A 144179-nucleotide genomic window follows, 5' to 3' on the forward strand; every position below is an offset into this window, starting at 1 on the left:
AGAGTGGCCGCCATCAGATGAATGTGCATTCATTTTCAGCAGCAGATAAACTACAGTCTCGTGTTTCTGGCTTATGCGATAATTGCTACATGACTAAACCATATCTTCTTCAAATCAAAGACATCAAATACAACCAGGAGGAAAATTACACGTTCTCATATAGCTCAGATGAGTTAGATCTCTATCATGCCTCCTCCCCACATGTTCTCCTAAAATAAACAATAGAAATAGACACAAATGATTTTATTTGCATATAATATAGAGCTATACAATTAATGTGGATTGCATCAGATTTATATATATATATATATATATATATATATATATATATATATATATATTAAAGCAATACAATTGACTTTAAATCATATTTTTATAGATAGACAGACAGACAGACAGACAGACAGACAGACAGACAGAGAGGCAGATATTAGTTTATACTTGAATCTCTGAGTTTTCATTTTGTAAATTGCTATCTTAGAGAATCTAAACCAACCATGACATTTTTTTTAATTTATTTTTTATCTGGGGAAAATATTGAGACTCAGAAGTGTTCCTTTTAGGCTCTCCACACAATTGAAGAAACAATTGAGATATCAAACAATATCTCTTTTGTGATTTTTCTTTCCTTGGGGAAAGCTGCTCATTTAAGGAGAAGGCTGGTTGACCAAATGTTGCACCAGATGGATTTTCCTAAGATTTAATTTATTTATTTATTCATTTTTTGTTGGCAATAGAGTCAGTATGCTTTTTTAATCTTTAGAGAATTTATTGGGTGCTCACCTTAACAAAAATCTGAATATTTCTCAATTTAGACATACTGGTACATTATTTACTACATGCATTACAAAAGCATTGTATGAACAACCCAGGCTCATAAAAAAAAAAATGGTCCAGTGGCGAAATTTCTGCAAAATGATATTACATTGCTTCTTGCATAATTCGTGACTCTTTCAAAGTGAAGTGTCCGGTGAATTATGGCAAAATCGCGTTCAGTTTTATACAGATCAGATTAACGTAAATCTGACAATGTTTTGTTACGTTGGTTGTTATACAGTAGGTATCGTGGAAGTACATAAATGAAACCTAAAAGATCAATGCTCTATCACATTTGAAAATAACATATCACCTAAGTTTATATCACCGTAGTTTTAACAAAATCAATCATAAGATAAAATGCATTCGCTTAATCAACCATGCCATTTTTGCCAACTTCTATAAGTTTTTTGATCGCGACTCATGTTTCACGGAATTCATACCCGAACACTCAACACACACACCAGGTGAGCTGGCAAACAAGTTTACTACATCAGAAAATCCATAGACGTGGAGCTGAGTATGTGGTACAAATGTCAAAATATATTAGTGCACAAATCATGCAATATGGTAAAAGTGTTTTGAGGTAGGGCAACATGGGGGAAGATGACCATAGATGGCACTGAATCTCATCTCAGGACTTTTGATGAATGGATAAGCATTTTTTTTTTTTTTGTCATTTCATCTTAATATCAACATTTGTGAGATTTTGTCAGGCGGAACAGTTTTGAGGGGAATTTATCTAATTTTGTATATCTGGAAAATAGTGATCTATGACATTGTATTATGGTAAGGTAATGAACAAATGAGAAGATGGTTCATTTCTTCCAACAACAACAATATATATATATATATATATATATATATATATATATATATATATATATATATATATATATATATATATATATACAGGGGCAGATGCAACGGAAGTCATTTCCAAACAAAGTCCATACAAAAAGATGGAAGTTGAACGAAACTAACAAAATTAAACAGGCCTAATAAATGAATCTCCCCAAGAAAAACGAACAAACACTAAGGTCATCAGATCATGATGTTATTATGGCTGAACAGCACTGACTGACTCTGATATGTCCACCACTGCTAGATATAGTCATTTAGCCTCTACCAAACACAAATAAAGGTAAATATCAGAATACTTTCCCGAAATAATTCCCAAACAACAAAAATATACACTTTATCATAACTAACATAACACAATCAACTACTTAAATCACAATATACAAAACTAATCCAACAAACAAAACAAAAAGATAAACTGAATGAAATAAAATAAATGGTCCCCCGCCCAATCGGATCATGATGGTACATTTCCTCTGTAACAGTTTGGAGGCTCAATCCCCGCCTCTCCCTCTCCCTCTCCCTCTCCCTCTCCCTTTGCTAAAACATGGGATGCGGTCATTCACTCCATTGACCAGAGAAATCTGGGACTCAAAGTTAAACAGTTTAGAGGAATGTAAGAAGTAAACTTTTAACTTGGCCTGTGTTTTTTTTTTTATAATAAGTGGATTTAAATAAAGAAACCATAATGAATGAAACTTCAAAATAACCAATTTAAATCATGGTATCAAAAATATGTGAGGTGGGCTACGTACCCCTCACATGGAGTAAGATGAAATTGGACCCTTGGGGAAGAATTAAAAAATATGTTAAATATGTTACAATTTCTTCACCCTTGTTACCCTGACGTGTGAGGTACTGTTCCAAAATAATCTTTAATTCATCTATCACCTGTTCCTGACTGAAGTAATGTGAATGTATAGGTATGTGTTTGGAGTTTTGCAAAAATGTAGTTGGAGGCGCCTTTTACCAATGAGCAAGGGTTGCATAATAAATAAAAAAGTTGGTGAAATAAATCAAAAGCACATCCTGATGCTCATGTGAACAGTTACAGTTAGTGGCAAACGAGATCCATCGGTCATGCTTGAATGTACATTCTGTAGTGCAGAAAGGAAGTGCAAAGACCTTCGATAAGAAGCAGGGTAATTAAATGGACCAAAAACAAGTATGAATCATTCCTCGCCTCGACCAGGAAGCCCTCGGGGATTGATGCTAAGCTTTGTTCTGTCTGTGAAGTGCTGTAGAGTTGGAATAATGACCGTGGCTATAACAAACACTGTCTGCCTGGACCCTTGATGGATCACGTGAAAGTACCTTTAATGCCCCGACTCTCTAATCCTCTTTCTTCTTTCTTCTTGTTCATTCTCTTATCCTTCACTGTCTAATCAGCATCAGCTTTGGCCTCGACTGTGTTTTTTTGGTCATGAAGTTCCTTTCATATACAACTTTAAAGTTTGCTTGACTTTATCATGTCTGGATATATGCCTGGTTATCCGGGAAGGTTTTTGGGCGCAACTATTTAGTGAATTCTCTGGTTGACAGAGTTTTCAACTAAAACCTACATTTTTGTATGCGTTTTGGCCGTTGATTTACACGACAACGGCATTTTGGGGGCCTGGAAACGCAAACTTTTGAAAACGGGTTTAGAGGGGCAAGTTTTTGAAAATTATACCGTTATCGTCTCTGTGTAAACTACAAAAACATGAATTTGAGAAATGTTGACATCTTGCGCAAGCGTATTATGTGTTTAGTGATAGTCTAGGCGAATAGATTTTGTTTACAATGTGACATCGCCACCTACTGGCCTGACAGCAGAATCGAGCTTTTTTACTAGTTTTTGAGGATCCGTGTTAATGGGGATTGTCGTCTATACGTGAAAAACACAAAAGAAAAACTTTTCCGATATTAGTACATCGTTGTCGTGTAAACGTGCCCAGAGAATGTACCAGTCAACATGAGAATAGACTCAAGTCTTCAGTTTATCACAGTGCTTTTGGCTTTATAAGGAATTCTAAAGCTGTATGGACGTCATGATGAATAAACAAATTTGTTGAAGAGCACCTACGACACCCTGATCATATTGCTTTCACTGGGTCTTTACAACATATGTGATGCCTAATCAAGTACTAATCAAATATGCTTACTGTGGAGTCCAGTGGTTTATAAATTGTACAAGATGTAAGGCTTTCGTCCGACAGCAATAACCCCGGCAATAAAGGTTTTTGCTAAGATCACAGCTTGAACGTACACGTTGAACTCCTTCGACTGAAACAAAACAGTCCAAGATAATACAGAAAAGAAACAAACCTTCATAAAAGCAAACAGAAAAAAAAAAAAAAAAAAAAAACTGCGAGGACAAGGACGATCACGACACAACTCATCTTTACATAAAACAGTCGCTATGAATGAGCTTTGCAAAATTCAAACTTCTCATACAATTTAAAACAAGGGCTGTTACTGTTTTCAAAATCTCAAAGTATCTATAATTACTCCTGCAGCAAGGAGTGACGGTTACGTAATGTTCTCGCAGTTGGGAACATAGATACGTGGGGGACCGACACAGATTGACTAAGAATTATGCAAGCGATGCCACGAAAAACAGGCCACAGAGCTATATCAGTCTGCAAACCTGTGACCTTGCTTCTGCAATCAACCGCGATGTAGGTGTAATTAGGTTAGTTCTCCTAAAAATATATAGTTATTTTCCATTATTTATTCACCTTCGTTTCGTTCCAAACAAGTAGGCTGTAGGCTGTTATATTTTCCACTCTGAGTGATCATTGCATCTTAGCTCTAAAATCGCATCTGTTGTTTTTAAAGGAGTCTATGATCACCCGGCTGCAATTATTCAATCAAAAGTACAGAGATCAAAACGGTAACATATTGTGAAATATCATTAAAGTTCAAAATAACTGTTTTCTATTTGAATGTATTTTAAACTGTAATGTATTCCTGTGATCAAAAGCTGAATTTTCAGCATCATTACTCCAGTCTTCAGTGTCACATGATCCTTCAGAAATCATTATAATATGATGATTTGCTGCTCATGAAACATTTCTGATTATCATCAATGTTGAAGACAGTCAAATTTTTTGTTGCTCAATATCTTTGTGGAAACTGTGATGCATTTTTCCCTGCATTCTTTGATTAATAGAAAGTTCAAAAGAACATAATTTCTTTGAACTGAACAATTTTGTACCATCATAAAAACAATTCAATAAAAGTATTCATTTTTAATAAAAAAAAAAATGTTTCTTACTAACCCCAAAAATATGTAAAACTATGTATATATTAACATATTTTTTTGCAGATGTTCTGAACTAAAAATAAACAGAGGTGTGGAACAACATGAGTGAAAAATGACAATTCAGATTGTTGCCAGAAGTATTTGGATTTGAGCAGGGGAAGTTGGTCACGGATTGGAGTAGAAGCAAATTATTTGGGGAAGGCTGGTGCTGGATGTCCTTTAAACTCGATCTGAAGGCCTTCCTAAGTCCCAGAAGCTGACGGCACGATTTGAGCGGATGCGAGCCTGCGCTCAGCTAAACAGGGTGAGTTCAGCGCTGTATCTGTGATTGGCAGGATTAGGCTGAGGCGTCTGCGAAGCATCCATGTTGACAGACAAGCAGAGGAAGGACTTTAGTGCTTAGCGTGCTGAGGTTCAAGAAGGGGAAAAAACATGATTGTCGGGCTTCAGAGAAGGCCTGGGGATCAGAGGCACTCTAAATGAGTATAATTATCCATTTCTGTTGCTCCACATTCCCAGAAGGCCATTAAGAAGACAGTACACGAACCTGAGAACCTTCTGAAAACATCTTGTGAGGATTGTAAAGAGCTGTTAATTTGCCCAGCATCATTTTTGAAAAGTAATGCTTATGAGCATGCATTATTTGAAAAGCTCATCTACTGTGCTCTTGTGCTCTAGTGCTAGTAGTCAACACTTTTATTAAAGCATCTTGTACAAATGAATAGTATGATTCCGTCTTGATGCTTAATTTATCAAATATAGAGACCCTTTTTTTTTTTTTTTTACTACTAATTTACTAATTCAATATTCCTTCACCTGGGTGTTCCTAGAGGAAATTTAAATCATTAGTTCAAGGTAATTGCTCATGAATTTTAAAATCGGCACTGTTCAAATTAAAAGCTGCAGGAAGATTGAAAGCAAACATTTTACAGCACATTGTGTGCAGCATTTATGGTAACAGACGACATTAGCAACATTGATCAAGCATTTTAGGTCTTTTTGGTAACACTTCACAATAATCTTTCATTAGATAGCATAACAATGGAAATTAATTCTAAAGCATCTATCTATCTATCTATCTATCTATCTATCTATCTATCTATCTATCTATCTATCTATCTATCTATCTATCTATCTATCTATCTAAACTGACACAGTGCAGCATGTAACGTACATATATTGACAAATAGTTTCTGTAAAAGAGTAATACTAGCAGTAGTATTGCATCTATGTGAGGAAACACAACAGCAAAAGAATAATAGGAAGGCTCATGAATTGAAGCAATCTGATTTTCCCGTTGAGCATAAGAAAAGCACTTCGCTGAAATGCATTACAGGATTGTGAGCAGTAAAAGGAGGTCTACAGATAACTGCACCAATCCACACAAAAAAAAAAAAAAAAAAAAAAAAAAAAGTCTGTAAAATAGGACACAATGTACTGCATTAACATTAAAGGAATTTCCCGTGCTGATTTTTCAGAGGCATTTTACCTGAGTTTTAAATTGTTCTATAGGTTGAAGGAAATGTGTGGAAACTTAATGGAAACGTACATGACATTATCCATTTGATTTTTTTTTTTTTTTTTTTTTTTTTGACTGTGTAAAGGGGAGGGAGGAATGGAATAACTTATTTCCGTTTCCGTTTGCACAAGCTCAAAACAAGCCAAACATATTTATCAATGATATATCTTTTCCTTTGTCTTTCCTGCAATATCTTCATTTAGACAAAATCAGCCTCACATGAGCCGGAAATTACAGCGTCTCTTCACCAGCACTTCATTAGACCTTCTATCTCATGCACCCTGTTTCTTTTCGAGAGCCTCAATTTGGATCGACATGAAGCTCACTGCTGTGCTTTCTGCTAGAGACAGCGAAACCAGGGCAGGACAAAACAACCGAAAGAACAAAATCTTACAGGATGTATTATACAACAAACAGAGCTTCAGTTAAAACATAGAAATGAAGCATACCTTTCTTTGTGAACATTGCAAAAGAAAGGAGGAAGAAATAACTATAGCCAAAAAACATCAGCTCTGTAACTGCCATAGGAAACAATCTCCATAATGGGCATGAGTCATGCATGAAATCACCTTGTTGTGTATGGAGATTATGTTTCAATACAGCATGATACGTGCACATAACAGTGTGTGTAACTGAACACGTCTGTGCTGAATATGAAATTAAAGCCAGAAGCAATTTTTAGACAAAGTACAACCCATAATCCTCCAGAAAAGACAATGTATCAATCTTGCACTTCCAAAATACACTATCTTGACATAAATGAAAAAAAAAAAAAAAAAAAAAAATATATATATATATATATATAAGCACATGCTATTGTATTTATTGCATATGAATATGACTAATTACAGTAGGTGCTTGCTGCATTTTTCAGGATTATGTATCATTTAAATAAAAACGAGTATGAAAAACAAACACATTTTTGGCAGCTGGGTCATTGCTGTTATGCAGTACCATTTCAACCCTATAACTTTAAACATTTAAAAAAAATATACATGTAAAAGTGTGTTGTGATGTCAAGAGAGACACACAACTAATACCACAAATCAAACAGAATTCATCAGAATCATTGCTAATATTTATTGAACTGTAAATTGTGTGCTGCTTTTACTAAATTAATTAACGATTAAAATAAAGCATTCTGATTTTGTTAGCAACATTTTGTTTAAAGGGGAAAACAAATTAATATTTCTTAATAATCAGGTTTTGATTTTAGAAGTGTGCAGGAACATGACAAACATAACAACATTGGCAACATTTCACAATACTAAGCATGTTTAATAATTGTGCTATTGTGACAAAATCAGCTGATATGATTTCCATCTTTTAAAATTGTGATTTTCTTTCAACATGTTTTTTTTTTTTTTACATATACTGTAGGGCATGGGAATGTACAGCATGGAAGGAATGACCCAGTTGTTTGCACTCCAGCTGCCCTCAATCACTGATCAGATACTAACTGAATTGGACAATAATGCAGTCGGACCCTTCCAATCTTTTTACATTTACAGTCATGCATTGGGACCTTTTCTTCAAAGTGACTTAAAGTGCATTTAAGGTTAACATTTTATTAGTTTGTGTGTTCTCTGGGAATCATCTCAAGACCTGAGTGTTGCATGCACCATCTGCTATAAATAGCAGATATAAGTTCAGCAATCAACAATATACACCGGCGTCAGAAAACTTGTTTACATATTATTACCAGGCAAGTTCACCCAATGTGACTTTGGCTGTTGCGTGACTATGATATAAGGGCTGTTGTTAAACGGCTTGAAACACTCAAGGAGTGATACATCAACATGTTGTATTACTTTAGATTTTTTTTTGGGCCAGACATCACAAGGGCTGGGATGCAGGGAGTCGGTAATGCAACGCTTGCCATTTATCAAACGACAGGGTTACCATGGCTGCCTATATGCAGTTTTGTGAACAAACAAATAAAAACAGTTGTAATAAATACAGCATGAAGTCTAAACCAACACACAACCCATCAGGGTGTCACAGGCACCGGTGCTGATAAGGAAAATACAACAAAGAAATATTTTAAATTACTCCAGGATCGTTAGACCCATAAAAACATAAGGCTATCGCTGACTATTTGAGTGTGGTCTCATTTGTATTTTTCATATGCATTTGAGCAAAGGGTACGAGAACATTTTGTAGTGTTAAATAAATATGATTAAGTTATGTATATATGAAGAGTTCAGATGCAAAAGCCTCTAAGTGCCATCTGAAATTTTCCTCTAGAATGATCATTTTTATCAAGCTTGTATATTTAAGTTCAATTTCACTTAAATGGCAATGCAAATTACCTATTAATTGTCATTTAAGTGAAATTACTTAACTTAAATATACAAGCTTTATAAAAAATATAATTCTAGAAGAAAATTTCAGATGGCACTTAGAGGATTTTGCATCTAAACTCTTCATATATATACATACATACATACATACACAGGCGATATAACACATACTAATGAGATCATGTGGGGAAGATATTGCAGAAAACAATAAAAACATGTTGAATTATTCAAACAAGCTTATAAAATGTCATATTAACTAATGGAGAAATGGATAAAAAACAGCAAAAGATACGCTCCTGAGAAAACACTTGAGAATAGTCAAAGGTTTGTGGGATACTTTTAACAGAATTACACATTTGCATTCATTTCAGGTAGTTTTGTGTCTTTTTCTTTTTCCCTTGACAGAAATATGTGGACAAGTAATCACAGCGAGTTTTACGAAAGAAAACATTGCCAATGGGCAAATACTCATCCAGAAGTTTTAGGTGAAACAGAAATCCCCAAACTCGCGCTGGCCTACATTAAATTATATTTAGCCCTGGTGAAATGAGAACAGCATCACGGCGCTGACGTCAACGTCAGGTTTCCTTTCTAACTTCAGTTGTTAGTTTAGCCCAATGAAACCTAAAGGGAGTTGAGACAAAAACAAATCAGTCGTGTTTTCGCACATAAAACAGCCTGCAGCTCCTGCAGAGGGGCCTTTTGGTGTCTCTTTGTTATGCTTATTTCTCTACCAGTTTAAAGCTGCTAATTTACCAAAAATATACTAATTAAAAAAATTTCCACAACAATCTGGGAAGATGAAGCCATGTCTGTTATCATTTGAAGTACATGAATGCAGTCGTATGAAGCACAGTTGGCCATGTTTATGGTAATTTCCCTTGGATTAGCCAGTAACCAACAGGTGTCTAGTTGCTATGGCAACCGCTGGCACTTACCAGCCCATAAGCACGCCTAACTGTGTTTCTCATAGCATCCAAGAACTTGGCTACGAGCAGCGCGCTTTATTCGTTTGAATGGATGAAGCATGCAATCTGAATGCTTTAGCTTTATAAACCACTTTATTTGCTTCTAGGATTAGGCCTTGCCCACTGTCCAAATCGACTGGATACCACTGAACACTTGATTTTAAGGATAAACACAGGCAGGTACAAACCCCTAAACCATTCAATGCGTAATTATCTCCATTAGCTCTTGGCATTGCTTGAACAAGTAATACAAGTAATTCATTTCCAGTTTTGCATTACATAGAATGTCCTTCATGCTGGGCGATGGAAATAAGCACATCTTGAATAATATTAAAGTTCATATTAAATATTAAAATTCATAAATGGTTGCACTTTATTTTACAGCACATGTACCTGTGTGTACTTAACTAAAAAAAGTAGTGGGTGATTTAAGGTAACTACACGGGTTCAGGTTAGGTTTAGAGGTAGGTTCAGGGTTAGTACCTAGTTATTGCAATTACTATAATAAGTACATAGTACGTACTACTGAACAAAAAAAAGAAAAGAAAAAAAATATATATATATATTTTTTTTTTTCAGTAGTACGTACTATGTACTTATTATAGTAATTATATACTATATATATATTTTTATATATGATAAATTATATATATTATATATATATATAATTTAAAAAAGACAGAAACACCCCCAAACAGCAGTTACAGACCTGTGGAGAGGCATGCAATGCAAAACATTGAATTGATCGGATTAAAACATCCCACATTTGAGGCCAAAAAATTGCATAACAATATAAATTGATAAAGACATGAACAAATAAATAACTAAATCATTCAGAAAACCCATACGAATAGTTGTGTAAACAAATTAGCAATAAATAGCAAACAAGACTTTGAACATCTCCAGGCCAGCCGGCAAACTAGTATTGTTACAGAGGCTTAAAATGACTCCCAACCTGCAAAATCAACGCACTTTAACGTTTCCCCACGGCTCAAGGAGTTCCATTAAATACCATGATTAAACTAATCAACAGACTCATTGGTGCCTGTCAGATATCATCGCTGCCTTCTCAATTAGCCAAACCTCCTTGAACTCAATTGCAAATGTTGTCAATCGCATGCCATCTCCCTCCCAGGTCCTCTCTGCTGCAGTGACACCCCCCTAAAATGAGATAAGTGAAATAATCAGTGGGGAAATTAAACATCGTAGCATCCCCTGACGGCCCCTCCCAAAGCCCATCATGCCGATTAAGAGGCATCATTTGAGATTTGTGGATTTGAAAGTATGCAATTTATGTTTTTTGTCTTACTTTTGTGCCACCAAACCGGTAATGCAGCCCTCGCTGTTCAAAACATCCTTCGGTTCAGAGCACACATTAGCTCGGAAGCCAAAAACAATAGCAGCTAATGGTACGAGGAACGGGCAAACGTGAAAATGGAGATAATTTTGGTGATGGGGCTGGAAAACATTCAGTACCATATTGCACAGTTTTGGAATGCATCCTAAACATGCCACAGCAACAGCTGCAGGTTTTTTTTCCCCCGAAACCGTAGAAGAAAGACACCCCTGGCATTTGACCTTGCCATGCAGATATCCTTGACGCAGATGGATGCAAATGATTTTTCCTTGCTGTAGAGCGTGAACCCAGGAGACTGATCCTGAAGACTCCGATTATGTTTTTGCGATTCAATGCACAACATTTTATTTATGTCTGTTAATCCAGATTTTCTCAATCAAAAATAACAGAAAACAAGTGACACAAAATCCAAAACACTTCATGAAATAAGTTTAAACGGTTAGGCATGGAAAAAAAATGCACAGTCACCTGACAATCAGCCCTTGCACATTATTAATTACATTAACATCCCTCAGCAGCACATCGGTGTGTAACAGTATGTCAAGGTCGGTCCTCTCATAATAGCCCCTTTGTGGCTTTACAAAGTTGCGACTCACCCTCTTCAGCTTATAAAGACAAGTTGTCAGGTTACCCAAATTATTCAAGCCCCTCATCCTCAGATGCAACCTTCATTTTCCGCAGCTATAAAAAGATCCACATCATGCTCAAAGTGGAATAGGACCCTTGAGCCTAGTGAGGCACTGGGTACAAAGCAGACCTCTTTATCATTGAGTAGAGGGCCAGGTCAGCTTGCCTCCTCGCTTCCTCTCAACACTTGACACAGCAATTTAAAATCCACCGGCAGATACAGCTGTACCAATATTTTAGTCCGTCATGGTATATAGGGCAAACGGGGATGTTCTTTTAAAGCACCTTTAAAGATCAAAGTAGCATCGGAAAAATCCATCGATCCAAGAGCTTCTAAACAACTAGCAATCTCCAAAACGAGTTTGAGATTGATCGATGCAAACCCTCATTTTAAAGTCTTCTGCTTGCATATATACGTTGCTTTATACCTTGGGTCATGCAAGAATGCTATAATTTCACCTGTTTGTAATAATAGCTATTACGGCAGAAAAGCTCTTATCGATTTCTTGTTCTTTCCCACACCCTAAGAGTAGTTTACCCTATTTAGTACAGTATTGTGTGCTCTGCTCCCCTGCTTGAAGAATAAGGGGTTTGTGAGCAGAACCGATACATAGGTTCACCGAGTATCAGCTTGGTGCATTGATCTGAGCTATTGAATTAACTCCTGTCAACTCACAAGGAGCCTGCAATTGTTGGTTACCTGGCGAAAGCTGTAATCAAGCTCGTTTTAATTTCCAACAAAGATCTATAAGAACCGGACATCATATTTATTGATGACATAAACATATTTTGGTCAATATAGTGCAATAAGTGCAAAGCAATCAAAACAATGAAAACGATAAGGGAAAGAGAATTGCGAATGCTTGTATAAAAATAGGTGTTACATTAAAATATCAGTATTACACAACATAATTATTACTTCAATTATTATTTATGAATTTTGATATAACATATTAAAAATACATATTAAGAATGAATGCACATATTCATTTTTAATATATAATATTTCTTCTAATGTTAGCTGGGAAGACCCTATGGCCTTCCATCTTCCAAAAAAGTGCAGACAGCATACAAAGACACTTTTCCTTTGAAATCGTTAAATGATGCAAAGTCTCTCTTCGACATTGGGGTGTGCCACTGCTCAAAAAAAGCCACTTGTACAATGCAAGCTACAGTAAGTGATCGGAAACTACAAACAAAATGTTCGTACAGAGAATCATGGGACATGACACACATAATATTGATGAGCATTGAACTTTTTTTGAAAATACATGGCAAAGAGTATACCAATAAATACAGTACTTACTTACAGACTAAAGCAGAGGAATTGTCCTGCTCGATTGGATGCGCTGCTGTATAGTGTTTATGTCAGAAAGTGTTTTTTTTTGTTCCTCTCTCTCTTCTGATCTTGTATGTGAAAGCCCTCCCGACCCCCTTAAATTCACAATAGTTGTATGATTATATTCCTGAAAATGTATTTGGGCGAGATTAACCTGTACACTTAGATTTATGCGTATTCAATCATCGACTTAAAAAAATAGATTTTGCATCGCCAGTTTTATATCACAACTCGTGCTTTCATCCAAGTTCAGCGAGCACTATTTATTTATTTTCATTCTTAGTTATTTCTGTAATGCCATGTGGTTCTGAAATTAAAGTAACATAGTTCGGCACACCCCACTGAAGGTTTTGGATTTTTTTTTTTTTTTTTTTAAGTTGGTGTATATTGTGCCAAGGCACCCTCCAGTTTGAGTCAGTAAAAGGGGAAAATGCGTCTACTGCATTTATAGATAGACCAAGGTTTAAAACTGGCTCTGTGTTGTCTGTTTCTCAAGAACTTCGAGGTAGTCCGGCTCTATTTGAAGTTTTGCCTTTAGTTCCAAATAGTCATTTCTATTGGGCTCCACAAAGACAGTACTTGGCGCTGTACCATAAAGCATAGTCTCTCGTATTCCTTCAGGATGTAAGAACTGGCGCCTCACGTCGAAGTTTGGTTGGTATGTGTATGGGACAGGGCCAGTGTACTTATATTCAAACCTGCTGCCAGCAGTCGATGGAGATTTATCCGGCTCCAGAATCCCTCTAAAGAAGTGTTCAGCGTCCTGAACAGGAGACGGCTGCTCACGAGGCTCTATGGTGCTCACCGTGTAATTGGGGCTCCTCAAGGTGACCTCCTGGTCCTCATCAGCATTACTCCTGTAGGTGACCTTGAGTTCGTGCAGGTCGGGGTAATCCTCCACGGCGTTCCCTTCCCGGGACCTGTAGATTGGGTTTTTGCACATGTGACCTAATGGATGGGGGATGTACTCATAGACGTGACCCGCTGGGGCCTTGACCTTGGGGACAGAGCGATTGCTATAGAGATTGTACTGCAGGTTGAAGGAGCTCACGTCCGAGTTGTTTGTGCTGGTACGGTCGCTCTGAGACTTTTTACGCCTCTTCATCACCACCACAAACAGGCCGGCTGCCACAAACACGGACATTATGAAAACAAGAAGGAGGCTGAGAATCAGAACAGACAAAGGGACATTACTGGAAGTGGTGTTAAACCTCTGGGGTGTCTCGGTGGTGGTGATCCGGTCTGCTGAAGGCTCCTCGGAAGGAACCACGGTGGACACGATGACGTCAGAGTAATCTGGACATAACTGCTCAGAAGGGACAACCCGCATATCCTGCTCCGCAACCCGCTTGGGTGTCACGCATTTGACGTCGTTCACCACCGTTCCAGTGTTCAGCTGCTCCAACCAGATCTTCATGCCAACCGCATCGCAGGTGCAATCCCAAGGGTTCTCGAACAGGTCAATCTGAACCAATGCTTTCAGCTGGTCCAGAACTCCACTCACAGGCAGGTTTTGAAATTGGTTGCTGCGAAGGTTGAGGCGGGATAGAGACAGACTAGAGAAGATGCCTCCTGGCAACGTTTTTAAAAGATTGTTATTGAGGAAAAGTAGCTGAAGGTTGGGCACAAAGCGGAAGGTGCCACCCACAATCTCTCGAATCTTATTATATTCTAAATACAAGTACTGCAGACTCTTTAGCCCGAAGAACATATCTGCTGTGAGTCTGTCAATCAAATTGCCATTTAAGTACAGCCTACGTAGGTTAATTAAATCCCCAAAGGCTCTGTCGTGTATGAGTGCTATCCGATTGTTTCCCAGGTGCAATAAATCCAGTCCCTCAGCCTCCACGAAGTCAGATCTACGTACGACGGGGATGTAGTTCCCCGTGAGGTACATCTTTTTAGGATTGTATGGCTTGGGCTTAAGATCTGATATGTTTTCAATCTTCCTTTCCTGGCAGTTGACATTGAGCCCCAGGTCAGAGATTTGTAGATTGCATGTACAGGTGGTGGGGCAGTCCAAAGGCACGGGAGATTTGGTCTGAAAAGCAATGATGGGCCCGTAGTTGTAGGGGTTGGCTGGGATTCGAGATGTGGGCTTGGACTTGGTTTTGCTGGATTGGCGGGTGCCCTTGGTCGGCCTAGATGAGGATCTCAGGACGGCCGAAGACGTGGCTGATGCTGTCACAGCTGCCGGTGTGGTCTGGAAATAGCTGCTGGTGCTAAGCGGGGGAGGTGGGCGCATCTCGTACTCTGATATGGCCCTTCTGGGACACAGTTCCTGCTTTGAGACCTCGTCCAGATCCCTGCCATGGAGCCTGAAAGGAGTCTCACAAACCACCTCCCCCACCAGAGCAGTGTAGGCGATGCTCTCCAGCCAAGCCTTAAGCGCAATGAGCTCGCAAGAGCAATTCCACAGATTTTCCTCAAGCTGTAATTCCACTACTTTGTCCATATGCTCCAAAAGGCCGATGTAAGGGAACATTTTTAAGCGATTTCCCCTAAGATCCAGGTGCGTCAAGGGCACATTTCGGAAAATGTTCGTGGGCAGAGAGGACAACAAATTGTCATTGAGAATCAGCACAGTCAGTTGATGAAGCCTGCTCAGAGCATTCGGTTCAATAGTGCTAATAAAATTATAGTCAATCTGCAGGTATTCTAGGCTCTCGAGTCCGGCGAAAGTGTCGTCCCGAAGAATGTCTATTTTGTTATTGTTCAAATGTAATCTCTTTAATCCCTGGAGTCCATTGAATGCCCCAGTCTCCACCTCAGATATGTCATTATTACCTAAATGCAAAATGGTAGCTCCAGTATAGTTGATGAAGTCATTGACAGACAATCTTTTTAGCAAATTACCTGTCAGTAAAAGATGGTACGTAGAAAATTGCACCGGGCTTATTTCCGACAGTCGCACAATGCCCCTGTTCTCACAACTGACTGTCAGAATGCCTTCCTTCTCCTCACAAGTGCACAGATTCCTACAGATCTCCCCATAATTGTCATACATCTCAACCATACTCAGGGATGTGGCAACCAGCAATATTATTTTCAGTATCCAGATATGCATTTTCTTGTGCAGGAATGGCCCGGCTCACGGTAGTGCAGTTGTAGTTTTGGGTGTCATCTAGAAAAGGAAAAGATGTGATGAATGTCTGTTACATGGACATGCAATATCTACATATGCAAACTACATTACATGGTGGACAATCACAAGATGCTACAGGAATATCTCAAAAACAAGTGACAGGATCCTTCCAATTTACGTAAAGCAAACTGTTCCTACTTAATTTGAAAGCAGATGCTGATATTAATAACCAATGTGCAATGTTCTTTAGCCTAAACTTTGAAAATGCAAGACATAATAAATGGATTTAATATAATTTTAGACTATCTGTGTTTAATAATATCAGAATAGTCTCATACCAAACTCTATCAACAATATATATAAAATGCATCGATTTATTCAATACACATCATGTATATTATGTAATGCTCATGGTATTTCAAACACAACCACATTATTTTCATCACGACACTCAGGCACATTTATGAAGACATACTGTAGAGGGGAGAACGAAGAGGGAAAAAAAGAGAGAAAACGTTATCGATCCTTGGAAATTCAAAGTAACATCGACTGGCACAAACACTATCCAATGCGCAATTTGGGAATGCATTTCCAACATACTCTCCGGCGGCATCTCAACTCAAAGAGGCAAAACGTAAAGCCAGTTGCATGCATTGAACAAATCGACATCTCCATGGTTTCCAACTTGAAAATCTGCCGTTGAACGAGACAGATGAGCAAATCTACATATCAATATCACTCAGCAAATCGCTTTAAATATCACGCAAGTAAAAACAAATGTTGTCTCAAAACAGAGACCATTTACATACACATATGCAAGAAAAAAATAAAGAAAAGAATACAGTATATATTCCCGTACTCACCCCACATATCCGACGACTTCAGTTTTTATCAACTCTCAACCAGTATCAAAGTTAAACGTCGGAGTGCACGACACATCTATGCTTCACAAAGGTGCCTATGTTGAATTTCTCCCTTTGATGCTATATGTGACAGTCATAGCTCGTCCCTCAGGCGACAAAGACGCGAGTTGATTAAAATCAAAACGCGACGTCATCGATTATAGCCCGATTCCATCTTGATGGGGAGCAAACAATACTATATTAAACCATTTTATTGTCTAGAAGCATTTGTATTCATGTTAATCAACCTCTCTCTCTCACTCCCTCTCTCGTTCTCCCCCCTCTCTCCCACATAAACACACACTTGGACGCACAAAGACACGCACACACACACACACACACACACACACACACACACACACACACACACACACACACACACATTCACAGATACAGCACATAAGTCTAAAGTATATATTAGCCACGTTAATTATCTAGGGTTTCAATTTTATAAAAGAAACAATAATTAAGTAAACAACAATATAACTGAGCCGATCCATTACAAAACAGCTCATTCATCGCGCACCCAAGCCGGTCTTTCCAAAGCAACGCGTAATGCTTCATAACTGAGGCTCTTAAATCTAACGCCCGAAGCGTGTCAAGCACATATGAAGTTGTGTAACGCATGCATAACTGAATATTTCAAAAGACAGCACAAGTGTTCAAGAGGCAGTTTCAATGGCAGCGAGATAACTGCGTTTCAGCACCACGGACAGCTCCAGCCGCAAGAAAACGGGGCTTCGTATGAGAATTGCTTTGCTTTGGAAGACAATCCATGTTGCTTACCCGCTTAAACGTGGTAAATTCGAAAACATAATTAGCACGGCCAATCTATAACCTTGAAGACACTGGTCCCTCTTCAGCCCGACTGTATAATAATCCGTGAAGTGGTTCGTGATCAGCCTGGGTATCACAAACTCTCGCTGGAAACGTTACGGTCAGCAGGCTGAAAAGAGGAAAAACGCAAGTTTAGGAATTTCTCTTGATGTGCATTGCCATTCCCTGGCACAATCCAACCAGTGCAGTGTCCATTTTAAACCGAATGTATCCACAAGCAAGGCAGTCTATCCTTTTTTCACAGAAACGGACGCGCAAAGTACGCATCCCCGAGACGCTTGTGAGTGGTACAGCTGGTATCGCGTTGTATATTGCCGGATGTACATGTGATTTCTTCGCTGATCTCTGGTTCCTCCAATGCTGTGTTGTCTGTTTTCATATTTTTTTGTTTTATTTTTGTTTTGGCAAGAGGTTCCCATAAATCCGTCTTTGGAGATGTGTTGCCATCTTAACTAGACTTTCAACTAGTGGAACTTGGATTTCCATTGGCTCACTGTTGCTGTACTGTCGTCAGATCAATTGTAAATTTGGGGCAGGGTGGAATATTTATGAGAGGATTTAAAATAAGAGCTTCGTGCACAATATGTTGCTCGCACACTGTCCTCTCTCTAGCTTATTTTACGCAACAGAACAATTGAAGGGTAATGGCGATGGTAAGACAATCGGAGAGAGAAAGAAGATGAAGAAAAAAGGCACCGTGTGTTTGTGTGTGTGTGTGTGTGTGTGTGTGAGAGAGAGAGAGAGAGAGAGAGAGAGAGAGAGAGGGGGAGAGAGAGAGAGAGAGACCCATAGAGGGCAGTGTAATTCGGTAAAATAAGCCTTTGCCATCTGTATGCAGTACACGACACATTTAACTTGTTATATCCTATAGCTCAGTTCAATTTTGCATAATGGGCACAAAGTATATGTCAATCAAAATTGCAGCTAATTTACTTTGCACAAAATAAAGGTCTAATAATGCATGAGACTGGCAATGCAAACTTTTTTTTTTTTTTTTTTTTATGTGTGTTGTCATTTATACAAGCTGGTTGAGAGAGAAAGACGTCAATGCCCAATCAACCACATCACCCTTAAGGCAGAGATCAGCAAAGCTTCCTAAGCTTGCATGGAGCAAGCTTTTACTTCTAATCCCTGATCTTTCATTTGGGAGAAAGATAAGCTAAATGACAGGCAACCTTCAACATTGGGTTTCTGATTTTTCACCTGGAGGCTGATATACTGTACAGTGTCAAATAAATATAATGTTTCCCCCAAAAGATGTATGAAATCATTGCATTAGTTTACAAAAAAAAAAAAAAAAAAAAAGGAAAAGCACAAAAAACGAAATTGATTTACTGCTCAAAATACATAGACAAAATATTTTAATAGTATTTCAACATTTTTTTAAGCAAAATATTTCAGATGATTTTAAAATGATAATTCAATATATTTTTAAAACAAATGCAAAATAAGCAAGTACGAATAATAATGATAATAATAAACATATAAACAGAAGGTTCGTGTTTTTCTTTTTTGTATCTAATGTAGTGACATTTTTAAACATTACATAAGCATTTTTAGTGTGGTTATCACACACTAAAATATCCAAATACACACATACCAGGCCTGAAAACCAGTGCTACATGTTTTCTTAAACACATCACCCTCTTTAACTGCCAGCCGTTGATTTATAAGGGCTCAGCTCCAATTACACCTCAAGAGCCACTGAGCACTCTGAGTGTAAATAGAATTAACTCCAGCATGCTAAAGCTCGTATGTCCTAAGGAATCTCCTCCGTTGTCCTCTTTTGTATGATAATTTGTGATGTCCACCTCTCTTACCATTCCAATGAGGACAGTAAGCAAGTGTGACATCTACGACATCTTTAGCGTGGCATTGAAATTAACCACTAAGATGCATTAAATTATTTAAGTCACAGGCTGTGGCTAATCGCATTAAACTGCTACGGTTATAGGACATTTCCTGTTGTGAAGGACAAATCTCCAAAACTGAAATACCATTAACGTAATCTTTCAGAAAGTCCCACTCAGCATAGTACACTCAGAATGCAGATTCAGCCAAAATACATTATCGTCACTGTGCCGCAAAACTTACGGCTTCACGGTATCTGTAGTGCACACTTTACATGAATAGGTGTCCCATTGCTACTTCTTTTTTTTATAATCTGAACTATATATTATCTAACATTAAATCAACATATCATGGTGCTGTTAAATGCTTGATTCAGGGTTAGACTTTCTATGTGCGATTTTCAATAACTGCACAGCTTTAAAGTATATGGTAAATGGTAAAATTGACAGCAATTTCCATTCTCAAATTTCCATTTTTTATGTTATGTGAACAGCATTTACTAAACCCGAAAATACGTTAAACATATAAATTGGCATTTCTTTTTTTACCATATACAGTATAAGGACAACTCTCTTGAAATGACTCACTGCATAGAAATCTTTGAAATTATAGTAAATGCTTTGGAATTAGTAATGAAGACTCATTCTAACTAGTAATGACAACATGGCTGTTTCTAAGCAAGATTAATTAAAATAATTCTACATAAAAGAGCATTTTATGAACTAACTAACACCTAACCAACATACAGAGTGAGAATTATGTTAATAACTTTCCACCTGTAAGTAAGACACAAATACAGTGCAGTGAAAGGTGGTGTTACAAGTTGACATGAAACTATTTGTATGTAGCATTTATGAGCCTATATGTGATGGGTTACTGTGAAGAATTAAAGCATATGTTGAATATGAACATTTTTATATCTGAACTCAGATATTTCTTATGTAATATATTATGTCTATGAATGCCAAAGTCTAAAATGTCATACTGTCTACCTACACAAATTAATGCAATTCTTATACAGATATTGCATCAAGAACTGTAGGAACGGCATTGTTTCCCCACATATACACGAGGTTGGATGACAAAGTCTTGACTTGAAGAAGCAAAATCAATTTTAGCATACTGTATGTTGTGACCGACAAAGTCAACTGATTCTTCACTGCGGAGGAAGTAGTTTGGAACAAGAAAACTAAAGCTGCATTCAATCAAATCATCAGCAGATATTGGTATAGATGATTGGATCGGAATAGAGTTTGAAACATGTAGTCTATACTCCTAAAGAAAGAGCTTAAACTCTCTTTGGCAGCGTACACTGTAAATAAATGATTTCTCAATGTTGTAAATAAAACAAGATATGCATGTTTTACATGAAAATACTATTTCAGTCTTTGGTAACCCTTTAAAGAAACTTAAAACAGGAGAAAGTTCTTACTTTGGATAATGTTGGCTGGTTTCAGAAGACAAATATGCCATTTTCCAGAGAAATAGCTTTAGTAACTCAATCTCTTTGCCCTCCACTATGGTATTTCCCAGAAAGGTTGGGATAAACCACACTTTTAATGCATGTAAAAGCCTTCCCACAAAGCACACCATAACCCTCCGGCCAGATGTCTCTAGACCTAACTTTACCGCAATAAAACGAGAGCTCACATATATGTTTCATTTATCAGCCAGTCATAAATCATATAAAGAGGTACTGAGGCATAACAAACACATCACTCCTGAATATTACAGCCAGTGTGAGAGTGCATATTCCATCTTGGCTTCTGCTCATAATGCAGGTCTTTGAGGGGGTTGTAATCAAAAGTTTCAAAGTTAAAGCGTAGCATTTATCAGCTGGCGCTCTGATGTAAAATGTCGACTAGGATTCTGACTGAGGCGAGACAAGATTACCTGTTTGACAGGTAAGACAGATTGGTAAGACACAGGGAGGCTGTATACGGGCTCACCTTTGTTAATGCACTCTAAAGCAGAACCTTTTTTCACCATAGTGTGTGTTTCTTTCTCCCATTCATAGTAATATGAAATAAATTAATATGAAGCAAATAATATTTGTGCTGTCTTTGCATATCTATATATCTTTAAGTATGTTTCTATGTGGGTTCAGGTTTGTTAAAATCACTAACCCAAAGCATGAGCAATAGTATTTAGCCTTAGCAAACACCCTGAATAATTACATTTGACATTGCCTTTGCAAGCGAAACGAGAGCAGTTGTGGAACTGTGAAATCAAGAGAATAAAATACATTATGCATGGCTTTACATCTGAACAACAAGGTTAATGTAATTTTAACCTTACTCTTGTTCCACGTCATTTTCAACATCATGGAACATGTATATATCTGTTTAGCCCGTGAGAAGCCAAAATAACAGTAATAGACGTGTATCTGTAGAGGTGCTCAATGCTTTCTTTTCATCACACTGAAGGAGCCTTTGATGTCTATCAGATGTCCATAACCTCTCATAGCTCCTCGGACAACACTATTTATTCTCACTGTCCCCAGACAAGCAGGCAACCTCTGAAAGTAGAAACCGGCAGAGTAGAATTATTTTTAGACTGATCTACCACAGCTTACTATAGTTATAAGACACAATGACATCAAATGTGCCCCATATGTTGTTTCAGATGACACTTCTATAACCAGTTCAAGTTACCAAGTGACCCAACATTCATTTAACAATTAATGATATATATATATATATATATATATATATATATATATATATATATATATATATATATATAGTCATCAATATTTGGAGTGGATCAAAACCTTTCATCAAAGTTATACATGAATTTTGAACAATACCCGTTCTTGTCTTAGGACAACTTTGGTTAACTTTTTTGATCCACTTCAAATATTTACAGATAATATTAATATGAGTTCACAAAAGTTGCATGCATAATAAAAGAATTAGCAAAATTATGTTATATATACACTAAAATATACACTTTATAAGTTTCTTATACACACCATGGCTGTATTTATTTGATCAAGGATCAAATACAGTAAAAACAATTATATTGTGCAAATATTATCAACATTTAAAATAACTGTTTTCTATTTGAATATATATAAAAAAAAGAAAAAAAAGTAATGTATTCATGTTATGTAAAGCAGAATTCTCAGCATCAGGCAGCCCTCAAGCACATCTTCCGGATAGGTCTGGACGATTTACTCTTTAGGCAATTCCCAGCCACTGCCACCACGTGTTCCTTGAGGGAATGTTGACAACATCCTGTGGGTGAATGGATCGTCCTACACAATAGAAGCAGTTTCAGATTCTCTTTCCGTCCCCACTGCCTTTCCAGAATCTTGTCCCGTCATGGCCACCACCCTTCCAGAGTCTTGTCCCGCCGAGACCACCCTTCCAAAGTCTCATCCTGTCGAGACCACCCTTCCAGAGTCTCGTCCCGCCGAGACCACCCTTCCAGAGTCTCGTCCCGCTGAGACCACCTTCCAGTGTCTCGTCCCGCAGAGACAGCCCTTCCAGAGTCTCGTCCTGCCGAGACAACCCTTCCAGAGTCTCGTCCCGCCGAGACCACCCTTTGGCCGAGACCACCCTTCCAGAGTCTCGTCCCGCCGAGACCACCCTTCCAGAGTCTCGTCCCGCCGAGACCACCCTTCCAGAGTCTCGTTCCGCCGAGACCACCTTTCCAGAGTCTCGTCCCGCCGAGACCACCCTTCCAGAGTCTCGCCCCGCCGAGACCACCCTTCCAGAGTCTCGTCCCGCCGAGACCACCCTTCCAGAGTCTCGTCCCGCCGAGACCACCCTTCCAGAGTCTCGTTCCGCCGAGACCACCCTTCCAGAGTATCGTCCCGCCGAGACCACCCTTCCAGAGTCTCTTCACGTCATGCCTGCCGAGCCTGAGCTTCTTCACGTCATGTCAGCTGCGCCCTCGTCTCCACCCGCTCAGCTTGCTCCACCCTGGTCTCCCGAGCTGCCGGCACCGCATACCGGCATACCCTGCTCACCCTCCGGGTAAAGACTCCAGGACACCCGCCACCCTCCCCGGTTGTGCCATCTACGGCTCGAGGACGCGCCTACCGGGATGGGGGAGTACAGTCACGGTCATCAACTAAGTCACCACCTCCTCACTACATTTCCCATCATCCTCCCTGGCCCTCATCTGCATGCACTTCCCAATCACAGAGATCGCTGTCACCTGCACCTGCACATCATCTTCATCAGCACAGTCAGCATAAAACCACTCACCTTACTCTTTGTCTGGTCTCGTTTGAGTAAGGACTCACTTGCCTGTCCCTTTGACATTCCAACGATTGATGTTTAAAGGGTTAGTTCACCCAAAAATGAAAATTCTGTCAGTAATTACTCACCCTCATGTTGTTCCAACCGCGTAAGACTTTCGTTCATCTTCGGAACACAAATTAAGATATTTTTGATGAAATCTGAGCCATGTCTCACTCCTCCATAGGCTGCTATGTGACCGAAACTTGCTGGCCCAGAAAAGTTATTAAAAAGATCGTTAATATAGTCCAAGTAACTCCAGTGGCTCAATCTTAAGTTTATCAAGCGACGAGAATACTTTTTGTGCGCAAAAACAAACAAAAATAACGACTTTATTCCACTTTTCATTTCCTTCTCTCTGGGCCTCGTAGTGTTTTAGCGCTGCGCGTCTGTGTTACATGTCATCACGCATCACACACATGACCCGCTTCGGCCAATAGTGAGCCTACGTGGTGACGTGTAACACAGACGCGCTGCGCAAAAACACTATGCGAACCAACTAGAGGTCCAGAGAGAAGGAAATGAATAGTGGAATAAAGTCGTTATTTTTTTTTGTTTTTGCGCACAAAAAGTATTCTCGTCGCTTGATAAACTTAAGATTGAGCTACTGGAGTCACTTGGACTATATTAACGATCTCTTTAATAACTTTTCTGGGCCAGCAAGTTTCGGTCACATAGCAGCCTATGGAGGAGTGAGACATGGCTCAGATTTCATCAAAAATATCTTAATTTGTGTTCCGAAGATGAACGAAGGTCTTACGCAGTTGGAACAACATGAGGGTGAGTAATTACTGACAGAATTTTCATTTTTGGGTGAACTAACCCTTTAAGTGTGATCGTCTCCCGTCCTGTTCATCCAAAGTCTCCTTTGTCTTCCTGGTTCCTGTCCTCATCCAGCTACTTACCTCTCTCCGTTCCATTGTGTGTACACCAGTGATCTCTCACAACAGCATCCACAACCTCCTTCATCATCTGCTAAAGAACAATAAACCTGTTTCTCACTCATATCCTTTGTCTTGAGTGTCTGTTCCGTAACAATATGATCAAGTTAATGTGTTATTGCTGAATAAATCTATCCAATTTTCTATCTGTCTGTCTGCCTATTTTTTGGATATTTTGTTCAACTCCACAATCTTAGGTCTTTGAGTAATGTTCTTCATTTTAGATAGAAGAACGCTACTTTGTCAGCACTTTGATAATGTGAAATGGAATCTAGATGTATACTGCCTCAAAACGTAACAAAAGTACACACACATTTCCTCTGTGACAGGTGCGGGTTTGAAGCGTCTCTCCGAGCAGACATATCAGTGCAGCTTCTGTCGTTTTTACAGTACATTACCCTGCAATGAAAGTACAAAATTTACACTTCTACTGTAGAATTCAATCCATCAGGCTGAATCAAAATACATAATAATATAAACAAACAGCAAGCTACTCCTCGGCTGGATGCAAAAGTTCAAAAAGTTTATTTATATGGTTGTTTATTTATTTTTCGGCATCTTCATGCACTCTGTACAGGGTGTTCCGTGGCAGTTTTCTACATGCTTTAAATAGCTTTATTGTTCTGCTTTGAATCTTGTAACAAACAGAAGGAAAACTATTTAGCATACAGTATGCAAAACTGCAGATGAACCATAGTGGCTCTTTAATGACCTGATCATTATTTTACACCTCTTATTGAGAGGATCACATTTGTTTGCCATTAGACTGAAATCCAGAGAAAGAACAGGATACTCCTGCCTATTACGCAGAGACCAAATTAATATATTTAATAACTCAAAATAGGAACTATTTGTCCTCCAGTTTAAATTGGTCGCTTAATTAAAACCACTTTGCAAATACGAATAAGAATATCATCATGCACACATCAATCTTTTTTCAGAGCACGCATTAAGTTAAGTGTTGTGCACACACCTCTCCATATTCAAATCAACAAAGTAGAGAAGATGACTGACAAGGATCAAACAGAATTATCTGGTTCGGGGTGCAATATTCAAGAAACAGAAATGTCACAACATATGATTCAATGGACACCAATGAGTATTTATTTACCATGGAAAATCACTATGGATACCCTGCTGGGACGACTTCCCATGCATAGACTGTGTTGGTCTGTGGATCATTGATTTCTTTGCCCGTGATTCAGTCATGCTTCGGAGGTTCATAGGAATGAACGCTGAAGGACTGGAGATGTCTTTCTCAATGGGAGAAATCCTATTTCGAGCCTCCATTCGATATACAGCATTGTTTTTGCAGAAAAGATCATTATCACTCTTAGTTGGCATACTGTTCGAATGTTTGCAGTTTTAAAGACTGAATCTGAAGAAAATCTGTGTTCAATGTTCACTTTTTCTTTTTTGGTATTTTAATTGTGAACACACTAATCGCACTATTTATACTACCAAACGTCATTGGGACACACCTGATATACCAAAACTCACCATGACAGTTCCTGAAATTATTTTGAATGTTATATATTCAGCATTACTGAAAGCTTCAGAAACACTACAATAATAAACCAAACCTTTTGCTCTTTTTTCAGCATTATTTACTTGATCTACAAATCATTTGCACTAAATTTACTCTCCCTTCATTGAAAAGCACACATTACAGCTGAGAGTTTCACAAATCTCAATTTCCGAGTCTCAATTTTAATCATATTTATATGGGAGAAAATGAATGTTTTTCCCAAAATTTACAGAACACATTTACTCACAGAATGTAAATTAGGAAAATAAGGAGTGTGATTTTTCTATTTCGAACCCTTTTCTTTGATCTGGCACACTACCTAGTCAAAAGTCTTGAATAACTACATTTTTTTTTTTTTATGTTTAAAAATCTCTTATGCTCACCTGCATTTATTTGATAAAAAATTCAGTAAATACAACATTTTGAAATATTATTACAATTTAAAACAACTGTTTTCTATTTGAAAATATTTGAAAATGTAATTTATTCCTGTGTTCAAAGCTGAATTTTCAGCATCGTTATATTTCAGCATCATAATATGCTGATTTTGCTGCTCAATTATTAAGAATGATTCTTCTTATTATTATCATCAATGTTGCTGCTTAATATTTTTGTGGAATCTGTGACGATAAGTATTCTTTGATGCATAGAAAGTTCAATGAATATCATTTGTTTTTGTAAAATTACAAACATCTTTACTGTATTCAATTTAATGTCAAATGAATGAATGTGTGTGTGCTCACATCACATCCTAGCACGTTTGAATTCAAATGCAGCTTCAAGCGTAAAAGCATCTCCCATCCCTCGAGCCTCACGGTCAGCCGTATCTAACAGTCACCAGTCCTCATTTTCTTTTCATTCACAGCCAGTGTTTCAAACCGGACAGGTCATGCATTGCTAGAAGTATCTGATGAAATTGGCCCTTCCCTGAGCTCCTGGGCAGAAGATCACAAAGCAGACTGGCGGATGAGTTCTCCCAGGATGCCTTCTGCCCACTGAAACTTGCCTTTTCTAGTGTCCTCAAAGAGCCAGTGCAGCCAGGCCACAGCAACAGGCCAAAGAAACACACAGACTGGACGTGTAATGAAGAAAGAGACGGCTAATGCGACGGCAAAAGTGTGAAGAGAAAGAGAGAGAGATTTAGACACTTAAGTCACACTTAAAAAACATCTGAATGTCGTTATATTAGATCAATAAATGCTGCCTGGGCTTTTGATGCTTCTATTACATTGATAGAGTCAATGTCTGCAAACATAATTGACTATAAAGTATGCATGATGAGAATGAAACAAATAAATGAACGAATAAATGTTTTTTTTTCTTGTTTTTTTGAGATCCCAAGCAATATTTCTGATACATTTTCTCAGTGTTTTGTCCTCTCATACACACATAAACAGTTGGCACCTGCGGTTTGTCTACCCTTATTTAATGCATTTACCTTCATATACAGTGAGGAAAATAAATATTTGAACACCCTGCTATTTTGCAAGTTCTCCCACTTGGAAATCATGGAGGGGTCTGAAATTGTCATCGTAGGTGCATCTCCACTGTGAGAGACATAATCTAAAAAAAAAATACAGAAATCACAATGTATGATTTTTTAACTATTTATTTGTATGATACAGCTGCAAATAAGTATTTGAACACCTGTCTATCAACTAGAATTCTGACCCTCAAAGACCTGTTAGTCTGCCTTTAAAATGTCCACCTCCACTCCATTTATTATCCTAAATTAGATGCACCTGTTTGAGGTCGTTAGCTGCATAAAGACACCTGTCCACCCCATACAATCAGTAAGAATCCAACTACTAACATGGCCAAGACCAAAGAGCTGTCCAAAGACACTAGAGACAAAATAGTACATCTCCACAAGGCTGGAAAGGGCTACGGGGAAATTGCCAAGCAGCCTGGTGAAAAAAGGTCCACTGTTGGAGCAATCATTAGAAAATGGAAGAAGCTAAACATGACTGTCAATCTCTCTCGGACTGGGGCTCCATGCAAGATCTCACCTTGTGGGGTCTCAATGATCCTAAGAAAGGTGAGAAATCAGCCCAGAACTACACAGGAGGAGCTGGTTAATGACCTGAAAAGAACTGGGACCACCGTTTCCAAGGTTACTGTTGGTAATACACTAAGACGTCATGGTTTGAAATCATGCATGGCACGGAAGGTTCCCCTGCTTAAACCAGCACATGTCAAGGCCCGTCTTAAGTTTGCCAATGACCATTTGGATGATCCAGAGGAGTCATGGGAGAAAGTCATGTGGTCAGATGAGACCAAAATAGAACTTTTTGGTCATAATTCCACTAAACGTGTTTGGAGGAAGAAGAATGATGAGTGCCATCCCAAGAACACCATCCCTACTGTGAAGCATGGGGGTGGTAGCATCATGCTTTGGGGGTGTTTTTCTGCACATGGGACAGGACGACTGCACTGTATTAAGGAGAGGATGACCGGGATTTTGGGGAACAACCTCCTTCCCTCAGTTAGAGCATTGAAGATGGGTCGAGGCTGGGTCTTCCAACATGACAATGACCCGAAGCACACAGCCAGGATAACCAAGGAGTGGCTCTGTAAGAAGCATATCAAGGTTCTGGCGTGGCCTAGCCAGTCTCCAGACCTAAACCCAATAGAGATCTTTGGATGGAGCTCAAACTCCGTGTTTCTCAGCGACAGCCCAGAAACCTGACTGATCTAGAGAAGATCTGTGTGGAGGAGTGGGCCAAAATCCCTCTTGCAGTGTGTGCAAACCTGGTGAAAAACTACAGGAAACGTTTGACCTCTGTAATTGCAAACAAAGGCTACTGTACCAAATATTAACATTGATTTTCTCAGGTGTTCAAATACTTATTTGCAGCTGTATCATACAAATAAATAGTTAAAAAATCATACATTGTGATTTCTGTATTTTTTTTTTTTTTTTAGATTATGTCTCTCACAGTGGACATGCATCTACGATGACAATTTCAGACCCCTCCATGATTTCTAAGTGGGAGAACTTGCAAAATAGCAGGGTGTTCAAATACTTATTTTCCTCACTGTATATATAACACTTTTTACAATACAGATTGTTTCAAAGCAGCTTTGCAAAGCAGCTTTACTGTATGTGATAATAGTAAATTAATGGAACAGAGACTGTTTTGGCTTTACAGCATGCAGCTCTAGAAGAATTTCATTTTCCAGTTTAAGTAAGTTCAGCGTGGATTGATTTCCGTTGTTTGAATCATTAGTTATTAACCTAAAGGACGCTTGCACAACACCGTTTTCAACAGAGAACAGACAACATTTAATGCGTTCTGGCTGTTCATTTACACGACAACAGCGTTTTGGTGGCCTGAAAATGCAAATTTTGAAGTAGGATTCAAACTGCAAGTTTATGAAACCAAGTTTTGAAAACGATACCGTTATCGTCTTCGATAGAAATTTCCATTCTAACCCTTTAACTCGATTCTGCTTCTCCGTTTATGATCAGACCATTTTAAGCTGTTAAACTCTGCGAAAGTTTTAAGTGATCCAGTAATCGAATTCATTCAATCGGATAGTGAATTATTCATTCCAGTCATGTTCTGTGATTGTTTGGTGACGTACAGTAGTCATACAGTAAGCGCCTGAGAGTCTGTTATATTGATGCACAAACAACAAACTGTGTATGTAATGTAATGTTCTGTAATGTTTCTTTCATTGGCGCTTTGGTGTGCATACATTTATTATATAATAGAATTAAATGGACTCCTTATGTCATTTGGTTAATTGGTGTCCTTTTGGAGTCTCCAAGGCTCCTTGAAGCTTGCAGAAAATACAGTTTTGTGAGAGTTGATCTTTAATCTGATTGTTTTAGTTTGCTGGATATAGCAAATGATGACAAAATGAATGTGTTAAACAATATAAATGGTGTATGCTTAATTTCACGAAAAGTGTGTGATTAATCGCAAAATGTTTTGTTATTTGCTCTGAACTGGGTCCATTACACAAAAACGCTGAGCATTAATCAGAAGAAACTTAGGTCAAAATGCATTGTCTGTGACTCAAGTTAAATGAAAAGACTTCAATCTGAAAGCATTTGGTAATGAAACAGTGAAACAAAACAATGCCAGGGCTGTGTATCTCATTATGTAGAGATACAGAGGTAAAGCACCTTCATTTATATCTCTAATCTCTACCATTAGTTATGTCTCTTTTTATTATCTCTCGAACATAACGACGATCGCTCCAAATTAGACGAGAGCAATTGCATATCATGAGCTTATAAATTAAATCAATTAACCCCATACTGCGACGAAAACGGGTGCATATTTTCAGACAACCCAATTAGGTGACAGTAAAGCATGAAATAAGCACTGCTTTATGCCAGGCCGGCAACCTGACGGCTTCAAATGCATTCAGATTCCCAAAATGTCATGAACTCAATCAAACGAGGCAATCTTAAGATAAATGTTTTTTTCCTGTTTCTGAATGGCTCTTATGTGTCGACTCGCAATGCTGAGAAATGCTGACAAACCCAAAACGCTGTAAACTAGCTGTATAATTGCAGTTCCAGTTGCCTCTGACAAATTCTGACAAATTCATTTTTCTATACCTTGCTAACCTTCACACATTCACGAGATTATAAACCCCAGAGAAACATCTCTCCGCTTATTCGACAACTTTTAAGGACTTGCCTTAGGAAATAAACAGGAGGAAAAAATAGCCGGAAGGCCTTTCTTTGATAAAGGTAATTAATCAAGCACGCAATAAATCGCCCAGCAGGGGAATTCACCTCAAGCTATCGCAATTACCTCGCAGGATAGCACAGACATATGTTTACATTTGCATAGCCTCTTCATTTTGGAGGCTGAAACCCTGCGGAAGCTATTCTGTAACTCCAAGGTTGCACTGTTAGCCTGGACAAGTTGAATACTTAAAAAAAAATAGTGTAAACTGGTTGCCCTAAAAAAAATAAGTAATGGTAACTTAAAAAAAATTGACAGCAAAGCATTTTCCTCATAAAACATGAAAAGAAAAACTAGTTTGTTTTAATTATTGTTACGCATATGAACAGTCTATCTCAGAATCACAACAAATTGCACCAAAACTATATGGTTTGTTTACACTATTTGCTGCATTCACGCCATGTTGTATTACTGTAATTCTGAGATGACAAAATGTGACGTTGTACTCTGAGCCATTCATGTTCTCTGACTGGGAATTATGCATTTTAAAGGCAACACTATCCACGACTAAATGAATCAGCAGCAGAAGGGTAGTACACTGGTCATGTGGTAAAATTAGGAGCTCTCAGAAAATTCCCAGTTCACAGGTTGTAATTACGAGTTCTATGAGAACGGGAGCGCATTTTTACAAGCTGGAACCTCATAATTATGGTAATTACAAAATGGCGCTATATATACCTGGTTTACTGAAGTACCATCAGGCTGATGTCAAGGCTTGTCGTTGATAACTTTTCTGTGAGGAGCAAACATTAAAGATGAATACACTGATCAGCCTCAGAACAGGTCTCAGTAAACCCACATGACTTACTGCTAATCTGGAGTTTTAGAAGTTGAACATTGTGCATAAAGTGATTTAAATGTACATACATTTCAGATGTAAACAAGGAAATTGTTCTGTTCATGTATAACTATATAACAAGCTATCACAATTACCTCGCAGGATAGCACACACATATGTCTACATTTGCATATAGTCTCTTCATTTTGGAGGCTGAAACCCTACGGAAGCTATTCTGTAACTCCAAGGTTGTGCGACGTGTGGACATACAGTACATTAAAAATGTGGGTACGTTATTTACGTGCAAAATTGTGGCCATGGCTCTTGCAGCTTTGTGCAGACACCGAATATATTTTTGGCATCTTAAGTGGGGGAAACTGTCTTTTTGTTGCCGAGTCACTTGTTCATTGTTCTCGGTATTGATTTTTTTCTAGGAGGCTTGTCATGTTGTCCCCTTGAGACTTGATTTGCATAACATCATACCCGTCCGCTCACTTGTTTGTACTGGGAAAAAAATGGAAAAAAGTTTGAGAGATAAATAAATAAATATATGAAACAAAGACACGCATGAAGGCATCACAAATCACAGTCAAGTGATGTTTCTCACTACAGACCTTTATAATGTCACCCGCTTTGACGACGTCTGAAGAAAATATTTAAAGGAGGTAAACTGTTGAAAAAAACAAAAAAACACACATGACAGTGTTTATGGGATCTTGCCATAGGTGGAGGGAAGAAACAATTGTGATTCAGTCATTCTTTCATCAACAAACTCGCTTTGTGTAAGAGGAATTCACTAAAGCATCTTCTGAAAGGATATAGAAATAGAGATGAAAACGGCTTGTGTTCTTAACTACTGCTTAACTAAAGAGATCTTGGGTCACATCAAGTGTAATTCAGTAATACATCTAGATAGGTTTTCCCTCTGAGCAATGTGGAAAACATATGGCTGCATTAATAGCATCATCTTCTTTAGACATAGCACACTACTAAAATGAACGTGCAGTTTTTTTTTAATAAGTATTTTTACCTGATTCTACCTATAGATTCAGATTTTGTTGTTGAAAGCTATACTCAATCAGGTTTATGTAACATAAAACAAGGGAATGTCGTTTTAACTTAATTGAGTTACAGTACATTGACCCAATATACAATTTCCAATTTTGTTATGACAACTCTTGGCAGATTGGTATGGCAATATAGATTGGCATGGTAATGGATATTGCAATGTCAATGTATTTGGTCTTGATGGAATGCACATGTAACATACATGAATTAACCCCTGTAGCAGATCTATACAGGTGGAGCTGGGGAAGGTGGAGGGTTTCTGAAGCGCGCGGCTTCCCCAGTGTTTGTTTGAATGTTGAGCCGCAGCTCACTGGACACTGATGGAGCAGCATCCAATCAGCTGTGCTAAGTCGATAATGATGTGATGGCTATAATGAGTCAAAGACTTATCAGCCTGCGCCATCTAAACTTTCATGCCGGAACTAGGTTATATAGCTCAAGGCTGCGTTTCCCGAAACCTTCTTAACGCTACGTTGTTCTTAAGTTACACCTTAAGCTGTACCATATCGATAATACGTGTTTCCCGAAACGATCTTAGTTAAGTTTACCTTTACGTTCGGAAGGTTGGTCTGGACCAGTGAGAGCATAGGCTACTGTCAGTTAAGTCCTATTAAGTCGGTGATTTTAGTGCTGTCCGAATCCATAATATCAGTGTCTTTTCTCACCCAACCCGTGTAAAAATTCCTGGCCAAATTAGTACCTACTGTTTTTTGACAAACAGGTCGTGTGGTGATTTAATTGCCGTCTGAATCCACATCTCTGAGTTTACAAGAAGAGATTCAAAATTTACTGTTTAAATCCTTTTTGATCACTGCCGAGCACCGTACGTAAGATGTAAACTTTTATTACTGAAATGCTGGAAAGTATTTACAAGAACAATATTTCATCGCAGCTCCACATATTATAGTTTGGATTATTTTTTTATAATATCCCATGAGTCCTAATAAATGCAATTTCAACTATTTCTGAAGTGCTTCTTTTATAAAGAACACCGCTTTCTCACATAACGCAGTGAAGCAGCCCCTGCGCGAGAGAATAATTGATTCTCGAGCCATCGATATCAACCAATTCATCACCATCGCCGGGTAACGTCGCACGTAAGAAGGTATATCTTAAGCAGCTTCCTAAGGTATGGTTCGGGGAACACGCCTAGCAATGGTATATCTTTAGTTAAGTTATACCTTAAGAGTCTTCGTAGCGCGCAAAGAGACAATGTTATCGGGAAACACAGGCCAAGATGGACACATTCGACACATGCTCCTTGTTAATCGGTGAAGTTTGCCTCAATGAGAAATTGTGATTTGGGGTTATTTTACCCATTATGTTACATTACTCTCCTAATACCTTGCAAAGCATGCTGGGAACTACAGATCCACTGCCCAGGGCTGCTTTTCTTAAAAGCATTGTAAGGCTAAGTAGTAGAGACATTGCCACCAATGGTCTCTACGATCAACTTAACTCATTTTAGAGGAGTTTCTGTACTGAATTTTGTGTTTACCATTGTGCTGAAGAGTAGCGCTTGTGCTCAGGCTGAGCAACACACACTGTTGACCTAACTAAACTGATTTAGAAAAAAAACTAAAATTAAGTTGTGTGTAAAAATGCCTTCCATTCAATTAAGTAAGGGTAATGAATTAATTTTCTGAGTGTATTTACATCAAGGTTATATCAAACGTATTAAGTAATTTTACCTTGCTGGAGAAATCAGGTTACATCCACTGACAGTTCTGCTTCAGTAAAAACTTGTTTGTTTTTTAGGTTGGTTGAATTGAGTTATAAATCAGTAATCTTAAATTATTAAACAGTAATCCAGTTATTTTAGATGTTACCACATTTTCTAAGTTTCTAAAACATTTGTTTCAGTTTGTAGACAAGTTTGCAAATACCAATTTTCTTATAATACACAGGGATGTCAAATAATTCATATTTGTATAAATTAATATACCAATTTTGTTGATTAAATCATGTTGATTAATTAAATGTATTCATCAAATCAGTTGAATCACAATTAAACACACTGATACTTTTTGAGAAAAATAAATAAATAACAAATATATATATTTTTTAAATTTGATTATTATAGCACTATAACAATGGTTAAACATTTTGGTCAGTTTATTTTCCTCTTTTAATGATACATATGGCTTAATAATAATTCATATTTTATAATAATAAATTCTACCTAATCATGTCAATTAATTAATCAGATGTATCATAATTCATCATTCTGACACTTGCTGAACAATAATGATAATATCAAATGCATGAATAAAGAATATATTGTTATTATTATTATTAAGCTCTAATACAATAACAGTGGCAGTTCAGTTCAGTTTACCTATTTTTAAATAGTACATAGTGCTGTCAAATATTTTGTTTTTGTGTGTATAAATTCATAAGAGTTCATATGAGTCTAGTGAAATTAAATAATGTAAATTAATTGAATCAATGAATTACACTGAAACAAACAAATAAAACAAACAAATAAATTATTATTGTTATTATTATACAAATACAGTAATTTAATACAACAATTGTAGATAAATCAATCAAAGAAAAGCCTTATTTGGTCAGTTCACTTAATGTTAATGCTCACATATACAAGTTCAGTTTAATTTATGAGAAGGACCTTCATGCATCTGCACTGCAGGAAACTGTCTGAGGAAGCTTTATTTATTCTGTCTCTGGGCTTAGCACTAGAAAGTTTGCAAAACACCACTGGAGGACATCCGTTCATGCAGAAACAATTTAATATAAAATAGGTGCACCCGACAGGCTTTGGAGGACCTTATGCACAAAACAGCCACTGTGAACTCAAAGCTGAGTCAGATATTCAAGTCAGTCAAAGCCACTAGCAACATTGCATTCATTTAGCAACAGACGTTTGTGTCATTTCACATCAGTGGAAGCAACACTCCATTTGCCTGAATTCTGATAAGTCAAGTAATAAACGAGAACTCTATATATTTGCACATTTAGGATGGTGTAATAATTTGTTTCAGAGAAGTATGGTTGCATTAATACAGGCTGGAAATTCATCACACTGCTAGGGAGATAGTGCCTTGAACTAACATTTACAGTTGGAAACCGCATGATGAACAGCTGGATATGAATCGATAAAACGGAATAAAAATTCTGTTTGAAATTATAATATGTATTTTTCATTGAACAAGACATGGTGCCTGTTCATATGTGCTACAGGAAGGAGAAATATGGATTAAAACCAGACGATCATGTTTTAGCTGGCATAATGCGTATTAATCAATAAACATCTTCACTGAGGAAGTTTCATGACAAGGGTTCATGAGAAAGAGAATTGAGAAGAGAGAGAGAGAGAACTGTCAGATGGATAGCTGGGTGAACAGGATTCAGGATTTATTGTGTACAGCTTGTCGGTGTGTTGGCCGCTGACTGCATCTGTCAGCAGAAAAACTGGTGACAAGTTATTAGCTTTAAGGTCAAAATCACACGGTACAACTGTTTAGAATTCTTTCCTCTTTGACAGAACTCAGTTTGCCAGCCATCACCTCAGATTTAAAGCACTGCATTTTTGTTTGAAACAGCTTCCTTCGCTTCAGTTCCTGCCCTTAAAAAGGATAGTTCATGCAAAAAGGCTGTCAAGCTCCAAAAAAAAAAAAAAAAGGAAAGCTCACCATAAAAAGTAGCCCATTTTTTTTTTCTTTATTATATTTTTTTCTATATATATTTGTAAAGATCTTTATGTCAAACATACACCATGGTTCAAAAATTTGGGGTCAGTAATCTTTAAAAAAAAAAAAAAAAAAAAATAGTAATAATAATAATGATTTTATTCAGCAAGAATTCTTTAAATGGATCAAACGTGGCAGTACAGACATTTACAATGTCACAAAAGATTTCAATTCCAAAAAAAATTTGTTCTTTTGAACTTTCTATTCATCAAATAAAAAAAAAAAAAAAAAAAAAAAAAAAAAATATATATATATATATATATATATATATATATATATATATATATATATATATATATATATATATATATATATATATATATATATATATATATAATTAATTAATTAATTTATTTATATATATATATATATAAAAGGTTCCATATATATATATATATATATATATTTTTTTATATGAAGCAGCACAACTTCATATAAATTTCAGCTTTGCATCACAGGAATATTTATTTATTTTTTTTTAAATATATTAAATTGGAAGAGTGTTATTTTAAAATGTAATACTATTTCACAATTTTACTGTATAATATATTTTTATCAAATAAATGCAGCCTTGGAGAGCATAAGGGACTTATTTAAAAAAAAAAAAAATAAATAAATAAATAAACATAACATAGTTAATATGAAGGGTAATGTATTATGGATTATGGTCAGATTACCTGAGTTTTGAAACATTTTTTTTTTTTTTTTTTTTTAAATTATATAATACAGCGTGCACCAAAAAAATGACGATTAATTTGTAATTGTTTCTAGTTAGTTTTGGAGTCTTCTAAATTTTAAGTTAAAAGTTGATCACACTGATCAAAACCAGAATCCTTAAACTCCTTACATTTCCCATCCCCAATGATTACAGATTTTATTTTTGGGTGTATTATTCTTTTAACCACTATAAAAAAATGGAATAAAACTTTCAAGGTCAGTGCGTGTGGGCTCCTTGAGCGGCTCTCCTCACCATTATATTGACCCGCTTTTACTCAATGAACCGAAACTCCATTAAGGATTCATCTCCCATCACCCTGTGAAGTTCTACAGAGTCCAGATAATGAAATGTTGCAGGTCTTTGGCAGCAGAAGTCCAGCATGTTCTCAGAGACACTGCTATAAATTGACTACTGGCAATGTCTTCTCATTCTCCATGTCTCTATAGCCCTTAAACTCAACAATGTCTATAGACCCCTTTTGCGCCTACGTCACGGCGCTAGCTGGAGGCAAAACAAACGGAAAACTGGAGGCGGCCAATACAAACCAGCACAGATTCGGCTACATAATAAGGAGCTTAAATTATTATTTTTATTATTAAAAGTCATCTTGTTGTGTTCTTGGGTGCAAGAATCAATGAAAAATGAGTATGCTGTATCTGGAATTTTTATTTCTAGAAAATATTCATATCATTAAAATTGCACCGTAGTGTCACTCTTTACATTGTCGTCTTGGCGCTGGCTAGGCAGAACTGCGGATTGAACCACTCAAGTCTTTACATGACCATTCAGCACATAGTTATATTATAGGCATCTAAATATATTTATATGTCCTCAGTTTCTCTTCACCCTCGGTTTCTCTATCGGGTAGGTGTAGAAGTCAGGCCACTCAACCGGAGGTAGCGTTAACGTTAATCCTGTCAGTTCGTCCATTGACTGAGCGTGTACGGTCATCTGGTTCCGTCCGTTAAAATTAACTTTTGCAAATAACAATCGGCATCCTGGACAGTGAGTGACCTTGCACATTAAGACAAAATCGGATTTTCTCCAGTCATTGTTATAAAACAAGCTAACAAAACTTGCAAACTAACGTTAGTGAAGCGGCCAGAGGGATCTTTCTGCCTCCAGCTAAGCTCCGCCCACACAAATACGTCACCGTGTTTACCAACTGTAAAAGGGTCTATAGGCCAAGCACTGATCAATAAGCCCGGTCCTCAACATCTTTGCAGATAAATAGATAATACATATATATATATATCAGTGAAATTCCAGACACTGTCACAACTGAAAAGTGTAGTGACAGAAAAAAAAAAAAAAAAAAAAAAAAAAAAACTATGAACAACACTATTTTTCTGACATCAAAGTTTCCAGACTTGTGCAATGTCTTTTCACCCGAACAGAAGGGTAGGTGGTGGACCGAAAAGACGGCTTTAGTCTGTTCCTCATGGTCAACTGATACCTTCGTTGATGGAACATTTGAAGCCTTTCAGCTGTTTATTTCTCAAGGATAGACTGATCTGTGACCCTGCCTTGAGGTTGTGGACTTTGTGTTTTCCTTTGTTCAGGGCTGCATTGAAATAAACTGGATAGAAGGACAATTTTTGGGAAAGCATTCTGCTTCTTTGTCATATGATCCATTCATTTATATGGTAACTGCTGTGGAATTTTGTAAATATTTGTCTCCCAGACATTATCAATAAATGGGGTGATGTTTTAAATATGCCTGAAAGGCAGTAAGTGGATAAATTAGGTTAAAAATTAGACATGCTTGCTTAGATTTTTACATTTCAACATACAAGTTGTTCTGAGAGGTTTTTATCTTATACGGTTAGCTTAGAAAAATAATAGCACACCTCTTGTGAGGTATCATTCATGTCTGTCACACACCAGCGTTCAGAGCATCATTGTGACTAAAAATGAGCTCTTGCTGAAAGATTAATTAATATATTTTCTTACAAAATATGGGCTAGAATACATATAACAGAAGCTCTACTCTTAAATGAATCATTGCAACAAGTCTGGCATTGAAATGTTTTCAACGATTCAAGGTGCCAAACATGGTCACCGTTTACTGACTCCCCTGCTGACTGTTTTGGAACAAATTTAGCAATATTCCAAGTAATTATTTGGCCTGTGAAATTTATTTTCTCAATTGTCAACATGTTTAGCGATAGAAAAATGGCAACATTCCAAAAAATCTAAACCTGTGTAAATACGAGACTGTCAAGAAATGCTGCAGTTGGCTTTTGTCAGCAATTTCCCAAGTACACACACACACAACATGATTTATTGATGAGTATTATATTATATTACATTACATTACATTAGATTAACCAAATGAGAGCAACTGTAATGTTAATCCACTGAAGGCGAGTTGAAGTGAGAACCCATGTGCAGATTTTTGATAAACGTGAACCAGATACGAAACATCCAAAACCACGACATAAACTAGAGCAGACTAGATCTTGACTCGACCATAACAGATTTGGCATGCACTCACCAACGGCAGGTTATAACAACAAATCAAGACACAAGACAATGAGAAAATGAGGACTAGGGGAGAGCGGGGCACAACCTAACACAGGGCTAGCTGTAAAAGCTTCCACACATGACAGCATGATAAAACATAGTGTATTTGCTAGTCGACATATCAACAATATACAGAGAAAAAAATGCAGCACAATTCAAAACTATTTGAAAGATATCACTGAACATTTATTTAACCATAGCCAATTTGATTGATTATTTAATAATTCAACCAGAAGTAATTTGCTTACTGAAGGACATTTTTCATCTCAGTTTTAGTGTTTATATACAATGAGACAAATCTGCTATCATTTTAATCTCCAATTTGTTAATTAACAGTTGAGATAGTTCTTTAATGCTTATCTAACCAGCAGAAAACACTATCCGGGTTTGAGTATTTAAAGGAGAACTTGGCAACTTTTTTAACTTAATAAAACTGTCTAGAAATCATTTGGATGGTTAAACAACCTGTTCTGGTGATATTGGTGACTTTTCCAGCTCCCCCCAGCGTTCCCAGGCGGAAAACCAACCTTGCAACTTCTGTACTACCGTCCCGGTAAGATAGAAATTGGAAGTCTCGTGAGAGGCGAGAACGAGAACGAGAGCGAGCGCGAAACACGAATTGCTTTACGGCAATTCAACATAAACACACACGCATGTATGATGTATTACCAGATTACCCACCTCGGTCGACATAGCTCCACACGATACAGTTGGCTTGCTCCGATCACAACAAACGCACATGAGCAGCGGTAGAGAGGGGGAGGAGGCCGCCGCAAGTGAGTTTTTTACGACTGTGTTGTGAAATATACGCCCCCCCACAGCTGTAGGGGGAGCTCGTGGGGAAAACATGCACAACAAAAGGGAAAATCAGCGAAGAAGTGACTAGAGTTCGCTAGAGTTGCCGAGTTCTCCTTTAAGTGTTAGGTTGTTCCCCGCTTTCCCCTATATATACACAGACAAACTAAGAAGATACACTTGGGAGTAATTCCGATGATAAACCAATGACAAGCCAGAACTGAGAAACACCTGGAAAGCACAAACCAATAGGTGTGTTCGACTTGAAGCGGCACTGCGCAGACCAATGGGTGTATGATATGAAAGCACTGCGATATGAAAGCATACTCTGCGTCTGCTCTCTAATCGCTCTCGCGGTACTATGATGTCATACACGATCAGTCCGCGCAGTTTGACGAACATACAGTAGGCCATTAAGAGCTGTGTGTGTGAACCTCTTTTCCCAGGCCACAAGAGGTGCGCTAGCATCTGACGCTAGTGGTGCGATCTTTAGAGTCCTTGTTAGCGCGCCCTACTTCATAGGCCACTTAATTATATAACATGCTGAAATGTTGCATCACTGAAAGTCCAAACTTTTAATGCATTCCAAAACAAAATATGGTTAAGCATCATGATTTCTATAAACAGTGGATTCTTAAATTATGCACATTAATATTAATGCTTGGGATAATGTTGTTCAAATCCCTACCCCTAAGCATGAGCATAATGGTGACTCTTGCCTTAAAAAATGGAGTGACAGCTATGCAGAGTCTGTAGGGGGGAAACGGTATTCGAGAAGTCAGGGAATTGGTGATGGTATTGACAGTATTTTCAATGCTAATGAAGGACAGGATTTTGTATCGTCACTGTAGCCAGAAGCTTGCCGCTGTGAACACAAGGGTGCATAGATTGCCAGGCGCCCCAGTTCAGATTTAGTTGGGATAATGACGCCAAGGAGAGGAAGAAAAAGAAGCGTTTCCTCCTCTGGGAACTCCTCGAACTGGGACACCAGCACCTCTTTTTGTCTGCTACTCTGATGAGATTGAAGTTGTGTCAGGTGTGCGTTGCTTCCCGATATCAGCTGCCAGTCACAGGCTGGTCCTGTTTTCCTCTCCGTCCACGCTGCCGGAAATGTGTGCGCCGTGTATGCACTTCAGAGATGAACACGTCAAGGCTTTAAAGGAGCACTTACTGTACAGTTCAATAGAAGCTACAAGGGAAAGAAATGACTTTGCTCCCGCTTTACGAGTTGATGAAATGCTGAGTTGACATATTAACATTTTATCTCTTCATAAATAGCCATTATTGCACTGCAAAAGTTGTGCCCAATAATATGAGCTATAAAACTGCACTGTAAGCAAGGGTTCTCCTATAATTTCATTAAATGTCAAGTATATCTATTTAATGCTTCTCATGCGTTTCAATATTTTTCAGCAAATTAATGTGCAAAATACCACACTGCATTATTTCAGACTTCAGTCGGAGTTTATGCCATCATTGATTGTAACAAATCACAAAACAATGTTGATTGCAAAATTGGATCAAATACATAATTTTGGATGCCGCCCTGATGCCGTGCTTCACTTGGAGTCTATGAGACCATCGTGAGGATGGGATAAAGTATTGGTTTATTGAAGACTGGGCTTTCAAATCAATTTTGGCCCGGGACACGTCTAAAACGATTGGACAAGCTCTCAAGTGGGCGGGACTTTGACACAGATGGGAAGTAATTGAAAAGGTGATGGACGTGACTTTAATTTGTAAACGGCCAGTGCATTAGGTATCATGAACTAACAACGAACAACACTTTTATAGTTTTATAGTTTTTAGTATTTTATATATTATAAAAACATATATGTAATAAAAATTTCTTATAATGTATTATGTATTTCTTACTAAAAATGATCTTGTAAAATGAGCTCTGCCATAAAATGACTGCCATTGTCTGAAATGTAAACAAACATCTTAGGGGTACGCAATTTAGCACATATGATCATGTTTGTTTGTTTGATTTTTTGCCATTAGTATTTCTAAATACTGCAAATATGCAGTTCTTCACTTGACCAGCTATTTTTGATGGGTAAGTTCACTGTTTAGTAGGAAAGTGAGGTTCTAGCTGCTTCGAAAATAACATTGCAGGGACCAAAACAAGTCAAGTGAAGTTTACTTTTTGCCATTGATAACTGACATATGCATTTCCCATCATTTGAAAAGCAGTCATAGATGTATAGTCCACTAGTATATATATATATATATATATATATATATATATATATATATATATATATATAGGTTTTGAAGATAATTTTGGGATGTTTCTACCCTCAGCAAAATTCTCCTTCTAGATGCCAATTTCCTCTCCACGGTGACATGAATGATTACCGTCGACTGCCAAGAGTATCTTGGACTGCATTTTTCAGTTGCTGTTCATCAGAAACTCATATAACAGCGAAGTTTCTCCAAGTTTTACTCAGCAGCAGATATGCCAGTCATATCCGCTATCGAAGCTCAACAGCTTCCTGTTGTTGATGACCTCTTCTGCAGAGTTTCTCAAAACTGCTTTATCACTCTCAGATCTCAAGCTTGTGCTCTTTTTTAGATTGGTGCTTTAGGTTTCATTCGATTAGCTTATCCTTTCTAAATTCCCCTCTGTTTGGAAGGATTGAATATCTGTCAAGTATCATGTTTTGTTCTAGGACTAAATATCTTGCATTTTCGCTTTTTTTGGGACACAGCTGAGGAGAATGCCACAATTGTATTTATAGTAATCCATATTTAAGAATACTTAATATTAAAAATATGAACATAAGATTGGGCATATTAGAATTTTAACATAATATCTGTAGATATACTAATGCACTAAATATACATTCAGTATATTAGGTCAGTATTGTAAAATAAACCCAGGTAGGATCCAGATGTGATGTAGATGAGTCTTGCAATCAGCTTTACAGAGTTTATTTTGTGAAAAACAACTTGTTGACTGTACATAACCCCACTTGTTACATGACTACATACTGAATTAATACAAAAAGGACATTAGATATTCATAGAGACAGTGCAAGAGAAACTAGCACAGCAATGTAGGAATTTAGCTAGTCATTTATAAATATTTGACCACTGATTGCTGAAGTAATCCAGTATTATCTGAGAAAATGCAACAATTGTATATTTAAGCTTATACACTCAAAACTGTTGGAGACATAAATGTACATTTTTGCATATTTTGAGTAAAATAGCTGCATTATACTATATGGATCAAATAGTTGCAAATAATTGGCTGTGGCACTCAACATTTTCACTTTCAGTGTAGACAGACAAATTGCTTGTACCTTGAAACTTGCTCACTTAATGAGTTATACTGAATGATATAACATGCTCATTTACTCTCCTATTTTTAAAGACAATTAGGCAAGAAAATGTAATCAATTCCAGTTCTTCTATTCATTGTGTAGTTTGATATGCGTATTTGTTGCTTAAAGTGCTCCTATTATGCTTTTTTTCAGATATTACCTTTCATGTAGTTTGTAATGTTGTTTGTTAATTTAAAAGGTCTGCTAAGTTTTAAAGATCAAAGTGCATGACAAATAAAGTAATTGTCTCCTAAAAGAAAGATCTATTCTGAACTGCTGAGACGAGTCGCCAGTGATTCCAGTCTCACTTCCTGTCACATTGAATTTGCATAACCCCAGCCTATGGTTATCATTAGCTGCCCATGAACAACATCTACTTAACCCCGCCCTCATACACTGTAGTTGTAGCTGAGACTGAAAGAGTTTGGTTTGTGTTATCGAGAAGATGCTGTGATCAGTGCTGCGAATCCACTACATGCACTTCCAAAAATGAGGACTCGCACTCGAACTGATACAGAAAACCCGACGCCATTGATCATATCTCTGTGTATCAAGCGCTGATGAAGCATCCAGAGCTAAAATGTAGATATGGTAATAGGCGTTTACTTTAAGATGCGCGCTGTAAGCGGTTGACCAATCAAAACCGAGCTGTCTGACCAATCCGAGCAGAGGAGGCTCTCAGAAAGGAGGGCTTTAGAGAGACTCAAATACTCTTTTGAGAAATGAGGTAATGTGCATTACATATTATGAGAAAATGAAAGTGTTTTATTGACTTTGGATGCATGTAATCCTATTGCAGTACACCTCCAAAACAAAATTAGGAACCTTTAAAATAGCATAGGGCCACTTTAGGATCATTCAAACACAGAGGTGGAAAGAGTACTGAAAATGTGTACTCAAGTACAAGTACCGTTACATTGCTGAAATAATACTCAATTACAAGTAAAAGTACTGGTGTCAAAAAAGTACTTAAGTAAAAGTACAAATTACTCTTCTCAAAAACTACTCAGAGTACTACTAGTTACTTTTTAGCTACCGATGGTTAATGTATTACCAATAAATATTCAACCAAATCATAGATTTATAGCTACTTTTAACACGTTTTACCTTATTGTCGAAGGACATTAGTGGTCATGATACTGGAATTTCTAACTTCAATATGACACCTTGAAATATGTCAATATTCAGTAGGCCTAGCCTATAATTTTTAACACCATCGGGAAAACTACCACATTCTAAATATTTTAATATCTAAATTTTTGTCCATCCATTTTGTCAAGGCAATCATTATTTTCAAGCATCGAAAAGCACAACACTCATTGTAACAGTAATCTATTTGAATGGAAGTTAAATTCAAGTCTTCTGAAGAGACACATCCACTTTATATGGTAAGATTTTAATTTAGGCTTTTGTTTACATATTTAAACATTGATCAATAACCATTACAATAATCTAACTTAAATATTTACTCACTCAGTGTATTTGTCTTTACAATAGGGTAACGTTAACTGTTGCAATAGCTCACACACAGCACAAGGAAGCTTGATTTCAAACTGAATTTAATTTGCAAAAAAAGGCTAGATTTTTCATAACTTTTGACAGCGTTTAATTCAAGAGCATGGAGAGATTGGAGCTGGACGTCATTTGAGTCTGCAGTGAGAACCACTTGGAGAGATTCGCGATTGCACATGATATGACACAGTCCGAGAGCGCACACTCAATATCCGAGTCCAGTTCATTCGTATATTTGAGAGCTCGCGTCCAGTTTTCTGCGATTACATGAATGTGCCCTCGCGTTATAATATTGCACTCGTGACATTTGCCATTAAAAAATGCCATAGAAACTTGCAGGTATTAATACAATTATGCATAATAGGCCTACCTGCAATCCTGCGCTGAGAAGAGGCGGGTGTGTCAAACTCGCTGTCGTTGAGATGAGAGAATGAGAACGCGCAGCTGGTATCGTTTCGGTGTATAGGCCTATATAATGAGTATTGACTGACAGATATTTAAGTATTGATATGTATCAAAATATAGATATTTTGACAATACTAGGCTACTATGTAGTTTGTTGTTTCTCCAAACTTTCAGTCCAGCCATTAATCACTCTTAGCTGAGCTCCTCGCCTCCTTCACTTATGATCAGCTCTTCAAAACCTGCTGCGACTGCGGCGGCTTTAATTCAGTCCAAATATCAGGGGTTTTATTGGTCCGTTTACGATCAAATATTTTTATTGGCTACCGAAATGCCGGTCAAAGATTTGAATATCAATTCAAATTGTAGGCTACTCAGTAACGAAATGTGATTTTACAAGTAGCGAAGTAGATTACTTAGCTTAATATGTACTTGAGTACAAGTAAAATTACAGATTTAAAAATATACCCAAACCCAAGTACCTAAAAAAACGACTTAATTACAATAACGTGAGTAGTTGTAATTCGTTACTTCCAACTCTGTTCAAACAACACATAAACAAAGACCTAGAACCTGCCACGTAATTTTCTCAGTATTTTTTTACTAATCTACATTAACACACACACACACACACACAAACACACACACACACACACACACACAACACTTCAGTAAGTGTCTGGTTGTGTATTTGTAAAGCCCTCTGCTCTTCTACTCTGATGTGGTGTCAGTGTCTACCAATCTGCTCTCGTCAAAGAGTTAGCTTTAATTGGTTTCCATCATGTGGACTGTTAGCCTTAAATGATGAAGGTCCAAGGAAACCATTCATTCGTGTAATCCTATTACCAGCCCTGGCTCACTACCTCTGAGCGCCAACTATTCACACGGCCCAAGTTCTCTTCAAGCAGTAATACACCCAAACAAACTGCCTCTGCTGTTCTCACCGCTGTCAGACGAGAGATTAAAGCCCTCACCCAAAGGCTCGCCGCCATCCATGTCGTGATAGAATGCTCTTGTGATGATTTCGAGAGGAATACTGTGTTCCCCTTTAAAGACGGCTTCCCAGCTGAAAAGACCAGCATGAATTGGTATTGTGGTCAAGGCAACGTTATGCTAGTTTAAGCTGGTCTAGCTGGTGCATCATTAGAGAAATGGGGCCCTATTTTAACAATCTGAAACGCAAGTCTCAAAGTGCAAAGCGCAAGTAACTTTGTAGGCGGGTCTTGGCGCTGTTGCTATTTTCCCGGCGGGATAAATGACTCTTGCGCCCGACGCAAATCTAAATTGGGCTGGTCTGAAGTAGCTTCATTATTCATAGGTGTGGTTTGGGCGTAACGTGAAATAAACCAATCAGAGCGTCATCTCACATTCACATGCGCTTTTTCTAAGCGGATTCCTATTATAAAGGCGGATTTGCCAGGCGGTTCACAGCCAAGGAGAGCAAGGCTCTCGTCAGGGACGTTGGGGATGGAGAAACCCACCCAAATTAACTTCGGTTAAAAAGGCGTATGATAATTTGGGTAAACGTGTAAGCTAGATGTATGCTTTTATAATAAATTGTCTATCTATCTATCTATCTATCTATCTATCTATCTATCTATCTATCTATCTATCTATCTATCTATCTATCTATCTATCTATCTATCTATCTATCTATCTATCTATCTATCTATCGTAATAATGTATGATTTGCAAAAATGAAAACTGCTGCTTCTGTGTAATTGGGAGAATCAAAGTGTATGCGCGTTGTGCACACGCTACATTGATTATGGCCAAGCATGCGCCCTTAAAATAGCATATGAATAACATGCGCAACGCGCCACTGACTTTAAACTATTTTTTCCTGGTTAGTGGCGCAATTGTTTTCTAAACCTGCAAAATAGCATGAAGGAACGTTTGCGCTGGAACACGCCTCCTTTTTTGCGCTGAACCGCCCAGGGAGCGCAAGTTCGTTCCCTAGTTTAGCGACGTGCTTCTGTGGAGGGAAAAGCGCGCTTTGCGCGGGTGCAAAATAGGAATGATACATGCGTCGGTGTACAAATTCAATTGCGCTGGGTGCCCATGGTGTTTAACATTAATATTAGCTGACGAAGCAGGTTGATTGGCAGGTTAATATATGTATATATATATATATATATATTATTTGGATAAATATCTAAATATCCTTAAAACAAGATACATTCAATTGAGAACATACAATATTGTTTGTTAAAGTATCTTTAAACGGGTGGTATAATTCCCTTTTCACAAGATGTAAAATAAGTCTCTGATGTCCCCAGAGTGTGTATGTGAAGTTTTAGCTCAAAATACCCCACAGATATTTTGATATAGCATGTTAAAATTGTCACTTTTTGAGGGCAAGCAAAAACGCACCGTTTTTGTGTGTGTCCCTTTAAATGCAAATGAGCTGCTGCTCCCGGCACAGAGGGCGGAGCTTCAACAGCTTGCACTCACACACACATGCACTGAAAATTTCAAAAACTTTTAGCCTTTTATGTTCAAACCAGATTCAGACAGTGATGGACAGACTCAAGAAGAAGTGACAACATGTAGACAACATTTCTGTATGGTTAGTTGATGAATTTATGTAGCTGATGTGTAGTTATCTTATAAGTCTATCTTATAGTATGTATCTTAGAATGTATCTTAGAGAGAGAGAGAGAGAGAGAGAGAGAGAGAGAGAGAGAGAGAGAGAGAGAGAGAGAGAGAGAGAGAGAGAGAGAGAGAGAGAGAGAGAGAGAGAGAGAGAGAGAGAGAGAGAGAGAGAGAGAGAGAATGACCAACAAATAAATCTAACCAATAAAGTGGGAAAGTGCCATCTGTTTTAGTCTGTTAAGATAACTTGTGTAAACCTTGCAACAAAAACATGTAATCCCTAAATATGGATGAATACATCATGCTTAAATCTGTTTGTAATCACACACACACACACGCACGCACGCACACACACACACACACACACACACACACACACACACACACACACACACTATAACAGATGATGATCCTCTCCTAAAAGCACACAGTCACACACATTGACAATGTGGTCCTTGCTTTAAACATATGAATTCAAACCTGAATTCTTTCATAAAAGGCATTCGTCCAATTTTATCAGTTATTTGAACAATTACAATGTTTGAACCACCAGCGAATAATCCTTGTCCAAACCGATCCTGTTGCATCCCTTGATGCTTGTGGAACGCCATGACGAGAAACAGCTGAGCGAGGAATAAAAAGCGTTAAAGAAAACATATTTTTAACCGCATCAAATTCCTGCAGCATTCAGAGGCACCACTGTCTTCGGCACCCCGATTCTGTCAACCTGATTTTGATAAGTTGTTGCTTATGTAATGTCTTAGTCGTCTTTCTTCCTCCTCTTCTCGTTTTCCTCTCTGTGTCTCTCTCTCATTTTTTTTTGCCCCTCACCTAGTCCAAAATTAGACCTCCCTCCTCCAACCCCCAACAGATATAATTAATCACAGTGGGAACGCAAGACATGTAATTATGTAGGTTACACTACAAGCTCCTCCCACTTTATTTCCCAGTGTCCCATGTAATCTTCACAATCACTGAAAAGTGGGAGTTTAAGGACAAACCCATCTTCTCCATGCTCTGATTTTTTTGGATTCAAACATCAGTCTCTAATATGACAGATAATTCTATGTGACTGACTTTTTAAATTTTGACGATATTTAAAATTTCAAAAAAATGTAAAATTCTATCAGATAAATAAAGTGTTAATAAATTATCAGCAGTGTTGGAGTAACACATTACATGTAACACACGGTATTTTTTTTTTCAAGCCCTTCCCAGCCCAGATGAAAAACAAAATAGTAAACTTATGCAGTTAGCTACCTTTTTTTAAGGAGTAATGCAATATTGTAATGCATTACTTTTAAAAGTAACTTTCCCTAACAAAGCTATCAATAATCATATTCGGTCATTGAAATAATGCTGAAATAAAAGAAAATATAAATATTAGATGAAAACTCAAAAAAAAAAAAAACAACAACAACAAAAAAAAAGGCTTTTCGACACTTTTCCAAAAAGTACTAAAAATACTCAAATTAACATAAAATTACAGCAAAAAATATGAAATACTAAAAAAAAAAAAAAAAAGGCAAATGCACATTTTTTAAACTTAAACTAAAATGAAAATGAAAATCTAAAAAAGAAAGGCAATTCAAAATGTGAATAAAAATAATACTATATAAATAATACTAAAATTAAATAGCATAATACTTAAGTAAAATAACACATATGAATATGCATTAAAAAGTCCTTACAGGATGATTATGTTTATAATTTTTTTTTTTTTTTTTTTTATATTTGCTATTTTTTCTGATTCTGTGGGAGAGTGGGAAGTTACACTTTAGATTAGGGCCTTATTAACTATGACTTTTGCCTTCACAAACTCCCAATTACTGCTTATAAATAGTTAGGTTAGGTAGATGTTAAGTTTAGGTATTGGGTAGGATTAAGGGATGCAGAAGAATAAGGCATTAATATGTGCTTTATAAAGACTAATAAACAGACATGCTAATAAGCAACTAGTTAATAGTGAGAATTCGACCTTAAAGGGATAGTTCGCCCAAAAAGGATATTTAACCCATGATTTACTCACCGTTCGAGATGCATATGTCAATCTTTTTTCAGACGAACACATTTTCAGTTATTTTAGAAAATGTCTTAGATCTTTCAGTGGTTATAATGTGAACCTATGGGGTCCACCTCATTCAAGTCCCAAAATGTGCATGCATCCTTCACAAAAGTAATCCATCCAGCTCCAGGGGGATAACGTAGAACGAACGTGACAGCGCAGCCAGAGAGCAGAGCAAAACAAAACTCTACGTTCATTCTAAGTCACGACGCTTCCTACGCTACGTCCTACGTCATACGCCAGCATCCATCTCCGTGAAGGCGCGTCAACTACCGGAAGCCAGTTTTCCTATTGAAGACTACCTATTTTCGTTTATAAAGTTTTAAATATGTATATTTTTACGACAAAACCGCACGGATTACCCTCAGAAGGCCTTCGTTTATCCCCCTGGAGCCGGATGGATTACTTTCGTGAAGGATGCATGCACATTTTGGGACTCGAATGAGGTGGACCCCATAGGTTCACATTATAACCACTGAAAGATCTAAGACATTTTCTAAAATAACTGAAAATGTGTTCGTCTGAAAAAAGATTGACATATGCATCTCGAACGGCTTGAGGGTGAGTAAATCATGGGTTAAATATCATTTTTGGGCGAACTATCCCTTTAAACAATAGTTGCCATCAGCTACTTTAAGTTAGTTTTACACATTGTTTGCATTGATAACTTTCAAGATTTTGTGCATAAGTACATGTGTGCTGCTTCACACAGAAAACATAATCTAGAATCAACCATCTGTCCATTTGTTCACACTCATTAGGATATGAAAGGCAAACTTTGAAGCACTTACCTTAAGCTATCCGACTCTACCTCTGCTAAATTCCTTTCTTTCCTGGAAAACTGAGACGACTAAAGAGAATTGTAATGAGCGAACTGGCAGCTGAATAAAGTCAGCGTAATGTTTCAAAGTCAAACTGTGAACCTTTGGGGGAAATCATCTCCTTACACATTTATTTTAATAAACCATCCTGCAAAAGTTCAGTGATGAAACGTACAATTGTAAATCACATGTTTTATAAAACCTGTGGTGTGCAGAATTTATAGAAAGTGTCATGATCATTTTTTATAGTGATGAATTGTTCATGTGGATGAGCATATGATGATCATCAACAGCTTACTGTGAGAACAGCACAGCACGCATGCACAGCCTCTCAACATTTCACCAGCATCTCATTGTACATGTTGACACCTTGTTCATTAAACTGTTAAACTGGGTGTTTGATTACATTCAAATGTTTTGAAGTTTAAAATTGGTGTTACGCGAGTGCATGGACCTTTGATGCATCAGGACTCATTCAAGTTTATACCATAGTTGTCTATAATTCAGGGTGATGATTTCACGCTGGTCTACTATTGTAGTTGAATCCATTTAAAATGTACACCCGCCCCCAAATGTCAAGGAAAAAATGTGATTGGTTGCTTTACATATCGTCAGGCAGTTTTTTGCTGTATAAGATTGTTAATCAAGACTGAACCAAATTGTATGCCTTTAAGAGGATTTTATAATGTGACAAAATATTTTTATTAAAAAAATAAATACTGTTCCAACTTTCTATTCATCATAGCATCCTGAAAAACTATTAAGCAGCAACACTTTTTTTCAACACTGATAATAACAGGAAATGTATTTTGAGCAGCAAATCAGCATATTATAATGATTTCTGAAGGATCTTGTGACTGAAGTAATGATGCTGAAAATTTTACAACATAACTGTTTTCACTGTATTTTGATCATATGCATTTACAGAGGATTATAATTATTCCTGTTTCATTCCAGGGAAGAGGCCCGGACCGCCTCTGATGTGGAGGCAAAGGTCATATCTTTGGGTCTCATCTCTTTTCGAACACATGCTCTCAAGGATGAGTCAAAACGGCTTCTCTGAATTTCAGAAATGTCAATGGATATGCACACAGCTCTGGGGTTGCCATGGCAACATGCTTCCTGATCTAAAAACAGAAAAAAAAAAAAATTGTTGTTCAGAGCAGTTAAACACTTCAGGTTAGGTCAGCATGCTGTTCCTTACACTCACTGAATTGGGACCACTCGTCATAATGTAAAAAGAATGTTAACTTTCATAACACAGTCTATCTCTCTTTATAAAGAATGGCTGTTAATTAAAAAGCAATGCAGAAGGGAAATCACTTGAACGTTGTATTTAGGGTCAATCGTTCAGCATAGTTTTGCCTCATTGATTTTATTCGTGTTTCTTGAAAGCACAGCTTTTCTCAAAATGTTCTAACATTTACAACAAGACAAGATTTATAACACTTATGAGGACGTCTTAACAATGTTTTACGTTTAAACACAGTCCAGCTCAAGGTCCTTTCCCTATCCTCTTCTGTTTTACCACTGCTTCCTGTCTCTCCTTCATTGTCCATATGATAATAAGGATTTATAATAAGGATTTGGTCTGCAAGCCAGATCAGATCAATTTTGCTTGATCAATTTTTTATTTTATTTTTTTTACATATTTTTATATATTAAAATCTGAAGGATCATGTGACACTGAAGACTTGAATAATGATGCTGAAAATGCAGCTTTACATCACAGGAATGAAATAAGTTTAAAATGCATTAAAATAGAATTATTTTATTAATGTTTTTACTATATTCTTAATCAAATAAATGCAGTCTTGGTGAACATATTTTTAATAAATCTAATTGACCCCATTCATGAACAATATCTCGGCCAACATAATTTCACCTGCATTTTAGGTTACAGACAGTATATTTCTGGAATGTAAGCATTTGTAATTTTTTCCCCTAAGTGACTTACATTGCATTCAAGGCATACATCTAATCAGTTCATGCATTCCCTGGGAATCAAGCCCATGACCTTGTCGTTGCAAGCGCCATGCTCTACTGATTGGGACGTTCTGAAAGAAACAGAAGGCAGCTACAAGGCCTTTGCCATTTGGTTCACCTGTCTCACCTAGCCTTGTGATTGGCTGTGGGATTTAGGGGCGCTATGCTGCCTCACAGGCACAGAGGTTAAGGTTTTGCTGGTTAGAATGGGCAAGTTAGTCCCTGCTGGTATTTTAGGATGTACGCAAAAATAATATTTTTCAATGACAGACATGCATGTGTAAGGGTGGATTTCTGCAGGGGTTCAGTCTGCAAGAAATGCCGAATGACTAAAGAAACGTTATTAGCAATATGGTAGAAAACTGCACATTTATTGTCTATTCCACCCACTGCCACTTATACCAACGACGGAAATAAGCACAGTTACAATAGCTTCATATGTGGGAGAGCGTTGCTATAGAGAGTGACGATATTGTATTGCAATATGTAGCACTTCAAAGTCAATACCAAATCAAAACTAGTTAGTACATTAGTTGCAATTGAAAAGGTTTAATGACAAAATATGGTTATGGTTACACTTAAAATAGTTACAAAATAGATGTATGAGATGATGATAACTTTATTATTAATTGTTACCCAGCATATATGAAAAATGATACCTGAGAGAGAGAGAGAGAGAGAGAGAGAGAGAGAGAGAGAGAGGGGAATGGGAAGGGACCCAGAGATGAAGACAGCCAGAGCATCGAAAGAGACAGAGCAACAGTTTCAATCTTGTTTTATCCTTTCCTTGACCATGTGACTAAAACCCAACTGCGAGACATTCAAACTGACCAATCAGATAATTACACTTCCACCACTGTACTAAAGGTGTGACAATTCATCGACCCCCCCATAAAGTACAAACATATTGGCCTACAGGCCTTGATCACCATCAGCCCTTCTGTGCCTTAGGAACTCCAAATGGTCATTGTGGTAGAAAGAGGGGGTAGAAAAACAGTCAAGCAAATACCTTTGTTCATTTAAAAGATCTTGGATTATTTGCAATTCTACACATGCACATTTTCTTCATTAAACAGCAAAGCAACTTCCATGACGGGCAATAGGCCTATTCAGGAAACATTTCTCCATTGGGTTCATGAACAAACTCTTTGTGCATTATTGCATAAACTGCTCCTCTCCATACGCACTCATTCAAATGCCCCTTCGACTTCCTAAGTCATCTATGACGTTAAAATCTTGCCAAAAAAATCTCCTTAGACCAATTATACTCCCCCTTATGCTGATAAAGGGTTCAGCATCAGTTCATGACGAGATTAATGCACTATAATGAACACCACCCAGTGAAATACTCCTGACCGGCTCAGAATTAGAACGATTAGAGGCATCTGACAAAATCCCTCTTGACCCGGGAAGAAGAAGTTTGCATTGTGTGCAGTCAGCAACTAGACTGAGATTTGCCAATCAGATCGCAGCAAACACATCCCACAGGAAATATTGTGAGCCTTCGCTGATTTTGATGGAGTTGCATAGAACTCCAACTTGGCAGATCGCTCCTGTCATGCAGGTCTGTGTTTGTGGGTAATGTTAAATTTTAATGCGATCATACTGACTCCCTCGGCTCAGGTTGAAGGACAGTTGAAGAAGAGGAGGAGGATGGGCTTTATCATGTATTGTAAATGGGAAATGATAGAGGCACTGAAATGAAATCTGTGATTGTTGAGTTTCATAATGTTTACCTCAATAAATGACTTACTTATGTCATTTATTACGCAGGTCTTTCCTATACTTTTTCTTACTTCAAAATGCATGTGTCATATTACACTGAATATCAATTAGCATTACATAATTTGCAAATAAATCATCGGGGTTCAAGCGCTTTAAGACCTTTAAGCACATGCGTAAAAAAAGGTATTATGTTACATTCAATTCAGGCAATTTACTAAAGAAAGCTTTTAAACAGTTATAGCGCCACCTATGGTCCAATCTCCATAAAAGTTTGCATGCTTCTTTAGAATCATATGTCGCATGTGCACACCTAATTTTGTGAAGTTCTAAGGTTTCATTTAGGAATTATAGGCTTTTATGTACACTTAGCCACACTCGTTCTCTTAACGACCCTATAATAGCCACCCAAATGCAAACATTTTTCTTTACTTTTGATAATTGAAAAATTAAACCTTAGTGAACCTTATCCGATAGTTGCTCGATCTTCATTGGTCAACCGAATTTCCAAAGACGTTTTGTTCGTCTTGAGCCAAGGATTCCAATGATAAGACTCTTGAGTCTGCGAGTTATTAACAATTTCGTACTTTTGATTGCTGTAGAGCCACCGTCAGGCCGATTAGGTGATGTTGTAGATTGGGTGTGTACTGCCATCTACATCTCTACGACTTACGGTTTGGGCAGAAAGCTGATATCTGAAAATCCTAAGAATTACAATAGGGTTTCAGGGCTACTCAATTGAACCCCTAAAACTTGATAATCAGTTTGTGGAAAAACAGTATATTAGTATACAAATACATTACACACATTGTCCATTTCTTTCCTTATCCCTCATCAAACATTCATGTTTGAAAATTAGGTAAACATTTTAAGATAATTATTGCGTCAAGTGATACAGTATAATTCATATATTATGGTTGCCAAATGGATTAGCATCATGCCACATTAATACAGAATGTGTGATTTCATAGCTTCGAATGCTGCTCATCCAATCAGAACTTTGATAAATAATAAAATGTAAACTTTGAAAGCCTCACAAATACACTGCTCTAATAAACTACATTCTTTGCCTGAGATCAGACTGTATCGGCTGCAATGTATGCACCCAGTTTCAATAAACTGTGTTTAAGGAGTGAAGACGGCGTTTTGAACATACCAGTCTGTCAAGCATACGGCATCCCCTGAGAATCTCCACATGCATAAATATCCTATACACTACCCCTTCCAGCACTGCCTTGACATCAATCATACGCCTGCTTGCATTTTAGATGTTTCCTCTGTTGACTATACATAAAATGTACACTACCAGTCAAAAGTTTGGCACATCCACTCATTCTTTATTACCATTTTCCACAATTAGAATAATAGTAAAGTGAAATAACAAATGAGAGCATGAGAATGACCAGAAGAAAACAAGCTGATAAATAAATGATACATACAGTGGCCTTTATATGTGCCTTGGGAATGTATCATGGGAATTCCACATATTCTCATTTCTTTCTTCAAAATAATATATTCATATCATATGGCACAGTGGGCTAACATGCAAATATCACCTGACTTAAACTAATCATAGTCCTTCACTTAATTGCTTAAGCGGTTGGACATACCTTACAGTCTGTTGGCCATGACAGGCTTCGGAGAAGGCACATGCTAGTTCTCAATCGCTGTAGCTTTGAAAGTAGAGGGTGTAGGATTGGCGGAGTTATAGAAAAAGGTGCAAGTGCAATGACAGGTCTGAAACCAAAATAGTTCTGTATGTGTTACTGGGTTGTTTGCTCAAAGACGCCTATTGATTTTTCCCATAAAGAAGAGTCATCAGTTCACATTCGTTCTTATTTCCAAAACAATGATGCCATTTGTATTTCGACTGCCCTTGATGGATCTGAAAGTCAATCGAGAGCGAGAGGCAGAGAAAGAGGCACCACAAAATAAAGAGCAGTATATGCCTTTTTTTCTCCTCTGATTAGATTTGCTTCTTATCTGTTTGGGAGCGATAACAGTTTTACCCAGGGCTTGCCAACTGCATCCAAATCCCGTTCCTTAACCGGATGAGGAGCCATGCCAAAGAGTCTTTGGTGGGCTGTCGCTGAAGATGCCGCCTCAGCCAAAACAGTCACTCGGGATCCTAGTCGCCTCTGATGGGCATAATGCCGCTACACGGCACTTGGGCAATAACGATTTGAAGGACACGGCTGTTGTCTCTGGGATGAAGGATGCACGCTTCATTCTTCCAGTATTGAGTGGACAGCAAACAATAAGAGGTTTTAAAGGACTCTTAAAGAATCAAGACACTTGAGGTTAAGAGCTATTCAGGCAGGTTTAGAGGAATCACACCCTCCATCATATTAAGATTAGAGGATTGTCAATTGCAATATTGCATTTCTGGGCACACAGCAATGCTCTATTACTAATTCTGTATTTTTGTCTTAGTCCCGTAGGAAAGGGAAATCGTAAATATGATCTTGTGCATTTCCCAGTTGTCACAATGAGATTAAATGAAGAGCAAATATTGTTTGAATCTCCTGCTTCTCAGATCCACCTCCTGAGAATAAGACCTTAGTAATATTGCATGTGATTGCACTCCTATTTAAAAAAAAAAAAAAAGTAAAAAAAAGGTCTCAAATCAAAGTCTGCAATCAGATATCTCAATGAAATTGCTTCAAAATTAAAGCTGAAATCAGTTGCAATTTATTTTATAGTAGTGCACTTATGTGTACTTAGAAAGTAGTGGGTAATATAAAGTAAGGTAACTACATGGGTTCAGGTTAGGTTCAGGGTTAATACCTAGTTATTACCCAGTTATTGCAATTACTATTATAACTACATAGTATGTACATGGGGAACAGGATTGTATAATAAAGTGTTACCCTGACATCCACATTGACATGGTTTGTATTGTATATTGTATGTCAACGCTAGTCCTCTTTGAGTCTATTTTTATTCCAAAAAGGTATAAACCATTTTTAAACTGTTTGAAAACCCCATTAAGTCTCCCAAACTATGTTAGAGCAACCACAGAGCAATAACATTTTCCTTTGGGATCAATTATTTTTTTTTATTATTCTGAAATGTGTTTTAACTCCCTATAAATCACACTGAAAGCCATAACACACACACACACCAACAGCTTTCTATTTAAAGTTATTAAAATTAACAGAACATGTTTTTTGTAAGTGATGAATGTCTGATAATCAAAATTCATTGGTTCACTCAAGTCAACACAGATCTTCTCCGCTCTCTGAAAATACAGGGAAATGGAAGATGCGTTTCTTTCATCATACTCACTCATCAATATATAATTGCTATTCCGTTGATCAAACATGCAGCGGTTATTGAAACTAACACACTCTTTTAAAAAAATCCAAATCTGAATAATGCAAACCTCTAAAGGAAATGGCTCTCGGATAATGTGTTGACAATAGAAAATCTAATGCAAAATGTATACTTGTCATTATGTCTGGGCTCATTTAGTGTAAAATTAAAGAGGATGTCTTTTAAAATTACAGTAACAATAAATTTAAGTCAGTGACTGCTGTATATGTTTATGTTATTTAACTACATTTGGTCTGTTTGGTCTCTTGATCAACACAGTTGGTCACCAAACTGGCTGAATGAAATATTATAAATTCAGCCTCTAGTTGAGATACTCAACTTAATCAACTTGGCAGTGTGTCTAAAATCTTAGTTTGGGGTCTGTAAGAGCTTTTAAGTCTGTAAGGAAGTCTCTTATGCCTAGGGTGAATTTGTTTGATCGAAAATAGTGAAATATTATTATATATTAAAAAAATAACTGTTTTCTGAATATATCTTAAAATGTAATTTATTCATGTGATCAAAGATGAATTTTCTGCATCATTACTCCAATCTTCAGTGTCACATTGTTACGCCCCTTAGATTTCTTTTATATTTTTTCATGTTTGGCTAGGGGTAAAGGGAGTATAACATTTAAATAAAGAGGTGTGCAACTTAATATGAAGGTCAGGGGAATAAAATAAAAAAAGATCAAAGTAAAGCTTCGCTCAAAAGTGTTTATTGTACTGTGACAAAAGAGAAAAGATGAAGAGACTATAATATTTACAATATTTACACAGACAATGAGAAAAAACAGCAACAACTCAACTAACAATACAAGGTAACAATACAAGGTAACCAAAAACAAGGTGGGAAGGTGAGCTCGAGAGATGCCAAATAAAATATATAAATGAAACAGAACAAAACTAACTAGGATTAATTCAACTAAACTAACTACCAAAAGAACAATTTAGAAAAAAAGTCTTGTCAAGACGCCAAAACTAAACAACACTGACTTACCAGATAACAAAATTACAGAGTGTGACACTCTCTTCTAAACCTAGTGTGAAAAACAAAACACTTCACAACCACGATGCGACAAATGGTTCAATCACAGGATACACACAGAATAGTGTACTCTAGGAACTGTATCAGCAACAACAAAGCAAAACGAGCAAAGTGAGCAAAGATCAGATCCTTCAGAAATCATTCTAAAATGTTGATGTGATGCTCAAGAAATATTTCTGAATATCAACGTTAAAAATGTGCTGCTTCATTTTTTTTTTTTGAGGATTATTTGATGAATAGAAAGTTAAAATGCATTCAAAATGCAAAACAGCATTCATTTGAAATATACATCTTTTGTAATAAAAAAAAAAAATCTTTCTGACCCTAATGCAAGCATATATCATTGCTATAACATTTTATAACATGTTATATTGCTATTGCAGTTTTTATTTGGATTATTATTATTATTAATATGTTTAATCCACCAATAATAATTAAATGTCTATTTTTGAATCATCTACTGCAGTGCTTTACAGAAATGTACTTTTCAACTACATGTCAACCAACTCTCATTAAAGTATTTGTAGACTGTCAGTAGACTGGTAGGTTATGGTTAGGTGTTTGGGTTCGGGTTAGGATAATAAGTTGACTTTTATTTGCCAAGTTACTTCTAGTCGAATGTCTGTTGGTGGAGCATCAAAATAAAGTGTTAGCAGATATTAAGCAGACAGTCTACTAACACTCTAATGACAGTTAGTTGACATGTAGTTGCAAAGTTATTTATAGTTAGTAGAATGTCTAAAGTGGACTATCGAAATAAAGTGTTACCCCTTTTTCTTCCAAACTTGAAAATTAATGATTAGAATAATATTTATATAAAATGAATGATGCATCTGACTTTGGTGCAAAAAAAAACATTTACATTATGAAACACTTCATAAAAACCAAATATATCCCAGTCACACCAACATATCCGCTAAATGCATAAATGCAAACATCTACAGTTTAAACGGTACAGCAGAATCTCTACCGACTGACTCGTTTTTATGCTGCACAATAAATTTATAATTCTAACCCTACACTACAGTACTCTCATGTACCTGTGAGACACCACAAAAAGAAGATGGGATGTGTATTAGATTATCACTGTGATGGATGATATACCATATGCTGTTTTACGTGGAGGAAAAACTTACACAAGTGCACTTGATCAATGTTTTCTTCAATCAGTGTCAAGTAGTACTACACAAGTAGTACATAAAAACTACAATGAAATGCTTAAAATAAATGTAAAAAAAAATAAAAATAATAATAATAATAATAATAATAATAATAATAATAATAATAATAATAATAATAAATATATATATATATATATATATATATATATATATATATATATATATATATATATATATATATATATATATATATATATATATATATTTAATGTCTTTGTATGAGGGGCCGTACAAGCCAAAATCCATTCTTCGACTCTCACACACATACATTCTCCTTTCACATACATACATTTCTACTGTCACACACATACATACTCCTTTCACATACATACATTTCTATACGCACACACATACATTCTCCTTTCACATACATATATTTCTACTCTCACACACATACATACTCCTTTCACATACATACATTTATACTCTCGCACACATACATACTCCTTTCACATACATTCATTTCTACACGCACACACACATACATTCTCCTTTCACATACATACATTTCTATATGCACACACACATACATTCTCCTTTCAAGTACATACATTTATACTGTCACACACATACATACTCCTTTCACATACATTCATTTCTATATGCACACCCACATACATTCTCCTTTCACATACATACATTTCTACTCTCACACACACATACATTCTCCTTTCATATATATATATATATATATATATATATATATATACAGTGCTATGCATAAGTTTAGACACCCATGCTAAAGTTGACTAAAAAGAGGAATAAAAAATCATCTTTTGGAAATTGAACTTAATGCCTTAATTTAAAAAATTAGGAAAAATCCAACCTTTAAGGACACCAATTTTCTTTGTGAATGAATAATGTATCGTAAATAAATAAATGTTCTTCCTTAAAATACAGGGTGCATAAGTTTGGACACCCCTATGTTAAATTCCCATAGAGGCAGGCAGGTTTTTATTTTTAATTTTTTTTAATTATTTTTTTAGGATACTATGCATCCTGATAAAGTTCCCTTGGCCTTTGGAATTAAAATAGCCCCACATCATCACATAGCCTTCACCATACCTAGAGATTGGCATGGAGTACTTTCCATAAGATCATTTCTCAATGCAAATCAAACCAGCTATTAGGCTAACTGAAATAAAACCATGCTAATCTCTAGGTATGGTGAAGGCTATGTGATGATGTGCAGGATGCATAGTATCCTAAAAAAATTTTTTTTTTAAATACTTAAAAATAAAAACCTGCCTGCCTCTATGGGAATTTAACATAGGGGTGTCCAAACTTATGCACCCTGTATTTTAAGGAAGAACATTTATTTATTTACGATACATTATTCATTCACAAAAAAAATTGGTGTCCTTAAAGGTTGGATTTTTCCTAATTTTTTTAATTAAGGCATTAAGTTCAATTTCCAAAAGATGATTTTTTTATTCCTCTTTTTAGTCAACTTTAGTATGGGTGTCTAAACTTATGCATAGCACTGTACATATACACTCTCAGACCCGGAAATACATATGCAATACTTGCTCAGCTCTTCATCACAACTTTACAATGATGCTAATGCTATTCAAAGTAATCCTGTTTTCTTTTCAGTTACAGTTTTTACTTTTTGGAGTAGGTAGCAATGAACATGAAATCAGACATTTTTTTTAATAATGTGCTGACCAATGTACTGACCAAATGCAAAGAGAAACAGATTTTTTTGTGCATGATAGGCTGCATTGAGATCTTTGTGATCACATTCAAACCCTATGTGGATTTCTGTCAGTCTCAAGATTTGTTGAGGATTCAAGAAATAGAGCAGCAGTATACACTGGAGTCATTATATGGATGTCTAAATGTAGTGCAGACTGCTTATGAATCCAGACAAAGAATCAGGTCTAAGAACAGTTATGTCCTGTTGCACACACAGAAGAGGCTGTTTTTCTGGTGGCACATATAATTTTTATTTCTGTCACACACTGTACAATCTGCAAATTCAACAAAGACAACAATAAATTCGTTTTCGTTTCACAGCGTTGAAATAGCTGGCAGTGTGACTACTTGTCAAAAAGTGAAACGCTCTTTCAGTAAACTCACATTACACATTTATCTGAACTGTATGGTCACAGAAAATGAAACCGTGTATTCCACCAAATAAAACAATACTGACATTAACATTTCAGTAATCAGATTTAACTTTATAACTGTAAACTCTCTTTACAAAAACATTGAGTGCACTGAAAATGGATCTCTTTTAAACACTGTCAAGTCGCGATCTCCCGCACGACATCCGACAGCGCGGCCGCGGACATCCGCCTGAGTAGCTAACGTAATCGGATGAAAAAAAAGTTATCTTGCTGCAGTTCCTGAATTTACCGTAATCATAATAGACGTTCGCTGAACGTAGGCTATATGATCGGAACTCCACGCAGCTCCCGTACGACTCTTCATTGGAAATGAATGACTTCCGGTCAAAGGGCTATCGTTTGTCATGTGCAGTGGAAAGGCGGCTTAATAAGCGCACACCCATTTTTTGGCGGCTGACCGTGTATTTTCCGGTATTTTCAAACCGCGGCTCGCTTGACCAGACCTGCCTTCCGTTTCCATTATACACCTTCCGTTTCCACTATACGCCTTCCGTTTCCACTATACGCCTTCCGTTTCCACTATACTTTCTCTCTCACATACATACATTATTCTCTTACATACACACATTTTTTTCAGACATACATACATTTTCTTCTTACATACATGTATTATTTATAATAATAGATGCATACTTTGAATACATTTGCATAAGAGTAAAATGTATATATATGAAAGGAGAATGTTTGTGTATCAGAGTAGAAATGTATGTATGTGAAAGGAGAATGTATGTGTGTGAGAGTACGAATGTATGTGTGTGACAGTAGAAAAGTATGTATGTGAAAGGAGAATGTATGTGTGTGACAGTAGAAATGTATGTATGTGAAAGGAGAATGTATGTGTGTGAGAGAGTAGAAATGTATGTATGTGAAAGGAGAATGTATGTGTGTGAGAGTAGGAATGTATGTGTGTGAGAGAGTAGAAATGTATGTATGTGAAAGAAGAATGTATGTGTGTGAGAGTCGAAGAATGGATTTTGGCTTGTACGGCCCCTCATATCTTTGCATAGTAGTGTTTGTATAACAAATTCTTGCATTTAAATTACTACAAAAGTGTTTTTGAAGCAGGTCAAAAGTCTGGACATCACAATCAATACTGGAACACTGACACTAAAGTTTTATATTAAGCATCCAGACGATGTCCTTAAAAGACTTCATGGATCCTCCACAGCCCTTCAGAAACTCTCCGGATGCTCTCAGGGGTCTGTGTGATCTTCAAGACTTCTTAAGGGAGACTTTTGTCCCATTTTTGCTAACATTAAATACTCTGTCATGTTTGTACCAGACACCCTTGAGGACTTTTTTTTTATTATTTTTTTTTTATGATAAAGCATGCACCTGCCTTGTCACATGTTCTGTTCACCTACCAAAAAGGAAACATGGATGGATGGATGGATGGATGGATGGATGGATGGATGGATGGATGGATGGATGGATGGATGGATGGATGGATGGATGGATGGATGGATGGATGGATGGATGGATGGATGGATGGATGGATGGATGGATGGATGGATGGATGGATGGATGGATGGAGTTATGGGGGGAATGGAATTTGCACAGGACTTTACATTTCAATAGTTCACTTGATAATGGCTGTCAAACTAAAAATAAACAATGAAATGAATAAAAGTAGTCTACATTATGAGTGCACTATATTCAGTGTTGTATTGAAAACCTCTTCACATTTTCTCTTTGTTCCATGAAAAAAAAAAAAAACAAAAAAAAAACACAGGCACAACATAAGTAATCTAACAACGGCAAACAAATGACAGAATTATAATTTCACTATCTAAGCAGTGGGACAGTTAATTTTTCTGAAATAGTAAAAACTAAAGAAAGAAAGAAATAGTGGAAGAGGAATAACCTTCTATATTAATGGCTTTGGTTCCACTATGCTGCATTTGTATTGAAAACCTGGTTCCCTATAATCATATCCTATAAATTAAACACCTATATTCCCCTCTAGAGTTTTCATCTTTTATCTTGGTTGGCATGTACACCTTCAGCCTGTGCAGCAGATGTCCGCTGAACAGATAGCGGGTGAGGAAATGGAGAACCTGCACATCATTTTGGGAGACTTCAGCAATCCGAGACCGAGCAAACAACTCTCATAATAGAAACAACACGCCAAAACTGTTGATCATTGCTACACCTGATCAAATTTGCCATTTTTGCTTCTCATGCTGCTCTGGGACATTTGATCACAACAGGACTATGCCATTAAGGCATACACGCAAAAACTCAAAACTTTTCCTTAGGTTAAATGATGGAGAAGAGAAGGAATTGCAGAGTTGCTCAGATTTAAGTTTAGTGTCAGAGCAATGAACGGTGAACGACCTGAATTAATGTTTAAAACAGCGGGGCTCAACTTCACAAGCCATGAGGGCCACATGCAAACCGCTCTGAAACAATGTGATTTTCAACCTGGGTTTGAAGAATTTCACATCAGCAGGGTAAGGAGTGGGTGAAAATTAATATTATTGTGAAACTCGGAGCCGCAGAAGAGAGTGAGCAATTTTCATTAGGATGCTGCACAAATAAATGTCAGTTTCGTTTCAAATGAAGGCACATTATTCAGCATCATCAGCATAATCTGAAGGAAATTAAGTTGACGTGCAACATCAGTCAGAAAGGTTGCATTGTGCATGAATGTGTCAGTAAATTATATTGTAAAATATGCAGACAGCACACAAAGTGCAGTGGTGGTCCGTTAAAGGGCCGCCATATACCAAATGCACACATATACCATTCAAAAGTTGGGGTCAGTAAGATATTTGTATATTTGTACCAATCACCAACAGGGGCGGGTGTTGTGAGGTTTTGAGCCAGCTTTTTCTTCAGCTCTGACTTCACGTGCAGCCGTGCACGAGCACAAAACCTCACAACACCCGCCCCTGTCGGTGATTGGTTGGAACACTATTTGTTTTGGTTTTAAGTGGTTGGTGAAACCAACTGTTTTTGTGTGCAGATCTCAGAGCCTAGGCTGCCTACAGAGACGTGTTTTTTTGACGGCATGCTTATGGGGCGGGCAGCTAGCGGATCGTTACGAAAGATTAGATGAATGTGATCTTTTTTGGGGGGCCTGAAATCACTGATACAACCTTTAATGTTACAAAAGATTTCTAAATATATGTTGTTCTTTAGAACTTTCAAAGAATCAGCATATTTGAATGATTTCTGAAGAATATGCGACACTGAGGACTGGAGTAATGATGCTGAAAATAAAGAAGACTTAAGGAGCACTAAGGCTCCTCACTTTATTAAACTAACCAATAAGAATGGATATTTAAATCAACATAATTTGCTTCCATCCGAAATGCATCCGAACAAGGTTATAGGATGCATAATCCAAATTTAATTGAAAACATTGAATTGATGAAATGAAAGGTTAATTTAAACAAAAGATGGATGGATGGATGGATGGATGGATGGATGGATGGATGGATGGATGGATGGATGGATGGATGGATGGATGGATGGATGGATGGATGGATGGATGGATGGATGGATGGATGGATGGATGGATGGATGGATGGATGGATGGATGGATGGATGGATGGATGGATGGATGGATGGATGGATGGATGGATGGATGGATGGATGGATGGATGGATGGATGGATGGATGGATGGATGGATGGATGGATGGAACAGAAAACAGCACAGCATGGCACTAGGAACACAGAGGTCCAGGGTTTGAGTCCCAGAGAATGCATGAACTGATGTACATATGAGCCGCTTACATATACATATGAGATAAAAGTGCTGCTAAATGCGTAAATGCAAATAATTTTAGCCAAGCTGAGACATATGTTCTTTGTTTGGTTTGTCTGTTTCACAATTTTTGGAATGCATCACCTTCATGATCCCCTTAAAGCCAAGGGAAACATGTCTTAACAGTGTAGGCCAGCAGCCATGAAGGTCATGAAGACCTTCTTGGCCAGTGTCAAAACTTTCCCTGACCCCTCGCTAGACCTTCTGTAAATCTGCTTTCAGAGCTGGCAGGTCAGCAGATAACAGTGTGAGCTTGGGCTAGCACTTTATCCTGCAGTATTTGGACTGTGGAAGATCCCGCATCAGGATTCGCTCATTGACTTCGGCTACACATTTTAAACAGTAATCTCGCAGCTTCTACAGGCCGAGCCATCCCATCTGGCTGTGCCAGACTCCATCTGTCAGTGGATCTCTGACTTCCTGATGCTTGGGAAACAGCGTGTAAGTCTGTGAAAGCACACCTCCAACTCGCTGAAGATCCACAGTCTCCTTTGTTCTGCTCCCCCAACAGCAGGGGCTGCAGCTTCTGAAGACTTCTCCTGGAAGGGCCAAATATTCATTGGCCTTATTAATTAAGAGTGACGAGCCTGCTCACAGACACGATGTGGGACACCTTCTGCTGCTCTAACATACTGGAACTGAACTCTCTGAAGACTGTGGAGATGCTTGTCAATCTCTTACCATCGCTGGCTCAAGTGTAACCAGAAGAGACCATACACTTCTGTAAGGTTATCTAAGTTGCGTAAATAAGCACTGTGATGCATAATTAAATATTTAAACATTGCCTCAAACTCATTTTATATAATGAGCTACATTTAACAACCCTACATATAAACCTACAGCTGAAATAAAAAAAAAATAAGATATATATTATTTTGACATTTATATTTGTTTCTATTTTTAGAGAGAGAACACTGTGAATAAAGGAGTTCAGCTCTCTAGCATGAAACTGATCTTAACGGTCAGCCTACCCATGCAATTCTAAAAATATAAATAAATATATATAAATAAATAAATAAATAAATAAATAAATAAATAAATAATATATATATATATATATATATATATATATATATATATATATATATATATATATAGTATTTTTTTTTCTTCACTAAGGCTGCATTTATTATTTATTTAATCAGGAATACAGCAACATTAACCACTTCACAACATATCATCTGGGCGGCTGCAGAGATCACTGATGTGACCTTCTCCCCAACCAAGGACTTTCGTCACCGGATCCAGACAGGAACCGATACCAACCCTTTGTATTTATATTTTCCACCTTCTATTTCACAGTCATGGATTTCCGGATATTCGAACCAAAAACAAGACCATTTCTTCCACCAAGATGTGGCCCTTCTTAAAGGGACACTCCACCCATTTGCATTAAGCTTTGCATTGTTAGAAACCCAGTCATACTAATGAATGGTCGTGCAACACTCTCTCATTTTCCCCTGAGACGGGAGAAATCCGTTATTTACCTCTTACACTTCCTCCTACAATGACGCAAAAATCGTCATTTTGCGTCATTGTAGGAGGAAGTGTAAGAGGGGGGGATTTCTGTTGAGACTACAGACACTCGTTCCTCATCTTTCCCAGGGGGCGGGACCCGCTCACGCTACAGACCTATTACAGATCAGTGGGTGGGACTTTACTCTCTGAAACTGCAAGCAATATCCTCCATCTTGTTTGAAGCTAAGCTAACAGGCGATGAGGAGACAGATGTACAGTTATGACAATAGCGGAGGAGAGTACTCAATATGATATAGAAGAAGATGATTTCGGAAGTCTGATGCTTGAATCAGGTGTTTGTGGCTACCTTTACAAGCCGCATTATAGCGAAGAGCAGCCGAGGCAGAAGACCTGCCTGCCGCGGACGAGGAGCCCGGACTGGCTCGAGTTAGGGCGGACTGGTGGCGCCGGTGATCTCACTATGCAGCTACGAACTGCTACGAACACAGAGATAGAGTCCGTCTGCGGCAAAGAATTTCAACGATGACAATTTCTCCTGGACGAAATCTCTGAATCAGACGAGGACACGGACGTTTGTGTTGTGAATTATCCTAGTTTCGCACCGCATATGTTCTGACTGAACATCCCGGTACCATGCAATAATTCACCTTTTCGAAAGAAATACAAACGAGGAGTAATGCACTAATGAGTTCACCAACTAACTAGACATTTCGTGTGAATGTGAAATGAATTTCAAGCTCTGGTGGTAGCTAGCCTTGTAGACGGAAGAGTGATTTCTCTTATAGGCAGATATGCGCTTTCTGGATTAGTGGGAGTGGCTTGCGGAGCTGTGCAATGTGGTGCATTGTGGGAGTTGTTGTCTTTCATACAAATGCGTCCTGAAGTTAGTTTTTGTCTTTCCTCGGTCACGAAGGCACCAAATTCAAAATTTATTTTACATTTCGACTACATATATGACCCACTTTAAATAAAAAACAATGTTCAAATGGGTGGAATGCCCCTTTAACAAACTGACAAACGTCCCCATTGAGGTAAACAACACCTGAATTCGTTCACATAAGAGGAACACATTGGACGTTTTATGCAAATGTGGACTCACTAGCACTTCTCATCTACTCTAGTGCAATTGCAACACATCAATTTTCAAAATCTAAGTACGCAAGTACTTTTTGAATGATTTGTATTTATGGACTGTATAGGCCCGTTCACACCAAGAATGCTTACTATAAAGATAACTATAACAATAACTATATTAGAGCCCATACCAGTGCGATGTTGTTCTGTTTATTATAAGCATGTGCTGCAGTTTTGTCGTCTGCCACTTTAAATGCTTTAAAGCAGGATGGATTCTGATTGGCTATCAATTTGAACATAGTCATTCACCTGCTGGAACAAAATTAATTATTCCAATGATGTTTCTCTGTGCCATGATCGTTAGTTGTGGTGTGGACTCTGCTAATCTTTCATATTTAGAACATGTTTTAGAACTACATCTTTATAGTTATAGTTATCATCTTTAGAGTGAATGGGCCTTAAGACATCCTATTTTATGCTTATCCTTAGAGATGGCACCAACCAAGCCCAAAACCCTTGTTTTAGCAATTTCATTTGGGCAATTTACCAGTATAAGAAATAGAAATGGCCTCGGAAGGGATGTCTTGTTGAAATCATCTACTCAATACCACTTCTTACAGAATAATTATACAGCCTGTAGTGTAAACAGGATGATTTCCCTACCTGCATTTATTTACTTTCCAAATGCTTACCAACCGAACCTACAAACTATGCATTTAACCTCTTGTTGCATTAATTTAATTCACCCTAGGCAAATCACACCTACAGTACTAGAGTTTGGCACGAAGCCCAGCAGAACATCATGTCATAGGAAAGCTTACTTTTGAAAATGCTTTTGATTTATAAACCAGAAAGATTGTTCAGTTCCTATTCAGTTGTTCACAAAGTAGAACTAAAACATTTAGGTTTTGATCCTGCATTCAGCCAGCCAAATGAGAGGCGCAGAATATTTTATATATATAACACTTTAACACTTTAACACTTAACACAGTTTTAACACTTTATTTTACTCCGTTACGTTACATGTAGTTACTATAGTAATAACAATAAGTGATGCATAATTGCATGCAACTAACCCTAAAACAAACCATAATCCTAACCCTATAGTATGTACATGTAGTTTATTATCATTACTCAGAACTTAAATGTGTAATTACACTTAAAATCAAGTGTAACCGTGTCTAATAATTCAGTCGTCTTTGCTACATAATGAGCTGATTCCACCAAATATGGGGAACTGATAAAGACTTGAACTGGTTTTGATTTTTATTTAATTTTTTTTGCCAGAACACCACATAAAATATTCACAAACAGGATAAACTTTATAAAACTAAGATGTAAATACACACGTCTTCTAAAACTCCATTTGAAGGATCAGGCATCACATCTTAATTTTGTCTGTGTCTGCATCAAACATCAGCGAACCATTGAGGGGCATCACGGATATGGATTCTGTTCAGGTGAATGTTTGACTGCAAAACAAGAGAATGGCTCTCCTAAAGCCATTACCTTCTCTCTCTTTTTTTTTTTTTTTTTTTTTTTTCAAATGCAGAATGCTATCAAGAAGAGTGAACAGCTACAATAGAGCCATGGCACCTTTGATTAATTTCACTGCTTCCCTCCTCTGACCAAATAATTCATTTATGTGTTATTTCATGTCGCAAGCTTTGTACAGAGGGGACAATAGCCTTGCCTCGGCATCCTGCCAAAGGCAATGGAAGGGGAATGTAATTTTATACTACTTCCCAGCAAGGGCACCTTATGCTTCACCGGCCAAAACAGCGTCCAGCATTACCTCCTGCAGGGGCGGTTAGAAAAACCTATCGGCACTTGATGACTTAACAGGTTTACAGTGATTTCTTAAATAAAACTAATACAGGTCATGACCCACACACCACATGAACACATGTAAGCTGCTTTAAAATGCTGATCTGGTGATGGATTCATGTAGTTTATAAGAGGTATGATGTCAGAAGTAATCTTGGTTACATGTCGAGATGATGTCAAAAGTATTTTTTTCTTTTTACTAATTTCATAATGCTCTCAGGAACGTTACATGCACTACTATATGTACAGATTTCATGCAGGCATAATCATGAAAACATTATGATGGAATGATATCAGTATTGTTGAAATCATAATCCAATTTATCATGGTGAAAAATCAGCTGTGTTCATACTTAAAGTAGTCATTTTTACATTACGACAAAACAGAAAACAGTCAAAGGATGGAAATCATAAGGATGAATAAAGGTAGCACTTTGCATTATGGTTTCATTTACATTAATTAGAATAACAATAAACAATTCTGCAGCAATTATAAATCTTCATTTCAACATTTACAGATACATCAAATCAAATATTGTTGCTGTTAATATTAGCATACACTGAACTAGCAAAAAAAAAAAAATGCATTTTTTAACACATTAAAACATTGTTTCATATATTTAAATTCGGTAAAAATATATTGCTTGTTGTTATTAAGTTATCAAATGCATAATGTTAACGGTCACACTTTAATTTAGGGTCCAATTCTCACTTCTACAAATTATTAACTACGACTTTTCCCTATAAGTAAACTCCTTATTACTCCTTATTAATAGTTAGTAAAGTATTTGTTACATTTAGGTATTGGGTATTATTAAGGATGCAGAATATGGTCATACAGAATAAAGCATTCATATGTGCTTTTTAAGTACTAATAAACAGCCAATAAGCTAGTAATATACATGCTAATAAGCAACTACTTAACAGTGAGGATTGGACCCTAAACCAAAGTGTTATCATGTCAACAAATGAGACCTTATTAAGTTTTACAAAAATACATTTTAATATTTTAAAGTGTTCAAATTTAAAGTGTATTTGATTTATAATAAGCTTAACCAATGGCGTGAGTTTGGGATGGGACTACAGTATGGCTATAGCCAATGAAAGCCCGGGATTGGTCAGGAAAGCTGTTTTTTAAAAAGGTCATAAGATTGTCCCATTGGTGACGCTTGTGGCACCTAAATTACACAATTCAGCTTTAAAAGTAAATTAATGAAAGGGAATTTATCAATTCAACTAGCTTTGCACATTCTGTCCCAATCAATAAAAAATAAAAAAGCAATATATATGACAATGTTTGCCAGTTCTGATTCACTGAATTTATCAGTTCCAACAGATGTCTTGGGTGAAGGTGCATTTATGTCATTCTATAAGTTCTGTATTTTCAATAACAGCATCGCTACAAAAGACACATTTGGGGATAAAAGTCATGTCTGGGGCAAGAAACTGGAGAAATGCACAAAATAGCTGCTTTAGAAACATAAAGAATGCCATTTTGGACTAAAATAGACATCATTATAGGAAGCCAGCACTTTGCGATACGGCTCTTTTGAGAAAGTGACAAGTTGCTTCCTTTTTAAAAAAGCAAACAGAGTGGAGTAGGATGTATTAATCCTCAAAATGTGGATTTTGGCAATAGGCACGTTTGTGTCTATTTTTGACACTTTTGAAATATTGTAACAAAATGTGCTAAAAACACTTTAAATGCGCTTGCAATTCCATCAGACGGCATTCAAAGTGAGTTTGCACTGTATGTTTCTCTATTGTATCGATGACAGATGTGTACACTCCACAGCGTTATAAATTCACAGCAGGAAAGGTTGATGTGCCACAGTTATGGTGTCGAAAGTAGATTTATGGATGTTCACTTTGGTTTTATGTTAGTACATAAATCACGATTTGGTACACCTTTGTGCGATGTTACCACTTTAAGATTAAATTGGTGAAATCTACACAGGCCTCATCATTTATACTTTATGACCAAACATGTGGAGTTTATGAAGTTTGACATTCAATGTGAAAGCTGCAAAATGGTTATTTAGAATTGATATAATTATAACTATAACTAGAATGTACATTTCCTGAAGAAAATGTGAAGTGGTGCTTGCAGTGGCAAAATTCGCCACAGGGCAGATGCTAACACAATTAACATGTTGTGATACCATGATGTACCACGTTTTAGCATTATTTACCACGATTTACCATGTTTTTTTTTAAATGTCACCTTTTAAAACAAACTTTAATTAATAGACTGTTTTCATAGACATTTTTATTATAGCCTTAAATACGGACGTGACCTTTCACTTCACACAGCAAATGCAAGGTGCTAATTGATAATCGTTGCTAAATTTATTCAAGGTGCAAATTGGATAATTCCTTGCAAAAGTTAGAGAACTTTTACATTTTCTAAATAGGACCATTTGGCTTCAGGTTGGCCCAGAGGCTGCTATAATACAACTGAAAGGCATAGCTGAAACTACACAGCGAGTAAGACAGGCGAGCCCCGGGCCATAAAACATAGTGAGGTGTAGGAAATCCTCTCTTGAACTCTGCTGACTGATGTAAATTTGGAACAGAAAATAAATGAAAATCTTCCATATAGATGTCTGGAAATTGGAATGCACCAGAGGGCCATGTGCACTTTGTCTAGCGTAACTGATTAAGAAAGGTTTAGGGTAAAATCACCTGGATTCTCATGAAAGCGCATTTGTCAGTGTGCAGCTGGGGATGTTACTGTTCATTATGGGGTACTTGTGCTGATTCAGTTGAGGTGCACCCCTAACAACTCTCTTTTGAAAGAATTTACAATTGTAGAACTGGAATTAGATGTCTTACCTCTGATTCATAACCTAAATTCTAACCTAGATTCTTACCTAATTCATAACCTAAATATAATAACTCTAAAAGAAAACAGAAGAATACACTAATTGTCACTTAGAAACTGCAAGTAAATTTCACAAATAATGGTTACACTTTATTTTAAGGTGACGTAGATACTGTAAAAACAATGGGTAATACATTAATATTAATATTAGCTCAAATGATCTATAGGGAATTTTAATAATTAATCATGAATATGATTAATATTTTGTATGTTACAGTTACATTAATTTATCGCAGCTGAACTAGATTGATATATGAACGATTACCATAACGGGTTATGGTTCGTCATTAATACATCAATTGTTCTTATTTCAGCTCGAAGTTATGGGATAACTTTAATGGAATTAATTTAGTTATCAAACAATCTGTTTGTCCAGCGAACAGATTGTACGTAAGATTAAATTAACTCTCAAGGAAAATTATCCTTCTTACAAACACGAGAAAGAGTATCTTTTCCAGGCCTTGAAAAGACACTCTCGGTGTTTGTAGACTAAAATTAGGTTACTTAAATCGTAGCCTACCAAGATAAAGCATATAGCTAAGATCGAACATTTCAGGGACTAAGTAACATGGGCAATTAAATCAGAGTCAGTCAAGGGCATATGGAATTTAATAATTGGACCAATAGATCGAACTAAGGAATATATCAAACTACACAATACACACGGATTATATGTCTATGTACATATAATACAGTTAAACAATACAAGATAACGAATAACAGTGAGAGAGAATCAAATGATCAGAGTTAGAAAAAGATAGAATGCCAGAAAAGGGTTAAGAGAGAGTGGATGAGAGAGAGAGAAGGATGGGGGACGAGATCGGAAGTGAAAGCAAAAATCTGCGATCAGAGATCGCAGTTGGCTATGGCAAAATCACAGACAGTAACCCTTAAGACACAACAAAGAAATCACATCATAAGTTCAATTCAATAATCGATACTTGCATGGCACATGGTTCTCTTTGTATTTGCTGAAGAAGAGCTCCTTTAAGAGCGGGGCGTGTTTCCTCGTGTCTTCGGGGCGCGTAGACTCGCGCGCAGTTTAAAGGTTCACTGAAACGTGAAGTGGCCAGAAACATGATTCAGAGTTTGGTTCCCTTTGTGGAGGGAGTAACGAATATGAAAATAAAACTTAGTAAAGAAAATAAAACGGAGATGAGGACTTCCTAGGTCCCATGGAGCCAGGAATTTCCTCAGACGCAGTGCTCGTGCACGTCCTCAATGAAGAGGAGCACGCGCCGCGGGATTTTCCTTTGAGTTGAAGTTGTCGGCTGAAGTTCGAAGACGAAACAAAACTAAAAGACTTAAAGAAAATAAAATATAAAGCCCCCTAAACGGGAGCCATTGATGGTCTCCCTGATGAGGAGGGTTCGAACAAGCAGGAACAAACAAGACGAAAGAAAATACCGAACTCAACTCAGCAGAACGCGGAGTGTAACCGCTTTTCTAGGACACAGGAATTTCACTCCTCCCTGGGGCTTGAGCCAATTGGAATGCGAAATTCCAGGCGGGAGAAAAGTACTTTGTCTCACTATGAGTTTGATTTGCATGTTTTATGGCAGTCTTAGGATCATGCCATTTCTACGTTAAACAATTATAACTGCAGTAAAATGCATTTTATCATAATTTGGTATCCATATCTTTCCTACGGGTATATGGAGGTTTAATTCAAGACCAAATTTGGTATGTTTAAAAGCTACGGCCTAGAAGTACCTTCTTACTCTGTAAGATAAGTATTAAAAGTTCGATTAACAAACTGGGAATAAGACCAACCTAAAATGTGATGTGCATTTACAAGTGGGAATGAAAATTGGACTTTTTTTTTAAAAAGATCCACATGGCATATCTATGATTGCAACAGGGTGCACATCTGAAACATTATTCCTTTAAGGTTTACAAGAATACAACAACCCATCACAGAGAAGAACAATCGTGGAAAAGAGAAATTACATTCAGGTTTACATATTTCTTCAATGGTTATACATATAGAAAATGTAGGATTTAAGTTGGGTTAAAGATTAACACTGCTCCACCCCTAAAATCTTTGTTGCTGGACATTCCTTTAGGCAATAAAACACAGTTCAACACATGGGGGAAGGGATTGCCAGAGAATGTTAGTGAACCTTCTCTAACTAAAACACTATTGATTAAAGAATACATTTCAAAACCACACCTCTAGAAAATCACAATTATATGATCAAACAAATTACTAAAACATGCATACAGGAAGGTCAAACCCAAATCTGAGTTACATACATTAAAACTATATTTCTATAGGAGGATGTTTGTGTGTGTGTGTGTGTGTGTGTGTCTGTGTGTAGAAAGTTTCAAGTTTTGTTATCTCTCTGTGGTCCAGAGAGGGGAAAGGGGGGGTTCGGAATGTCTCTGAGGTGAAATTAGTGTCGTAAAAGTCAATTGGCCGACTAGCTGGAGCCAAAGCCTGATTTGCACTCACGAGTTCAAAGTGCACCAGCTTTTGTATTCAGGAAGAAATGTTTTTAGCAACACAGAGTATTTGAATTTGTTAATTCAAACCAACGACGAATGATTCGATAGCCAATGTTGTTACATATTCCCCCTTTTCGTCCGGTGAAGTCCGTGTGGACATCGTCGGACGACAATCATCACAATGGTCACATGGCAGGTGAATCATGACAGTCGTGTAGCAGGTGGATCATGACGGTAGGAAGGCAGGTGGTGCTTGGAGCTGAGGATTCAGCTCGATGAGGTTCGGCGTGGTCTCTGACTTGACACCCCCTTTCTGGGGATTCCGTCTGAAACCTGCAAAGGTGCACAGCCCAATGTCGGCGGCGTTCCAGCCTCGGACCGCAGATGAAGTGTTCAGAACGGGCCGTCGAGCCGGTGCTCGGAGGGCTTTGTTGGCAGGAGCAATGTCCATGAGTTGGGACCCCCTTTTCTCACTACGGAGTTCCAGTCCTGGATTCAAGGTGACGTTGAAGTTTTTGGAGGATGGTAGTTTCAGTGCTGTCTGGTACTCTTTGCTGGGAAGCTGGTACCATGTCAGGCCATCAAGGTGTAGGATGACACCTTTCAGTACTTGAAGTCCCATTTTCTGGTTGAGCATGTTGACACGGCTGGTTGTGTCATGCTGGTCGTGAGTGACAGTGGCGGTGTGCACAGGTGTAGGTTTGGAGCTGAGTACCGTTGTGTGTCGCCATCGTGGTAGGCCACCACGTCTGGAGGGCTTATCTTGAGGTGGGTGTTGTTTTCCCAAAATCTGACCTTGCAAATGCCTGTAAGTCTGTAGACTTGGCTTGACTCGATGATAGGCGGATTTAGGAGAAGGCCCACTTCTCTCTGCTCGGGATCGAAGCAGAGTGAGATGGCGCTACCCAGAGAGTAGGCCAGGTGTTTTTGTAGAAAGTCAGCTGGCATGTTGATGGCGGGAACCAGCACAGTTAGCATCAGGCTTAGTATCAGGTATGGTGGGATTACACCTGTGGCTATGCTGTCATTGGAGGAGCTAACCTCCCACAGCATGTCTGTCGTTGGCACTGTAACCAGCTGAGTCTGGACAAAGTCACTCTGTAAGACAGTAAACTGCGGCTTCATGGAGTTTGCGGTCTGGTTCGCTGCATTTACAATGGACACACCAATGTTAAACAGAGTTCTGGCAGCAGCTCCGGTTCTGAGCAATGCTCCCAGGAACTGGCTGGAGTGGTGGTTGGTGCTTAGGAGTCCCGATTGTGCAACAGTCACTTTCTCAAGTTGGTTGAACATGTGTTCGACCTTGGCCTCGGCGTGAGAGAGGGAGTCCTCTGTCCGTCGGACACTTGTCCAGATGTATTGGGCTACGGAGTTGGGGTGGTGTGCTCTGTAGACCGGGCGGGGCTGGATGAGTCGAACATGCACTTGCTGGGGGTAGGTCCTGCCGTCAGTGATCTGGGGTCTCGGTCGTTCTCTCGGTGGCAGCTGTCCTCTGGTTGGCAAACAGTACAGCATGGCGAACCACAGCAGCAACCTGGCACAGACAACAGAGAGAGAGAGAGAGAAAGGGGAGGAAGAAGCCAGCAAGGGTTGTCTTTGATTGGACAGGGCAGTCTTTTTACTTTGTGGGCGGCGACTGGGTTTAGTTCGCCTTGGCCCATGTTTTGCCACATCTTGCTGTCGGCTTGTCGCTTGCTTCAGTGTCTCGTCAGTGTCTCTGGTGTTGCGTTGTGCAGCACATGATGCGTTATAGATGAACATTAGCAGTTTATCCCCCTTTGTGCGCTGTGGCAGTACAAGCCTTGGCATTGTGATGTCAATCGGTGCACAACTCATAATGTTGTTCTGTACGCGCAGCATGTGCGTTGTGTTATGCAGTGGTCTGAGGCACTGGTTGTCAGTGAGGTCAGACGGCATGCGAGGGTGGTTGGAGGGTTTTGAGAGGTGGGCATTTAAAGTCTTGATGTGGATGTCAGAAGCCCGCATGTCAGTTATGGTTGTCTTTGCAAACAGCGGAGCCAGCGTAAGCGGCTCTGAGGTAGGCAGTTGAGCTTGTAAAGTTCTTATGCTGTGTTTAATCTTCACTTTCTTTAGGGTGGGTGGGTGGGTTGAAAGTGGCCACAGCTTGTTGTTTAGTGCGCCAGGCTTGGCAATGGCTTGAATGAGGTCATGTCGCTGCAGGTCAGTCATGACATTGAGGCAGCAAGTGTCAAAGTCTTTGGTGGGCTGTAAGGTGCAGGGTAGCGGATTCGAACCTTCAGTTGGTGCTGAGTCTGTGTCTTTTTGGCTGGCTGTGGGAGTTCCCATGAACTCTGTGACCGTTGTGACCTGACCGTCTGGCTGTGACTGGAGGGGGCAAAGTTCTCGTACTTGAGCCCAGACTTTGAGCTGTTTCAAGTCCAGTAACGGTTCAAAACGATCTAGAAGGTCTCTGCCGATGAGGAACGGAAAAGTGTCCATTTTTGAGATGAACACGGGATGGACTAGACTCAAAGGACCAATCGTCAGGTGAATGTGGGCTACCTGTTCGAGCCGGATGTCATGTTGACTGTATGACTGTACGTTCAGTTCACAAGTTTGAGGTGTAAGAGTTCGGTCTTGTCTCTTAGCTTTAAATTGGAGTCTTTGGAACAGTTGATTTGAGATCACAGTAATGTCGGATCCTGTGTCTATCAGGGCTTCCATGCTCACTTCCTCTTCCAACGTGATGTTCAGGTAGAGTTTTTGGGCCACCCCCTTTTTGATTAGGTTGCCCAGGAATGTTGGCATGGCAGGTGTGACGGTCGTTGGGTGGTTAGGACCGGTCTCGTGTAGCTTGCTGTGGGGGCAGTTAGACAGAACAGCGTTTTCTGGTACCTTGGTATTTTGGTACCTGGTGTGAGGAGGTGTGCTGTTTCGTTCATGGTGTGCAGCTGTCAGCTGTGGGGCTTGGGTGATGCTGTCACGTTGTGATGTGACAGTTAGCTCTGTGGTCTGTGGATGATGAGCAGTGTTCGAGGTGCTTGGCTCAGTCAGATGGCGGACAGACGGTTTGGTTTCAGTTCTTATGCTTAGGCATAAGATGTCTGGCTCGTCCTTCTTGTCTTTCTTGCAACGTTTCTGGTGAAGAAGCTCTTTCAGCACCTTTAGGATCTCTGCTGTCTCAGACGTGGATGCACTGTGGTTATCTGATGTGAGCTCAGGCTTGAGCTTACCATTGTCGTGTCGAGAGTGGTTCCACTCTCTGTCGGGGCTTGTTGTCCTGGACGGTGGAGGTCGGCTCTTCTTGGGTCGCCGGCCGGTTTCCCGGAATCTTTTAGAGCGCTCGCTCTGGTGCTTTGGACGAGCACCACCGCGATTGTGTTGCCCTCTGCTGGTTTGGAACGGTCGTGACTCTCTGTAAAAATGTCTGTGACTGTGGTGTTGTGGGACACCCTCTAAAGTCAGTTTTGAACAGTGTTCAGAGACAGAATAGATTGTGGGGTTTTTCACAGTCTTTTCAGAAATAGTCTTTTGCTTGGTGTAGGCTTTATGGGCTAGTTCTCGCAGCTGTTGTGTAGACATGCTACGTGGGCACACGGCCACGCCCAAATGGTAACTTAAAGTGGGATGTAGGTTTCTGAGGAACAGAGTCTTAAAGTTGATGTCCTGTTCCATCCCGGGCTCATTCCGTGCTCTGAAGAAGACTTGTCGGAGTCGGTTGTAGTAGGTCTGGGGGTGTTCACGCCGACCTTGCTTGAGGTCTACAGCAGCGAAGAAACCTTGATCGGAGTCTGGATCAGAGAATTCACGGATCAAAGCTTGCCGTAATTGTTGGACGTCCGTTTTGACAGTCTGAGGTTGACGGTCTAGGACGCTACGAACATCACTGCTAGCCGTTATTCTTAACAGATACAAATTGTCCCAAGCTGTCATGTTGGCGACAGTTTGCAAGTGAAAGTCGATGTCTTTTAAATAAGCATGAACGTCACGACCTTCTGCAGAATCTGGATCGAACATAGGAATGTTTCGAGCTAGCTTGTCAAGTTCTCAGGGGGTCGTGCCGTGGTTAGTGGCATGGGTTGTCTGAAGGGGTCCTCCCCCTTTTGCTGCTGACAGGTGTTCTGGAAAGCTGGCTGGTGATGTCTTGAGCCGTGGGCTTACATCTACCTTTTCAGCTCTGGGTTCTTGGCTGAAAGAATTGGAGTGGCGGGCCGGGAGAAACTCTGTGATGTGTGTTTCTCCGTTCCAGCTACTCTGCAGTCTGTAAGAATGTTTCAGCTCTCTGTGAACAATGTCAAGTTCGTCTTTGAGATCGTGTTTCTGCAGAGTAAGCTCATGGATCTCAGCTCGGGCCGCTTGCAAGTGTTTCTCGCAGGCCCTGGCTTTAGCGTCTCTGTCTTTTATTTCAGTCTCTGCTCTTGCAAGGAGAGCTTCACCTTGTTGGAGTTTTTCGTCGAGTTCTTTTCTGGTTTCTCTCTCCAACTGTTCTCTTTGGTCTGTGTCGAGGCGCAGATCTTGCAGGGCATTTCGAAGTCTTTCTACTTCTTTCTGTAGTTCTGGATCTGTGGCGTCCTCTTTCTCGCGCTGGTTCTGGGTCTCGAGGAGGAGCTGATCTAGACGATTCTGGGTCCGGGCCTGGTCCTTCCAGGCCTCATCCGCTTGAAGCTTTAGCGTTGCGGCTTGCTGCTCCAGGTCGATGTTGCTCCGTTCGCTGAGCCGTGCCTGGGCGACGAGGAGGTGAGCTAGGGTCCCGGTGATCCTGGCGAGTTCTTTGTGGGTGTAACTCTGGCTAGGATCCTGTGCCATCAGCTGGTCCAGCTCAGTGTCCAGCTGCGTTTGGTTCAGATGCTGCAGGTCACTGGCTTCCTTGGGCAGGAAGGTGCTCGTTGTCGCTTCCAGCCATGTCGCTAAGTGCTCCCGACGGACCGCGGGACTGGATGCACGGGACATATTGGCTTCACTGTAGGCGAGAGAAGCACAGCACACACACAAAGAGACCAATGCAAGTTCGTTCTAAGGTTAAAGAGCTATACTCATACGGGCTATGCCGTTTATGAGAATTTTGGGCTAACTGATGCACAGTTAGACAGTTAGCGGAGCCAATTGACTTGGGTCGAAGGACCCGAACTAGAGATTTGACAGGCAGTAGCCTCGCGGGTCACGTGATGACACCGGCTGCTTGGTTTGTCGCCCTATTATCTAGCTTCCTTGGTGGCTCTCATAGGTTACTTGTCTCTGGGTGAAAATGAAAGAAACAAATCACAACCGAACAAAGGATAGAAAAGACTGAGGTAAAACAAAACACTAGTGATGACTAGGTCTGAAATTAAATACACAGAATAGTAACACAGTACGTGTTCAAGAGGATAAAGAGACCTAAGCTATTACCACTGTTAGGGTTTAAGATAGGCCACCAGGTGAGTGGGGGCTATCGGGGTAGGAAACCTAGGAGATGGTATGGCTTAGAGAAGAGGGAAAGGTGGGCCATACATCTAGAATATACCCGGGGGAATATCTAATATTCTGTGGCTTATAGTAAGTGGAATGGGTTTTACTAAATTTAGATTAACCTGTGGTGAATTGAAGCCGCTCTGGTGGGATCCGTGGCTAAGTCAACCCCTCCGACGGTTCCCAACACTTGACCGCAGTGTTCTCGGGCAACTTCGTTTTCTCCCTGTACCTCGCTGCGCCCTCTCAGACAACTTGCGACTTTAAAACACAACCTGGCAACACCAAGGTTTCCCCGGCCAGACAATATGGCAAAATTGGGTTTTAGCCCGGAACCCTCCGAAGAGTGGCCCACTTTTAGGCCTCAGTTCGGGTTTATTGTCCCAAAATTGCTTTGTGTGTGTCGGCTGGCGCGGTTGACCTTTGGAGTGCCAAATTGCTAATGTCGAAGTTGCGTGCCGCAACGATGGTACGGGATTCGGAAGTGTCCGAAACTCACAGAACGGCGAGTGTCAGTAACGCCGGTTGGACAACCTCGCTCGCGGAAACCAATCCGAGATGACTGCAACTTCCCACAGTGCTCTAGTGAATGCCACCTATAAATACACAAAGGATAAACAAGTGAAACTTAAAGTGAATTAAGGCTAGTTTGTTTAAACCAAATGGATTAGTTATTTATGTGGCAATAAGAGTCAAAGGTTATACTAAATAATAATAAACAAAAGGAGATTATGATAATGTTACTTATCAAAATGACCTAACCCAAAAGAGAGAAGGAAAAGAATAACAGTAGAAATAAAATAATAGAATAAAAAAATTTAAAATTTAAAAATCAAAATAGAAAGGGACAGGATTGAAACACGGGAGAAGAAGCAGGCCGCAGTAGTTGGTTTTCACCACAAGGGGGCGTGCTCCCTCTCTGTGCTTAACCTGGCAAACATAAAACTTAATTCAAATTAAAAATTCAAAACTTGTTTAAATTAAAATTTAAAATAAGCATGTAAAGAAATGTAAAAATAAGAATGATCTCTTATAATAATCCAGATACCCTAAAGTATCAGTCCTATTTATAAAAATAATCAGGAGAGGAAGACGATATAAAAGAGTGAAAGGAGGGAAACAGTGATGCCGACTTAGTATCCACAAGGCCACACGGTGGCGCTGTTTCTTCCAAGTGGATACCAGTGGCTGAATAGACAACTCAATTTAAATTTAAAATTCAAACTAGTTCAAATCAAATTTAAATGAGCGTGTAAAGAAACGGAGAACTCAGAATAATATCCCATAAAATTAATGTTAACAGTGAAGTCTCATTAATAATTTATTAAGATAACCAAAAGAGAAAAGTAGAAGTAAACAATTCACGAAAGGATTTGAAAAGAGAGGAAAGAGAGCTGAGTGAACCGACCTCGCGGGTGGCGGCCACTAGGTGCCGTTGTTTCCTCTAAGGGAATGGCTGAGATTTAATCTGAGTTTTAATCCAAATCTTGTTTGAACCAAACTCAGAGTAAATGTATCAGTCCAAAAGCAGGAAAATTGTCTAACACAAAATAATAAACGCACGAGCAAAGCTATAAATGCGAATAGTTATTTAGAGTTTAAACATTAATTCACAGGGAAATGAATTCAGCCGTAAAGAGAGCGTTATCTGATAACTGGCCACGAGATGGCGTTGTTGCGCTCATGCAGGCGGAAATCAGAGGGCAAAGGGGTAATTTGAGGCTGCTTAACACTTACGCCCTCTGGCGTTTAGTAAATGGAATTACACAACTTCAATGTGATTCAAACGCTAAGAGCTTTTCAGCTCGCGTCACGCGCTGATTTCTGCAACACTCACAAATAGGACAGAGGTCTCGGCGGACCTTTTGGTGCTATTAATACTGCACAGGAAAGTATGGCGGGGTTTCTTCCCGCAAATACTCAAATGTGGACAACAGGAATTTTCCGTCTGTTGCTAGACTCCCATATTACACATTTATCAAAATAGCACTTGATTTGTGTATTTAGGTTTTCGATTGATTAGCTAGGTCAATGTTAACCAGGAGTTTACCGTTTTGTTGAATATCACTGGACTAACCACAAATTCAATAACGATATAGCATGCATGCAAAGCCTATGTTTAATAAGGAGTCTCGCTTAGAAAACATATTTATTAATACCGGTAGTACGCACGTGAGAATTCTTCGTTCACAGCGATTTAAAACAAATATTAGAAATGTATCAACTGCAGAGATATTTCTTCATCTCTTAACAGGACATTTGTAATATTAAATACTGCAGTGTAAGTAGCATTTAACAGTGCTAAAATCGTCTAGGCATATTTTAGCAACTTGTTAAAATGTACGTTAGGCCTACTGACTTCGGCTTTTTGCCTTGGACAGTTAGGAGTGAGTTCGCGTTAGCGACTTAACTCACAAATTCATAATTTCATAATGCGCAAAAATTATTAATAACCATATAAACAGACTGAAACTGACTATTGCTCATAAACAAAGTTTTATTGCCCGCATTCTCCACCAAAACATGTAAAAACAATGGGTAATACATTAATATTAATATTAGCTCAAATGATCTATAGGGAATTTTAATAATTAATCATGAATATGATTAATATTTTGTATGTTACAGTTACATTAATTTATCGCAGCTGAACTAGATTGATATATGAACGATTACCATAACGGGTTATGGTTCGTCATTAATACATCAATTGTTCTTATTTCAGCTCGAAGTTATGGGATAACTTTAATGGAATTAATTTAGTTATCAAACAATCTGTTTGTCCAGCGAACAGATTGTACGTAAGATTAAATTAACTCTCAAGGAAAATTATCCTTCTTACAAACACGAGAAAGAGTATCTTTTCCAGGCCTTGAAAAGACACTCTCGGTGTTTGTAGACTAAAATTAGGTTACTTAAATCGTAGCCTACCAAGATAAAGCATATAGCTAAGATCGAACATTTCAGGGACTAAGTAACATGGGCAATTAAATCAGAGTCAGTCAAGGGCATATGGAATTTAATAATTGGACCAATACATCGAACTAAGGAATATATCAAACTACACAATACACACGGATTATATGTCTATGTACATATAATACAGTTAAACAATACAAGATAACGAATAACAGTGAGAGAGAATCAAATGATCAGAGTTAGAAAAAGATAGAATGCCAGAAAAGGGTTAAGAGAGAGTGGATGAGAGAGAGAGAAGGATGGGGGACGAGATCGGAAGTGAAAGCAAAAATCTGCGATCAGAGATCGCAGTTGGCTATGGCAAAATCACAGACAGTAACCCTTAAGACACAACAAAGAAATCACATCATAAGTTCAATTCAATAATCAATACTTGCATGGCACATGGTTCTCTTTGTATTTGCTGAAGAAGAGCTCCTTTAAGAGCGGGGCGTTTCCTCGTGTCTTCGGGGCGCGTAGACTCGCGCGCAGTTTAAAGGTTCACTGAAACGTGAAGTGGCCAGAAACATGATTCAGAGTTCGGTTCCCTTTGTGGAGGGAGTAACGAATATGAAAATAAAACTTAGTAAAGAAAATAAAACGGAGATGAGGACTTCCTAGGTCCCATGGAGCCAGGAATTTCCTCAGACGCAGTGCTCGTGCACGTCCTCAATGAAGAGGAGCGCGCGCCGCGGGATTTTCCTTTGAGTTGAAGTTGTCGGCTGAAGTTCGAAGACGAAACAAAACTAAAAGACTTAAAGAAAATAAAATATAAAGCCCCCTAAACGTGAGCCATTGATGGTCTCCCTGATGAGGAGGGTTCGAACAAGCAGGAACAAACAAGACAAAAGAAAATACCGAACTCAACTCAGCAGAACGCGGAGTGTAACCGCTTTTCTAGGGCACAGGAATTTCACTCCTCCCTGGGGCTTGAGCCAATTGGAATGCGAAATTCCAGGCGGGAGAAAAGTTCTTTGTCTCACTATGAGTTTGATTTGCATGTTTTATGGCAGTCTTAGGATCATGCCATTTCTACGTTAAACAATTATAACTGCAGTAAAATGCATTTTATCATAATTTGGTATCCATATCTTTCCTACGGGTATATGGAGGTTTAATTCAAGACCAAATTTGGTATGTTTAAAAGCTACGGCCTAGAAGTACCTTCTTACTCTGTAAGATAAGTATTAAAAGTTCGATTAACAAACTGGGAATAAGACCAACCTAAAATGTGATGTGCATTTACAAGTGGGAATGAAAATTGGACTTTTTTTTTAAAAAGATCCACATGGCATATCTATGATTGCAACAGGGTGCACATCTGAAACATTATTCCTTTAAGGTTTACAAGAATACAACAACCCATCACAGAGAAGAACAATCGTGGAAAAGAGAAATTACATTCAGGTTTACATATTTCTTCAATGGTTATACATATAGAAAATGTAGGATTTAAGTTGGGTTAAAGATTAACACTGCTCCACCCCTAAAATCTTTGTTGCTGGACATTCCTTTAGGCAATAAAACACAGTTCAACACATGGGGGAAGGGATTGCCAGAGAATGTTAGTGAACCTTCTCTAACTAAAACACTATTGATTAAAGAATACATTTCAAAACCACACCTCTAGAAAATCACAATTATATGATCAAACAAATTACTAAAACATGCATACAGGAAGGTCAAACCCAAATCTGAGTTACATACATTAAAACTATATTTCTATAGGAGGATGTTTGTGTGTGTGTGTGTCTGTGTGTAGAAAGTTTCAAGTTTCGTTATCTCTCTGTGGTCCAGAGAGGGGAAAGGGGGGGTTCGGAATGTCTCTGAGGTGAAATTAGTGTCGTAAAAGTCAATTGGCCGACTAGCTGGAGCCAAAGCCTGATTTGCACTCACGAGTTCAAAGTGCACCAGCTTTTGTATTCAGGAAGAAATGTTTTTAGCAACACAGAGTATTTGAATTTGTTAATTCAAACCAACGACGAATGATTCGATAGCCAATGTTGTTACAATACATTGTGCTTACTCAAATAGTAATATTAATTAACTACATGTACATACTATAGAGTTATGGTTAGGGTTAGTTACTTGTAATTATGCATAATTTATTACTATAGTAAGTACATATAGTAAAGTGTAACTACGTCACCTTAAAATAAAAGGTTACACTTTATTTTAGGGTGTCATTGTTACAGTGTAATTATATATTTACGTACTGAGTAATATTAAGCAACTGCATGTACTTACTGTAGGGTTAGGGTAGGATTAGAATTTGGTTGATGGTTAGTTGCATGTAGTTATGCATAATTTACTATTATTACTATGGTAAGTACATGTAACATATGTAACAAGGATATTGTAAAAAAAAAAAAAAAGTGTTACCTAAATAATTACAAAGAAATGGCAAGAGAGATTTACTTAAACATTATTTTTTGAAGTAGAAAGACTTAAATAGTATTTTCATGTAAATTGCACCCCAATAATCTGTTATGTTTACACCTTCGAAAAATAACTTTTTTACAGTGTAAATGTCACCTTTTATTCACCCTCATTTCATGCCAATGTCATATGACTTGCTTGCTTCTGTAAAACAAAACAAAACAAAACAAAACAAAACAGAATGTTCATGCTGCTCTATATTAGGCTGCATAAAGGTCACCGGAACCGAGAACACTTCCTATAACACCTGATGTACTTGTTACATCATACAAAGAATGGCATCTACGCTAATGTGTCTTTCTGTTCATTCCGAGGTTAACTGAAATCAGCCGGACCCGGGCCGTATCCAGATCAGATAGAGGACCTGCGCCTAGGCACAACCACAATGCATGATGTAGTCAGCCAGATCCGGGCCGTATCCAGATCAGATGGAGGACCTGCGCCTAGACACGACCACAACACATCCATGAAGTGTCAGCAGAGATTGTCAACTAGACTCTCCCCTGTGAAGGCCTCATCGACACGACAGTCATCGACACTGATCCTCAACAAACACGTCTCCATACCGGCGTGATGACTCTGATCTTCAACCAGATGGAACTGCTTGTGCTGGAACAGAGCTGCTTGTGGTCCCGGCCAACCCAACACTACACCACAACTTCTCCATTCAGCTAGCTTCGTCATCCATAACTCCATCAAGGTCAGCCAGGAACCTTGGAGTTGTGATTGATGATCAATTGAACTTTACAGACCAGATTGATAGAAACTGTCGGGTCCTGCAGATTCATCTTATACAACATTAGGAGGATCAGGCCCTATCAGAGCATGCTACACAACTCCTTGTCCAAGTGCTTGTTCTATCCAGACTGGACTATTGTAATGCTCTCCTGGCTGGTCTTCAAGCTTGCACTATTAAACCTCTGCAACTGATCCAAAATTCTGCAGCTAGAGTGGTCTTTAACAAGCGCACATCACTCTCTCCTCATAAAATTGCACTGGTTGCCAGTTGCCGCTCGCATCAAATTCAAGTCACTGACGTTTGCCTACAGAACAACCACTGCCTCTGCTCCCTTTTACCTAAACTCATTACTTCAGACTTGCGAGCCATCCAGAAACTTGCGCTCTGCAAGTGAACGCCGTCTTGTGGTGCCATCTCAAAGAGGCACACAATCTCTTTCTCTGACCTTTACCTTGACTGTTCCCTGCTGGTGCAATGATCTGCCCAACTCAACCAGAGCAGCTGAGTCTGTAGCCACTTTCAAGAAACGGCTGAAGATGCATCTTTTTCAGCAGCACTTGATCCAGTAATTCTAACACTTTCTATTCTATTCTTTATCTATTATCTATAAAAAAATAAATAAAAAAAAATAAAAAAAACTGGTACAGCTTTAGATTAAACTGGAAGGGTCATAGCACTTGCATATTGCTGTGCTATTGTAAGTTTAACTGCTTCTATTGTTCTCATTTGTAAGTCGCTTTGGATAAAAGCGTCTGCTAAATGAATAAATGGAAATGTAAAATGGAACTGGAAAATATTTTGAACGTTCTGATCCAATCTGACTTCTGACCTGTAATGCTGCCTGAATAATAATCATACAGTACACTTTTCGTTTCGTCCGACTGAGCCTGGGTTCTCCCAAGGTTTTTTTTCTCCATTCTGTCACCTAATGGAGTTTTGGTTCCTTGCCAGTGTCGCCTTTATTGACTTTGTCGCCTTTGGCTTTTGGTGCTTAGTTTGGGACATTTAATTTAATATTCAACAATATTATTGATCTGCCTTGCATTGACACCATTATATGAGAACTGAACTGAGCTGGACAATGAAATCACGGTTTTCTCCAGAGTGGCTAAATATATATATGAAGTAAATTAATAACTTTTTTTTACAACAAAAATGAACCATCACTGAACTAACTTAAGCTGGACTATAACGCTATTTTATTCTAGACACAAACTTTGTTGCATTATTTTCCTGTTTTCTCTGTAAAGCTGCTTTAAAACAATCTGTATGGTAAAAAACGCTATACAAATAAAGGTGGCTTGACTCGACTCTAAAATTTAAGTAAATAGAGATTCCGAGCTAAAGTCTACCATCCAATTTGCTCAAAACTATCATATGGCTTCAGAAGGTTCAAAATATAGCACATTTTGCAGAAGACTTTTTATGGTTTAACCAAATGCACGATGGACAAGAAAACAGTTGTTATGTTAAAAAAGCAACTTTGTTTCCCTTTCCAAAAAAAATAATAATGCTTTTTAAACCAGTGTTATTTTAGTATCACTGATATACTATTTTGTATTATTATTTTCTGTTTTCACTTTAATTTTTAGTTCACGCTTTAGTAATTCTGTTATGTGTTCTTGTCATTTTGATCCATTTTCTAAAATATATCTATTTTTAATAACTTTTATTTAAAAAAGCATAGTAATTTAAATAACAAAAGAATTATAGAATTTGAATTCATTTATCTAGAAGTACATCTTCAGAAATTCAAAACGCATATGATTCCATTGCAAACTCAAACAGCAGCACCCTGTGAAGACCTTGACTTCAAGCCCCATTTGTCTGTCATGTAAAGCTGCCACACAAGATTCAGAGCGATCCTCTTGATGCTTTGCAATGGAACCCTCTCATTGGCATTTATGAAGCAAACCGTGTTTCTGTGCATCTCTAGTCTGCACTGTCTGAATACTGGCACTGATCTGAATGTCACTGAGGTAGAAGCCCGTACAGGTGAAAGCCAGAGCAGAAAACAATTGAGCAAGGGTTTATTACAGCAGGCTATTGTCACATGGCAATGTGAGATCTGTTTAAAAAATATATGAGATCGGAGCCCATCCGGGCCAAAAGCACCACGGCCTCAGGAGCAACAGGACCAGGATGAATACATGCTGGATTCTCCGCTCGCCTCCCTGGGCCTGCCACGGGCCGCACAACATAGAATCTTAAAGAATCCTGAACTGAGATGATAAAAAGTTAACCACCTTGAGTGTTTCTTTATATAAAACTTTTTGAAAGTAGTACAGAACAGGAGCCATAGAAAAAAACAGATGTGTGCATTAATATTCTGTATTTTAAATGAACTGGAGCTCACTGTTTTCAGCGCTGGTGATTTGGGAATCAACCTTTATTTTTCCTTCGTGCTGTTCGTCAACTTCCAAAATCTTGGAAGTTTTCCTAAAATAAAACATGAGCAATTTCTTTTTGAATAAAGACACATCCCATGGCATTTATAAAATATTTATTCAATATTTGACATGCCATCAAAGTTACAGAATAGTGGTGCATACAGTACATATGTGTCATTGGGGATTAACTGCATACATTTTTAATACATTTCTGAGTTCTGAGAGGAATATGGCTGGAACCGCATTTACAATTTTCTGCTTTTTCTGGCAGAAATAAAAAATGTAAGACATTCTTAATTGATCTAGATTCAAATAAAATTAGCCTGATCACAGTTCTCTTTAAACAACAAAAACAATTAGTGTACCAGTAAGTTTGAGGTAAATTTGTGGAGTGGGGTGTGCAACAATATTTAGTTGATTTATAAATTAATTTCTTATTAATTTAATTATATTTTTTAAATGTTTTTGAAAAAAGTCTGCATTTATTTGACCAGCAATCGGTAAAAATCAGAAATATTGTAAAATATTATTATAATTTTAGATAATTATATTTTAAAATGTAATTTATTTCTGTAATGCAAAAGTGAATTGTCATCATCATTACTCCAGTCTTCAGTGTCACATGATCCTTCAGAAATCATTCTAATATGCTGATTTGCTGCTCAAGAAACATTTCTGATTATTATAAACTTTGAAAACATTTGTGCTGTGTACTATGTTTTTGTGGATAGTGATTTTTCTTTCAGGATTCTTAAAAACAATGAAATAGTAATCATTTGGAACATTATAAATCTTTACTTTCACCTTTGATCAATGCAATACTTCCTACATTCCCCAAACATTTGTTATAATTTGTGCACCATTACCAACACCTTCTCACTCCACTTGACATGCATTGACATGATGGTTCTTTTGTGAATGCAAATTTACAAACTCCCCCATTAAAGGCAACATCAAAAAAACATATTTGGAAAAATAAAATAGTTCTCTAGTTTGTCAAGTACCAAAAGACATGCAAATTGATTTGCTGGCTATGAAGAATGAAGGTAAAACAACTGAAGTAGAACAAAACAAATGAGGCTATTTGTAAGGCTAATGCTGTTTTGATAAGCTGTTTAAATATGTAAAGTTTAATGCAGTAGCTTAAATTAAGGCAGCATAGAGACATGCTAATAAAAATGGTTCAAGGCTACATTCTTTCGAATGCACATTTCCAACATTCCCTACAAAGAATATTGGCATCATGAAACTAGTTGGAGTACAAGTAATGAGAATCGTGCAAAGAAACACTGTCATGATACAGATGATAGGTTAACAAGAATTAATGCGAATAATCCCCTAAAGTAACAGCCAAATATATGTGGAGATCTTGTAGCCAAATATTTGTTGGGAGCAAATGAATTCCGTGTTTGCATTGATGTTGGGTAAAGAAAAGGAACATTTATACACCAAAAACAGGAAAAAAAACAAAACATGTTGACAGACATGTTTTCGCATATATTACCAAGGGCATGAAAATGTCAAAAACTAACCCTGACTCTCCCTGAAGATACATAGATGGAAAAAAGCGAATGAAACACTGTCATGAAGCTATCAAAAGAATCCAAGATCTAGTCATGCTGTATTAGCTCCAAACATGTTTTGCATTTAAATAATTTCAATATATATTAAAGCATAACAGTCATAATCTACATGTATTATCCCCTATGACAACACGATCTACAGTATATCTAAAACCAAGAAATTACATCTCCTTAAAACCTCCAAAAATAAAGTCAAAAAGTTAAACTTGGGAATTTCAAAGGTGTCACGGCAAAATAAGAATTCAGAAGTGATGGTTTGATTCAGAGCAGAAATGTTCAGAAGTTGATGGGTGCACATCATCAGTCTAAAGATAGAGATGTAGCTGTATAATCTAGGACAGGCCTTAGTCACACACACACACACACACACACACACACACACACACACACCCCTCCAGAATCTTCTGGTTTAATTCTCAGAGGTATATCTGTCTTTTACACCACTTCACAAAAGCAGTCATCTAATGGGATGACGCTCCACCGGGACGGTTCCTCTGTGCATGTATATAGGCAGTTTAACTCTCAACAGAGTTTGACCAGAGGGTCCAGACCGTCAATCTAAACAACATATAATACATCAGTGTAATACAGATTTTAATTACACAGAAAAAAAAAAAAGAAATATGACAATCCTTTACTTAACTTAAAGAGAATGATCACCTGTCAAAAACACATTCAAGTCAAATTTCACCACAAAAATCTAAAAAAATAAATATTTTGTACTGTAATATGAAAAAAGGATGCATATAGAGGGATTCGTATCCATATAGCACTGACTTGAATTTGTGCTTAAAAATCACTGCAGTATTCATGCAATACACTAAAATGATAAAGACAAGTCAACTTTATTTATTTTTTTTACAGATTGATCAGGAAAATAATGATTCAGTGGTGCAAACAGAGTTCAGTTTGGCTGTAAAGCAGCTTTAAAAACAACAAAAAGTATCATTGTTCAGCTGAGGTCATTTCAGTGATGATTCAGTTACATTTTACATTTTATATTTACATTTATTCATTTAGCAGATGCTTTTATCCAAATTGACTTACAAATGAGAACAATAGAAGCAGTTAAACTAACAATAGCACAACAATATGCAAGTGCTATGACCCATCCCAGTTTAATCCAACGCAGTACATGTATTTTTATTTTTATTTTATTTTTTATTAATAAATAGATATAGAATAGAAGAGAAAGTGTTCGTTTCTTGAAAGTGGCTACAGACTCAGCTGCTCTGGTTGAGTTGGGCAGATCATTCCACCAGCAGGGAACAGTCAAGGTAAAGGTCAGAGAAAGAGATTGTGTGCCTCTTTGAGATGGCACCACAAGACGGCGTTCACTTGCAGAACGCAAGTTTCTGGATGGCACGTAGGTCTGAAGTAATGAGTTTAGGTAAAAGGGAGCAGAACCAGTGGTTGTTCTGTAGGCAAACGTCAGAGACTTGAATTTGATGCGAGCGGCAACTGGCAACCAGTGCAATTTTATGAGGAGAGAGTGATGTGCGCTCTCTCAGCCTCGTTAAAGAGCACTCTGGCTGCAGCATTCTGGATCAATTGCAGAGGTTTGACCGTGCAAGCTGGAAGACCTGTCAGGAGAGCATTACAATAGTCCAGTCTGGATAGAACAAGTGCTTGGACAAGGAGTTGTGTAGCATGCTCTGATAGGAAGGGCCTGATCCTCCAAATGTTGTATAATGAAAATCTGCAGGACCGGGCAGTTCTAGCAATGTGTTCCGTTATAAAGATCATCATTTATTAAATTAGTTCAGTTCAGCTATAAAGCAGCGCTGCAGGAAACAGTGAAGTCATCGCCCAGCTCAGTTCAGTTCTCATCAAATAGTTCCAGTGCAGTCAGATCAATAATATAGTTGAATATTAAGTGTCCCCATCTAAGCAAGTCAGAGGCAACAGTGGCAAGGAACCCAAACTCCATCAGTAGACAGGATTGGGGGTTGGGGGATAGTTCTCCTCTGGCCAACAAACGACCATGGTGTAATTATTATTTAAGGATCCATCACAAGTCAGAAGTCCGATTGTGGATTGGTATCATTCAAAGTATTTCATCCAGTTCCTTCTGCTTGAAGATCGGATGCATCACGCCAGTATGGAGACCAGCTTAACGTCTGTGCACAGGTCTTTGTCCAGTTGACATGGTCTCTGCTGACATTCAGGGCTGCGTTGTACAGTAGTGGCGTCTAGGTGCAGGTCCACCATTTGATCTGGATACAGCCCGGATCTGGCTGAATATGGTAGCCTCGGGATAAAGATAAAATAGACGTAAATGCCATTCTTCGTACGCTGTATCAAGTACATTGGATGTTGTGGGAAGTGTTCCCAGTTTCGGTTGACCTTTACTTTATGCAGCCTGTGGCAGTATAAGTGTTTGGCTTCAGGCTACTATTGGTTGCTTCAGGTCTATTTATTAAGCCTATCACAGCTAAAGGCAGAGCATATATATACCTGCCCTGTATTGAGTCACGTCAGAGAGCTTCTTCCTCGCATTTCCGGTTCCGCATGCTGTGAAGAGGCATGCAGGAAAATTGTTTTTGTGGTCCCATGGTATGTAGGAGAACGAGTATGTGTACTATGGTTGATCTGGGGTCTGCAGCCTCTTCACAGGTAGGAACGCGGTTGTTTGTAGTATCGATCCTTCCCTTATAGGGCAGTGGGTAAATTTAAATGTCTTGTTTCAATTTACAGCGTGCACATTGATTTTATGGGCACTTCCGACTGCCGTGACTGGGATTCCTCGCACCCCAAGTATGCAGGTTATTTGTATGTGTGTCATGCTCTGGGAGATTTCTTTTAATTGTAGTTGTCGTTCCAGAGGTGCAGTATATTCTGCCGAGTAGCGGGGAGGATTCCGTTGCTGGGGTAACCTGTGATTCGCTCATTGATTACGAAGCGCTGCTGTTTTGCTGCTGTCTCAACTATATTAAAACGAAAGGATTCGCGTCAATTTCATTCCACTCTGGCTGCGGCCGAACAAGAAACTGTTAGTGCTTTAATGGCGTATGCAGGTTGACAGGAGGAATATCGCCGCCCTGCAGTTTTAGCGTGTTTGTTTGCGTGTGTGCGTGCGTGCGTGCGTGTGTGTGTGTGTGTAGGCAACGTGCGAGTGTGTGAATATTTACAAGGAGAGTGTTGTGTGTTTGCTAATTGTATTGTTTTCTTTCAAATGTTTATTGTTTAATTAACTTGTTATTTTGTCTCCGTTTATTGTGAACTGTATTTGATCAATCTATGTGATTCCTTTCTTTGATTTCATTTTGGGTTGAGTGTTCAAAAGCAAAGGGGTGGGGCTTGACTTGCTGATTACTTTTGTGCTGTGTATGAGCACCAGTGTGTGAAGGTGATATTAATTGTGTTTGGTTTTCTTTTGCATTTATTGTGCTATTTACTGAGTGTTTTGGTGCTCACTGAGTCCCCCCCCCCCTGCTGGTCACACTCGGTCCTATCATCTGAAAAAGTTGAGATTGTCCCTCTGTTTGTGTATTTGTGTATTGATGTTGTGAAGTCTCAGTGTTGAAGTATTATTTTGAACACTTTTCCTTGTATTGTCTTTGTTTTGAATTAATTATTATTATTGTGACAAGAAAAATTAAACAATTATTTATTCATCCACGTCTCTTGTTTTATAAGAGGGAAACAAATCTGTGCAGCCTATTTATTAGGTTGGTATTCCTGGGTTAAGAACTCCCAGGTGGCGTAGTCATTACATTAGATCTTTAGTAATTCCTCTTCATGCCACACAGCCTAACAATCCTTTAACGGATTTTTATTTATAGAAATGTGATAGTATGCTACAGAGATGCTAAGTTAAAGAGATGCATTTTAATCTAGATTTAAACCGATAGAGTTTGTCTGCCTCCCGAACAATGCTAGGAAGACCGTTCCAAAGTTTAGGTGCTAAATAGGAAAAGGATCTACCACCCACATTCTATTTCGATATTCTAGGTATTTTCAACTGGCCAGCATTTTTAGACCGCAATATACGTGAAGGACTATAATGCGTTATGAGCTCGCTCAAGTACTGGGGAGCTAAAAGTGCTTTAGTGCTTTGTAAGTAATTTGCAATATTTTAAAATGTATGCAATGTTTAATAGGGAGCCAATGCAGTGTTGACAGAACCGGGCTAATATATTCATACTTTCTGGTCTAGTAAGAACTCTAGCCGCTGAATTTGTAATTTGAGTTTGTTTATTAAGTGTGCAATGCAACCACCCAGTAGAGCATTACAATAATCTAGTTTTGAGGTCATGAACGCAAAAAACAACATTTTCTGCATTGTCATTGAAAGCATTTGTTGTAATTTAGATATATTTTTAAGATGGAACAATTTACAATTTACAAATACTAGAAATGTGGCTTTCAAATATAGACTGCTATCAAATAACACACCCAGGATCCTAACTGACAACAAAGGCATAACAGAGCAGCCATCAAGTGTAAGAGAGTGTTCTAGGTTATGGCGTACACATGTTTTTGGTCCAATAATTAAAATCTCTCTTTTTTTTCAGAATTTAGTAGTAGGACATTACAATTAGTCATCCAATTTTGTATATCGCTAGTTTTGTAAATTAGTATATTTCTATTTATTAATTTATATATATATATATATATATATATATATATATATATATATATATATATATATATATATATATATATATATATATATATATATATGAGAGAGAGAGAGAGAGAGCGAGAGAGAGAGAGAGAGAGAGAGAGAGAGAGCGCGAGCGCTGAGTAACATCAACCTAACAGTAAAAACTAACACCATGCTTCTTAATGATATCTCCCAAGGGTAGCACGTACAGGGTGAAAAGAACCGGTCCTAGTACTGAGCCTTGCGGTACTCCATACTGGACTTGTGATCAATATGACACCTCTTCATTCACTGCTACAAACTGATAACGGTCAGATAAGTATGATTTAAAAATAATTTTCGAGTCAATTCAAAATAATGTTTTTGTAGATAGTATTAAATGCAGAACTAAGGTCCAGTGACACTAATAGAGAGATACAACCACAATCGGATTATGCTTGTAACTCTAATGAGAGTAGTCTCACTACTATGATATGGTCAAAATCTTGAATGGAAATCCTTGCAGGTCCCATTTCTTTCTAAAAAGGGACATATATTGTGAGGATATGGTATTTTCTATGGTTGTTGGCAGAAAAGGGAGATACGAGATTGGTCTGTAATGAACTAATTATCTAGGATTTTTTTTTTTTTTTAGGTTTAATATCAGAGGTTTAATAACAGTCAGCTTAAAATATATATATATATATATATACATATATATTAGGGCACATCCTAAAGACAACAATGAACTATTAATATTAAGAAGAGGAAGCATCCCTTTCAGTCGCTTGGTCAGTATATGTCTATAGTCTAACATTCATGTTGGTGATTTTGATGATTTAACAAGTTTAGACAATTCTTCCTCTCCAATTGTCACAAGATGAAGATGAAGGAGAGTTCAAAATGGTTTCAATAAACAAAAGGGTTCTTTAATGAAAAACTCAGGTAATCCACAACAATGAAGACAAAGTAACAGATAGCGAAATAAAAGTCCATGAAAATAAATCTAAGATCAAAGACAGCTGGGTGTTTGTGACCCCTATAACAAATATCACAAAGATTACCTCATTGTGGAAAAAAATAAAAATAAATAAATATGTTCAGATGCATTATGGTAATGTATGTATGACAATGTGCTTAGTTGTCATGAAAATAATGTCACATTGACAAAGAACCTACACTGTTAGAAAAATCTGTAGAAATTACAGTATTACTGGCAGCTACTTGCCAGTAACTTACTGTAGATTTAAATTTATGTTATTTACTGGCAACAATTTGTTCAAAATTAAATGAACATTAAACATTAACAAGTCTTTATCTTTATAGAATAAAACTAAAATAACATCCTCATGCAAAGCATTCTGGGAACCAAAATCTGAAGGAAAAAAACAGAAAAAGGTTGATGAAGATTTCTGGTTCCCAGAATGCTTTGCATTAGATTGTTATTTTATAATTTTATTTTTTAAAGACAAAGACTTGTTAATGTTTAATGTTCATTTAACTTTGAACAAACTGTTGCCAGTAAATAACATAAATTTAAATCTACAGTAAGTTACTGGCAAACAGCTGCAAAACTACAGCAAATTTTTTACAGTGTACTTCATTTTATTTATGGCTAATTTTTGTGGCATGTATTTGTACGATTTTTTTTTTTTTTGAAGGAAGGAAGGAAGGAAGGAAGGGAGGAAGGAAGGAAGGAAGGAAGGAAGGAAGGAAGGAAGGAAGTCAACTTTCCATTTCTGATATTCCAATATGTTGCGTTTATCATGAAAATATTCAATTTCACTTTGAGAAATGGAACTAAAGAACTCACAGAGCCAGAGAAGACGAGTAGTACCTTCACCTGATTAAGCTTAGTTTTTAAAGAAAGAAGGTGATAGAGAGAAAAAAAAATGACAAAGAGGAGAGAGAGAGAGAGAGAGAGAGAGATATGTCAGCTATCTGCACACAGATGATGTCAATGTCTTCTAGGAGTGCGACATTATCAGTGAAATGAGACCTTCAAAAGTGGAACACATCTTATTAGAGGACAGCCAGAGAAACAGAAAAGAAAGAAAGACAAATAATTAAATAAAGCAGAGAGTGACTAAGCCAGTCCTGTGCTAGAGGAAAAACTTGCCGTCTGATATAAAATGAAAGATTGAAGATTTCATGTGACAACATGGGATGAGGAGAAAGGAGGAAAACATATTTCTTTGGTATCTGTGTCACGTAGGCCTCAGGCTTGTGACGTTTGCGGTGTCATCTTCAGCTTTCTGAAAACATCTCATTAAAATGTTGAAAACCAGACAAACAAGGGAAGATCGTGTCTCCAGTGGCATGCCACGTGAATTATGATTATGTTTTTGAACAGATTTCTATTGCATGTAGCGTCAGATATTTGAATGAACTGGCATAAGACATATGTAAGAACGCTTTTATCTGGGGCTTGTTCGCTCATAACTGATACTGAAAATATTCGACTGTAAATATGTTCGCACATTAAGGCCTATGTCAACATATCAAAGAGTTTCGCTTTAGGGTCCCTAAGCGAGAGGTTATTTCATGATGACATGCTTGTAAAGTGTATGTCTGCTGGCAACTTCAATAAATACTTCTAAAATAATAGGCCTATAATCACGAATAAGTTTGATGTCAATGTTTATCCTAAAAACAAAACACACTGTTTATTAGCAGTTCCTCCAAACTGACTCTGCTGTTAGACAATATCAAATAAGTGAGTCACAATCACGTATCTGTATTATCAAAGAGGTGGTGTGATAAAAGTGCGGGTGTATTGCAGATGCCTGAGGGATTTTTAGCATGCTAAAATCTAGACCCGTCTAAGACTCAGAGTTTTGTAGTGTGAAATGTGTTTTGACAGGTAATTACATCAGAGACGATCAACAGCCAATGAGAGAGCAAGATACAGGGCAAGGGAAGGTTCAGGGGGAGGAGTCATAGACCTGCAACAGGCTATCAGCAAGCAACCATTCCCTCCTTCATATTCTTTTTTTTTTTTTTTTTTCACTGTAAATCAGTCACTTATTGGGGTCCCCTGGAAACATTTCCGTTGTGGTCTGTGCTATTTGCAGCGTGTTTCTGTATTTGGTTGTGTTGTGAACTTAGCAGTGCATTTCTGTATTTGGTTGTGTTGTGAGTATTGTGAGAATGTGTGGGTGTTTTTCTATTTGCATGTGTTTTCTTCAGTTGCAGCGTGTTGAGCTCTCTCGGCCACCGTACACAACAGCAACTAGATGGAACCACAGACAGTTGTGTAGTGTGAGAAGAACAGCAATCCAATGACTTTAGAAATCAAGCATTACAAAACACATAGCAACTAATCAAAACACCTTGTACAGCAATTTGTCTACTGGCAAACACCACTCACATTCAATATAAGTTGAAATATTTGTTCAAGCTCACAAATACCTGCTCAGCACCACATGTTCAGCACTCCACAGTGCTGTTAAGAGTTGTTCTTCCATCCTTCATTACACCCAGTCCATCCACTGACACATATAGACTGACGTAGCCCTTGATTTTCAGTTCATCTGACATTATTAGCAGAGGATGGAGGGTGCAAATCTTTCAGTCTGTTCATTAAAAGTTCCCTCAAACACTACATTGATTTAGGGAGAAGTTTTGCAGTGATATAAATGTGATGATAATAGAACTGCTGCAGGTAAGATATAAAGTTTGGGATGGAGGTTAAAGTGTGGGATGGTGCTTTGAGAAGAGACAACCCTGCTGAAAAAAGAAAAAAGTCAAAATCAGATTAAGGTGGTCAAGATGGATTATGAAACATGGATGGTCTACTGACTTCACAGTGCCTTAGCAACCACCTAAAACCTCCTGGAAACCACATAGCAAAGCTATGAAGTTTAAAGTGTGGACATGAAAGAAGGACAAAAAAAAAAAAAAAAAAAACTGAGAGACTGGCAAAAAAAAATGGTTATTATTATTTGCATGATGTGCAGTTGTGCTAGTCGTATTGGCATTTGTTTGTATGTGTCTGTTCCAATCAAGATTATGGGATCAAAGGAAAATTACAAGACAGTTAGCACGTGTGAGAGAGTGTCCGCCTCCCTCCCAAACATCGCTCCCCTGGGCCCTCCTATCACTGGCCCACATCCAGCCTCACAATAGGAGATTGCGGCCAAGAAGAGGAATACAAAAATGGAACGGTGCTGGCAGCGCTCACACACACCTGATACTTATTGTACTTTGTCACTGTTGCAATAAATTTAGCATTGCATCTCTCTTCTTCATGGAACTGTTTGCCCTGTGCATGTGCAAGGCGTTTTTAAAAGCGATATGCCAATGACTTCCCGGCGCCATGTCTCTGGATTAGTGGTCGAAGGATAAAGATTTTTCACAGGTCGATGGTGATATCTGAGCAACTGCCTGATACAATGCCAATATGTACATAATGAAACATGAAAACATATATATTTTTTGAGATGTTCCTGTTGGCACACAATCCCCACCCACAGAATTGCGTCTATTTGTTTTCATTTACTGCATATTGTTCTGTAATATGTGTTTATAAAAAAAAAAAAAAAAAAAAAAAAAAAAATGAATCTTTACAAACTAATGTAGATCTAATTTAAAAAGGTAAATACATCAGCTTCAAAAGCTCAAAAAGGTTCCAGCAATGCTAATGTAATGACAAATTTACCAATATTGCATTCTGTATGTTTGAATTCTAAGCAACATCCATTAGAGCTTTTAGTCCAAAGGTGTGCGCATTTAAAGGAATACTGATGGACTTTCATATGTTTACTAAGGATTTCATCATCATGCATGGCCGTTTTCCAATAAATTATGCCGACCGGTGCTTCACTCATCAGCAAAACACTCTTATAATGCCTGTTCAATTCATCTACAAAGCAAAAGGGTGTTTTTGAGTGGTTCTGACCAGTGAAGAGGAGAGATTTAATGTCATACATTTGCAAATACATCCTGAAAGTGCCATGTATGGACAGTATAATGTTTTACTCCTTTGACAGATGATTGCAGTAAAAACAAAAAAAAACAAACAAAAAAAAAATATATATATATATATATATATATATATATATATATATATATATATATATATATATATATTAGAGGTGGGCATAGATTATTTTTTTAATCTAGATTAATCTAGATTATTTTTGAAATTAATCTAGATTAAAATGGCTCATTTGAATTCTGCCGAAGGCATTCAGAATATGTGTGCTACCCAAATAATGACTATAAAAGTAGCCTAAGTCTTTGAGAACGGGTTTCTCAAGCCAGGTGGCGCATTAGACCAGGGGCTCATCTCCTGTTTCCAAAATGCATCACAAACTGCTTGAGAAAGCTGTTCTACTCATAGACTGTAAAAGGTTACTTCTGTACTGTTACCGTCCGTAGGCAACATAGGCCTATGTTATTATCAACTACTATAGGCTATCAATTAGGGATGGGCGATATGGCCTAAAATCTATATTGTGATATACATTGCAGCCTCTTGCGATAACGATATACAGTATATTATAATAAAACCATTTCAGAACAGGTTACACAGCCTGCTAAACAACTGCTAAATTTATTTTTTTAATGGGTATATTTAGTTTTGAGAACATATATTGTGCAAAACTGTAAGTATACAACATAATTTTGCAGATAAATAAAATTTAAGTACACTAGCTGCAGAGATCTTAGGTAGGTCTAATGTTTATTATAGCTTTGAGCTTATGAAACCCCAAATTTAAAGTTATAATATTGTCTAACTGATGTCTTTTCAGTTAAAAAGAAACACAACAATGATTCTTAAAATCGGGCATAGACATAGATTATGTGTTAACGTTACACCACTAGATATATTGGAATGAGAATAATACGCGCGCGCTGGTGATGTCATGTTTCGTTTTGAATTTGAGGTGGTAGAACGGATTAGTCGTGTGTTAACTTACCGAACCGTTACCCCACACACTCGGATAGTTTGCTGCTGTTTGTCGGACGGCTTAAATCCGAACCAAGTCCAAATTATGGATGTTGCAGTTTCACTTTCAGCCGTGTTTACTTAAGATGACGACGAATATGCGTTGCAGCCGGGTTTACCTCGCGGCCGCGGGTAGATTGCGTCATCATTGATTGTGTAGTAGAGCCATCTCCCAACCCAACTTGGGGAATAGATTAACGGCGATATTTTTTTTTATCGCGCGATAAGAGTCTCGCGTTAACGCCGATAACGGCCCACCACTAATATTATATATATATATATATATATATATATATATATATATATATATATATATATATATATATATATATATATATATATATATATATATATATATATATATATATATATATATATAGCAATACCTGACTGATCTATGGTTACAGATTTAAGAATAAATGGTAAAGAATAAACACTTCACAATAAGATTCAATTCATTAACACCTTAATGCATTGGGTATCATGAACAAACCATGATACTTCTACAGTATTTATTAGGTAATTTTTATTTCTACATACACCAATACATTAATTCAAATTTATAGTGTATTATGAATAATAAACATGAATTAACAAAGTTGTATACATATTTTTGGATTATAAATTAAACTTGAAAAAGTAGAAAGACTGAAGTATTATTTTATTGTAAAACAATGTAACTTGTCTACTTTTTTAATTAATGGTGACATTTTCTATCAATTTCTGAGTGAAAATTGTCCCTACACTTTTTTTTAACAATGAAAATAGTATAGTTAACATTACCTAGACTAATACAGTATTGCTGAGTGTTAACCAGAACCCAATCCCTGACTACACAACCTCCTTTTTCCAGTCTCTTCAATCCTTTCACCACATTTTTTAATTGCATAAATAAAAAGCCTGAGGCATGTCACCACAAATCCCACCTCTCATTACAGAAAAAATAATTGACAATAATACATAACGGCTTCGGATATTGCATCTATAAAAACCAAAATCAGCTCTGCGATGGAACCAGATTATCTGTTAATTGATTCCTTATCCATTGCCTTTCCATGCATTTGTGCAATCAAAACCACTGATACCATTGATTAATATAGGATCAAACAGAAATCTAGTCTGAGATAAGCATTGCACGTCTACCCCAAAACGCTCCCTTATCAGCATATCCGTCAGGAGGGTAATTCTTCCTAATTTAAGTCCTTCTCATGCATTTCCAGGCCTCGCGAACAACACTGAAGAGCTTGCCAGGCTAAATCAACATTCTGTAACTGGCCCAAGTGTCTCATACTACATGATTTAAGACGCCCAGGCTCGAACATATTGTCTACACCTCCTGTCACAAAGATTAATGAGTGGCCATTGTCTTCAGCTGACATCAGATCAGTTGTTATCTTTAGATATGACAAAGCTTGCAGTTTCCATTAAGTGTGTCTAGCTGCAACATCAGCCCTCTCAATTGTCCCTATTGTGGTAGTTGTGGACTGTGTAGATGTGTGTTCTGAATCCACAATGAGGTCTAGGGAGGAAAGCGGCACCTTGGAGCGCCTCTGCGAGTGAGTCTGTGATCAACACAGAAAGTACGTTCCCAGCAGAAGTGAAAGGGCGATAACACCTCATGTTATTTTCCTTAATTATACAATCAGAATATAATTAATTGCAGCTGTAATTAAAGCCATCATAATAACCGGTTGGACCGTAACACTTAGAGGGATCTGAAGTGTCTGAAAGCGACCACAAAGTATAGGGTCTAAATATCCACTTGATCAGATACTGTATGGAATACATTTTTAATTCACTTCTTAGTTTTTTTTTAGAAGTTTTTATACACAATACAAAGGCCTTCAATGCACTACATGGATTATTGCCTTATGAATGTGCATTTGAGCTTCTTTTTGAAATTCTAGCACTAAATACAAACTTCACAGTGACAGTGAGGTGTGGTGTCTACAAATTACTATGGTAAGTATGATAACACAGTATGCATGGCTGCAACTATAACTTATATAATGCATAGCAGCCACTTGATAGAGTAAAACTCAAGGTAATTCAGAAACGCATATCTAATGACCCGGGTTCGAATCTCACTCGGATACATTTGGTGCCGTGACCTGGATGGGAGTGAGGAGGGTAAGTGTAACGGGCATAGCCCAGTAAGAGCTGTGCATGTAAACCTTACACTACGAAGGCATCACCAACGTAATCAATTCCATTAAGCCACTTTCATGTAAAATATAAAACAGATGTGTAACCTTTATAAAACACTCAGAGCCGGTGTGAAGATACCAACTACTGCCAAGGAAGTGTAATCAACAAGAATGCAAATTATGTATTTTTAATTTATATAAAAGAAAGAAGCAAGGCTAACCAGCTTAACCATGACATTCATATTTTTCTGGTTCATGTTTATCTACTACAATGCCCAATATGGCAAACATGCATGCAACTTTTCATTTGCTTCTTTTTCCTTTTGCATCAAATACATTTTATTAAATCATTTCTGACGGTCCTATAGTTAAGAAAAAAAAAATCTATATGTAGTATAAAATCTATATATATAATAATGTATACATTATATGTGTAAATAAAGAAAATAATAGGAATAAAATGTATAAATAAAAAGGTATAAATAAGGTAATAATAAAAATAGTGATTTGTATAAATTAATCAAATCAAGGGAATACAAATGCAAACCTGCAATAATTAATGCTATCGATGTGAATAGACCCTTGGTGTGAATAGATATTTTCCACTTTATGTAGATTAAAACAGATTTTCTAGGCCACCAATATGACTGGAAACTTCACAACTTGAGAAGTGCAAAAGCATTCATTGTAAAACTTTGTGTAGCATACATGCAGTGAACCTTGAAGAGAACGTCTGCATGGATCTCACAAAGCGTTTCTGCTCTATACTTTATTGACAATAGGGCATGAATACCATAGCATGAGCTCTTCATGTGATCTGCTGGCACAACCAGAGTCTGAACTGCTATTGATCCACGTGCCGATCTTTGCCATTGATCGCACGATTCATGAAGACGTCATGTCAGCCCCGAAGAGACAAGGTAAAAATGGCATGGATCAATCCCAGTGACTGTGTAGTAAAGAAGTGTTAAGCTAAATGCACAAATGTGAGATGAATGGGCAGGGAGTGAGATTAAAAGCAGATGACAAGTGTCTTTACTATGCAGCTTCTGTCAACTGGTTTCAATGGGTGATATTAGTTCTTGTTGGATCTGATTTTCTCTTTCAGAGTGATTAAATGCAATACCTGGTAAACGTCAAGATCTACAACAAGCAGACACAAGATCTGTTCTTGCATTCAAATAAAGCAAGTTGAGCAGTCTTAAAACACCATGCTTGTAGTGGAAGGTGAACTCAAAGGTGAATCAGCTTGTAGTTGATTGCAAGAGAACAAAATCGTTACAAAATATTTGTAATGAAAATGGAAGTTGCTGCAATCGGGGAAGCCACTGTGGCTTCTACATCATAAATGACTTGCATCTCAGACTGGCAGACGAAATAAACGCAGAGTGGCAATGCTGTCCTGTTATTCTGCGTTCGGGTGCCTGGTGTTTGGGAATACAATCATGGGAGACTCTTCTAGGAGTGACTTAAACTAATTCATTTTGATTACAGACTTTGGCTCAGGCATTTCAGAATGACCAAATCAACATTTGGGATGTTGTGCGATGCGATTGGTCCACTGGTTAGTCCAGTTATCCAATCACATTCTCGGTTGAGGCAAAGTCACGTAAGATTTTTGTTGCGTATCGAGGGATTTATCCGGTAATTGTATTCCCATCGTAGTTCATGTGCACGTCTTCTCGGATTCAAATGAGTGCATCAACTTTTATGCGTATGTTTGGAAATTCTAGCATCTTGGCATTTCCATCCAGCATTTTTTTTGTATCCGACATCCCAAAATGTGCACAAAAATGGATGGAAACATAACTACTGACGTATGCGGCCAACAAATGCGACCGGAGGAGGATGAAGCCTTCAAAATGAGACAGCTAAAATGTTTGAAAATATCTCGGCATACTGCGTTTGAAGCAGTTTGAGTGATGTTTGGAGTCACACGATAATATGTCATGTGTCATTCAATCAATTCATTATTTCCATAATGATTGCCAAGGATTTAGGAGTGAGAATGTGCAAAAAAATATCAGTTGCAACAGCAAAATTTCTCATATGAGACCGCACTGGCCAGAAACACTGATTACATAAGGACAACTTTTATACAGTTAATACATTTAATCTCAACACCATTTGCTGGTACGACTTTTCATTGGTTTCAGACCCATTTGTAATTAATCCATGTATCTATTGTGTCAATTACCCCATTCTCTAATTCTAGAAACTGCTGTGGAAACACTCAGGTTTGGCCATGACTTCAAAGATCCAGCTGTCAATAACAATGCACCTGTTCTAGCCACAGGACATCAGGGGCCAGGAAGAATGCCAGCTCGGTTTGATCTGTTTAAGTCATTTGTGCCGCGGTGCTAAGTTGATTGATTTATGCATTTAGTGTGAGGCTACGTTTCCTTGCCAACCAGGATGTTTTTAGATGTTGAAACTTTTGGGTTCGTAAACAAATTACGCCAAAGAAGATCACAGAAAGTCCATTGAGAAATTGCACCAACGTGGCCCTGGGGGTAGAAAGCATCTTTGAACCTACAGACATCCATGTTAGGATTTTAAATCTAGAGCTCTATGATCTTCTTTTCTGACATATAACCCTGCATTTCCAGGCGTAGATCCTCCACAGGCTTAAGCCATAAATATCTAGAACTGCCAATCTTAAATCTTACTCTCAAGCACTGAAAATCTATATCATGAAAACTCAACTTTTCAATATGATCTAATTCGCAGTTCGTAACTGTTTTACGTTTTGGCAAATTGGGGGCTAATGCTTATGAAATATGATTTCATGTGATCGGTTTACACCCCAGTGACGGGTATGTTTAGAGGTCCTCTATGATGTTTTTTTTTTTTTTTTAATCATGTATATTTGTACTATTCACACATTGAACCAATTTACACGAAATCACCACCCTCGTGAAATAGTTTTTCCTTGGTTTGGTTTGGACTTTTCCTTCATCTTTTTGAAATATACAATTTTAAAATGTAAATTTATGGAAAACCTTCTCCCCGATTCAAAAAGACAATCTTTTAAAATTAAAATTGCAAAAACATTAATCCTTTTAATTCCAAAAGTGCACATCTACAGCCAGTTCTTTCACACAAAGGTTATTTCATTGTAAAATTAATCTTTCATGTGCCTATTTTATTTTTTATGTATTTTTTTTATGTTTTTGAAAGAAGTCTTTTCTTGTCACTAAGGCTGCATTTATTTGAGACAGTAAATCAGTAATACTGTGAAATATTATTACAATAATAAAATTAAAAAAATTATATTCTTTATATTAAAATGTGACGGAAGTTCTGCAGTGTTTAGTGTCAAATGATTCTTCAGAAATTATTCCGATATGCAAATTTGCTGCTCAAGAAAACAGTTAATCTGCTTAATATTTAATGGTGGAAAACAGGATACATGTTTATGTAAATGTATACTGTAAATTTACCATGTTCCAGTTTTCCATCTTTTTTATCCAAAATGCTATTGAAAATGTCCTTCACTACAAACAGGTGGATGAAGAAATTAGTCGCCAGATTACACTGTAAATAATAACGTGTACAATGAGTTGCCAGCCCAGGTGAGAAAAAGTAACGCAAACATAACACATTACTTTCCATAAAAAGTAACTAAGTAACACAATTAGTTACTTTTTTTAGGGAGTAATGCAATATTGTAATGCATTTTTTTACCCAACACTGATTTTAACAATGTTTACAAATTACCTCTAAAAGAAAAGAACTTGGCCCTCACAGTTGCTGTTAAGTAAAATAAATAAATAAAGTATTATTCTTCCTAGCACTAGAACATGCTGTTGTAATTGGCATAAAACAAAAACAGTAAGGTTTGGGTAGATAAAGATAAAGTACCAAAAATGTTCTGTGGGTGTGAGAGGGGGGGGGGGGGAATGGTCTTGTGAAAGGAAATTATGTCTGTTTTTGGAGCACTGGTAACCCTAACTAACACTATAGTAGACCTCAGGGTGCGAACAAAGGCTTCTTCTGCTTAAAATGTCTGCTGTTTGTATGATCCACGAGAAACAAGCCTGACTCACAACATTTGACCTGCGCCAGTAGTCTCTTTAACCACGCTCCATATGCTGTTTTAGCAAACAGCCAACAAGCACAGTGAGGATATACCCAAGACAGCACTTGATTAGATTTGCTGTCGACAGGGGCATACATCTTCCACTGCGACTGCTTGTGCAAGGACCACTCTTCTAAGGGCATGAGGAAATTGAATCGGTTGAGGAGTACATATCATCCCGTGTAGTTATTGACAGTAGAATGTGCTCTGAAATGGAGGCACGGGGAGGCTCAAGAGAGACGTAATGAATATGTGCTGTGAAGAATGCTAGAGATGAGGAAAGATGGCAGAACCTGATATGCCTAAAAGCACATTTAACTGCTGTGCCGAGTGCCGGTTTTGATGAAAAGTAAAGCTCTTTGAGCAAACCATTAGAGACAGAGGCTTTGGTACAATATTTATAAGCACTTTATAAGGGGGCTGGACACCATATAAGTGAGCATATGTCGACAATAAAGAATAATGATGTGAATTTTTAAATAACATTATTTAGTTTTTAAATTATTCATTTTTGTTGTACCCACCAATGCAATGCATGCTCATAAATGTTAATGTAGTCAACAGAATAAATGATTTAATCCTCCCGAATATGTGCTCACATGCGAAAATAAGTCATTTATCTTGATCTGTGAGGAGTGATATGGAAAATATGTTTGACTTTATATAGTTTAAACAGCCAGAAGGCTTCTTTTAACCCTTAATCAGTGTTTGAAAAGGACGACACTTAAGGTGTTTGGGGTCATTTTGACCCCAAACTTTTAAAGAGCGATTGCATAAGGAAATATACATTTTTATATGGAAAACTATATATCATTTTTTTTATTTACTTCTCAACTATACATTTATGCTGTGTTTTTGTGGAAATTTTGAAGTTTTTTACCTATTTACTGCACAATTACATAACTAGGCCATAAATTGGCTCATGAAAAATGATTTTTTAAAGAAAAAATCACTTAAATAATGATATTAATTCAATATAAATGGTTTTTGGGCATTGCTCTATGTGTTAGGGATGGAATACTGCCATCTAAAGGTTAGTCGAAAAAACTTATTTCTTATGGGAAAGGAATTAAAGTGCAATGGCCAAATGTATCCAATAGAGGGCCATAGAGAACCATTCATTCACTCATTTTCACTTCTCCTCACAAATTTGATATATATATACATATATATATGTGAATATTTATTTAAACATTTTGAAATGCATAAAAAATCTAATTATTATAATTATCAAATTAATTATTATAATTATATAATATTAATTATATAATTATTATCAAATTATTATATACATTTGCAGAACCATTACAAGTCACCACTATGACATGATTGTGTGTGTGTGTGTTGGTGTGTGTGTGTGTGTGTGTGTGTGTGTGTGTGTGTGTGTGTGTGTGTGTGTGTGTGTGTGTGTGTGTGGGAACAAGCTTGTTCCATGTTGCTTATGTGACATTTTTCAGATTTATGCCAGTTTAGTTGATTTTATTTGCCAATTTCTATACAAATGCTCTCTGTTGCAGTGACATACATGTGTGTGTTTGTGTGTGTGTGTGTGTATGAGATAGAAAGTTCGTTCCACTTTGGGTTTATGCTCTAGGACCAGACCTTGATTTAAATGTAATTTTTTTTAGATTTATGCCAGTTTTGTTTATTTTATTTGCCAATTTCTATAAAAATGCTCTCTGTTACAGTGACATACATGTGTGTGTTTGTGTGTGTTTGTGTGTGTTTGTGTATGAGATAGAAAGTTCGTTCCACTTTGGGTTTATGCTCTAGGACCAGACCTTGATTTAAATGTAATTTTTTTTTATATTTATGCCAGTTTTGTTTATTTTATTTGCCAATTTCTATAAAAATGCTCTGTTGCAGTGACATACATGTGTGTGTTTGTGTGTGTTTGTGTGTGTTTGTGTATGAGATAGAAAGTTTGTTCCACTTTGGGTTTATGCTCTAGGACCAGACCTTGATTTAAATGTAAATTTTTTTTAGATTTATGCCAGTTTTATTTATTTTATTTGCCAATTTCTATAAAAATGCTCTCTGTTGCAGTGACATACATGTGTGTGTTTGTGTGTGTTTGTGTGTGTGTGTGTATGAGATAGAAAGTTTGTTCCACTTTGGGTTTATGCTCTAGGACCAGACCTTGATTTAAATGTAAATTTTTTTTAGATTTATGCCAGTTTTATTTATTTTATTTGCCAATTTCTATAAAAATGCTTTCTGTTGCAGTGACATACATGTGTGTGTTTGTGTGTGTTTGTGTGTGTTTGTGTGCGTTTGTGTGTATGTGTGTATGAGATAGAAAGTTCGTTCCACTTTGGGTTTATGCTCTAGGACCAGACCTTGATTTAAATGTAAATTTTTTTTAGATTTATGCCAGTTTTGTTTATTTTATTTGCCAAATTCTGTAAAAATGCTCTCTGTTGCAAAAACATACATTTGTTTGTTTGTTTATGTGTTTGTGTGTGTCTGTGTGTGTGTGTGTATGAGATAGAAAGTTCGTTCTACTTTTTATTTATGCTCTAGGACCAGACCTTGGTTTATATGTAGAAATTTTCAGATTTATAATGGATTTAATTTGATTTTTTTGACAAACAAAATAAAAAAAAGTCATTTTTTTCATTTTCCCATTCATTTTCAATGTGGGGTCATTTTGACCCCAAACACCTTAAAAGGTAAATTTTTTTTTACACACCTTTAGAACAACCAAATCAAGCCCAGTTTTTTTGTGCATGTTTAGATAGGTTATTTAGGAAAAGTCCCAGAGTTTCATGCCCCTGAGATGAAGGTAACATTTTTAAAAAAGGAAAGAAAAGTCCAGTGGGGTCATAATGACCCCAAACACTGATTAAGGGTTAAGACGTTTTTCTACTCGCTGTTCAGATCAGCATACATTAGAATAAAGTCAGAAAATGATATCCGACTATTTTAAGACAAGATTGTTTGATTGATTTCATGTACACAACTTAAAAATAATCCTGATTTCATTTGCTCTCTAAGCTTAATCATACTGAACTAGATTCAAAACAATGAATACTTGACATTGAATGGGCTTAAATCGTAACACTTAACCTTTAAATGGACACATGTGGGATGGGGAGAACAAAGTGGACACAGAGCAATAACAGGACATTTGATCAACAATTTACAGAAGAACCCTACATTGAACTGCATGCTGTGGATCACTGCCGGGATGCTGCCAACAACACGATATAACAACTGCCTTATACAGTAGGATACTAGTAGTATCTCAAATTAAAAATAAAAGAAACAAAAATAACGCCAATGCACAACCGATTTTCAGTACAAAATCTCAATGAAATATTTTGCAAAAGCCAGCAAAAAAAAATATCTAGAGAATGGCTAAATAGTTGCAACAGATATATTTATACATTTAACAATCTGCATTCAAAATGACAGATGAATTACAAGGAGCCATAAAAACAAACAATTAAACCAAGCAAGCAAGAGTGAGCGTTTTCAAAGTTTGCATGACACTAGGCGCGTTTCCATTACAGATTTGCGGAAAACTTTTGCGATTTTTTCTAAATGTCGAAATATTTCGAAATGACGGCATTTCCATTGACCGATGTTATGCGACTAAAACTTCATTTTTTCCTCTCGCGATAAGTAAAATCATTCCAAAAACCATGGTAACGGATGTTGGTAGGTTTATGTATATCCCAGCCACTGCACTGCCATTATTATTATTCGAAGAGGAGATGTGTTTGTTTTCCAAGCATTAATGGTAAGGAACAACCCTTATTATACTTGAGCGCCACATATGAGGTGTTTCTTGGTGTTTCTCCCTCATATCTGCTTTGAGGTCTTGATCGTGGCATTTATTTGAGGTTTAGAATCCATTATTCCTGTAATTATTTAGTCTTTTATGAATTTAATAAATAACTCTGTCTCATATTCTGTCCAAACACACCACGCCATCTACGTCAGGTGACCTGTAAATGCGCAAAAACTGTTTCCATTGCAGTTTTGCGAAATATTTCTTTTTCGAATTGCCTGAAAAACCACCTCATGTGAGCGTGAAAACTTTTTTTGCGATAAATGCGAGTTTTTGCGAAATTGACGTGTTTTCAATTCGCAATTTCAATTTGCGCAATTTGAAGGGTGATGAAAATGTGGCTACTGACGAGAATTGCTGTGCAAGTGAATGGAGGGAGACTGGACTCACTTCTGTTGTTCTCTATCCATTCGTAGTCTTCAATTTCAGTTATGAATGAAAAAAACCTTTAGACCAGGGGTGCCCAACTCAGCTCCTGGAGGGCCACTGTCCTGCAGAGTTTAGATCCAACCCTAATTAAACACACCTGAAACAGTCAATCAAGGGATGTGTCTCAATCAGCTCCCTAGTTCAGTAGTCAGGGCACTGATCAGGAAGTCAGCCATTTTAAGGGCTGTCACAATCGCAAAGTCCCTCCATGCACTAAATCGTTCGCATCTCTAAAAAGTCAATGCACTGTGAAAACCAGGCTACATCAATGCTCACTATGTTTCCTTAACGAAAGTTCTGAAGCACGAAACATAAATCATGCAAGCCTACTCACCACACATAATGGTACGCGACATGTTTTGAAAAAAACAAACCATTATTATAGATCAGCATGAACGCACATCGCTAGACAACTAGTAGACAGAATCTAGCTAACATATATAATTTAATTACGGCTGAAATGTTGCAGGTATATGTAACAAGCAAGGTATTATTTTGTTATAATTACAAGGTATTATTATATCATAATGTACTTTAAATCACATTTAAAAAATAATGCCAGAAAGATATCAGTTCTGCTGTTGTTCATAAATACCAGTTGTGGATGATGTACAATGACGACTTTTCCATATCGCTGAAAAATAGAGCCATCAGTGTCCCAATGTGTAGTGAGCTAGGGTCCCTACCAGGGCCTGGATTCGTGACTCACAACCTATAGGGAGCTGATTGAGATGCAACCAAGGTCTTCAGGATTACTAAAAACGTCAGGTGTTTTGGAGCTGGTTGGAGCTAAACTCTGTATGACAGTGGCCCTCCAGGAGCGGAGTTTGGCACTTGTGCTTTGGACTGACCACCAGCTGCTTTCTTGAAGTGTCTTTTCTACTTTCAATCCCTTGGGGTTTATCTTAAATAAGCAAAAAAGAAAAAGACCAGGAAATATTAAAAAAAAAAGCGTTTAAGGCATCATCGAAACATCAAATGTACAATCTACCATCATATCAGTAAGGTTTGACTACACCTCAAAATACAGGAGAAAAAAAAAAAAAAAAAACATTATCTGGAGACTTTCTACCCTTCTCACTGTACAAATATTTGAATAATTTCCCTTCTATGACTTGATTCATTTTTTTGTCTCATATTATTTAGCACTCAAAAGGTTTCTGTGAGCCTGGGGTTCTACAGTCTACCTTGACAGGAGAGATTTGTAAAAAAATATGCCTGGAAATGCGAGAGGGAATTTGACATCTAAGAGAATATGTTGCTATGCCTCTTATGATAGACTTCATGATTCATCAAAGAGATGTTTATTTGACAGAAAAAAAATAAGAATTGACAAAAATAGGTTCCACTCTATTACACCCTACAAGCAGACCTTTCCAAAGTCAACTGATCTCTGTATTTATCGGTTTGGAAGTTAAATACAGTTTATTTTAGTGGGTAGTGTGTTACTTAGTAAATCAGATGAGAATGGTTTTAGTAGTAACATTTTAACAGTGTTGTTTTCCCTATGCTACAAAGTGAAATGATGCAATTTTACAGATTAACAGTTATGGTTGAATGCTAACATGTGACTGTGTGAAACTGGGATCAAGCAAGTTTTGTGGACAGTAATTGAAATGGGGAAATTGATTCAACTGACAAGTTTTACGAGTGGGCATGCATTACACTTCCTCATGGGTGAGTGGTTCTTGAAAGGTCAGTGAACCCTGAAATGGAATTTCTCCACAACACAACTTAACAGGTCTGCTCAACAAGCCAATGGGATTTATTTATTTATTTGTCATCACTGTATATCCATTTCAGCACGTTTTACTGATAAAATAAAATCTTGTAGTTTGGAGGAAAATACAGAGATGAGATTGCTAAAGCAAACATCACTTTGTTGTAAACCCCAAACCCTATTACACTTTGTTGATTTCTGACCTCAGAATCATCTTGCTTGTTGAGGAGTGGTGTGCTATTGCTTTTAAAAGTCCTGAGAGTAACCCTTAAAACATCCTAGCAACAACATAGCAACATTTTGAGAGAGAGAGAGAGAGAGAGAGAGAGAGAGAGAGAGAGAGAGAGAGAGAGAGAGAGAGAGAGAGAGAGAGAGAGAGAAACAGAACACATAAGCAACTGCATAGCAATACCTTTGCAAATAGCTACAATGTAAAAATCAAAGTTTCACTAGTGTTATTATTTGTAATGTGGTATTGTAAAAACTTGTGGAAGACATATTTGGTAGGTAGGTAGTTCAGTAGGTAGTTATGAAGTTTGGTAGGCAAGTCGTACAGTATTTCAGTAGGTAGTTCCAATGCTATGTCACAACCAATTCGTACGAATTCGTACGAGTGAGTAAAAGGTGGTTAATTCGTATGACCTCACTCGTATGAATTCGTACGATTTGTCTAAACCCACATGATGGGTGAGTTTAGGAGCGGGCTCAGGGGTAGGTCATTCGTACGAATTCATCCGAATTGGGCAACTCATAAAAATATGTACAATTTAGCAAAAATCGTACGAGTGAGGTCGTATGAATTTATACGAATTGCTGTGAGATCGGGTTGGTAGTTCAGTAGGTAGCATGTAGTTTGATATGTATGTAGTTCAATACGTAGATAGGTAGTTTGGCAAGTAGTTCGGCAGGTAGGAAGGTTTAGATCGCAAAGAATTCCTTTACTTCAATCAGAAAATAATGGAGACAGAATGTTATCAGTCTCAGCAAACCTCATAATTTCTACTGCAATATCCATTATGGACTGCGATTGACAATTAAAACCATCTGGGAATTCAAGAAAGGGGTCACAGAACTGCCAATGATTAAAAATAAACGCTTTCAATTCCACTTAAAAATGACCAAGTTAAATGGTTATTTCACCCAAAAATGAAAATTCTGTCAGTAATTACTCACCCTCATGTTGTTCGATCCAACCCCATAAGACTTTGGTCCATCTTCGAACACGAATTAAGATATTTTTGATGAAATCTGAGATCTGGCTCACTCCTTCATAGGTTGCTTGGTAATTGCATCTGCCGGCCCAGAAAGTTAGTGAAGACATCGTTAAAATAGACCAAGTGACTACAGTGGCTCAACCTTAAGTTTATCAAGCAACGAGAATACTTTTTGCGCACATTCAACTATTAATTTTCTTCCGTGTGGGCCTCTGAAGTGAGATGCAATTGCAGATGCAATAACCAAGCAGCCTATGAAGGAGTAAGATAGCTCTCAGATCTAAATTTGTGTTCCGAAGATGAATGAAAGTCTTATGGGGTTGAAACAACATGAGGGTGAGTGATTACTGACAGAATTTTCATTTTTGTGTGACCTAATCCATTAATCGAGAGAACTACTCATCTGTTGGTATAAAGAAAGTGGAGTGCTGTGCCAGGCAAGACAAAGTTACAGCACAACAAACACATACTTAAAATGCAGCAACATGTTTTAAAGCCTTCAGTAGGCTGTTAGAATGTAATGAAGTGGGAATTATAAACTGCGGTTTAATAATTGATGCTATTCTAACCGTGAAAGATCAATGAATGTTTGTGCCATCCCGAGGCCAACAATGCCCCGATGCTATAAAAACCTTGAGAAAACACTTGATATAGGACACGGTAAGTGTGGCGGAGTTACCTGTTACCTTGGGCAGTGCTAGAATCTCAGGAATATGCTAGAAGCGAGATGACGAAACCTGCAAATGTTTCATGAAGTTGCAGACTGTAGTGAAACTTAAGTTTTATGCAGAAAAACTTCAAATATTATAGAAATAGTTCACACAAAAACAAAAGTTCTGTCATTATTTACTCGTGTCGGTTCATACCTTGCATGGACCACAAAAGGTTTGTTTTTTAAGAGTATCTCAACTTTTTTCTTCCGTATAATAAAATGAGAATGGGGCTGTCAAATTTTAAAATAACAAAAAGCACCATAAAAGCAGCATAAAATAAGTCCACATGATTTGTGTTACATATTCCAAGTGTTTTGAAGCCATATGATAGCTTTGTGTGAGAAAATAATTTCATTTCAGTTTTTTTTTTTTCCTCCCACATATACTTTCTATCCAACATCAGAGTGTAGAGTGATTTGTACTTGAAATACATGGGAATGTAATTCCTCAAACTGAACTTTTATGAACTTTTTGAAGGTATGCTAACTCTGACATTCATAAACCCTTTTCTATGCAAATTTGGAGCAGGTAGGCAAACACATTGTGCAGGATCACAGTAATTGTTCCTCTTCAGTCTTTGCACAGCGAGGCAGCCATAAATCTGGTGCTTGATGTACAGTTAACGTCTCCTTTGTCTGTGAATCTTGGATTAATCATTGAACGGCAATTAGGAATTGTGTGCACAGTAGGAAATCTACCTCTCTGACTGAGTGCCACAGAATATTCATTATGCATTAAGAATGGATTCAGTTCTCTCAGTTTCTTTCTCTTGGGGTACACACATATATACTGTATAATGTAATGTATATATGTATAACACTGCATAAGATAAGATGTATATGTGTGTATATGTGTGTGTATGTGTATATATATATATATATATATATATATATATATATATATATATATATATATATATATATACAGTGCAATGCATAAGTTTAGACACCCATGCTAAAGTTGACTAAAAAGAGGAATAAAAAATCATATTTTGGAAATTGAACTTAATGCCTTAATTTAAAAAAATAGGAAAAATCCAACCTTTTAGGACACCAATTTTTGTTTGTGAATGAATAATGTATCGTAAATAAATAAATGTTCTTCCTTAAAATACATGGTGCATAAGTGTGTACACCCCTATGTTAAATTCCCATAGAGGCAGGCAGATTTTTATTTTTAAGTATTTTTTTTTTCTTTTAGGATACTATGCATCCTGATAAAGTTCCCTTGGCCTTTGGAATTAAAATAGCCCCACATCATCACATAGCATTCACCATACCTAGAGATTGGCATGGTTTTATTTCAGTTAGCCTAAAAGCTAGTTTGATTTGCATTGAGAGATGATCTTATGGAAAGTACCCCATGCCAATCTCTAGGTATGTTGAAGGCTATGTGATGATGTGGGGCTATTTTAATTCCAAAGGCCAAGGGAACTTTATCAGGATGCATAGTATCCTAAACATTAATTAAAGGTTGGATTTTTCCAAATTTTTTTAATTAAGGCATTAAGTTCAATTTCCAAAATATGATTTTTTATTCCTCTTTTTAGTCAACTTTAGCATGGGTGTATTAACTTATGCATTGCACTGTATATATATATATATATATATATATATATATATATATATATATATATATATATATATATATATATATATATATATATATATAATTATAGCAACTCTCCTACATTATTATCTTAGAGAGGCAGAGAAAGCAAGCAGATTGATCACAAAACAACCATGATTGAGCTGCCTAACTTCAACTTTCAATTATCACAATTGTTATGAAGTATTTTTTCTCTACTGTATGTGTATGTGTATATTAATATGGAAGTCAGCACAGCTACACATCAGCGGGTATATTAAGAGTATATTGGCATGACTCAACCTTTCACTTTCTCTGAGCCTTTATTCATCTCAGTCATGGTTTCTGTTTCCTGTGCATATGTCATTCAGTACCCCTCTATAAACAAAATTATTATCCGTTGCAAATCTGAGTGGCTGCTGACCTAAAAGTAGAGTAAAAAGTGATAACTTCTCTTTTGCGCTCACTCTTTCCCTTATCCAGTGTTATTACCAGTTTCATGTCAGCTCAGTTTCCATAGCAACCCATCTCAGCACAGAGCTAATGGTGGAAAACTTCAGTGCCTAAGTGTTTCATCCAAGTGACAGTGAGTCAAATAAAGTTCAGTCGCCCAAACCAGATAGATGTCTTTCCAGCGCATCATGACCTCCCCCTGCATATGAACATCAAATCACAAATGCTCAGTCAAAACATTATCAAACACCATGAAGAAGTGGTCAAGAGTGTTTTTTTTTTTATCATCACTAAATAATAGCACTAGGCCACACTTTACTTTGAACAGTCCACTTTTAGACATTCTACTAACTGTAGTAAAAAAAACAAAAAAAAAAAAAACTAGCGAGGCATCTTTAAAGGGACAGTTCACCCAAAAATGAAAATTAAGTCATGAATTACTCACCCTCATGTCATTCCAAACCCATAAGACATCATCTTCAGAACATAAATGAAGATCTTTTTGATTAAAGACACACTATGCAGAAATTGTGTTTTTGTCAAACAGCGACCCCTAAAGTCGCTGTGGAATATTTGCACTGTCGTGTTTCATTTGTGGTTTTTGATTGTAATGTAAACATTACAAAATGCCAGATGACATCAATAAAGTTAAATGTACGTCACATTATTTCATAACATTGACCGTTACGATGTCATTAGACATGATTATTGCAATTTATCATAATAGTTTGCAAATTGTGCTCGTTTACACTATTTACAACCTCTAGGCTTATTTATGTCCTGATAATTGTGTGAGATATTGACAAGTGTTCTCATGATAATCACAGAAATCAACGTAAGAGATTTACTTACTACATTTACATTTTACATTTAGTCATTTAGCAGATGCTTTTGTCCAAAGCGACGTACAGATTAGGACTAAATTCATGAGTCTTTGTGAAGAAGCAAAAACGACACAAGAAGTGCTTACTAGTCCATCAACAAGATTGCCAGGTCAGCATTGGTGTTGCATACAGTGCTGCTTTTTAGCTCGCGCCAACGAGTGAAAGCCTGACCGAGTGGGACTCTTGTCCAGTTCCTCAAGCGGTCAGATTCTCTCTTCCTTTTCCTACGTTCTTCCGACCGCGCTTTCTTTGTTTTTTCCATCGTCAAGTCTTCCAAGAATCACATCTGAAATGCGCGCAAGTGTCTTCGTGCTTAATGCTTCATGTTGTTGTTGATGTGTGTGACGTCGCTGCCGTAAAGCAAGTCGTGATTCTCGCGAGATTTGTCCGGGGTGCCCCTCTCAAACTTGCATTGCTGGTTCTTCCAGCGGCGTCCCCCCCAAGCTTTACTACCAGGATGATTCGCCCTACTATGAGTTTGTTTACCACTGAAATCATTTCAAAGTCATTTCAAGTCAAGTCAAGTCTATTTGTATAGCGCTTTTTACAATCTGTATTGTGAAAAGCGCTATACAAATATACTTGACTTGACTTGACTTGAAATGACTTTGAAGTTATATTAAGGTACAATTTTTGCATAGTGTGCCTTTAAATCTGAGAGCTTTCGGTCGCTACATTCACAGCTACTGTACAACAACTACCACTTTGACTCTTCAAAAAGTTCATAAAGAGATCGTAAACGAATCCATCTGAATCAAAACGATCTCTTTATGAAATGATTGAAGCAACAAAGTCTCAGTTGCGTAGCGGTCTATGGACGGACAGAAAGCACTCCGATTTCATCAAAAAGATTTTCATTTGTGTTCCGAAGATGAACGAAAATCTTACGGGTTTGGAACAACATCAGACATTTTTTGGTGAAAATCAACCCCCCAGAGCAGTGTGGAGCACTTGTCATGGATGGATGCACTTTGATGGATTTCAAAACTTAAACCGCTATATGCTGCCATTATAAACCTTGGAAGAGCCAGGACATTTTTTAATATAACTCTGATTGTATTCGTCTGAAAGTCATAAACACCAAGGATGGCTTGAGTGTGACTAAATCATGGGGTTATTTTCATTTTTGGGTGAACTATCCTTTTAATTAATTCTTCATAGGTTAAATCATTCGGTCTTGTCTATTAAAGATACTGACTGACAGAAAGCCTGTCAATATTTCTCACTTTATATAAGTTAAGCTCAGCCATGGTTCATTCTAGATTACACTTAAACGTGCATTGCGCAACATTTCATGTTAAAAATACCCGTTTTTCTAACCCATACAATTGCCTGATGGGCTGAATGAGCCCTTCTCTGATCACTGCGATTGCCTCTATAATCCTGTACAGTAAAATAAATAAGAGGGATTCGGGTCGGAATTTTAGACTGGGCGTGACGTCATGCGCGTTCAGTTGCAGTGTTGCAGTTTCGCTTGTCACCAGAGGGGGCATAGTTCTGCAAAAACTCAGAGACTTGCGCAATGCACCTTTAAATATAGATATTGAAATTGCATGGCAAATTTTCAACGTCCTTCACTTGGGTTGTTTCCTTCACTAAGGTTTCCTTCTCAAAGTACAGCTCCAAAAAGATTATTTAAAAGCACAACACGCATCTAATTGACTAATCTTGTGACATTTTTATACCAAAGTTATTATAGTTTGGCAGACAGAAAAAAGAGTCCTTAGAAGAGGTTCAAAGAACTAAATTATATACTTGATACACTAGCTGAAAAGTTACATTTTAATAACGTATATATTTTTTAAAATATCCGACAGAGGTATTCATTTGCATTTCCACTGAATACATTTAGATGAAGCCAGCACAATACAAGTCATGTATGTTGTGTGAAGTATACGAGGGAAATTTATTTAACATTTTAATGGAATATCTTATTTAATATTACACTAAGAGTTCACTTTTAAACCACTTAAATAAAACTTTTATACAAGCCCTGTGTTGAGGTTTAAAGTGATAGTTCAGGTTACTCATCCACATGCCAGTTGATTTTGATTAGTTTGATTTGTGAGACAAACCATTCAGGGGGGTGTTTCCCGAAATCATTGTTTGCCAACTAAGGTCACAAGTTCCGTCGTTACCAACATAGTTCAACAATTTGGTGTTTCCCCGAACCATTTCCAACAAACATTCAGAGATCAATTGTAGCAATCGTGAACCTGATCAATTGATTCATTGATCTGACCAAAAAGAACAATTCTTTACAAAACAAACATCATTACATCTGTCACAAACTCAACAAAGACAGCTAGAAGAGATGGCAAGATTTTCAATGAATAACGACATTGATTCAGTGATAATGATTTGATCGTTAAGGCCAACAACTGAAAGATGTAAATAAACAACTAAATGAGTAAAATGTTACAAGTGGATTCTGTGTGAACATTCTGCGGTATGAAAAATGATTTGCTAAATATTACATGTAGTTATGAGAGTCATCATTATTTTAACAATTAACTTTAAGTAGGCGAAGATGATTCCCCCAAAAATCTTTGCATTCACTCACAAAAGCATTAAAATATAGTTTTTCCTCCCACCTCTTATTTCCGTTTCTGGGAGAAATCAAAACCTGCTATGCAAACTATAAAAAAAGCAAAGAAAAAAAAAAAGCATTGAAATAACATGTTTCCTCCCATAGCATCCCCCATCCTTAAGATAATGTAAACATCAAAATATAATTAAATATATATATATATATATATATATATAAACTTATACTTATATATACTTATATATATATAAACTTCACAATTTCTCATTTTGTGGTCCACAAAATTCATGCAGGTTTTCATTTACAAGAAAATAGTGACAGAATTGTCCTTTCTTTAATGTTTTAAAAGTAGACTTTCCTCTGGCGCCATTTATAATCACTTTTAATCACTTTAAAGTGTAGAATTGGTTTCCTCTATTAAAGAGACACACATTTGTATTTAAAAGTGCATCACCCAGTAACTCAAAGCATTAGCAAAAGCAGTTATTAATGAGTGTTTCTAGAAAATTGAGGTCAAGAGGAAACTGATTCACACCCTTGCTTTGAATTTCATTGGTAATGAAGAGTCGATAAAGTGGTGGTCTTTTCTTTATGAGACTCATAATTAAACACAAACATTTTCTAGGCTTAATCTACCATAGTATATAACAAAGAAGATTCAAAAAGTAAGGGTTCTCGTTTCAGTGTGCAATTACGCCGATGTTTCTTTAACAAGACAAAGCAATTTGCTATAAAGCTCAAGCATCAATATCATGGCAAATGATACCCAACGTTGAGGCTTTAAAATGGAAAATTACTAAAGAGAATGGAAATCACTTTCCCCCGGAAGACGAATGCTTTGTACTCGGCCAATCGTTTGTAATTTTAAACCTCTTTTTCAAAGATTATAGCTCCTGGACATTATGGGGAAAAAAAGAAGAAGAGCACTTTACACTGTGTTTGAGGTGCAAATGTGCACGTGCCGTCTTGAAATCATGTTAGCGTGATACAGAAGAACCCTGTACTGTAATATGACAGGCACAGAACAATGAACTAATTGAGAGCACTTTGTCTAGCTCAGAAGAGAACAACCCTGATCTGAAATCCTGTTAATGTGTGTGTTAATAAACATGGATGATATATATAAAAAAAAAAAAACCTGTCCTTACTTAGAATAATGTCGAAAAGGACAATATTCACTTACTTTTATGAAGTGCCAAAAAACTGGGTCAACTCCAGCACTGTTCAGAAAGAAAACTCGGATACTAAATTATGTATTGCACACACGTACACCAGGTTATTAGTCCACTTCCTCATGGAAACTCTTCAGCTAAAAAGGGGCATTTGCTCTGAGCACCCCTCAAACTGAATGCGTACTGTCCTACTGGTCAGACATAATGCTAGAGAAAACGTTCTTGTGTTTATAAAAAAAGAAAAAAAAAAAAAAAAGTCCCCGGGCACCTTCGTACGGGAGAACTTCAGGCTGCTGCGTGAGTCTATTTAAATCACAGAAATTGATTGAAGGGGCACCTCACTCTATGGATTGGGTTTCTTATTTCAACATTTGTCCTTGGAGCAACTGATGACTTTTAAAGCCTTTAAGGGTAACAAACGGCTCAGTGGGAACGTGTGAATGTGAAAGCTTAAAACGGTAACTCACTTATCTTCAGAAAGGACATACTGTACAGGACAAAGTGTTTTAAGGCTTAGCATTTGCAAACCAGCGGAGCAATCGATAACAATGAGCACTCACATCACATAAGCAATACTGTATCTCACAAGGTTATCGGATTTGAAGAGTTTAGGTTTCACTCAAAACTGTCAGTGTATCTTTATTTCAGCAACCTGCAGTGATGAATGCAACATTTATAAAGGTAAGGTCAGAGACCAGATATATAACTGCATACTATAACTGGTTATGTTATGTTCTTTCTTTTGTGCATGAAAAAAAAAAAAAAAAAAAGTCTGTCAGATTGACAACAGTTGCACACACGCACAGTTCCGCCAACCATTGTCGTGTCTGCAACACTTCACCATGTCACGACAGAAAGACTAGCATGTTTAATTTTTTTCTTTTTTTTTTCTCCATGGCGGTCCGTCACATCTGTGACATTGACCAATAGGAGCACAGAAGCTCTTCCGTACACAGCTTAAAAATAGCGCTACAAAAGAGAGACAATGCTATTGGTTCTGACAGGTGGAATAATGCAACAGATGAAAGGTTTGTGGAGCTATGGCAACAATACTCATGTCTTTATGATGTTTCCTCGAGGGACTATCATGACTGAGTAAAACAAAGATAAATGTTTGCAAACGATAGCGGCAGTGCTTCAGCAACCTGGTGAGTACTGGAATTAGCATTAAGCTAACACGCCATTGTTTGATTACACTCTTGTTTACAGTTGTCAGTCACTAGTTCTGCCTTCTCTATGACATCACACACATTGTTAAAGATGACAAGCAATGATTGGTTGGGAAGCAACGTGTAGTCTGACATGTTTCTTGTCAACGACACAATAATTTAGGAGTCAAAATCATATAATCTGACACAGTGGCTACCGTAACAGACAAAAACAGTGTCGTCTGAACCCAGCATCAATTTTCTTAAGCATTTATTCAAATAAAAAAGAAACAGAATCAATTTAAATACATTCATTTTGACCAACAAATATACTTTATTAGTTAAATCGGGTAGACGTGTTCAGACGGAAAAACATTCATTCTTAACAGGTAAAGCATGCATAGTCCATCATTACACACATATATGCTGACGCAAAGGAAAGCCTGTGTAATTTAGCACAATAGATTTACTCTAAAACAAATTAAACCAAGGATTGTCTAAAAAGAAAATAGATTCACACCGTTCTAATTTCCTCTCAAAGACCTTCCAATGATTTGCTGGAGCACTTTCAGGGCCAACGTTTAAACGCTGTAAATCCTTACACCTTTATCACCTCATTTCCAATTCACTCTTCTTTTCAAATGCCATAATAATCCGCTCTTATTGCCCTCCACCCCCTATTTGCGATAAATCAGCGAGCCTCACGTCTTTTGCAAATGTCCCTCACTAACAAGTGTGCAGGAAACGTTCCAAAGCTCTTTGCTCAACCATAATTGTTCTTTAAAGACAACTGTTGCTTTCTTACAAACACAGGCAAACAATGAACAAAAGACAACATCATACATGCTGAAGAAAAACCAGACTAGACACAAAACTCCCCCATAGGGGAGTGCATTAGAAAATGATTATGGGTACCAAAAAATGTAGTATAGGACTGGCTCATGGCCAGATAATAACACAAAAGAGCTCTTTTTAAAGATTAATAGAAACATTATGCATGGCAGGAATGAGAGCTTTCCATATTTCGCTTGCTCATAGAATTGTGTAATCCAGCCTCATTGTCTGGCTGTAAGTTGACGTGATCATGATAAGGCTTAGTGTGAGTTAACTTACTCCTTTTTATTCCTCTAAAGTTATATTAAGTGCTATGAAAATCTGCAATAGGACTGATGATGGTAGCAAACTCTTGACTGTATTTTAATAGCTATACAACAGGGGATTTCAGTTGGTTATAAACACCCTGTTGGGGAAACACTGAGAGAAACTCGATGGAAATTAGTATTTTAAGCAAAAAGGGAGAAAAAAAATGATTTTCTTTCTTTTTTTAAACAAAGATAATTCATAAGATACTCTCGTGGGTATTAAGCGTTTTAATTTTGAGGGTAATATCTGGAAGGTAGGACACCTTGACTTAAATTTGTGTAAAGGTAAGTAGGCTAACATTAATTACACTTGTGTACCTGGAAATACATGTATACTAGAAGACCGAAAATGTATTCCTCACCTTGAAGGAACTGCAAACTACACCAGTTTTGCTTTGTATGGGAAATAATACACAAAGATAAACCAGCGAATTTTGCTTTTGAGTTTAAATGTGAGACTTGCACATTTACAGCATCCCAAGACACCCTCTACATACAATTAAGCGATTAGCAAAGCTTCCAATTACAATCCAATTACCAATGACAGTATAAGGAACAAGACTGATGAGATTGATCAGTCTCGTTCAGCCCTGGTGAACTACAATTGGCTGACATGAAGAAATACTCGCAATAGTTTCTTTTACCAGCCTCAGACATACGCATGCACATTTCAAGTATGGCATGCACAATATAGATGTTACCGGCAAAGTGTGAAATCCCGTATTCAATAGAATTGTATTGTATAGAATGCCTAGGCAATGTATAGAATGCCTGATGGTTTTTGGCAAAAATACATTACCTAATTCTATACATTACCTAGGCATTCTATAGAATGCCGGATTACACACTTTGCCGGTAACATAGACACTAAAATGTCAGAAATGCAAGATCTGATCAGACTTCCGGAAGGCAGATAAATAATGCAATGATCACTTCTGAGGGAGGGCTAAACACATTTATTAAGAGATTTATGCCACTGAATATCTGACAGGTATTTTAGTTGTATTAGTTGGCAAGTAGATATTCGCAAACAAAACATTACATTTCGCTTTGTTTTCAAAATTATATGAAGGCTATTTTTATTTTTTATTTTTTTTATTTTTTTTTTGGAAATCATCTTTATTTCATGTCTTAAAGATGATAACCTGAAATTAGCTTTACCAAAGTGGTCACAGTATTTTACAACCACCAAGATTGGATATCAAGCTAGACGCGGCTTTGAAGGTTATGCTTTATATTTTGAACAAACTGCATTTGTCTGCCAGGGATTGATTTCCACTGTTATCACACTATCATGCCATCATAACACGACTTCACAGTTGTTGTTTTTTTGAGTGGCTGGCTGTCACTGAGAGAATTACTATCATTACAATTCAAATATGATGGACCTGATCTCAACAAAGGCCTATCAAATCAATATGCATCACATAAATATAAGGTCTACTCTTATAACTGTTACAGTTAGATATCATATATTTGCCTATGGAAAAGAGTTGAATTAGACAGTAGTAGTTGAGTGAATCATTGTAATATATCAGACAAAAACTAAACAGAAATAATTAACCAGCTTTCATGAGAAATCAATTTAGTAGTGCCTCATTAAGAATGGTAAACGTCTACCACAAATTCTCATGCATCAATCAATCTAAATCATATGCAAAAACAGTTCATGAATAGCCTACCTCAAACCACCTCTACATCAAATATTAATATTTGTTCTAGACATTATATGTCCACCACACACACAAATGGAAAGAAAATCAGTCCTTGAGCCACAAAGCTAATCCAAGTTCCTCTAAAAAACAGAAGCATATGTGCCTACCTTGAAACCACTAGCCGAACCGCTAACAGGTGCTATGAGGACCCCAGGTATCCATCCACTTTGCCTGTATTACATGGTACTGCATTACAGACATGTTCCATATACAGTAGCTAAACTACAGTTTATTAAGGATGCGGTTTAATTGATATAATCATGGTGTTTAAGATTGTACTCTTGCACAGAGGATGTTAAAGTGATTGAAAGAGCTCATTTCAACAGTGGCAGATTGAACAAGTCGATGCTGAAACATAAAAGCAAGTGTTTACAGTCATTTATTGTCAACAGATACTCAGCATGTCAGGAACACATCTGGCTCAGGTAACAACGGCTTTTCACGCTGTGATGCAAAGGAAGACATTAAAACTGATATGATTTACCTTATGACAAGTGTTGGAGAATGTTACTTTTAAAAGCAATGAGTTTTAATATTATATTATTTTAGTTTATAATTTTTAATACATTTTAAGTTACTTTTGCATTTTACAACTGCTGCACAACAGTTGGAATTGCTTTGACAATTCTAATTTTTTTCTCTCATTTTTATTTATAGTCTTGGTAAGAAACTGGATCGAAAATTGATTGCATAAAGTCACGTAATCTGACATGATAATAATACTCATTAAAAGCATCCCTCTAATAATCATAATTAAATCTGAATATAATTAGCATACCGAAACATCTCAGGCAAACGAGAAACTAAAATGGTAAGCAGTTTAACCTCTGTGAGCCTCAGTTCTTTAATTCGTGTTAGTGGCATTACACAAACAACAGTTCTGTGCAAATAACTGTAATACACTGACATTTAAGGGAAGTAATTTGAAGCTCTTGAGAATTTCAGCTTTATACGCTTTTATTATGTGCAATAGCAAAGTTTATTTTTATCCAGCTCCAATATTATACTGGGCTAAGCAGTTTTTAAAAGCCTATTCCACTCATTTGCTGTCAGAGATAAGATTAGAGAATAATCTTCAAGAGACACATCAGTAAGTTTCCCACAAAACAGGTCAGATCAACAACCAACTGGTCCGGACCGATAATGAATCATCTACAGAAGTTGCTGTTATTGTTTCACAGATTTGGAAAAAGGCAGACTTAAAAACATTTGCATGTATATTTACAGTGATAATGATAGAGTTAACCGGTAAAATGTCAGATGCTCAATTCAACTCTTGAGACGTCCAATTAGGTGGATGATATAGCTGAGAACTACTCAATTATGTGTGTATACTTCACCCTCCTGAAAATGCATTATGACATATATCTCTGTCATATGGTAATCCAGTAAGACATCGGTGCAGTGCTGTATGGAGGGCACATTCCTAGATAAACTACTGTAGATAAATGGAAAAAAGTTTTTATTTGTGAATATGGAATAGACTATTTCTCAGGTCAAGTTTGGGTTTGGTAAGATTTTTTTGTTTAAATTTTTGGAAAACAAAGTATCTTATGCTCACCAAGGCTGCATTTATTTGATCATAAATACAGTAAAAACAGTAGTGAACTATTATTGCAATTTAAAATAACTGTTTTCTACTGTATTTTAAAATGTAATTTATTTCCGTGATCAAAGCTGAATTTTCAGCATCATTGCTTCAGTCTTCAGTGTCACATGATCCTTCAGAAATATAATGTTTTGCTGCTTCACATTTCCAACAGTTTTACATAAAATATTGACCGGATTTTTAATCTTGAATCTGTTGAGTCATTTCACTAATAATATTCATTCAAATTAATTCAGTTAATTAATTAAGTTACTCCAGTCCAGACGATGGTGATAAGTAAGTTGTTGTGTGTGTGTGTGTGTGTGTGTGTGTGTGTGTGTGTGTGTGTGTGTGTGTGTGTGTGTGTGTGTGCGTGTCCTGTTCTGATAAAGTCACTGAATCGGTTACTGTTGTTCAAACTGTTATAAAAACTCATCAATTCAATTGTGTATCCTTGTCATCGGACATTTGTACGCATTCAAAATGAATCATCTCCTTCCTCATCTTGTCATGAACAAGATTGACATAATCAGTCTGTCAGACAATCCACAGTCACACATAAGATGTTTCGTTTATTTAGTTACGAAATAACGAAGTTAAGTTATTCCCCAGTTCATTTGATTCGTTCAAGAGCAGGAAATCACGATCAGAGCAAGTTCGAAATTTTAATGTCATTTAGATTCAAAACAACGACTCGTTCAGTCCTCGGCTGCAGGAATGTCGTGTACTCTTGAAGAATTTTTGACTTAACGTGTGGGTGACACGTGACTTTTACCTTTACAGGAGGCAATCGTTCCCTAATGGCTAGAGAGCCAGACTGGAAACCTCAAGGTTGCGGGTTCGATTTTCAATACGGAAAGAAAAATTACTGAGGAGCCCTTGAGCAAGGCACCTAAACCCCAATCACTCCCCAGGCGCCACAGTACAAAATGGTTGCCCACTGCTCTGAGTGTGTGTGTCCATGGTTTGCAGTGTGTTGTGTGTGTGTGTTCACTACTCACAATGTGTGTGCACTAACTTGGATGGGTTAAATGCAGAGGACAAATTCACATGACATGCCTTCTTCACATTTCACTTTCACATTTATGCATTTAGCAGATGCTTTTATCAACTTGAAACTTAGGTACACATTATAAAAATCTGCATCAGTTGTCTATGTTCTCTGGTTCAACAAGCACACCATGTCATTATCTATCTTTATCATCCCTAAATGGCTTCTCAATACCCAAATATGTAAAAAAATAAATAAATAAAATCGTTCTTCAGAAAGTAACTTCAAGTATCTGTTGTTCTATCATTCTTAATATAACAGCAAAAGCTTGTCAGCAATGATAAAACATTATCCATTCATCAGCATTTCATACATTCTGTCAGTCTAAAAAATATTCTGCTACATTGGCAACAAAGTATACTGCTCAGCATTTATGCAAAGAGACACATTCATGGAAAAATTAGGGTTTTGAGGAGATTTTTTTTTCTTACACAGATGCAGAACTACCCTCATGGTGTGCAATGCATGGTTAATATTTAAATTTGAGTAACAGCATCTTGTCCAAAATCAGCATAAAGTGGCTATTCACTGAACAAATCCAAAGTCTTGCTCAGCCTTAAGTCACGGAGAAAACCCATTTGCTAAAATTCAAGAGAGAACTGCTAAGAGGCTCGCCAGGCATGAAGCTGAATATTTACAAATATTTTGTATTCTGTCCATAGATAATAATAATTCTGTAATATAATAATAATAATAAATCTGCAAGTTAGTTTTGTAAGTAATGAATACATGCAGTCCTGAGGATTCTTAAATTAAAAGTTATCGTCTTGAAACAGACGTGAGCCTTTAATATGCATGCAGTGTTTTCAGAATTTCTTTGTTTATTGCTTCATTTATTTGACAAGGAACAGTAATCATAAGGCACGTGTGAAGTGGCTGCTGATCCAACATGGATGGATCAGTCCATGGGATAACTGAGATTTATTGGGGTCTTTTTGTCTCGCAAAAGATTTTCCACTTTGTCTTCCAATGCGTCACAATGCCTGCTGTATGTGGAAACCCCTGGAGTAGGAAAAGCATTTGCCAAACTGAGTCTTTGAGAATGATTGTGGATCCAGTACCTCGGCTGTGGTGAACTAGAAGAGCTCTTGCAGTTGACAAACGACGCAGCCAGCATGACCTGGCACACTGAATATAGCAAATGCATCCAGATTCGACCATGGCAACGGGCTGACATGCGTATTTTTTTGACGTGGGATAGAAGAGTGTGGTGCCACTATTTGCCGTTGACAGCACAGCAAAAATATATATATATATTTTTTTTTAATACTAGTATAATCATATCAATTTAAACGTCAGGCTTTCCAGACACACGGCTATTCTATAATTGGCTTTAAAAGACTCAGAACAGTACTTTAAGAAAAATAAAAAAAGGTTCAATAGTGTACTATATAGAACCCTATAGGGAGTTTTAAACAGTGTTGGGGAAAGTTACTGTTAAATGTTTGGCAAATATAAAGGCACCTTTCACACTACAAGTGAAATGACACAGGAGAAGAAAGTTTAACACTTTCAATTCAGCAATAACACAAATGTGATGTCATTTTTGCTTATTAATATGTTTGAATTGGATCATCGAAGGTGTAAAGTTTAGTCCAGATGATGAAGATGAGTCCAAAAATAACAAAATGATTTATTAAATAAAACAAACTCAGGTAATCTCCACATGATGAAAGGCAAAGTGACAGCGTGCATTACTCTACACGCGAACAATACCTGACAAATGAGCTGGAAACAAAGAGGAGCTTAAATACACAATGATAATAACAAGCAGCTGTGCTTTTTTAAATTAATATCCATGACAACTGATTAGTGTTGGGAAACTAGAGCAAAGGAAACAGACAGAAGAGAAACAAACTAAAAGTCCATGAAAAAGAAATAACAGAACTTGACAGAAAGCCAGCAGCAAAGACATTGGTTAATAAAGTAAGATTAAATACAAAAAGCATATTTGTATTATTTGACATAATTAATTATTGCAGGCTTTTATATGTATATTGTTCTGACTTTGCATTCCACTGTTTAATTAGCTTGCATTACTTATTTGAATTAGATTGAAATAACAAAGTAACATTTTGTTTTAAATTGAAAAGTAATCTTATTACATAACACATGTTACTTTTAATGTGTTACCCCAAACACTACCCTAAAAAGGTTTTTTTTTTTTTTTTTTTTTTTTTTTTGATAGAGCATGTTTATGAGTTTAATTCATAACAATTAATTACAATAGTTTAATGGATTAAAACAGATTTTATGAATTCAAACAAAATTAATTAATCAAAACTAAATCCATATAATGGTCCAATGGGGACGCCTTTAATGGTCTTTATAGAAACTTTTCTACTTAAAGGGGTGGTTTACTGCCTTTTTTCTTAGCTTGATTATGTTTATGGGCTGCAATATAACATGTCTTCGTGTTTCGTTTGTTAAAAAACGCCTTATTTTTCATAAATGTCACCTTTATTGTAAGCCGCTTCCTCCTCTGTCATTCGAACGACCGGTTGACTTCCTGAGTCTATGAAACCACTCCCTCAGAAACAGGCAATGAGCTCAGATTGGTTAGTTCGGCCGGTGTGTTGTAATTGGCTAAACTGCGTCCGGAATCTTCACGCCCATTACCTTTACGGGCGACAGTTGCATGTGCTCCGGACCCGGTCAAATGTAATGGTGTCAATATTGCCTCATCAGTTTGAGCCAGAATCAGACCCAGAGAGCGGTGATGAAGAGAGTCAAGCAGAACCTCCGCAAACACGGCTCTTACTAAACGTTTCTGAATGGTAATTTGTTTAATTATTATTATTTTCTCAAAGAATTCCCATACGCTGTTACTTGAAAATGCTACTGCTGTTTGTTAGCTTTTGAGATACGCTTTCCCCCTGATTAAACATTTAATATAACTGAATACATGACTGAGTAATACCGTTTTTTAAAGATATTGTTTTATTGATAGAATGAACAACCGTTTAACTATTCACAAAACTTACCGGTAGTTTACTCAGTTTATCGTTTTCTTTAGGTGTACATGTGATAACAGCAGCTGAAGTTTGCTGTTGCGATAATTTTTTTAAGTTTGTACACGTTTCTTATACACACAAAATAACATCGAACTAACTAGCTACTATAACCAAACAGCTTTGGCATTGGTTTGCGTTCTTGATCAAATCAAAAAATTACGTCATAAAGTATACATGGAAAATACGTTTACAAAATTTGTACATATACAAATTCGGGTCCAAAATGTTTATACGCATCTGTCATATACTAAAGCCAGCGCTGGCATTTGTTTACATCCTTGATAAAACTAAAACGTACGTCTTAAATTATACAGGCAAATACATTTAAAATGATTAAATCTTACTTGCAGGTTGTGGCCTCTGGTTTTAAAGCTGTAACTGCTTCATGTTGGAGTAATAGTTTCTTGTTGAATCCGACATTGAACTCGTGTAGATTCTGGAAGCTGTCTTCCGTAAAATGCGCAGCACAGAGAGCTAAACTACGATTGTAATTGTCAGGAACATAATCAAACTTAAATTTTAACCATTGTTGAGTTGACGAACTACAGCGTCTGTAGGAAGCCTGAACACAGAAGACCTGACAGCTGGCTGAAAATAACATTTTGACGGCTACAGCTCTCCACTATAACTCCTCCTCTTCGACAGCAGAACATGTTCCGGAGGGAGGGTTGATGTAAATGTATGGGTTAGTTACGTATAAAACCCGGGAAGTATCTCGTTGTAGTCCCATTCGAGTCGTTTTTGTAGGCATTAAACTTCCTGATTTTTAAAAGACAATATCTCTGCTTACGTTGAACTTTGAGCGCAGCAACTTTGCAGATACTGTTCATGCACCAACAGCAACATTACACAGTATTTAAAATGAAAAAAGTGAAATAGCAATCAACCACCCCTTTAAAGTGTAGACCAGCAGAATGGACTACCTTCATGATACTTGATGCCTGATAGTACAAATCAGTGATTTTCAATATATATACAGCAGTTCAAATTAAAAATAAATAAATAAAGAAGAAGAAAATCAATTTTGGTATTTGGAATTGGAATTACATGACTCCTAGTAAAAGGTGAAAGAAATTTAATTTTAACCCTAAAAGTTTAGCCTTAGAGATAAACGAATGAAATCCACAGAACGAATATGTCAACAGAGTGACATTTTGGTTTTGCAGGATAAAAGTAGCTAGAGTTTCACTATGAAGGCATTTATAAAAAATACATAAAAGAGTTTAATTTATTAGCTGATGCTTCCCTCAAATATGTGTTTTAGGGCTTGCAAGCTGTTCAACATGACATTTGATCATAAAAACACCCCAGTTTTCATTTCCATGCATATCTTACAGCGTGCATGGGAAGTCAACAATCCGAAAACCGTTTTGATATTATAATGGAAAACCAGCGGGGGTTCCTGACTGAGTTCCAGTGTACATGAAGAAAAATGTGTGAAACTAACCGGCTAATTTATCTTTGCTATTTTATACTGCACCCAAACATCTTTTGTCTAAGTGGTCTTTTGTAAATGTCTGTTATTTTCCTCAGGAATTAAAAGGTATATGGAGTTCAACTCGAAAACTGCTTTGTTGGTGAGATCGATCAGTAACGCAAATTATATCAGCATTGTGTCGTGTAATGGTTTGCCATGTGTGCAAATTGGCTTACCGTAATGTGTGATGAGGCAAATGCAGTTTCACTGATATCACGGCCAGACTGTTCTCGCAGCTGTAGTCAGTAAACAAAGTTTCTTTTTGTGCTCAAACTGAGGCGCCTGATGAAGACCCGATGGTCGAAACGTTGTGCTATTAAAAAAATCATTTGGAGCAGCTATTTTCAATGTGCGGACTTCACGCTTCTTTTTTTCCGTTTATGTAACTTTGTTGTCCTGCACCTGAGCCCAGTCTGGGTGTTTGGGATGTGCACACCAGTTTTGTATTTTTGCTGCTACATAAATAGCCATTCATAAATCCCGTCAAAGATCTAGGCAGGTGGAGCTGGGGGAGGTGGAGGGTTTCAGAGGAACTCTGATAGCACTCTACAGGACTAGCTTACAGCAAACAATGAACCAGACTATTTAAATGTTGAGCCAGCAATCTCACTGATGCAGGATGAGCAGAGGCCAATCAGCTTGTGCTATGCGATAATGATGTGCAAAGATTAAGATTAAGATAAAGATTGCATGCAAAGGACCTATCAGTCTGCGTCCTCTAGAGTTTTGTGGGTGGGATGGGTGGATCATGTTCCTGCATGGATATACCTAATGCAAATTAAAGGTGCTCTAAGCGATGTTGGGTGACGTCACTTCTTGCTGACATTCGAAGTATTGTCAAACTAAACGGAGGCTAGCTCGACCCTCGCTCCTCCTCATCCCGTCCCCTCCCCCTCCCTCCCGTGCTTCCTGAAACAGTCATGAACCATTTAGAAAAAACAAACTGGATTTACCGCACCTGTCCAGCAAAAACAGAGCCAGCTGAATGTCGGATTGGAAGTCCTTCTGCCGGCAGAGTTCTCGCCACCTTTTGAACGCTTCTCCGATGTAAATTCGGGACTCCGCGTTCCTTCTCCTTTTCCCTATTCTTTGTTATTTGTTCATCGGAACGTCGTCTCTTTGGTCGTGTGTCGGCCATATCAGTTTTCTCAAGAATATAAAATTTTTAGTCGTTAGTCGTTGTTAGGACATCTCTCCTCTAGCTAACTTCCCTCTTCATGCTTCTCTCTCCTCCACTCCCCACACCCCCCTTCATGTGCATGTGCACGTGTACTTGCACTAACGCCCCAATCCCCACCCCAAATCATTCTTGTCGGTTATTGGCTGGAACACTGTTTGTTATGTTTCGTGGTCCAGGCTGGGCCAGTTTGTTTTTCTTGCCGTTTGTGGAGCCTGGGCTGTCTACAGAGACCGCGTTTTTCTACAGTGTGTTCAGGGGACAGGCAGCTAGCGGATGTTGAGGAGATGTTTGCTGTATGTGACAAAAAATGTTTTGGCCTAAAAAAAACATGACATTGCTTAGAGCACCTTTAAACAAATCAAGTTGATGCTCATTTGTGTTAAATAGGAGGCTTTCTGGCGCTGTAATGTGTTGTTTTTGAAAGCATGATGAGTATTAGTTACCAATGTTATCAGTTGCGGTCCTTTTAGCTAGAGTCTTCACACAGACGAGCACTTCAATCTATCGCTTAATACCATTGCGGAGACTCTCTATTCTGTCCCTGCACTTGATATACAGTAATTAATTAAGATTTTTGATATTAGAAACCGGATTAGAAACCGGAACCTCTAACATTCTTAGCAAATGTTGTACCACCAGACCATTAGGGGATACGAATACGGATTGCTGGTCTATTTATTTATTCATGAAGAATCACAGGCTTAACAATATATTGTAATATAATAGATGCCATCAGAAGTTATTGAGATATTTAGGTTTTTACACTAAATTATTATCACTGATCATGTGAAATCCTCTATGGTCAAGAGGTCAGTTCCAGCTTCCATTGATGCTCTGGACATCTCAATTCATCCCGTAGAACATGATCAGGTTTTGTTCAGATCAGCTCCATTGCAGCTGTCAATAAAACAAGGAACATGCATAAATACAAGACATTATGAAACCCATTTTAATTATGGTCCTCTTCCATTGTAACTAATTTCTTTGGATGGTTTAATTCTATATTTAGCTAACATATATCCTGAAATGGAAATTGATATTGGAGTAGCCTATAATTGCGCATTGCAATAAAGATCTTGTAGATTAATGGGTTAATAATGTCATTAAATGGTAATCTAAAAAGGTCAATATGAATTTGCACTATATTATATCAGCTGGGGCCTTGATTGCCTGCCTCGCTTTGTTAAGACCAATTGGGAAGGCCTGTGAAAAGAATAGGTTCAGTATTTAAAGGCAGGGGACATCACTTCCTCTGCTTTAGGGGCTTAAATAAATGAAAAGCCATAAGGTCAAGCCAACGTAGACTCTTCGCATGAACTGAAGTAATTTTAGACTCCTGCATAAACACAGAAATTAACTCTGTCCTCTGACAGTGACCCTAATTACCCTTTGGGTTACCTTTAGTATATATATATATATATATATATATATATATATATAAACCACAAGAACAACCTTGTAAATGGATTTACTTAGGTCAGTGCTTAAATGTTTAACTACCAGCTTCTATTAGTTTTTCTAATCACTTCAAGATCAGTGTTGGAGAAGCTACTTTGAAACCAGAGCCTCACTCTAGTTTTAATTTGACTAGTTTTCAGCTTTTTAATTGAGCCTCTTTGATTACTTTTCCATTTCAATCAGTTTGTTTTTGTTTTTATGAGCTATTTGTATCGCTAAAAAAAACTTTTGTTTGTGCTTAAAGGATGAATTGATTTTTGAAGTAGTTCATTAAAAATAATCATTCGAATGAATCAATTCACTAAAATGGATCTGACTTACCAATGCTTTCCTTACTGAGGTGCAGACAGTCATGCTAGTTAAGTTAGTAGCGCCACTACTTTAAGTGAATCGCTCCCCAACGCTATTCAAGATCCGACATGCCCACAACTAATTTAATAATTCAATTTCACTCTTTTTTTTTTTTCACGTCTTCTTTCTACATTGTCCATTGGGAGGCCCTGCTCATGTAATGCACTTGAATGGACCAGTAATTATAAAACTAGGACATATAGCAATGGGAGATAATTAATATTACCAAGTCCCAGGGAGATTTTTTTTTTTTTTTATGAATTTAGGTTTTGACAGAGGCTTTCAATTATGTCAACCCCACTGGGTACTTATATCCAGAATCTATTACATCTATATTAGGTGCCTGCATTAAGACAAATGCATGTTCAGATGGAGTTAACATCACAAGGGATGTGAACCTATGATGGTTTGTTAGCTTTAATTCATTACACATGCCAACAAATAGCTGATTTAGTGTAAAATAAGCCTCCTCACTCACCATATGGACACAAAGATGTCAGTTTGATGGACAATACTGTAGAATAGCAGCAGGTATGGAAAATTACCTTTGAGCCAAAGTTCCCTTTCTCTGGATGTAGTACTATAAAAGAGAAGCAAAGCGTCATTGAAAATGTGTTGCAGAAAAAACATTGTAGTTAAAAGGGAAAGCTTGTCTCTTTGAATAAAAGTATATATATATAGGCTATATATATATATGTACAAAAAGTATGTAATAAATGTAAGTATATTGCACCAACAATACATAAAAAATAAATCCTGATGATTTTTTTTTCTCTGAACAAACAAGTAGGATGTCAAACTAGATTTTTTTTTTTTTTTTTTTTTTGGCTTTTATGTGATTTTCCTAGTAATTAAGTATCAAATATGTAAAACTATTTTAATTGAATTTTACTTGTATTGTATTAGCTGTTTTAATTTTTTACTGGAATTTATATATATATATATATATATATATATATATATATAATTATTATTATTATTATTGTATTCCAATCAAATGTATCAACAGAAATATGTGATTAAATTCTAAGCTTTTTTTCTCAGAAACCAAACCAGTACTTCTTTGCACTTCTCTGAAAGTGATTCATTTGCCATTATGCAAAACCTCCACCATACTGTACCTCGACCTAGAATGCTCTTTAATAACCATCCATCCAGAGAAAACTGCTGCTTTAATCATTTCTTTTTCTTTTTTCTTTTTTTTCTTACAGAATGATGCACCGGATATCTTCCAGGGTATAACATGAGTGGTTTCACTCAACAGATCGACATCAGCAACCTTTTTCTTCCAGTTATAAAAGCTCAAGAGGACAAACCAAAAAAGTGGGTCGCTGTGAGAAACTGGAATGTATTCTCTGTCTTTATGACCCTGGTCCCACACAAACTGACCTTATTCAGCACCTGTGCATTGTTTACCTAGCTATAAATAAATGCAACAAAGAAAATTGTTCATGGGAAATGTTTTGCACCAGTGGTATTGATGAGATCTGTGTCTTCAGAGGACAAACATGTGGAGAGGTTGAGTGTTGGTTTTATGCGGTTCTATATTAGACATGTGGTTGTGTCTTCGGTGAGTTGCAGTTGAACAGAGTATTGTGTCACCAGGGCAAAAAGTGGAAAAAGGGATCATTGAAGGAATATTCTTTCAAAGTGACTTTCACATTCCACAGAAACTAAAGCATACACACTGTAAACCCAGATTTTGTTTCTAATTAAACTTACGAGTAATCATTACTTATTCTTTTATGTTTAGTAAAAACCTGCTATCATTACTAACATTAACAAACATTAACATTAACAAACATTAGTTGTTTGTACTATTTAGCTGAAAGATTCATTGCACTAATCATGTTAAGCTAAGATAACTCGCTATGTTAAGCTTCTGTAAGGGAGGGGCGTGGCCTATTTAAACAGGTGACAGTGCGCAGAGTGCGCCATTTAAATTTTGAACCGAAGAGTCGAACATTACCAGCTTAATTTATTACTAAACAGACTGACTTTATTTCTGTCAGACGTCTACAAAAGATCTTGTTGAGAATCAACAGAGGTTTAGATGTTGATTATTTATCGTTTCATTTGTAGTCACCATGATGGTGAAAGGTGTTGGCTTTAGTTGGGCTCTTGCCTTTGACATTTAAACATTATATGTTCTCTGGCTGCTTTAACTGTGACTTTGAAAGGCACAATAGTTATAGCAAAAAGTCAAGAGTAAACTGATCAATCGATTGTAACTGCCTATTAATGCTGTTATCAATAGAGATTATAAGTCACTAAAGTTGGTAGCACTTGACTTTTGCTGTTATTTTCCAGCAGAAAACCCAACGGAATTGTATATGAATCTCAAAAATGGTGACACTTGCAATGCATGCTGGGTACCCAATAGTAAACCTATTATCCTAAACCAGGGAACGGCAACTGGCGGCCCGCGGGCCAAAACTGGCCCGCCAGCAATATTTTCTGGCCCGCCGGATTATTATGGAAGTCCTAAATGCTGTACAAAACTCTTCCACTACTTGAGAAAAGCCGTAGTCGCGCGGCGATTTCACCGCCGCATACTGTGTGAAACACACATAGGGAATCATGCGGCGCGGGATTACATTTTAAAGTATAACTGTACGTTCAAACTGGACGCGAATAGCGCGTCAAATTCGCGCCTGCCACGTCTAGTTACGCTTGACCACTTTGTGTCCATTCGCGCGTCAAAAGACTGTAGCGGTCAGAACTCTGGTGTACTTTGGACGGAGCGGGCGGTCTGACTGACAATTGCCCATTCCAACACCTTTTGACAGCGTATCCGCACTTAATTCGGACCTGTAGGCTACACCTAGCTCTGAGGAGCTGTTTGGTACTGAAACCATTGTCAGCCAACAACATTCTTTTTTTGCAAGGATGTTTGAAATAGTTCGGCAGAAAATAGCCTACTTCATTTGTCAGTAGGGCAATATGATTTTCGTTTAGGTTGCTTAGAAATTTGAGTGATAGGCTGCTTTTGTCCTATTTAATTTATGTTATTTATATTTCATAATTTTTTTCTTTGGCATTTTTTTCTCTGCTGACAGTAGGCCTACAATGTTAAAATAGCGTAATATTTATATTGACAGACCTCCTTAAACCTTAGGTGTGTATGTGTGTGTCCCGAATAAATAATAATAATAAAAAAGGAATAAAGTTCCAAAGTCGGACTGTAAGCGAATGAGGCATGATTCACACCTTTATTAAAATGGCTGTAATCTGTTACCACAATAGTACTTGATCTGTTTTAAATTATTTCCTTGATATATGCTTAAGGTGTTAAATTCAAAATAAAAAATCAAAATTAAAATTAGTCTAATCCAGTAATAAATTTTTTCTATTTTTGATCTGAGTACAATCAGAAAACCCGTCGTTATTTGTTTTTTCATTTTAGTTCAGGAAATAAATAATGGAAAAACAAGTAGTTTTTCATCTTTTTATTTTTGGTTTTAATTTGAAAAAACGATTGAACGAATGATCCACGGACAGTGACGGACCCATCATATTCTGCGATTATAGGCCTATATAAGAGTATTTAATTTGTATCCATAGGCCTACTCTGTGTAGCTGGCCCGCCACCTACTGGCAAAAAAAAAATATTGGCCCTCGGCCAAAGTTACTTGCCGACCCCTGTCCTAAACCATGTAAATTCAACATAACATGTTTAGTTTCAGCTTGTGTAAAAGGTTAGGGATATATGTTAATACAACTCAACATGTTTAGTTTCAGCTTGTGTAAAAGGTTAGGGTTCCATATTAATACAACTCAACATGTTTCTGCTTGTGTAAAAACTAAAGTGGTATAAGGCAACGGGTTTCCTCGCAATTTGCGAGTAAAGTCAACTAATTCGGGTTAAGAGTGCAGTTTTGGATTGACAGAAACAACAACAACAACAACAACAACAACAACAACAACAAAAAAACAGAGTTTTCATATATGAGTGAATTATCATTGTGTAATTCCATATATAAAATAAATGTAAAGAATATAATTATTATAATCTGTTTCTGTGTTAGTCTCTGTGTAAAGCTTATGATTAAGGAACCCAGCATGGAACAAATTGTTCTAAATTTAGCCCGCAAAAATGTCTAAGTAACAGCACATTGAACGTTCCTCACAAATGAACAGTAACTTTCCAGTAAACGAAGATAATTAAAGCACTCTAAAACTCTTTGTTTATGTTGTTATATTTCAGCGTATGACAGTTTTAATTTGTCCATTTATCTTGCTACACTAATTATTATTTATGCTCATTTGAGATAAGGCTAATATTCTAAAAAGGCAGGATTTATCTTCTTTAGACTTTCCACCACTCTCTGTATGAACAGAGGCAAATGTAAATGAATTTAAGCTGCTCACAAAGAGCATTAAAACTGATTTAAAGCTTCAGACGAGTGAACAAGTTACAGAGAAACAGCAATAAACTGCACAGTTGCAGATGATTTTACTGTACTTGATGATTCAGTCCTCATGCTTGAAGGTCTTTGGTAGACAATAAAACCAACAAATGCACTTTAAAAATCGACATGCAATCAATATTGACATTAATACATGTTCCAGGTGTGCAAAAATAGAGAATTGTAGTGGAAGTTGATGTTTAGTGCAGAACGCCCTATAGCCTACTTAATTACCTACATGTATACTGTAAAACAACACATGCAGACAGCACATGAAAATGAATGATGCTATGGATTGGATACTTCCACGCTGTGTATTTTAACATTTATTCCAGTGCAATTTGTTTCCAGCTAACAGTTAACAAACATGAAACTTTTTTTTTTTTTTTTTTATAGCCTACAAACGTTGAGAGAACATTCCATTCTATAATTTTGCACACATTATGGAAGCGTTACTTTTGAATGTTTTCTGAATGTTCTGAAACAAATTGTAACTTTTTAAAAACTGACAAATGTGCAACTAAAATGTTTAAGAAAAAAGAAAATTCCATGAATGATGTATAAATAATGTTTTTTGTGCTATCATTTTGAGAACATCAATAAAGAACAATGAACGAACGTTCTATATGCAGTATTGTTTCAAATAAATCAGCTTCACTGTAATAAACAGGAAAATAATAGACAAATTCATTCTCAGTTTATAAAGCAGCTCTACAGAAGACAATACTGTCATCTCAAATAATGTTCTTCCTTTTTATTTAGAACTTTCTTTTTATTAACTTTACAGGAAGAATGTTTGCTCATAATTCTGAGATAACCTCAGCAGAACGATGTCACTGTACGCGTGATTTTTGTTTAATCGAGGGATTAGTCAACATTATTTCCTGTGGTAATCGCCAGCATGTCACGGATGCCTTTGAGCATGACTTGTATTGAACTCGGGAACGTTCCTTCAGCAGTGCAGGAGGGTTTTTATGATTATTTATTTTCAAGTGCTGACAATTTTAAAAAGACACATCTAAGATGTGGGCAGCCCCAAGCGAGGACAGGGGATTCCATATGTATAACTGTACTTTTTTATTCAGTGACCTCTTTCCCAGAACTCATGCAGTGGAGACTGCACGGATGAGCTCGCAGACCCGCCTGGATACCCGGGATCCTCGTCAAACTCATTTATGAACATGAGCAAGAGAGCGGAAAATGAGACCAACCAAGAGGCGAATGGGGGAGACGCTGCCCAGGAGAGTTAAAACGAGAGAATCGCTCTGAATCCGCCCATTGTCTGAGTAGGAGAGAGTACTACACTATGCCACTGTACTTCGACTTCATTTGGTTTGTTAACCGATGCAACTGTATCACTGAGTTCAATAACTCGAGAACCGGATCAGTAAGCGAATCATTTAGATCTGATTCAGAAACCGGTTCATTGACAAAATAAAAGAAATATTTATTTTTATTTTTATGAACAAGCCAACAAGAGCAAGATTGGATGTTAGTATTTTCATAATAATAATAATAATAATAATGTCTGAAATGTATGTCTGTAAAAATATATGTTTTATAACGGTATATTTAGGCCAAATCTAATAAACAGGTCAAATTAGCCTGACGGCAATCTAAGCAATTCCAAAAAAGTGCAGATGGGAGTGTAAAGTTCTGCGCGTGATCTAGGCTACTGATGACCATTAAAGGGCCCCTATTATGGATTTTTGAAAATGACCTTTTAATGTAGTGTGTAGCATAGCTCTAAGTGAATGAAAACATCCTGCAAAGTTTTAAATCTGAAAGTGCACTGTATATAAAGTTATCGTCTTTCAAAAGTAAGAGTCGACTCTGAGTCAATTAAATGAACTGTTTTTCAAACGAGTCATAAGCCGTTTCGTTGTGACGTCAAGACGAAACATTAGCATATTGCCCGCCCACTTATTGCACACAGACACCAGGGAAAACTCTAACCTCAAACCAGCAGCTGATTCCTGTGATACTGGATAGCATCATGTCCAGAAGACGCTGTGCTCTATAATGTGAAGGTAAAGCCAGTTTTTTTTTTTTTTTTTTTTTTTTTTTCACTGCCCAAGGACGAGTATGTAAAGAATCAGTGGTTAAAGTTAATCTTTACCACGATATCATAGCAGTATAATCCTAAACTTTTGCTGTGTTCCCTTTATTTTACTGACGACTGCTTCTCAAACCTCGAAGTTCAATACAGGATTCGCAAACCGTTTTTACTCTTGAAAGATGGTGTTCAAAAAAGTTAGTTTTGAGTTTTATATTGTGTAAGTCTCCTGCTAACTGGCTAACTCACGTTATCACTGTCTTACTGAAATACTTCTGCTAATCAGCTGTGGGCCACTATTACCTATAACTGTCTATTAATGCAGATTGTCTGTCATTCTCATTACTTTGAGGAAATATTTGTTTTACCAGCGTTTATGTTACATCAGATCATTCACTCTAGAGCTCGGCTAATGTATACATTGCATACATGCACTGTTATTGATAGAGTTTCCACGT

The 144179-nt window shown here is 37.3% G+C and overlaps 1 protein-coding gene across 1 annotated transcript; it reads right to left on the minus strand.

Annotated features, from left to right (window-relative positions):
• Nucleotides 1-13500: 13500 nt before the first annotated feature.
• slitrk5 (SLIT and NTRK like family member 5) lies at nucleotides 13501-16104 on the minus strand (the record flags this gene model as incomplete). Its single annotated transcript, XM_081361415.1, has 1 exon — nucleotides 13501-16104. One exon carries the CDS (start codon nucleotides 16102-16104, stop codon nucleotides 13501-13503), a length of 2604 nt encoding a protein of 867 aa, XP_081217541.1.
• Between the last annotated feature and the right edge of the window lie 128075 nt (nucleotides 16105-144179).

Source organism: Scardinius erythrophthalmus (assembly GCF_964197995.2).
Source record: "Scardinius erythrophthalmus genome assembly, chromosome: 3".
NCBI lineage: Eukaryota > Metazoa > Chordata > Actinopteri > Cypriniformes > Leuciscidae > Scardinius > Scardinius erythrophthalmus.